Source organism: Esox lucius, chromosome 18, assembly GCF_011004845.1.
Source record: "Esox lucius isolate fEsoLuc1 chromosome 18, fEsoLuc1.pri, whole genome shotgun sequence".
Taxonomy (NCBI): Eukaryota; Metazoa; Chordata; class Actinopteri; order Esociformes; family Esocidae; genus Esox; species Esox lucius.
Window position 1 is genome coordinate 9860589 of NC_047586.1, and position 140573 is coordinate 10001161.

The window sequence follows — 140573 nt, forward strand, 5'->3', positions numbered from 1 at the left end:
GCAAAACAAGAGCAAAAAGAGAATTAAGCCTATCTTGGATTCAACTAAAAATGTTATTGTATTCATGGCTTGTGCAAGATCAATCCCTGGACCATAAAACCTGTAGAAAAGAAGAAATTATGTACCTAAATAGTTTGGTTCTCTTTTAGTCACAAATGATCAATCACAGATAACAGACACCGAAGTCGATTAGCACATGTAACTGATACTACCAAGGAATCAAACTGTCCTGTCTTAACCACCCAGGGATGTTGCTTCTAGTCAAATCTAAGAACATGGTGGCTGTGCAGATGTCCCCCAAGGGATTAGTTTCAAGAATTATCACAATCCACCATCTGGCACGTAGGTATCAAATAGAAACCTAAAACAAGTCCATTCAAATATACCCTGAATGCTTTGCTCTTGGATTGCAAAGAGATTGCCCTAGGTTTAAAATGTCACCTGTAGTACATGAGTTATGTCAGGTTCGTATTGGAAGAGGCAAAATCCACTGGGATGAAAATAGATCTAGGTCTGCTTACCAATAAGGAGGGCTGGTGTCCAAAGCAACAGTGGATTAAGAGGAAGAAAGAAGTACTTGGAGCAGGCACTGTCACACATAAATCCTCTTGATGCTAATTTAGGAATGAGCTTTGAACACTTCCAGCATGATTCAAAAGACACATTTTTTTAAGACAGTGGATCCACGGCCATTGTGTCCCTAAGGATTGAGATGACAGCAACTGCTGAATTTCTAATCTTTTCCTGCAATAACCTCACTATAATATCATGAATACATTTTAAAATGTAGGATGAAAATGCAGTGTTCAGGTCTAGTGAATAACAGGTGGAGTCAGTGACCATGGAATGACTGGAATGCACCTTTAATACCTCACATTAAGTATACACAGCAAAAAATTACAAAGCTTTGAAGTTACGTGCATTTCCAGAATATTATAATGTAAGAGTTTGTAGTATGTATAACACATGCAAGGCTAGAATCTTTGTGGTTCTATGACAACAGCTCTAATTTAACAAGCCACCACCATTTTCATTGTTATATTTAATATGAAAAATGAATAAACCAAAACAAGTTCTGTAACCCAATCCACAGATCTTGGACAAGAATTCCTGGAAGGAGCTTGGAGAAAGCAAATTTGATTTCAGATTCTCACTCACCTCAGAAACTTGTACTCAAACTGACATGGGCACCACCAAGGGGTTGGATGGAGACAGACAATCCAGGCTTCCACCGGCCTGCTTCTGTTTAGTTCAAGAACAAGTCACCAAACTGGTCCGTTTATTAAACCTGTTGACTTTTAGTTAGGGCAGGCATCTCATCACAACCTGAAACAAAATCCCATGGTGTAAAATTACAAAACACAAAGGCGGTGAGGAAAGAACAAACATGAGCCTATTTTCTTTGTCCTACAAATAATAGCAGTTTAACTGAGGAGACGATAGTAAACAAGAAGGGATTGGGTAGTATTTCTCATAGATGGTATGGCAGTTTTACATAAATGAAACTCATGTTGATCTTCAGTACTGAATAACCTCAATGTTGCAGAATGACAAACTAGTGTGCAATTTCTGTGTTTATTGCAGGAAGGTGTGTATTGATTAATTTATTAGTGTATTCTGGCTTGTGGTATAGAGGCTCTTAGAAAACCTTGAATCCTTAATGCTGATTAGTGGTATTTGAGACTGTATACCATGGGTATGACATCACATCACATTGTACTGCTCTAACTACGTTGGTAAGCAGTTTATATACACAGTAAGGCTTCTCGGGAGTTTGTTTTATATTGCCAATATATCATGGCTAAAAGCTGTTCTTAGGCACAAAGCATTGCTGGGTGCCTGGTCACAACGCTAAGCCGTGGTAGATTGGCCACAGCTCCTTGTGCCTTATTTCTTATATACAAAACCAATATACCACACCCCTCTGCCTTATTGCCTTACATATCATACGGCTATCAGCTAATCAGCATTCAGGTTTCATAGCAACTAGTGGATAATACTTAATTTCTTTATATCTGTTTATATCTTTAGGAAGTCGGGCCCATCTGTGTGCTTACAATAAATTGTCCTGCAACATAGTAAACGTTCAAGCACACTAAACACACCCAGGGTACCACCTGCTGCTGGCTTAACACCAGCAGTGGCCAAGTACTCAGGCATGGAAGTGATTAACATTCAGAATTTTGTGAGGTGAGTTAGACGTGTGTTATGTTTAATTAGAATTAGCTTCTTTTCCCACTGCATTTTCAAATTGATTTTGCAATGTAAACAAATCTTTGCAAAATAATAAAATAATGCACTGGATTTAACTGTTGGTAAAATGGTGAACAAGTTGTTGTACAATACTGTATGTTACCAAAAATAGATCTGTTTGTTTTAACATACAGTATTCTACAACAACTTTATTACCTAAATTATTATATTGATACGTTATCTATTTGTTATGATTTAAGTTATGATTTAGTTTGTGTCAGTTGGAGTTGTACTGTAAAGGTTATAATCAACAGCAATGCATCTGTATTATTGCTTAAATAAAAAGGTGACACGTTACCAAGAACGTCCAAAACAGCACGAGAAAATCATATGACAGCTGTAACTTTTGTTCATGTCAGACGCATAAGCAATTCAGTCAATATGATCCTTTTGAGATACCGTAGCACTTGTTTACCACTGTATCAAAGATATGTATAGTCTGTCTCACTAACCTAAGATACCCAAAAGATGTCGTTTCAAATGGAAGGCTAGTGAAGCCGAGTGGGTAGAGTTTTGATTGGAAAGGAGGTGAGCAAGGCACGAACTACTGAGATTCTATTGGCCAATTTTGGCGCGTTCCAACGAGATTCTGTTAGGAAACGCCTATTCTGTGAACTGTACGTATTCAATAACTCAATTCGCTCACCATTTCTAATTGGAGCATTTTTTGGTACGAGTTAAGTGTAATAATAGTCCAATCTGTTCGTGACATATTTCAATTTCAGTTTCATCTACAAGAAAATCGACTGAATGTCAACCCATTTACTTCCTACTCTATAGGCTGCTTACTGCCCGGACCTATGGGGAGTGGAAATGACGTTCATATGCTTCGATTTATACATTTGGTGGGCTATCTGGTTCCATGTTCATCTCTTTGTAGTTAGTTTCTGGTCACGTTCCACTGCTCAGGATTAGTATGCATCAACCAATGGTTGCGTGCTACGTCACCCATTCTGTCATTGACGGAGTGCTATGATGTACTTAGCTGATAGCTAATACCTCTTAAGATTTGTCAAGCGTCAGTGATGATTGAGCAGAGGAACACGACCAGGGTAACTGCAGTGAGCGACACCTTACCATACTGACAAGGACTACTATTTTTAACCAGATCTGTCTGCAGTCGCATAGCCATGCTAATACGCGATGAGACAAGTTAATCGTTAGATTTGCTGCAAAATGCCCCATTTAGGACTTTCGAAGACATATGATATTGTGGACATGTCATTCTCTAACGTATACAGTGACAGTACTGCATGGGCTATACTGTAACTAGCTACACGAAATTTAGCTTTTCGATGTGCTGCCGACGTCACTGTACTTGTGACTGAGGTAACTTGAAACTTACTTCAACTGGTGGCAGAAGCTAACTAACTAAAGGTATCTAGTTAATTCGAGGACTGACTAATTCCTATGCTGTGGACCAATGAATGTGCACGAGTTACGCTGCACAGAATCCCAAATTGTGTAAAGTTAGCTGCCTAGCTAACGTTTGCTGTTATCGTTTCGGTTGCAATGCTCGGTCGTCACTATAATACATTTAGACTGATTTGTCTGCTTCAAAGAGTGCTAGCAGAGAACAACATTAATGTGCAAGCTGTACGAAGCCCCAGGCGGAATTTAACCAAGGTAGTTCGCGAAAAATATTCTCACTGTTCCGCGTTACCTCAAGGTCAAGTAAACTTTATTGGAATGCAGCCGGTCACTGGGAATGATGACGTCGTGCCCGAGACCAACAGCATGGAACATGACCTCCTGCTGTCACCTGCACATGATGCGTGGACAGATCCATCTGCTGCTCAGAGGCACTTGCATTGCAATGTGAAAGAGCTCATCGCCCCTGGTGAGAAATGTATAGCGTACCCTCTGTTTCTGCTGGTTCTCACTGTCATATGGGTCATAACTGATTAGAAAACACAGAAAGGAAATTATGTTAAACCATTGTGAGAAAGTACACTTCTTCCATGCTATAGTCTAACTGACATTAAAGGAAAAGTGCATCCCACTGTGGGTTTATGTTATAACATGCAGAATAAACAGTTCATAGACCCTTTTTGTCTATCCAAGTGTAGTATGTTGGTAACTTCCGTCTTGGGTTTAAGCAATGTCATGGTCTTCTGTAATATCAGAAGTTCTAGTATTATCTTTCACACTGCATCACCACAAATGGTTTTGTGGTCAAAGCAGAAATGTGAATGGGGTGGAGTCTACCGGACATTCCATTCAGGCCGACCAAGTTCCACTACTGTGTTCAGTATCTTCAAAGGTTTATTTAATTCACCTAATATCAAAAGTCTTGTAAAACCTTTCTAAGATATTTGGAAGATCTGGTTTAGCCATTCACATGCTGGCATCATCCCCTTGTTCCTCAGAAAGTGAAACAGTGAAGAGGATCAAGAAGAGACCCAAAAAGGCGTGTGGAAGGAAACTGAAGTCCAAGTCATCCAAATGCTCAGACAATCTTATGTCAGAACTTCCATTTGCAAATACAGCAATATGGAAGGACCTTGGCTGTAAGTAAACAGTTTAACATGTGATTTATGCAAATACTGAAATCAACATATCCAGATTGTTTTAACATAGACGTAACATACCTTTATTGAGACGATGCGTTCAGTATTTCCCATATTATGTCCAGCTAATAGTATTTTTCCATTTTAACCGTCTGGGCGAGTAGGAGAGCAGAAATTTGACTAGAGGCACCAACTCAGAAACTCTATAATGACTGGTTATCTCTAGTTGCCAATTGATGTAAGGTCCTTCCTTGTACTGCAGCTGCCCTTCAATTCAGATTTCCACCAGCTGCCTAGGGGCCATGAATAATGCATTGTTGACTTGACTGGTGGCTTGTTTTACAGGAGGGCTGTAAAACCCAACTACAGAATAAGTTTCTCTTGTATAACAGTAATATCATTGTTGCATGTTCGCCAGTCACCAAGCCAGAAGCCAATTTGAAGAAGAGGAGAAAGAGAGGGGCGAGTTGTCGAGTAGAAAGCGAGGAGGACGCAGATAAAAAGAAAAAGAAGAAGGAAGCAAAAAGGCCAAACTACTTTGTTTCAATACCCATCACAAATCGCAAGGTACAATTTGGTTGAGAAATAAGTTTTTTTCTTCTTCTGTAAAGCGTTCCTATATGATCTCACTGATGTTTAGAATGTATTACTGCTAGTTTCCCGCTGATGTCATCGAGAAACAATGTCTGGAACCGGGGGAACGCTCAGAGAGACTGATGTGCTCTACTTGTGCAGATAAGTGAGGACGTGGAGGCGGTACAGGCCCTGGTGATGCAGAGAGATGCCAGGCTGACACGGGCTCTGGTGCCTGTGGGCAGTCTCCACATCACGCTGCTAGTGACCCACTTGTCCAGTGAAGAGGAAGTCAACTTGTCAGTGTTTGCCTCACACCTCTCCTCAACCAGACACGAACTCCGTTTGTACTGTTCATAGGCGTAGCGGGAGCCACATTCCCATGTCTGTTTCTTTGGCTTTCACATTTCGACACATAACATTGGTTCAGTTGCCATTTGTGCACATGTTAAAATATTCAGTACAGTGTGTTCTTTTCTGAAACCTACGGTAAATCACTACTCCGGCAACTACTTTCCCCTTTTTTGAACCCTTGGATGGCCATTAGAATGTACACTTAGTATCTCCTATGATAAAGAAATTGCTACAGGTCTGATTCTGTTCTAGGCTCAGGGGCCAGGCAATGTCTTGTTAGCATCACTAAACACTGCAGGGATGAGCGATGCATTAGCCTGAATTGCCCGCGTGTGTCCGTGGAGGTGGGACGGGAATGGGGTGGGGGGGACGCAGGCAGAGCGGGATTAATGCCAGCCAGGGGATTGATTTGGTGCCTGCGCTGGCTGCAGGGCGGTGTGTGCAGTGGACCAGATGAAGGCAGCTCTGCAGGACGCGCTTCGGGGGCGGGAGCTCATCCTGCCCTTCCAGAGCATCGGACAGTTCAGGAACGAGGTGGCATTTGTGGAGCTGGCCCCGGGAGAGCACCTCACCACGCTGGCCCAGATTGCAGGTGGGTGCTACCGCTGGTCTGCTTCTGCACCCCCCCCCCCTTCTTCCCATTCTTCTCTCCTGCTTCTAACACCTGGATGCCTGCTCTTTGACAACACTCCCAATGCTTTGCTAGCGGTATGTTAATCATGTAGGGATGTGGGCTGGCCTGCCAATTCAGGATAACTGTTATGTGTGGGGATTTACAAGGTTCATCGATTTACCATGATTTTATCCTTTTACAGTGCTTGCTTTCTATACAATTTCATTTAATATTCTCATCACTTTATCGCATTTTGCCTTGTCGTCCTTTTTAGACGTTACTAGCCATTTTCAAAGAAGCTGTGCTTTTCCTAAAATAGACAATAACAGTTAACATAATCAGCTGCCGTCTTGTCCTGCCCATTCCCGTACTTCCACTGCTACTCCACCCCCCCCTATCGATTATCTCCTTGTGTTACAGCGTCCCCGGCTAAAGTTGCTCTCTCTCCGCCGCCCTTCACCGCAAATGGATTGTTGTTTTAACCGTCCCCCTCTCTCTCTGGTCTCACAATCCAGCGGTTGTGAGGAAGACGTTTGAAGAGAAAGGCCTTCCGTCCTGCGATAACAAAGCCTTCGAGCCACACCTCACCTTCATGAAGCTGTCCAGAGCTCCCCAATTACGCAGACAGGTGAGCCTACATTACTTCTTATGGAATGGTGAGCCTGGGGAGAACAACACCAGCGTCAGACGCACTGAAAACACGGCTGTGTAGGGCTGTAGAGCCCTTCAGAGACGCCTTGTCGGGTTCGGTTGGAAGGGTTATATTAGTGGCCCGGAGGACATCCTAATCTTTTACTTTAGTCAGGTCGTCTTTGACTGAAATCAATGTAAGTTCATTTATTTCTACTGGGGATGCACCGATAAGAACATTTGTGTCCGATACCAACAGCCAAGTCTTCATGTAGCACGTCTTTTAGCACCATCGTCCGATGTCGATAAGATTTGTTGTGTTTTTGTACCTGTGTAATGTAATGTAATAAAGTATAATATTAATAAATGTAATATTAAATAATAATGTAACTTCTGATAATGCTTCTGATTTCCGCATATGCTAATTCAGTCCTGCAGGTTTATTTTTATTTATTTTAATAACAAGACCAATAAGAAGTCAAAAAATAAATGGAAAATGTATAAATTACACGATAATTCATATTCTCTTTCTGTGTATGTAGTAAATAAGGTGTTTGACAAAACTCCAACAGAGGAAAAATAACAGTAAAACTACAGTTCTGTTTAAGGCAGTTGGGTATGGTTCGCCGATAAGACGGTGCTTTCCTAATTACTACAGTCTTCAAAGCAAGGCCCTTTTTATAATGTCATTGATTATGATATTGTTTAGTGTGTGTGTGTGTGTGTGTGTGTGTGTACCTATTGGGGAGATGTTGTTATGCCATTCAATAGTTGTTTCATTATATCATTTAATAGTGGTTTTATTCAAACCTTTTAATAGCAGTACTGTGTCTTGAGTCTGCACCGCTGTCTTGTGGAAGGAAGCTGGCCCTTTCAGCCGATTGTAAACAAGGATGTTTCCTTGTATTTGTGTGGCAGCAGTCCTCTGTTCGTGACCTGTTGGCCATCCTGGCCGAGCGGCTGATGGTGATGGTCGGGTTGTGTAGGAGGTGCGGTGACCGCTTTGAACTGAGGGTTGGAGAGGGAGATAGGATTCCCCTGCTTTGTGTATCTGTTGGCAGTGGACTACACATTTCCTGCTGTGGTCAAGCTTCCTGTCAGACAACGGGGAGGAATCACAACAGTGTTCTTCTGCTGTGTGTGTGTGTGTGTGTGAGTTAGTCTGTGGGGTCATGGTGGGTGTCCTTGAACGTGCGTATCTCTGACGTGACATTGTGCACATCCTTGTGTTGTCTCCCAGGGTGTTAAGAAGCTGGCCCCGGAGCTGTATTCTGACTACGCTCAGCACCACTTTGGACTTGAGAGGGTGTTCAGACTAGACCTCTGCTCAATGTTGAAGAAGAAGACCCCCGATGGATACTACCACAGAGAAGCGTCTGTCACGTTCGGTAAGGAAACGCCAAGTTTTAATCTGAGATAATGAGATAAAAATGAAACTGCATTGTTCAATGTCACATGTAGTGTACACATGATTCAACTCAACTTAAGAGGAAAACCTGAGGGAACGTCTAAAAATATCATATTGTTGTTACAAAAAGATAACATTATACTGAGGATAGGGGGATTTATCCAGGAAAGCATTCATAACCACTTAATTTAATGTAATTCAGCAAGCAATGTCATTATTTTTTAGCCTAGATTCCTATTTCCAAATCAGCCCAGAGGATGTTACTGGATGGAATTATTATGGAAGTGTGTGTTCTCATTTTACCAGCAGAGGGAGTTTCTTTCTTTAGACAGTTTTTTTCTGTGAATGCACTGCATTTTCTCTACATGCCAACTCCAATAGAAACCTTAGTCAGTCTGTCGTTTATTCTGCCCCTATATCAGACTGAATGAGGCCTGGGACGCGGTAGGTGTCTTAGGGAATTAAACTAGAACAGAACCAGCAGTAATCTGGACCTTGTATGGCATGACCAATGTGGGGTCATGGGCCATTTTATTTCTTTAAAGTTTAAGGTGTATGTTGTTCTGGTCAGGCCTACACCCAGGGACGAACAGTAGCAGGACTAAGGTGTATGTTGTTCTGGTCAGGCCCACACCCAGGGACGAACAGTAGCAGGACTAAGGTGTATGTTGTTCTGGTCAGGCCTACACCCAGGGACGAACAGTAGCAGGACTAAGGTGTATGTTGTTCTGGTCAGGCATACACCCAGGGACAAACAGTAGGGTTAGGATGTGCTTTGATTTACACCAGAGGTTTGTTCTGACAATATAGAATGATGTATTTGGTAGGGTTAGTGTGTGGTCTCTCTTTTTTTCATTTTCGTGAATGTTTTATTTTGTTTTCCGCTTTCTGGTCTGGATGAATTAATCATTTTGGGATGATGCTTTCACTGAGAATACGGGTGTCCTTGGCAGCTGTTCACTTTCATGTTGTTCTATTTTTACAGTTCTTAACTGGTTTAACACCTGAACATTCCTTTTCTAATCCGCCTAATGGTTTAGAAGTATGTGACAGGAGAAATAGTGTGTTGAAACAACAGGAAATGTCTAACCTGTGAGGATAGCTTTTAAGACAACATGGGGGTAATAAACAGGCGATTATCATTTTAAAATGTCTTCAAACCTGGACGTCATCCTACAGCTCATTCTTCCTCAGAAAATGAAACAGCGAAGAGGATCAAGAAGAGAATCAAGAGAAGACCCAAGAGGGCATGAGGACAGGAACTGAAGTCATTAGAATTATCTGGCAGTGTTATGTCAGAAGTGAACATCCCTGCCATGATCCCATGTCTCTGTTGTAATGCCTGGCTTATCAGCTGCTCTTTCACGACATCTTGTGGTCGTGATGCACACTGCAGCCAAAACATCTCAACCTGCAATACGTAAACATTTTCCTTCCAAGCAAGCAAGTCTACTGAATGCCTTTTTGAGAGGCCAGATAGCTCTGTCTAGTAGCTTAGTAAGTGGAGAACAGGGAACCACTGTTCTGTACTCTGGCTGGGTTTGTCTCGGCCATACAAAGTATGTGTGTGTGTATTCATTTGTGTGTGTTCGGTCTGTAAGAGAAGCTTTTAAAGAGACAGAAACAAATGAAGTGAATGTTGTCTTGCTTCAGATTGCTGAAGAACAGCATACAAGATATGTAACATGTATAGGTTGACAAGGGGTTTGGGCTATTACATTGCAATATTTTTGTTGTTAATTGCACACACGGTCAAACAGAAATTCTAAGTTGAAATGTCGGGGGGCTGCCACATTGAGCTGGGGAGAAATGAGGGTTAACTGTCTTAGTCAAGGATGGAACACCAGATCTTTCTCCTCGCTAGAGCCTCTATAATCGGTTATTCCACAGAGCTTTACCAACAAGCACATTAGGCATCCATTTTATCAGGATCGGTCTGGATGCTATTCTGTTGTACTGGATGAGTCCCGGAGAACAGCAGTTTCTGAGATAGTGGACGAGCACACCACAGTCACACCACAGTCACACCACAGTCACACCACAGTCACACCCCAGTCACACCACAATGGGCAAATCAATCCCTTAGGTAACATTCGATGGAACCAACTGAATGCCCTGATGCCCTGTCTGCCTGTTTTATGTAGCAACCTGTAGTCTCGCGAGCCGCAGTCAGCGGAAGCCATTCATTTTCGGAAAACCGGGCCGTAAAACTGGCCTCTGACTGCATGTCACCTGCCACTGGGCTCTCAGTGAAGGCTAGTGAGCAGCGTGCACGCTATCCCGGTCTCCTCCGGTGAGGTGAGTGCACCGGTCGGCTGTGGGCAATGTCCTCCGTGATCTTGGACCTGCTGGCAGCACTGGGTCTGTGGTTCTGCGGGGTACGTGATGGACCAGTCTGGCCAGCCTCTGGTGTCCCGGGCAAAACGTTGCAGTCGCACGGGTTCACCCAGTCATGTGACTGCAAGGCTAGTAAATATCGTATTATGGATTATGCAATATTTATGAATCGTTCTCTTCTTGAATAATTTAGTCATTCCTGTCGGTGGAGGAAAAAGCTCTGGATTTATTTGGAAATCGATTTTTTTGGGCTAAATGTCATGTTTTTGAAATGTAATGCGTGATTGGTAGGTCGATACCAATTTCTGACTTGCTCTCATTCTCCCTCTGCTTTCTTATATTCTGTTTCCCTCCACTGCCCACCCCCACCCCCCACCCCGCCGCCTGGGCTTTGTGTTGGTGACGTGGTCGCCGTTGTCGGCACTGAAGTGCCTCAGGGGGCCTTTTGTCCTGAGGCTGATTGCTGCTGTAAGGTGGTGCTAATGTTCTGTTTGAGGTAGCTGTAGTCCTGTAAAGTACATGGATTTGCTAACAAACACTGTATACAATGGGTGTCCTGGGTGGAAGAAGTTTGTGTCTTCATGCTGCACTGTGAGACCTTTCCAACCTTCCAGTATCTGAATCATTCATGAATTTGCTATAGGAGAATGGAGTACTAGACTGTTCCGTGGTGGTCTTGATGCACTGCACTGGCTAGGGAATGTGTCTCTGAGGGCGCTAAAGACTTGTGTTTAACTGATGCTGTCGTGTATATCTGCCGAGCCAAAATGTCAGTTCAACAGCATGTCCTTATCAGCCCGATCACATAGGACTTGCCTGAGATGGAGGTGGCCAGGGGCCATCATGGGCTCCACATCTGTATAGAGATCAGAGAACTAGCCTGAGATGGAGGTGGCCAGGGGCCATCATGGTCTCTGCATTGGTGTAGCTCATTAGTCTCTGGTGGCTGGGTTGCTAAGATGCCAGGCACCGATTTAATTTGTGTCATGGTATCACAGGCTGAGCAATGAGCACAGACTTCAGCGTTGCTGGGACAGGGCAACCTAATTTGATTACTAACTAACCCCCCCCCCCCCCCCCCCCCCACCCCCGGTCTTTGCCGGCCAATTGCACCGCCCTCAGCGGACCCCTGGGGTTCAAATCCTGGTCTCCCGATGATGCAGCTGAGTGCAAGGGAGCAGCTCAACCACACACGCCTTGTTGACCTGAGATCTGGTGGGTTTAAGAAAACCTGGGATGTTGGAAAAGAACTTGGTCAATCTTGAGTGAACTTCAAGTTACAAAGGACGTACTCTAGGATGTGGCCTGGGTTTTCGAACTTGGGATTCCAAGTTGGGGTGACCATTTGAAAGCTGTTTCTCAGTTCGCATTTCAAAGTTACTAAAGAAGGCTAAATGAGATTGACCATATCAGCCTACTTTTTGTCATTAATGTTTTAGCCTATGCTCTGATTAATATCTACTCATTTTAGGTCTTTCAGAAAGGCTGATTACCAAGACTCATCATGATATCTTGGTCAAGAAGAGATCTGAAACCCAAAGGCCCATTTAACCAATCTTACATACTGTTTACATTTCAAACAGTAGCCTAACCCAACAGCTAGGTTTAAGGAATCATATTTGTTTGGTTTATTTGCAATAAGCTTTGTAATTGTACTTTGAACAGAGGTGATCTTTACCAAGATATACATTTAAAATATTTGAGCAGGAGGTCACTTATACTGGAATGAGTTGTGTAGAGGGTAGTTGTTTCGCTGTTGTTCTTAACAGCCTGTTCCAATCAGACCCACCAAACATTTGGCATTTGAACTGTGTTTTGGGCTGAATTACCTTTTTAAGACATAAGTCTATTAGGCTTAGTCTTTATCTGAAGGCCAATGCAAAAAAAAAATAATCTCACGTTGTTTTGTATTTAAGGAGGTCTGAAAGCATGGTAATTTTAGTTTCCCTTCAGATGTAATCTCAGCATGCCATGTTGGGTTGAGCTAATGGACATGTGGTTAGTGGTCTACTTCTCTCTCTTCTTTGAGCAGAATGCAGTATGGAAGTAGGTAGTGTGGGTGAACGTGGAGAGAGGAGCGTGCTACTGCTTCTAAACATAGATTGTTCCCTCTCCCCAGCCTGCAGCTGCAGAACACATTACCTAAGAATTTGTGAGCTGGACAGTTTGTGTGGCCCAGTGGCGCTGTAGGGGAGACACTGCTGTTAAGAAAGTGGGAGGATCTTCCGTTGGGGGGGGGGGGGCCCATGCTAAGTTCCTTCAGGCCTCATTATATGAGAATGTGAGCCACCGTTCGAAAGTTTGGGGTACATTTTCCATGTTTTTCATGAAAACATACACTACTGTTCCAAGATTTGGGGTCAATTTGACGTGACTATTTTAGCTGGAAACGGCAGGTTTTCAGTGGAATATCTACATAGGCATACAGAGGCCCATTATCAGTTTTCATGTTATCAGAAATGAACAATAAGTTCATTTCTAAGTGACCTCGAACTTTTGGTAGCTAATTATGGCTTACGGTAGTGTATTTATTTGGGCTAAATTACATCAAGTAACGTTTCAGTTGTCCCATTGAAATATGTCCAGGAGATACTGTTTTCAAATAACACCATGGTCTTACTGCACAGACTTCCTTCAAGTCACCCATAAGTACATAGTACAGCTTCCAATGACTATGAACTATGTATTGTATGAATAGCTTTAGTAGTATTACTCATTGTGCTACCAAAATCCTGTCTTGCATTTCAAACCGAATTTATTACACTGTAAATTAAGATTTTATTTAGGCCCATATGTTTTTAAATGCGCGTGTGTGCGTCCGTGTGTGCATGTGTGTGGTGCTTGATATTTTGGCTAGCAACTGGAAACGTAATCATGTGTGGTGAATAAGCCGTGATAGCAGAGGAACGAATAACACCAGTCACATCCAAAAGGGAATAGAAATGGTCTTGTTATCTTTAGTGTGCGGCTGCTTATCAGTATGCCGACCTTCCTCATGACTACTTTTACTGCTTCAAGATGAGCAGAGCTGACCTCCACATGGATAGAAAGGAATTCCCAAGTCCAAGGTATTTGGTAGTGCCTTTGTCTGAGTCACAAGAGGAACAGTATGTTCTCCTCTGTTTCTATGAAAGAAGCTACATGTAGAATTTTTGCATTGTAAATATGTGCAGTAATAGTGTAATTCTAGTAGTGTTTCAAAATGTGTTTTTCCTCAAATCACAATTTCATCGCTGCCCTAAGAGGCACTGTCTTCTCCCCATGAGAAGACTTTGTTTGAAGTGTGTTGCTGAGGCTCTATTCCAAGGAGGCAAATGATTAGTAGCTAAACCTTTTGTTACAATGTTGACGTGGCCAGATTTTAAAGTCATTATAGCATTCACTCTCTACAGCTAAGATTTACTGGAGTCAAGGGGAGTCTAAAGTAAGCATACTGCCTCTAATGTCTGACTGACTTACCAAGCTAAAAACAACCTTACCATCTGTCCAGAGTGAATGTAATGACATGATGATCATGATGGCCAATTTAATGTCAACATTTCACCTACAAAACAGTAGCCCTGTTTTAAAGTAATTGGCCACGTTCAGCGGTTGACCGTCACTATGACAGCAGTACAATGTTAATAATAACGGGAATAATGGGAACAAGTGACAGAGGTTATAACCCATGAATAGTCTAGGGAGTCCTTGTACCATCGGTATTCACTGTCAAGTATTTTCAGCAAACAAAAACTATATTCTTTAGATGTTTAAGGCTGTTGTACGACATGACACGGAGGGGATGGTGGAGTCTGGGTTGCAGGAGGGGATGGTGGAGTCTGGGTTGCAGGAGGGGATGGTGGAGTCTGGGTTGCAGGAGGGGATGGTGGAGTCTGGGTTGCAGGAGGGGATGGTGGAGTCTGGGTTGCAGGAGGGGATGGTGGAGTCTGGGTTGCAGGAGGGGATGGTGGAGTCTGGGTTGCAGGAGGGGATGGTGGAGTCTGGGTTGCAGGAGGGGATGGTGGAGTCTGGGTTGCAGGAGGGGATGGTGGAGTCTGGGTTGCAGGAGGGGGTAGCTTTTCCACATCTAACCCCTTTAAAAGTTGCAGCCCAGAGGAAATCTCACTTTTAATAGTATTCTGTTAACTCTGACTCAATGCTGTTGACTCATTCCACAGCAGAGTTATCATTTTTGGCCAAAGCCTTCACTGGAAAGAGAAGTCCTAGAGAAATATTTCTAACAACCAGTTTACACCCACTCCGTTCTACTCTGTTATAGGTATGCCCACACCATTCCAATGCAACGCAGAAAACATGAAATACCGTTGTTTTATGACTTAAATAGGTAAACTATTTAAGTCGTGTTGCAAGTAAACAGAGGTCATATTTCATAGACAATTTTGCCAGTGTGATCCGCGGTGGCAGCTGTGTCAGTCTGAGGAGATCGGATATCTTAAGGGGGCTTTGTCTCGCTAACAATGTATTCTTCGGTGTGTGATGCTGCTGTGTAATTTTCTGTCTAGCAGCTGCCTCCTGTGTCTTTTTCAGTTTAAGTCAAGTTTATAGTACTGCTTGGTGTAGACGCAATTGCAGTAAAGGTCTTTATTTTTACGGCCATTATTTTAAGAAGGGTAGACCTGCTTAAGCAATCAACGTTGCTTCACTGCTTTAGAAGCTCCATCGTGTGTTTTGTACCCTGTGTGTTTTTTTTGTTGTAATTTTCTTTGAAGTGCCGCATTTGGCCCGTTTGGCACGTTCTAGCATTACTATTTGTGATGGTGAGGATTATAGCGGTGGCCAGTTTTAACTGTGTGCCTATTTGTGCCTTCATGTGTGAGAGTGAATGTTTGCATTTAGAGTGGGTGTGTTTTTTTTTTTGATTTTCGACTAGCGGCTGTGATTACCATTGCTGATGGGGGCTGGAGATTGCTGGCCTTCTCATCCAGCTGAAGACACATAATTTGGCTGTGTGCGGTCCATCAGTAGCTGGTTACAATGCCGTCACACATAACCAACAGCCTGGCTGGGCTTTATTCCAGCGTCGAGAAGGACTGGGCACAGCCCATCGCCAAGACGGAGTGGTCTTCCGTAAAAAATGCTCCCAAATGAGATATTCCACAATCGAAGTGTATCCCTTTGCAATGAAAATGAGACACAACAAATGCAGCTCCACAGAAATATTAGTTGGGCTCTGAGCATCTTCATTGGGAAAGCAGTGGCTGTACACTAAACTGTGATGTCATTCACATCACTAGGTGTTTGGACTGATAGCCACTTGAAAATTAATAAATGATATGAGAAATTCATATTCTCTTTCTGTAATTTTACATTATGCACTACCTGGATATAAATGTAGTAAATGAGGCATTGGGCTTCATTAACAAAACAGCAACAGGGAAAAAAAGGATGAAAGTAAAACAATAGGACACATGACCTGTAATAAAAAAGAAAAGAAAGGAACATAATTACAGGAGCATATTGGAGACCTATTCATACAAAGGCAAAATCGGTTGTTTACCGATTATTACATTTTTGCCTATAATGGTCCGCTACCGATTGCTGTCCTATACATCGGAGCATACCGAATCAAGAGTGAAGCATGGGTTTAAAATATCCCCATCCATGACAAACAATGTTGAGAGAGGCGTGAGCCCTCATATGTTGAGCATCAAAGCTCTGATAAGTGCAGCCATCCCGTCAAACCTCAGATTTCACAGCGACTGGCATTGACAAGAAAATCCTCCTGCTGCCCAATCTCGGTTGGTTTATTGCAGACTGGAAATGGACCTTACGAACAGCCCACGTTCCCACCTGATACAGCTCTAATAGACTAATAATAACAATGGGAACCAATGGGGCTTGACGCGGCCACACCGCCGATAGTGTCGAGGTAGTAGGGACCTGTGTAGGTAAGTATTGGATGAAACATGGGATTGCAGGAAGGTTTGACCCACACTTCTTCAAGTAACGTCCCACTACTTAGTTGATGGCCTCGCCCTGGCCACCCTGCCAGTTACTCTGGATAATGAAACCTGCTGCTGTATCATGCTAAAGCGGTTTGTGGGATTATTACTTTTTATAGACATTGCCACTGTCCAGACTCCATGAAATGTGTGTCCTTCTCCTCACGCGAGGGTGGAATCTGTAGAGAGCCAGCTGGAGCTACAATATTTATTCACATTTTGGTCTGATTGTGGTTCCTTGTGAACAGTGTTTAAGGAGTGAGAGTTGTCTTCCATGGCTTCCTTGAGGCTTTAAAAGGCTTTAGGCTAATTGTAATTGGATGTAATCTAGACTAAATCCATATTAAATGAATAGTTAATGCAATATACTTTGTCTGATGCAGACACATTTATATGATCTGAGGCTCTGCTGTCTCTGTATACGCTCCGAATGAAATCACCAATTTAATTTACTATGCAGTATGTCCGAATCACAATGGCCAATATTAAAACTAATGCTCAGGTGTGTTTGACTCACAAGACACGTCAGTAGATTTGAGATCTTTGAAATGCAACCATTCTGCTTCGGTGGGGTATTCCAGAAATGGATAAACAAGGACATCTATGGATGCACCCATCAGATACTTCCATCAGAAATGTGTCCCTGGTTAAAAATACAGGATCAGGTATCGGCAACAGTGAGTAAACGTAATGAGCCGATGCCCCAAAAGTGTAAAACTAGCTAACCCCATTCAGATAACGCCAGCTAGCTAAGTTAGCTAATGCTAACTATGTTAACGCATGGTTGATTGAGAATAGGCTACATCACTTAACTGTGCAATTTCTGATCTCCAAATCAATTCAGATTCATAGCAAGCCTTCCATTTTTATTTGATTAGCCAGAAATACAGCTATCTCTTGTGCATACCATTAATCTAGTGCATCTTGGAAGTTTTGATTGGACGACAACAAGCTAAACGTGCCGATTCCCATGGAATTTTTAGGATTGTAACCAAATACAAATAAGAAAGTGCTTATATAATCTTAAAGGAAAATTGTCAGTGTGTCACATGCCTACAGTAGTTTTCACTTATTCGTCCAATACATATCGACTTGCCATAGAATTGACTGAAATGCCTTACTCTACCTTTGGAGTGTTCAATGAGTGTGTTGGAACATATTTTAATAAGATTTGTTGTTGTTAAAACGATGTAGCACATGTTAAGCATAATGAAAATGGCATTTTCGGGATCTGTACTCAGCATCGGCCAATACTCCAAGTTCTCTGGTCTGTATACATATCTACCGTGATAAACTAGTATTGGTACATCCCTACTGACATCCAAGCTAGAATATTTTTTTCATTAGAAGAACGCTTTCATTATTTAGTACCCGCCAACCAACCGATTGATGTGATATCAACACGGTCCTCTAGACGACGTCCACCGACCTCTTTGACATCCTGTATTCCAGACCCTGCTGGCTTCCGACTGGCATCTAGTTGTTATGATATTCATCTCGTTAAGGTCTAAGCAGGCATCACCCTGTTACAACAGCACTGCAAGGATGTTTCTTGATGCTGGGAATTCTGCCGTCTTACTAAGGAGGTTGTGTGTGTTTGCGGACTAGGATGGTGGGCTAGAGTTGGTTCTAGTGTTGAATAGGTGAGAGACTTGGATGTGAACTGGTGGGGTAAAGCGAAGTACTGTTTCAGCTGGGTAAAATCGCTTCAAATACTTAAGCTGGGTTTTATTGTGCCTGGCTGTCTGGCACAGTGAAACCAATAGAAAGGTTTGCAAAAGTGCAAAGCCCAGCCATCCTGCCCTCTAGACAGACTGCAGCAAAAAAGACTTTCTCCTATGAAAGTATTTCTAATACCGTTTGAACCCGGGTCTGCTACCAAGTGGTCGTGGCCAACCCGAAACGCTCCTGGCGGTCCTTCCACCCCGGTGATTTAACATTAGTATGGAGGTGGACAGCAGGGTTCTCTTGCGTTTCGGCTCCATATCCACTCTGCTAGTAGCTGGCCGGCTTTGACTCAACACATCTCCCTCCTACCTAATGATGAGCAGGTCATCCTGGATGAGACCGTTAACACTATAGTAGTCTGCCTAACAGACTGGGCTCTTGTTTGCACAGAAAAGCCACTGTCGAAATGCCTTCATTCAAATATTGAATTGTTTTAACGTGATTGGATTTTCACATACCGCTTTCTGTTGTACATTTTGATCTTGTTATTTTGGTTATCTTCTTTATCTCTAGGCCATTCAATGCAAACTAAGGGTGGTCACCAATGAGTGACAGTTGAGTGCTTTCTGCTTTGTCCTCCACCCCTGTTGTTGAGATCTGGGGCAGCCACTGAGGTGAATTAACAGGGGCCTGATGAACACATAAGACACCACAGGTCATTTAAAACGGACCTTTCACACTATTCAAATGTGTGTCCAATTAAAAGGCAGCATCCTGTGTTGAAAACAGGCCATTCTCACAGGGACAGAGGTGGAGGAAAAACGGAGAGCCCTTGCCAGATGCTGAGGTGTTTCGCAGTAGAGAGAATGATTCACAAACACACAGATGCACAGTGGCAGTCAGCTGCCAGCCATTCCAAAGCAATTATTCAAGGCAGCGAGAGGCAAGGGGCGGAGCTTGAGTCACCCCCCCCCCCCCCCCTCTTTCACAGAGCGAGCGCAGTGTTCCCTCCCTCGCTCACTCAGTCCATGTCAGGCGCTGTGGAAGCTGTGCTGAATTGAACCACTACGGGGTAGACCAGGTCGGGATAGACAGGGGAAAGAGGGAGACAGCCATGGGGCAGTTGTGTTGCTTTCCCTTCTCCCGGACGGAGGAGAAGATCAGTAAGTGTGTGTGTGTGTGTGTGTGTGTGGCCTGTCTTCTGATTTGCATGTGGCTGGGACTCTAAATCAGATCTATGGGGGAAAAATCAGGTCTGGTTATTTAATTGTGTGTGCGAGGGTGTGATTACATCAGAGGGTCCAGAATGGTTTGTTTTCATGTGAATCTGGGTAAGCGTGCCGCTGTGTGTGGACTTTACTGTAGATATTATTCTGGCGTGGTTAGGGAGTTTACAGTCCACTCCAAACACGCATGTGCGCCTGACGTCAACGTGCCTGTGGTCCTGTCTCTGTAACCGGTGGTCATGCATGACAACTTGGTCTGTCAAGTGCCTGTGTCTCTCTGGAGCTGCAATGTGCTAATACCTGCTCAACAGTAGGCAGTGCAGCACTCGGAACCGGCCACTCCCATGCTGGCCACCAATTCATTCTTCTCCAGGCAGTTTCAGTCAATTGGTCCAAAAGCTCTAGTCAGCCCGGCAAAACTGGGCTAAATTGGGACGTCTTCTTGGCTTTGCCAGGATTTTCTGTCTCCATTGTTTCTGTGCCTCCAACTCTATGCAGCGCGCGCTCACTGACGAAACGCTGCAATCAGAGAGCTTGCCTTGTTCTGGGAACGTTTGCCCTACTTCGAGCTAGAGGGACAAGAAAGAGAGAGAGAGAGTGAGAGTGAGAGTGTGAGAGAGAGAGCGTGTGTGTGTGTGTTAGAGAGTGAGAGTGTGAGAGAGAACGAGAGATTGAAGTTGGAAAGCGGGGTAGAAGAGGTTCGCTGTGGGGGTCAGATGTTGGTTGTGTCACGTGCCTGTCGCCGTCCTCTCGTGCACCCGCTGGGTGACGAGGAGCGTGTGCTTGTTTTTCCGCTGGCTGCTGAATACCGGGGAGATGGTATTGTGTGTTTTCCGTGGGAAAACCGTGGCCGTCCGTTGTTCCGCAAACTGCAAGCCCTGAGTCTCTGACGGCCCCGACAGTGCCAGATAACGGCTTGGGGGTGGAGGGGGCCAGGATGGCGGGGGGACTGTACCCAGCTAGAGGAGAAAAGACAGGGGAGTGCCTCAGGACATAATCATAGTGTCTCGTCTGTTACCCTGCATCGATATTTTGGGGGTGGGTGGGTGGGTGGGGGGGGGGGGCCTTGATTAGTTTCGGTGATATTATGACACCTCGGCGTCTGCCGTGTTACAGTCTGATTCCGGACATTTTTTGCTGGAACGAGACTACTGCAGGTCCTGGAGCGCCGGGCGCCGTCTCCCATTGCGTTCACCTGCTCCGTCCCCGGATGGGCTCAAAGCCACTGTTCTGTTGCTGAGAATATTTTTGTTTTGGCACGTCGTAACCATTATCCATGGGATGGATACTAAGCTAGCTCAGTGGTCGCTGAGCAGCAGCGTCAAAGGTAGACAAGGCCGAGCTGATAGGAACCGTCCTGGTCTTGTTTCCCTCCGATGACCCGGCCATTCTCAGGATCACTCTAAAATAGAGCTGCCATTCCTCAGGAAATGCTTCCAGGCTGACGCCAGTGCTGGGTTCCCCACCCTGGAGACATTGATAGCCTTTCTAATGAAATGTCTGGCCACTAAGAGGGGCCACCGAGAGTGGGGAGAGTGTGGTGTTGAAACCTTCACTGCTCAGTGCTCCCTCTTCTAACGACAGTCGCCGCGCCTGTCAGTTCAGGTTTGGACTTCCCTGTTTTCACTCTTAATGAATAGGTAAACCACTTGTCCCGCTGGCCTGCTCCTAATCTGCCAGCCTCATCTCTTCCACATTGTTATGGGTGCGGAGGGAGCGTTTACTGCTCTCATAAACTCTGAGTCAGAGCAGTTACTAGCGGTAGAGAGTTTAGCTTCTCAGGCTGCTCTATTTTGCTCGGGTTTGGTGTCAACTCTGATTTTCCTCCTCCCCAGGTGTGGAACATGCAGACATACACTCACCTATAGGATTATTAGGAACACCTGTTCAATTTCTCATTAATGCAATTATCTAATCAACCAATCACATGGCAGTTGCTTCGATGCATTTAGGGGTGTGGTCCTGGTCAAGACAATCTCCTGAACTTCAAACTGAATGTCAGAATGGGAAAGAAAAACATCCAGTATGCGGCAGTCCTGTGGGCGAAAATGCCTTGTTGATGCTAGAGGTCAGAGGAGAATGGGCCGACTGATTCAAGCTGATAGAAGAGCAACTTTGACTGAAATAACCACTCGTTACAACCAAGGTATGCAGCAAAGCATTTGTGAAGCCACAACACGCACAACCTTGAGGCGGATGGGCTACAACAGCAGAAGACCCCACCGGGTACCACTCATCTCCACTACAAATAGGAAAAAGAGGCTACAATTTGCACGAGATCAACAAAATTGGACAGTTGAAGACTGGAAGAATCTTGCCTAGTCTGATGAGTTTCGATTTCTGTTGAGACATTCAGATGGTAGAGTCAGAATTTGGCGTAAACAGAATGAGAACATGGATCCATCATGCCTTGTTACCACTGTGCAGGCTGGTGTTGGTGGTGTAATGGTGTGGGGGATGTTTTCTTGGCACACTTTAGGCCCCTTAGTGCCAATTGGGCAACGTTTAAATGCCACGGCCTACCTGAGCATTGTTTCTGACCATGTCCATCCCTTTATGACCACCATGTACCCATCCTCTGATGGCTACTTCCAGCAGGATAATGCACCATATCACAAAGCTCAAATCATTTCAAATAGGTTTCTTGAACATGACAATGAGTTCACTGTACTGAAATGGCCCCCACAGTCACCAGATCTCAACCCAATAGAGCATATTTGGGATGTGGTGGAACGGGAGCTTTGTCCCCTGGATGTGCATCCCACAAATCTCCATCAACTGCAAGATGCTATCCTATCAATATGGGCCAACATTTCTAAAGAATGCTTTCAGCACCTTGTTGAATCAATGCCACGTAGAATTAAGGCAGTTCTGAAGGCGAAAGGGGGTCAAATACAGTATGGTGTTCCTAATAATCCTTTAGGTGAGTGTAGAATAAGATACTAGTGATGATATTTGTATCTGTGTGTGTGTGTATGTATGTATGTATGTATGGATAGATGCACACCCTTGTATGTACTGCACTTTGTGTATCTGACCAGCGCACCTCTATGGTTCAAAGTGTGTTGCCCTGCCTTGACAGATGTTTTTTACAGTTCACACCTCTGATAACTAACTTTTTCCATGTGTCACTCATTTAACAGCGCACTGTTTATCGACACACTGTAGTTTAAAGGTTATTGCTTGGCTGTGTAAAGAAGCATTATTAGTTCTTCTGTTCTGTAATAACTAATATGCATATGGATATTATTCATGTAAGACAGAACACCATGAAATCAAATCTTATGTACCGGGAGTGTTTTAAAAAAGGCTATTAAAATTAGTGTTGAAATTCATCAGACTGTACCGCAATCAAGGTATTCCGTATGTCAATCAATCCAAACGTGTGAGGCCAATCAAAAACATGACTAGGCTAATTGGCACACTGAGCTAGCTCCTCTGATTGAGAGAAATTACCTGATTTGATTTGAAGTAATATTCTGTTGCTAAATGGCTATTGTTTGTCTTGCAGATCTTTTTCAGAGCGGGCCTCGGGCTGCTCGAACAAGTACGTGTCTCTGTGTGTCTCTCTGAGGCCCATTTCATTGAATGTACTGTACCCTCCCAGACTTGACATGGTGTTGTGTAACTGGCTGTCTGACACGGAGCACAAACTCGACTGGAGCGACAGCATGAAACGACCAGACCAGTGTGTGTTCGCTTTAGTTTCAGCTAGCTTCTCAGTGCTCGTTGCCCAATCCTCTGTCACTTCTACCACATGCTGACTTTAATACAACTTTTAACCCCGAATGACTGTCTCTGACGCAACAGCTGACTAGTACCTTACCACAGACCCCAAATATTCCTCATGAAAATATAGCCACGAAATTCATGGCTTTCCTGTATGACAGGTTCACTTAATTCCTCAAAGGTACTTTCCAGTTCCCTCGTGATTGAGCTTTGATATTCCATCGTCCCCTCTGCTGATGAGCGTTGAGCCTTAGGACGGTTAAGCGAAGTTGACCCTGAGCTGTAATGGTGCAAAGGTCATATGTATACACACTGTAAGCGGGAACCGCTAGTCTGCACGCTGTACGCGCTAGCAGGGTGTGGTAGTGACCCTGGCTGTTTTGGTGTCCTTATGGTTATGTAGGTGTGAAGAGAGTTCTGGAGCCAGATGATGAGGAGCTGGTGAGTCTGAGTAAGAGGCTGGTGGAGGACGCCGTGCTCCGGGCCGTGCAGCAGTACATGGACGAGACTCGGCAAAACGGGGCCGCGTCATCCGACCCGGCGCGGCCCTCGGACAACCTCAACGCTAATTCTGTCAACGCTACCGGCGCCAGCAGCGAGTGACCGAAGCGAGTTCCCCCGGGCGGCGCAGGACACTACCCCGGGCGGCGCAGGACACTACCCCGGGCCGCAGGGAGTCGGGTCGTCAGCCAGCCAAGCAGTCCTGGGGCCAAGGGGCCGTGCTGTTACCGGGTCATGTCTCGTTGAGGCGTTTCACTAGACAAGGAACGAGGTGTTTCTGGGGGCAGGACTCCGGGTTGAGTGTGGAATCCCTATGCAGCTATTTGTGTCCCTTTAACTCTTTAGCACCAAACTGTGTCTCTCCTTTCACGATACCTCCCAGATTCTCTTTCTACAGCTCCCAGCAGCCTCTCCACACAAGCATCTGCTGTCTCTCTCCATCTGCTGGGCTTGTTTGAACCTTTTGTTATTTCCTCCATGATTGGATAAATAGTTGGCCTTACGTGCTGCCTGGGCTGTGGGTCACCCCGGCGCTCCGAGTGGAGCTGAAGTGATCGACAGCTGAGACTTGTCAGAGCATTCACTACAGACTAGGTTATACCTCAGCCCTCCACAAAGTGCAAGCAATGCAAAGATGGTCTCCGTCTTTCGAAGCTAAAACAAAAGATCACTACGAAGTTTTTCCCGCAACTCAAAACCTTGAGACCAGGGAAAATGAGCTGGACTATGCAGTGGGAAAACATGCTGTGAACTGTGTTTACATGATTCTGTCTCATTTGTGCTGTATGGGACTGGAACTCTAAGGGTAAATGAAGTGGGTGTCATGTGCTACCTGTGGTAAAATGTTTTTTATTTTTACAAATGAAGTTACACAGCCAGAAAGGTTGTCCTACAGGTGATGATCACCATGTTAGGTTGGTTTGTTTTTTTGTCCCCTGTAGGTGAGGCTGGTGATGGAGCGAGCCAGGCTAGGAAAGCTTGGTTGAGTCAGAACAAGTCTCGGCTACAGGAAATAAAGGAGCTTTTATCCCAACCGGCAGTCCGAGATAGCATCCGCAAGGAGATCTTCGGCATACAGAAGATTCACTCTCCATCTGACTGACTGAACACTCCCAGCTTTCACCAGCAGGGCGGAGACAGCACCAAGGAACCATACACACACACACCAACACACACAGACCCCAACACACAGGAGATACTACAGTATAAACACAACAGAGTACATCCTGTAGACATGGTGAAATGTTTTTCTGTATGATGAATTTTATATTTTATTATTATTTTCTAAGAGTAGAAAGAAACTCTAGTTTGCTGGGGAAAAAGCACAAATTGTGCATTTCTATTTATTTTTTATTTGATTTGGTTTCATGAGATGCTTAAATAACCACTTCCAAGGTGGCCTTAATAATGACTGAATTGAAGTAGACCTTTTATTAACTTGCACTTGGATATATGTGTGTTATGTTTTTCAACAAACCTTTGCATCATTTCACCAGAACCTTAATATAAATGTATATATGCTTTGTGTCATGGATGTCAGGACACTTTGTCGCCTTGCCCACGGTGTCCCCAGTCCACAGGTTGTTTTGTAAACCAGGTCTGCTCCATGTCAAAACCGTTTGTGTGCCATGTCTAGCTACAATGAACAATAAAAATCTGGATATGAAGATTGATTTACCAGTTTCCTCTGTGGTTCAGTGACTTGGATGCCTTTGGGTGGGTTTTTAGCTCGGCAGTGTCCGCCTTGGATCATGGTTACAGGCAAATTCTTGGATGTTTCGATGAACAGCCTTGTGCAAGGCACACTACACCCTCATATCGGGATTTCCTTTACAACAGGTCATCCTGGATTTTAAAAGTGACTGCCTCAAGTGTTTTTTTTTTTTTTTTTTTTTTTTTTTTTTTACTTGTATACTTTTCTATTTTCTCACACATTTGATCCTTGCCTTTGGGGCTCCCATTTGCCTCAGCCCTGGTTCCATCTGCCCAAGCAGAGGAAAACCGATGAAGGCTAATCGGCGCAGGATTAGCAGGTCGTGGGCTGAATCTATACTTATCACTCAGAATGCGTTGTGCTTCCTGCTCCGATCGATGCGTTCCCTCAGCCAGTTAGACCAGTTTGTTGGGGGCCGTCGACGGACCATACACGCCCTCCGCTGATATCTGTAGCGATGCCAGTCACAGTCTATTTTAGTAATACTTCTTTGAGAGACATCTGAATTATGGTTTTGTTATGTGGAAGCCTGATACCACTCCTGTATCAACTGATAAATCATGTTGTAGACCTTTGCTATTTACTCTCTTCCTTATCTCACTCTGAAGGGGGTTTATGACGCATTAGCTGGCTCTTTTACAGCACTGTGTACAAGTTACTTAGTGCAGCCATGTGAACTGTCATGTGTCCAAAAAGGCATTTATTTTCATACTTGGAAAATCACCCTTAGTACATTACAAGAATTAAGACTCACTAGTGATTCATGTCTATGGGTTTCAGGAATAATAGTGGTTAATGTCATATTAAACTTAAATAATATACTTTACATGCATCTCTTTGGTTGGTAGCTGACTTTGTCACCAGAAACCCTGCTTATAAACAATCACGGTCACCTACAAACCCTGCTTGTAACCCTTCATAATCACTGTCACACACAAACTCTGCTTCTAACCCTTCATAATAACTGTCACAGTAGAACCTGCTTATAAACATTCATAATCAGCCTCCACAAACGCTGCTTGTAACCATTCATAATCACAGTCACCCCAAACCCAGTTTCTAACCATTCATAATCACAGTCACCACAAACCCAGTTTCTAACCATTCATAATCATTCTGACAACTATTCCTAGACAATGACAATACAGACTCTCTCCCCTGTAGATTAAAAAATGTATATATTACTGTTTCCACCGCATTCAGTTGCCTGTGTTAGCTAGAACCTTGCAAATATCTCAGCTGTTTATAACTTTAACATTTTGTGGAAAATGTGTGATATCCCAAGTGTTTGTCAGATTTTCTTTGGACGTATAAGTCTAAAGCAGAGCTTGATTAGTTCAAAACTTTGCTTTAGCTATTGACGGCTTATAGAATTACCCCCAGAATCATGTCTCATTAGGTCTACATACAATACTGTAGAATTTAAAATTACATGAAAGCTATAGTCCAAGTGAGCACCTAATATCCTCCTCTGTAAATAATGATAGCGTTTCCATTCTCCAGCAGTTTGAGAATTTAATTATTGCGGTTTTCACAAAAAAAGCAATTTATTGTGCAGAGATGTTTTTCTCTGGATCAGAACATAAATGATGTCAGGAGGAAGCTGTCATGCTTGAGGCAGTTTGAATTACGGAGAATGGCCTTTCTTATTTCTTTCTTTCTTATTTCTAATAACGGTTTAGCTATAACACACAGTAAACCAATCAGATTGAATATCCTCATGTTCTCTCTTAGAAAGATTAAAGCTTGAAACCCTCTGTTAACGGTTGTATTTCTATTCCAGTCGTATTCACTCCAGGCTGTGCATTCATCTGTCTGCCACATGATGCCGTGTCCTGGCAAATTCAGGACCCGAAAGAACACGCCCACAGCAGGACATGACAAACTGCACCACATAAAACACCCACAGTGGCAGGGCCTTTTCTTTAAGCACCACCAGTGACTAGAAAATAAAGATTGTTTTCAAACTTCACCTTCACAGACATTGTCGCCGTCCATCCATTTGATGTAGCTTTGTGACCACAGAGGGGGATTGTTGAAAGCCGGCTGTTGTACACAGCAGGCAACATAAAGGCTCAAAACATTGTAACAGATTGATGAAGTGAATTTGTGTATGAAGGCCTTTAAAGACGGTAGCAAAACTATGAAACAGAATTTACAGCCTGAGATATATTTGCCCGTCTCTCTTATTTCCCAGTCCCTCTTATCTCTACCCAGCCCAGTAATGAGACTTGGAAGCCCCCATAGGCATTGGGGAAACAGATAGCGGTCCCGGCTCTCAATGCACTGGAATATCTCTGATCTCAGCCACCTCTGTGGTAATGAAATTGCATGAACAGAGCTGATCTGTCTTGTTTAACTGTACCACTGCTGTAGACTACCGCATGGTAATGGAAGATCAGTTTTATTGCAGGACACACTTAAACTCTTATGACAGATGTCTAGCGCAGCTAGCTTAGGTAGGCATATCCCTTACAGGGAAGTAGCTAATTCTTTGTGTATAATGCAATTCCTGTTACTGTGTTGTCTGGGATTGATGCACTAAGTCGCCGTAGATGAGGAAAAACTGCTTAAAACGACAAATACAATTGAGTGTATTTCTTCTGTTCCTCTGCCTTCGTGGTGAGGGCGGAGGGTTACAGGATGTTACGGCCTCCAAGGGGAGGTAGTTCATCTCATTTAACGTGGACTGTAGGTCAAATCCTTGACCTTGCCGTGTCACACTAATCCCAACCCCACTACCACCAGGAGAGAAATGACTGGCCTGTGTGACGGTGTTCACATGCATTTGACAAGTGCTGAACTGCGCCGGTCAAAGTCTTCATGTAATCCAGCATCTGCGTCACTGTGTCTTGTGCTTGCGAAGACATTTATTCCAGTAAATCAGCTTACCCTTCCAGTGGTCGGTGGGTTTTAACGGCTAGTCTCATGACTCAACATTACTTTCACCGTCCATGCCTTAGGCTGAGTGAGGGGCGGAGTGAGAGAGGGCAATAGAAATACAGAGAGAAGAACACCGCATTTCAGTCCACTGTTCTCCCGATCCGGAAAAGCAAGTCCTTCGAAGATACCTCAATGTCAAGAAGTCAGGCGAGACTGAAGGGGTCGGAAGGAGAATGGAGACCTCAGTCCTGAGTGAGCGAACCGACCCTGTATTCATCGGCAGCCGCCCGGCTGGTACACCAGTTTTGTGGGCATTTCCGTTGTCTCCCCCCTCCTGCCGTCATGTCGTCTCCTGTTGGAACGGCTCTTATTTCCATGGCAACCCAATAACATGATTAAGAGGGGACCTCATCGGAATGAATTCATCCAAATCATCACTGTCCTCCTCCCTCTGTTCACATCCACATGAGGGGATATTCCCACTGAGAGCTTTGACTGGACATGCTAAAGGCATACATCCGGCTATTTCTCTCTGTCTTTCTCTGTATCTAGTAAAATCAATTAATTCCCAGCTAATGAAACAGAGGCAATACTGGCTTCCTGTGGAACATTTCCCACCATCCCCCCAGGGCCTTTCTCTGGGTCATGATCAGCCTCCCTTCTCCCTCCCCTCCAGCCCCAGATCGAAAACTGCTTGATGCAGGCCTTTGGGTCACATCACTCCTTCAACATCTCCTTTAACATCTCCAGAAGAGATGTGAAGCTAATTGGCCAGTCTTGAGTTATGCAGCCAGGTCTGTTACAAAGCCAGGTCTCTTCATTAAAGTCGTCTTGGAGCACGTTGGCCACCGTCGATGCCTCAACTGAATGCAGGAGAGAGGAGTGAAAGGTTGGAGGTTGTGAGGGAGAAACTCCTGTTCTTCCGGAGAGCATGTGAGACCCCGGCGGCCCCAGCTGCTTCCCTCCCAACGCTGTGTTGCCCTGACACACTGCCAGCTCAGTAAAACACTCATGTGCCTCGTCAAAGCGCCTGGAGGCGCGTCTTTCATCGGCCCACAGCACGTCTAATACATTGTACGGCCCAACTCCAACCAGGGGAACACAGCATGAGCAGATGTCCACCTGTTGCAGTGTACCTCAGAGCACTCTGTGACCTTCGACTTCACGCCAGCCCTGTTCCCTATGAGACTGCGCTTCTCCCGGGGGAGCTCTGACGGCCAAGTTACGTTACCTCAAAGCACACACACTTACCGTCACAGCGACTTAACCTTGACAATTTTGAGGATACACAAAACCTTAAGTGGCGAAGGTTTACGAATACATTTGTTCACTGTTCACAATGAATCAAGCTAATGAAAAAATTGATTTTATCTTCTGATGTAACTGATATTCTGTCTAATAGCTAATTACAGGAAGCCTCCCCAAGGCAGAGTTTACTTTCTCCCTCACAACTCATGCTAGAATAAATGTCTTAATTTGCTCAGAATGTTTGGCTTGGTTAATGTGGTAGACCAGGCCAAGTCTTCTGCTTCCCCTGAGGCAATGCCCAAACCCGATCTGCAGTCTGAGGGAGTGCAATGAACAGCACAAGGCTGTACTGTACATTGGTGGATTCTTTATATTGCTCTGGAAAAGCATCGCCTTCAATGAACAATAAAGCAGCCTTGAGCTGTACTAGGAGTCAAGCACGTGGATCCCAGGCCCACGGACGCAGAAAGAAAACCACGCAGTCTGCAGCAGTCCTGTTACAACAGCCTCGATCACGCAAGCTAGGGGTGTAACCAAACGGCAATCTGGGAACACAGTTTGTCGTTCCTTGTCACGGGTAAGCTATTGTAACAGACCGTCTTCTACATCGACCCGCTAAGAAGAAAAAGGAACCGGTCCCAGCTCCCGGTTCTTGTTGCAGCATCCTGATGACGGCCATGATTTGGATAAGCAGTGCGAGTCCGTGGACCTTCCTGACTGATGTCAGCGGTATTGGTCGATGGCGGTGGTGTAACAGTGTAGGGAATGTTTTCCTGGCACATGTTAGGTCCCTTGATACCATTGAGCAACATTTAAACGCCACTTCTGGAGTTTGTTGCCATCCATGTGCTTCCCTTCATGACCACAGATCACCCTCCGTCACATGGGTATTTCCAGCATTATAACAGGCCATGTCACAAGGCGTGAATTGTCTCAGAATGGTTCTGGGAACAACACAGCAAGTTCAGTTTATTTGAGAACAGTACATGGCAGAACATATGCGATAGGATTGAACCGGCTGCTGGCTGCATGATTGTACCGCCGTTCGCTCTGCAGCCACTGCATGATGACATGGTCAACTTGGACCAACACGCGGAACGTGTCCGTCACAATCCGTGCCCTGGAGAATTCAGGCTGTTCTGGAGGCAAAGGAGTCCAACCAGGTACTAGATGGTTTATCTAATAGAATGTCTGAATTGAGTGTATCAGAGAGGTGCAGGTGCCCTTCGGATGCGCTAAAAAGATGCATATGTTAAGGGTTCCCCTGGAAGGACAACACACGTCTACAGAACTGAAGGTCTATTGAATCCCTATAAGGTCCTCAGCTGGCCTTGACTGCGTTAGCTTTGTCCACTACGACCTCAGGAGTCTAGTGTGGCTGCGCTAATGGGTTTTACGCTGGCTTGGTTTTCTTTCATCTGTTGTCACAGCGGATTCAACTCTGCCACTGTTTATAAGGCACGACATTATCACTCGCTCATTTGCCTCCCTGAGACACACGCAAATACACACTCATGCACACGGCCTCTGGATAGCAGTCCGCATCTCCAGACCAAGGACGCTTATTAGGGAGGGAGTGAGGGAGGCTGGAAGAGATAGAGGCTCTTGCTGCTAGACTTGGCAGTGCATGGGGGTTGGCCCCTGGAGGCTGAGTGCTTGTAGCAGTAGTAGTGAATAGCGAATGATGTGACACACAGTGAGGGCAGATTATCTGCGAGCCGTAGATGCAGGGCAACGACACACAGGCAGAGAGACCAGGTAGACTGAGGCAACCTGTTACCATGGAAACCCTGGTTGGCGGTGTGAAAATAGAGCACTGAGGATTGTGAAGTGGCAGATATGCGCATTTCCCATTCATCTGCAAAGGACAGAAGTTAAGTGGAGGCCAGGGACATGCAGTATCCATCTCAAAATTAATGAAGTGAAAAAACAACAAAATTGTCACTGATTAAAATGTGGAAAAGAAGTGACAAAGGCAGACACTTTTCAGGGAGCGTTTTTGTTGCCAGGTAACAGAAGAGCATCCCAAGACTATCTACAAATACAACAGGCACCCTTGAATCCTACATCCTCCGAGAAAGTGTTCTGATGAAATCACATTACAGGTTCAAAAGACTTACAGTCTTGAAGAGGTTCATATAGAAGTCTCTAAGAACCCCAGGGTAACATCAAGGGACCACAATCAATGTCACCGTGCATTGCACTGTCTGCAAGAGACTTTACAAACTTGACCTACATTGGTGGTCAGGAAGGATGAAGCCTCTGCTCGCAAAAAGAATAAAAAAACAACTGACGCTTGCCATACATCACCGGGTAAAAAACAAAACTAGTGGAGCAATGTGCTCTGGACCAATGAGTCAAACATGGAGTTGTTTGGCAGCAATGCCAGATGACATTTGGGAAAAACACTGCTTTGGAAATTCAAATCAACCTTCAAGAATGTAATCACAGCCTTGCCAACTTGCCATCGAGTCAAACATTAATTTAATATTGTTCCCGAGACTTCTTAAGGAGAATGAGAATGAGGCCATCTGTCAAAAAGCTGAACCGAAAATTTATCTTGCAACCGGAAAATGATCCAAAACACACAAGCAAAGCAACAATAGAGTGTCTCAAAAAGAAGTAATGGACGGTTGTGGAGAGCTCAAGTCAAAGACCAGATCTCAATCCTATCAAAATGCTATGGGGGATTTGGAGCCCTCAAACATGAAACAGTTGAAACAGTTCTGAGATTGGGCAAACATTCCTCTCAGTCAACGTAACATTTGGACCAAAAGGGGCAACACCAGCCATTGCAGCAACAGTGGACTATTAGAAAGTTTTAGCATTTCTGTTGAATTGCATAAATGGTTTTAAAATGCTATGTTTTGTGTTATATGAATTGGATTGCCTTTAAAATGAGTGTGGTTGAAATTTAGCAAAAATATTCATGTATCAAAAATAAGTAGAAACTTTCCAGGGGGGTGTGCGTCATTTTCACATGACTGTATATTGTTCACATCATAACTGACTGTTATTGCATGTCATCTGAAGGAGAGATTATAAGGTTTGGCCTCAGGGGTCTGATGATTAATCTTCATTAAGTGTCCCATGGGAAGAACGCAAGGCAGCAGATGGAATGGGATGGAAAAGGCCTTCGAATCACATTGGTCAGACCGCAGAATTATCCAGGCAATGTAGTTTCATCTCATTTTATTCGACTTGGAACAATGTGTGAACAAAACCAATCCTTTACCCGGTTCCCTTCAACGGAACAGAAACCTTCAGCCATAGTACAGAGTGGATTCACTTGTTTTAATTGACTGGCTAAGCTTAAACCAGGGATTACAAAAAGCAATCATTCTTAATGTAGCAGCCTTGCAACCCTACAGAGAGAGCTCAATCCTCTAGACACAGGAAGCTGCAGACCGCCGTCCCCCCCCTCCCCCCTCCGCCCTCCGATATATATCACCCCACAGATACATATCTCACCCAAACTACAAACCATCCATGTCAAATAAACTCTGGGGAGATGCCCAGAGACAAAATCGTTGTGCAAATAGATCCCCAAGGGCATATGCCGAATTATAAGAGGACATTTAAATCTCAGATGGCAGATATCAACAGGATGTTAGTATTCACAGATGACATATACTCCAGGGTTATTATTCACGTATACTGACACATGTACAGTTATAACTAATGTGGTGGAATAGATCTCCAAGGGATCTTCATAAATATATACCCAAGGGGGAGGACTGTATTAATGGCATATGTAGTCTTAATTATGAACGGGGTTCTATGGAGAGGCTGATGTTTCTGGTCCTAGAAGGCATATAGCGTCTGAACACTGATAAATCCATAATGCCTAGCCACTGTCCTCTAGCTCTCATGTTTTTCTTTGTTTACCAAGATTCAGCCATCAGCAAACCACTTGATTAATTTACCTTTGAAAAAAATCAATTTCCTGCGTTTCCTAGATCTAGGCTGTGTCTCATGCAGGCACTACAACCCTGAGGTCTGCTACAGTATCCTAGCTGACAAAAGAAATATGAATCACCCCTTCTGGCCCCATTTTCCCTTTCTAAAAAATCCATATGGCCTAGGCGACTCCACGTCTCTATTTCCAGAAAAATGGATGAAATGCCTTACACTCAGCAAATGTTATATGAACATTTGCTGCAAACGGTGCCCCAGATCATTTTACAGGATCAGGAACTAGCGTCATTGCATACCGCACCAGAATGACCCAATCCTCCCGTACAGTACATTACTGCAACAGTAGACAGCTTTGTGAAATATCCAGAATGACCATCCCCAATCCTCCCGTACTGTACATTACTGCAACAGTAGACAGCTTTCTGAAATACAGTCTCTACGTTCTTTCAATATCTTATGTTAATCATGGATTCTAATGACTACTGTGGTACAGAAAAATGAATTATATCACACCAATCCCTGCCACCAGCTACACTGCCTTTGGGGAGTGTTCAGGCACCTGCGCTTCAAAATTTTGTTGAGTTAAAGACTCACAGATTTGTTTTGCCATCAATCTACATACAACATCCAAAGCAAAAGATGCAAAATATGCAGAGCAAAGCATTTACAGTATGTACATGAGTATTCAGACCCTTTATTTGTGAAAGTGCAAAATACTGAATTCGGGATTTTCTTTAGGGACCTTAGTATTTTTCTCCTTTCATCCTTCCCTAAATTCTGGCCAGTCTCCCAGTCCCTCCTGCTGAGAGGTATCCCCATAGCATGATGCTGCCACCACCACCACGTTTCACTCTACAGATGATATTATCCAGGTGATGAGCAGTACCTGGCTTTCACCAAACATAGCTTGGTATTCAGGCCTAGCTCACTTTCTTGTCTTAAGAGAACAGAAAATATTTTTCAGTCCTTCTGGCTGTGTATCTGCATAAACATTTTACACAAGAGTGGTTTCTGTTTAGTCACTCTACCATAAAGGCCTGATTGAAGGAGGGCTGCAGAGATTCTCCTTCCAGCAGGTTCTCCCATCTCTGCAGTCACCCTGAAGCTCTGTTAGATAGGACATTGGGTTCTTGGTTACCTTTCTGAATACTTCAGTACAAGAGATCTTTTATTTTCAATAACTAGGCACATATTTCTAAAAACATGCTTTCACTTTGTCATTATGAGGCATTGTGTGTAGATTGATGGCAAACTATATATATATATGTTTAATCAATTGTAAATGAAGTCTACAATACAAAATGTAGATAAAGTGAAGGGACTAAGTAAAGACACTGCATTTACATTTCCAAAGTCTCATTCCAGTTTGTCATTGGAAGGTGAAAGGCTTAAAGGAAAATAGCACAAGAATATAAATCAAAACTGCACAATCACACTCCGTATTTCACAGGAGAAAAAAAAAACTGTCATACAGCGAAGAGTTCCTAGCTAAAATGACCTTCATTCCAGTTAGCACAGGACTAGCACGAGTGCCAACCTGAGATCATATATTTCTTGATTGCTAGTGCAGTGATGCTCCACTGGTCAGAGCTCACTCTCCAACTCAGTAATATCTTCATAGACCGCTTGCACAATGTATAATTAAAAGAAGCTACTTTCACTAAAGGCAGTATGAAGGCAGTGACAATTAAGGCATGTTTGATTCAGTCTATTGCAGCCAAATTAAACTGGAACTTATGAAAGATAGGATGGCATGTACTTTGCATAGTAACACAAATTAGGTCTGAAGGACTTTTTATCACAACTAGTGAATGAAGAAAAAAAAACACAGGCAGTGAGACCCTCACTGAAACATTAGGGGATAATAGCATAACCATTTAAAACAACCTAAAAAGAGCAAGGTAATTCACAAGGCAATTACAATCACTCAATTCCATCCACTTCATGACTTCAAGTCTTCTGCTTAAGGGCTTGTAAAGGAGGTCCTCCAAACCACGGCCAGTCTTCATTAAAATCCATTCCCATGTTGTCATCTCCCTGTGGAGGGAGTCCACTCCGACAATGTGGAGATGGAGTTCCAAACACCCCTAAGCCTCCCCAGTCTGTAAACAGGAGTTTGATCAAGTAGCTGACCCTCATTTGACCTTTGTGTGCGTGCATCTCGCTATTACAACATAGAGACATCTGGCAGAGGTCATAAGCTGGCAGAGTAAAGAACCCCTCTGCATAGTACAGGATAACACAAAGGATCAGAAGAACTATCAAAAACAGACTGCACAGTACTAAGACCTTTTATTGTTGCTTTACTTCATGTGAAAAATACAACATAAATCGCCTCTTTCATGATTAAGTGGGGAGTCACAAGGCAATGGAGCGTCTCATGTTATTACAAGAAGAATTCAACCCTTGTCTTTTATATACATACTCAAGCAGACCAACGATTGCAGAGAAAAAACACTGATCTCTTCCTTTCACACTTCTCAACAAGACGTTCCAAAAAAAAAAAAAAAAAGCACTATAAAACTAAAGGTTACAAAACAAGAAGTCTGTTTGTGTGTATCGGTTCATGTCTCGGCGTGGTTGCTGGCCTAACCCTAGTCTGGACCGCCTCGGCGCTGAACACAGTGGGACACGCCGTTGCATGTTAAACAACACCCTCAGGGTCACACAGTCTGTCTGCAACCCGGACCGCCACACTCGACCGGTTTTCCCATGTCAGTCCTCCAGCCGCTGAACCCTGGGACAGTGGGACCACGAGCACAGGGCACGCAGAGCTGTTATTGGGCTACGGACAGGGGAACGTTGGAGGAGCCAGGGTTGCTCTGAGGGGCAGGAGAGGACACTGAAGAGGTCGGCTGGGGGGCACTGGTGGAAGCAGCTGTGGAGGTCGCCGGCTCCGTCTTACTGCTGTGGGTGATGAACCGAAGACGCAACTTCATGGCTGGACGCAGAGTCATGATGATCTTCTCCACCTGAAGATCATCATCATCACAAATGCGCAGGCGCACACACACACACACACACACACACACACAAAGGGCTATTAATACTTGCAACAGTCAACAACAGTAGAGATAATCTAGGCTCGGCACCAAGGGACTGAGGAGGTTCTGGTTATTTCTGAGAGGAAAGACCCCAGCGCCAGCCTCAGTCCCAGACATGAAGCGGTTTGGGGTAGCGAGAGACAACAATCCTCCACCAAGAGGATACGTTTCGAGGAGAGTCTCCAATGTATTTCAGTACAGTGGAGAAGAGTAGAAGCAGGCTACAAATGCAGGACAGAAGAGCTAACACATCCATGACCTAAAAGCCAACAGCATTTCCGTTACCTGGTCTTTGACGCTGTCCCCAGTGAACATGTACTTGATGTGGTAGAGGAAGTCACAGATTGGGTCCATGTAGGACAGGTGTTGACTATGCTGGTCTACAGCCTGGAGCATCTCATAGAACGCCACTCCAATCTGCCATTCACAACACAGAAACACAGGTGGGACATGTACAGCTTTGCTTTCATAAGAGGGTTGTCATCTTTTATCTGCCTTTCAACGCGGTACATATAAGGCCAAGGCTTTGGACCGAACCCAGGTGAGTATGAAGATTTGACTAAGCTATAATTGAAAAGAAAATGGCAAGGCTAAAATGCACAAGGCATCTCCCTCCGCCCAATTTATTGCTTCGTTAGTGGAATTGATTTTTTGCCCATCGATTGTTAGTGTCTATTCATTTCCCATTATATATTTCACTAATAATGTGTTCACCATTAATCCCCATTATTCCTAATCTGTATTGTTTGGATGACAGTAATTTCTGTAAGGCCCTAATGCCTTCAATAAATTATTATTAGGGCCAACAGTTGTTTAACATTCTTCCTGTCAGAGCAGATGGAAAGCAGAGCTCTCAAGGTTTGGTTTATTTCAATCCATTTACGAGTTTCGTCATTACTTGTTTATATGTATTTTCAGTCCTCAATGTGTTTGGATTTTTTTCCTCAGGGGACTGGGATTGTCATTGCAAATGTTTTTAATATGTGGTCAGTCAGACATTTTTGTGTGGATCTGAAAGAATGCTTTGGATAATCCCCCAGCTAGAACAGCCTGGTTTTTACATTCCTAGCAGAGAGAATCTTATGGTACTTGACAGTGCCCATGTCGACGTCTCCAAACCAGGTTCTCAGGACCACTGGTAAAAAAAGAACAACAAAATAACACACACAACATCCCATTTCCACCACAACACTTCCCAGTGGTGAGTAGGTACTTCTTCGGACAGCAATCCCAGAGGTAGATCCGAAAATCCAACACCTATTTGTGGTCAAAAAGCTCCGTCTGACCAAAGCACCTGGTTCCAATCAGAGTTCCAATGACATTTAATACATTTCAGGCACTATCATTTTTGTTTTGGTGACAGCAGATAATTTCTTCTGACAACCCTTCCAAATAACTTCATGGCATGAAGTTGGAGTCTTGTTGTAGTTCCGGAGACTTTGGGACCCCAATATGTTACCAATTACCCAATTGTGATCTTTGGAGATATTTTCCTTCTCACTGTGTGTGGGAGCAAAATACACATGCATCATCTTCCACACAGCTTCATCACGGCTCCAGTTGATTTACATTTCTAAATGACTGCTATAATAGTAGATGGGTATTTTCACCCAAGTGAAGGTTAGATTCTTATGAAATGTATCAAGCTGACAAACAACAAGGCCATTTTTATTCATATTTATCTAAGGTGCCAATAATTTGTGAGGAAACTAAGGATCTGTCCTAGAACTGAGAGCAAACAGAAAGGCATTTCCATTTAATGTTTTAATTATGATTCAGGGGATAGTGGAGGGTTACTTTTTTTGGGCTAAATGGAGGGCCATCAATTTCTGTTTCATAGAGGTCAGATTTCTCCTGACATCCATCATAAATAAAGTACCCTCTCCTACTAAACATTTTCGGAAAAGCATGAAAAGCAGATGCCTTCATTAGGCATCACAACCCTTTCCACAAACATGGCTATCTACAGTGAGCAGACGGGGGCGTACTAGAAAAAGGCAGACATTCCATTACCTCAGGAAAAAAGACGAGAACGGTGCGACAAACAAATGTAGTCATCCGTCCCGTAGCTGAAAAACAACTTGTGGATGACAGCACAAGGTGGTGGTGGTGTGGGGAATGATTTCCTGGTACACGTTAGGTCCCTTGATAGCAAGTGAGCAAAGTCTGAACACCACAGCGTTGTGTATTTGAACCTTTTACTGACCCTGTGTCTCCCTTTATGGCTACAGTTCACCCTTGGTCATAAAGATGCTTCCAGCAGTATAATGTGCTATGTAATAAGGCGTGTACAGTCTCAGAATGGTTCCAGGAACATCAGAGTAAGCTGTTTACTTCAGGGGCCTGTTGGTCCCCACAAGATGGAATAGACTGTCCAATCTGCTACAGCTGCACGATGCCATTGTGTCTGCATAGACTTGCTGTGGAACATTCCTGACACCTTGTAGCAACCTTTCTATGAAAAGTTCTGGATATTCTGGATGCAAAGGTATCCAGTACGTAATAAGTGGATATATAGCCGGGTCTGTAGGCCAAACACATTTAGCCTTTTTCCCCATACTGACATGATCGCATTCAGTTATGAATATCTGCTGTGTTTGTAGATGATTCACCCATAGTGATGGTCGTACCCTTCCAAAACTAACAATATCATTGTCCATTTACGCATCCCAAGACAGGGGGCTGCTGGATTCGGCGTTTTATCAGAGTGGAAAGGTCAACACTTACATGTGAGCAAGCAAAGATTCATTGACAAGAGTGTGACGTAAACCCACTTCCTGACACGGGAATTAATCACGGCCTGTTGTCCACTTCCTGTGCGTCGACTGTCATGACCGAACCGTTCGGGTTAGTCTTTTCTCTGCAATGCCCACAATCCTCTGAATGGCCATTTGATTTAAATTGAGCCAATATTTCTAAGTCATGCCTTTTGCTAGCAAGTGAACATAAGGGCTTGTACACATCTCATTATAGATAATAAAGGAGAGAGCAAAGGCGCCTGCCCAGAAGCTGCCCCGCCCTACAGTAACAGCGACAACATTGCCATGAAATGAGCAGACCCAACCATTACCACCGCGCATATTGACAGGTGTGGCCCCAGTACCTCCAGCATGCAGCGGGTCCTCTCCTGTTGGAAGCGCTGCAGGAAAGGCCCCACCAGGTGGTAGACATAAAGGAGCTGGAACTCCGTCTTCACGATGGGCTTTAACACCTCAGACAGGAACCTAGGGGGGAGAGGGGGACGTTAGACTACTGGTAGACCGACACAAAGTAGAGAGGCAGCCTGGGACGAAGGCGTAAGCGCGCCCGGGGGGAAACCAAGGGGCTGGCCGGCACGGTTTGGTGCCTCGTTTGACGTCCCGTCTGGCTTCATACCACTGCTGTCGACTCACTGCTGACTCCCTGGTTGGTTTACTCGGGTCGTTGTGGTGCGTTACAGTGAAAGGGCCGCGAGCGCGCCCCAGAAGTGTCGGCGGGAGGCGTAGTCACTTGGCTGCCCGTGGAACTGCCAGCCGGGCGTAGCTGTCAGAACAGCATGGTGCCGGCGGAGGACCCCCACCGATGATGACAGTCTGGGGACAGCTGCAGCCTGCCTGTCATGCAGACTGCTGTTCTGTTATGAACCTGGTTCCAGAGGCAGAAATGGCGTGACGGTTCGGTCCAGTGGTAAGGGCACTTGCATATCAAACGGGCTGCATGCTGCGAGGGGACATTTGTTTCCTGGGTTAGTGCTCGGCAGTGCCCCATGGGTTCCTATGGCCCATGACCTGTGAGAAACCTTCTTTGTCATGCCACCGTGTAAAGAAAAGCTCCTAACTAGAGGTCTATGGCTACATTTCACTTATGTACTCTTTCGCCCAGTCGGATTCCCTCCCTGGTCCGGTCTACTCCGGTTCGGGAGGGTTCGGAGCCAGGACCAGGTAGACGGGGCTGAGGAGGGCTTTTGGACCAGGACAGGTAATCTGAGGGCTGGTGGCGGGCCTTACTTGGGGATAAGGGAGAGCTGTCCGATGCTGGAGTGGTGCCAGACCGCGTGGGCCAGGGCCAGGACGTAGCTGCAGTACATCTCTGAGTAGGACTGGTGGCAGGAGGTGAAGTCCAGCAGGGCGAAGGGGTATCCGACCCAGTCCGTCTCGGAGGTGAGGCACGGGCTGCCCAGTACATTCACAATACGGTCGTGCAGGACCACCCAGTAGGGCTCCTAGAGGAAAACACACACACAGTTACGCTCACTTCTCGGACAGTCCTCTCGTGGATGTTAAGGACGCTGCCCATCATTTCCCTGAGCCATATCAGAGGCCACCCGTTTACGGCTCTTGTTTTTCCACAGGAGATATGAGGACAGAGATGAGTCTTACAGGCAGGGCGGTTATCACCAGGCCGATTGCGTTCATCCAGGCGGTGATGTTCTCCCGAGGAACCAGGGGTTGACTGTTGGAAGTCACACAACAACAGTGGTTCCGATCAACACATCATAACATTATGAAAACAGAGCCTCAACATGGCATATTCCGTATGTAGTGCGCCGCTCCTAACTAGCGGTCCATGGCTATGATTGAAAGTCTATGGCAATATTAGAAGCCACACAATAAACAGAGTGGCATTTAAACACACCAACACTTAAAAACAATGAAAAATACATAAATACATATTATTATACACTAGCTACGGTTAGTTAGCTAGTTCACTAAGTTCAGACAAGGTGGCTAGTACCAACTAGCATTGTATTCCAATTGCTCCACCCAAGCTGTTTGTCTCAGTTACACTCCACTATTTGGCATTATTTAACCATCTGAGACGTTATGTGCCGTCTGTGTTATGACAAAGGATCTGCTGCAGCCAGACCCGATTGGCTATGTCTGTACCAGAGTATCCATAGCGACAGACGTAGCAACGTTAACTGAAGTAGCATGAGTCATAATCCCCATAAAACCTAATGGCAAAACTTGAAAAGCAGCTCTTGGTGGAATTACACCACTTGTCTCTACCATAAAGGATTTTTAGATCCAGGTCTGTGTTTTTGTGCAGGCTCACACCACCTCTGCGTTTTGATAACTGTGTAAATATCTGTATGACAAGGTGACCTTAAATAACGTTGGCTAAATAAAGATAAGGATATTTTGAGGGGATTTGGCCTAGCTTGGAGTCGGCGTTCCCATTCATCCCAAAGGTGCCACATGGGTTGAGGCCAGGGCTCTTTCCAGGCCAGTAACGTTCTTCCGCTCCGATCAAAAAAAAATTTTTGTATGGACCTCAACTTGTGCATGGGGGCATTGTCATGCTGAAACAGAAGAGGGCTTTCCCCAAACTGTTGCCACAAAATTGGGAACACAGAATCATCTGGAATGCCCATGTATGCTGTAGTGTTCATATTTCCCGTTGCTGGAACTAAGAGGCCTAGCCTAAACCATGAAACAGCCACAAAACATTATTACTCTAGCACCAATCTTAACAGTTGGCATCATTCATTCAAACAGGTAGCGTTCTCCTGGCATTTGCCACACCCAGACTTGTCAGTAAGATAGTGAAGCGTGATTTATCAATCTAGAGAACACATTTCCGCTGCTCCAGAGTCCAGTGGTGGTGAGTTTAACACCACTCCAGATGATGCTTGGCATTGCGTATGGTAACCTTTAGCTTTGTGTCACCGGTCCGCCATGGAAACCCCATCCAAAAAGTTCCTGGCTAACAGTTCTTGGGCTGATGTTGCTTCCAGGGGCAGCTTGAAACTCAGTAGTGACAGCTGTAACCTTCAGACGAGTTTTACATGCGACACGCTTCAGCGGCCTCGTTCCGTGAGCTTGGGTGGCCTACCACTTCACAGTGAAGCTATTGTTGCTCCTAGCCATTCTTTTTACAATAACAGCACTTAGAGTTGACCGGGGCAGCTCAAACAGGGCAGAAATGTGACAAACTGACTTGTGGAAAATATGGTATCTACGACAGTGCCAGGATGAAAGTCACTGAGCTCTTCAATACAGGCCATTCTACTGTCCATGTTAGTCTATGGAGATTGCATGGCTGTGTGCTCGATATTATTCAGCAATGTATGTGGCTAAAATAATCAAATCCACTACACTGAAGAGGTGTAGCTAACTAACACTTTTGTAGTTAATTATAAAACCACAACTACCCAAAAACAAAGAAAGTCGAAGCTTTAAAATCGGGACTATCCCTTCACAAGCCCAACTAATGATGGTGAATTTATGCAAGTATCAAGAGGCTGTGCCATCAGTCTATAAGAATGTTTTTGTCTAATTAGCGTAGAGACTATTTGTCCCCTTTCAGTAGCTGATTACAGCACCCCATTTGACTTATGACCAGCATTGTAGTGAGGCTTAAACAAATGTATGTGTAGTTTGCCTACTTGTTGTTGAAAATTGCATTAAAAGTACAGGGAGCGTAACCTTTTTTTGTACTGCAACCGGCAAATCAGAGTTTATCCACCTATTTTTTTTTTTTTTACCATTACACCCATTACCCTTGACCCCATGCTGACCTCTTGAGAACGACACTAAGCAGGGCGTTGCCCACGTCCTTGCCGGGCACTGCCAGGGCCATCAGCTCTACACAGGTGACGTGGAGGGCATGGGCGGCTGGGTTGGGGAACTCGTTAAATCTCCAGTCGCAGTTGGGGAAGGGGCCGGGGGACTTGCCAGCCATCGGTGGGTCGTTGGGTCAAGGACGTTACTGAGCCTGAGGCCTGCTGTGAACTCTACACCACAGCGTTGTGCATGTCATCTGAAGCCCAGGCAAATACAATACCACGGACCAATGACGATTAGAACAGGCTTGTTTTTAAGGCCCGCGTGACAGCTCAAACAAAGGATATTGTCGACGAGTCGTCCGATGAGCTTGCAGTAGTAGGTGTCATCCGGGATCCAGATGTTGTCTTCACGCGGGTTCATGCCACACTTGAGGTACGTCTCGCTCAGGCACCAGCCCGGCGTGCGGTTGTCTTTCAGAGAGCTCATGATGGCGTGCACCAGCTTCCTCTTTAAGTTGGTGCGGTCACGCAGGTGGCGTTCGTAGTAGTGGAGTGTGTTGTACAAGTAGGTCACCGGACGGTCTGAGGGGCACATGCAGAAATACAAGTCTGTTAACTCTGTAAGTCGCTAAGCACATCACCACAATACAATTCCAAGTAAAACGCAGAATATTTCTTTATGGCGCTGTAAGACCAGGGATTCTAGTCCATGGGCCCAGTGGAGGGCGATTCAGTTGGCCTACATTGCCCAGGTTTTAGTAACCAAATAGGGTTGACTTTCCTCGTCTCGCTCTAGCTACTCTTTGCGGCTGCTTGGGCACCTGTGATCACAGTGAACATAGAAGGAGGGAGAATGCGTTCCCTCTGGCGCAGAATGATTACGGTCTAGACTACCTGCTTGAGCGAACAGCATGATAAGAAGAGGGCATATCTTGAAATTGATCGTGGCAAAGTCTGCTGGAAGTTCCTGTGATGACCAGGGCCTTCCACACAAACTAAATACCACTGTATCACAAATAGTTGAAAACATACAGGATGAAATTTAAAAAAATCGGAAATCCTACCCTTTATCTAAAATCACCCCAAAGCCCCACATAAGAACAAATTGGTGAAATTCCCCAGTACTCCTAACTCAGTGCATTCTCTGAGGGAATAGATCAAGCCGTGTATACAATCAAAGCAACAGAGCACAATCACCCCTATGGTCCTCTCGTGACCCCCTCACCATGGAACTTGTACAGTCCTCCCAGGTGGTCCAGAAGGGTCTCCAGGGATTTGGAAACAGGCAGCAGCTCCAGGAAGCGGTGGATGACGATGTCGAAGACGGGCAGGAAGCGCAGGCACACGTTTCCAAAATAGATGGGCAGGTAGTGGGATTGTTGCTGCATTGGTGGATTCACCTGCTCTGCCAGACCCTCAAAGTAGAGCTTTTCAGGGTATTTCTGTCATCAGAGGGAAAGAACAAAACAAATATATATATATATATATATTTTTTTAAACAAAGATCAGACGTTGCAACTGTACAACCTTATTTTTTACCTACGTTTTCAGAAGATGGCACTTTGGGATCAACACAACAATGAGCGGTCATGTCAATAGTTACCACAACAGTCAATCACCTTAAAGGTTCACTTAAAGGACACCGTCAAGGCAATGTAAATGTCAGATTTAAACAGAGCTAAATGTCAGTGTGTAAAAGAGCAGGCCGGACAATAGCGGCCTCCCGTTGACATTTAGGTTCATATCGTCTTGAGCTCGTCTTTGTGCCCGCTGGTTCTTTCAGACTCTCAGGCAGCACTGCTCTTTTCACGCCAGGGCTGCCAGCCGAAGGCAGACAGTCGTCCCTCCGGGTTTGTGCGCTGTGGCGTACCTTGTGGTAGGTCATGTGCTTGGTGTGCCAGTCGCTCTGCAGCCAGTGCTCGGGGGCGTTCTCCTTGACGAAGTCGGACACGCGGTTGCGGAAGTCGTTTGGCTTGAGGAGGAGGAGCTGGATGATGAAGTAGCAGACCTGGGCCTCGTTTCCCTCGTGACTTCTCATGGCCTGAACAGGGGAGGTAGAAAGAGCAACGGGGTTCAGTAACTAAACACACACAGCCGTTGAACCAGGCCGGAGTTATATTGTAATTAGTCTACTACGTAAAGGAATTTAAGCTTTCAAATAGTTAAATGTAAACCACAAGACAAGACCATAGGTCCAGTCTGTAGTGTCTCGTCCTCACCAGACACAGGATGAGTCTGTCCAGGGTAACTATGTTGTATTTCCACACCATGTCGTTGAGGATCTCAATGCACTTGTTGAGTTGCTGGCCACCGGCTGACGTGGAAAACTCATAGACCAGAAAGTCCGCGAAAGTCCTGACGTGCGCCACCAGGGCTCGTGCTCCGATCCTCTCCAGAACCCTGGGACAAGACGGGACAGTTGGTCTGGTCAGGGGAGCTGGAGTACACACACTCTACAACACACGCATGAACAAAAAAAACATCCAGACAAACACGCACTCAGGACGACAAACACACACACACACACACACACACACACACACACACACACACACACACAAACACACACACACACACACACACACACACGCGCTCAGTCAAATGTACACAACGCGCAGTAACATGGCTCATTCAGTGCCGTGGGTCGTCATCGCTGAGTAAGCGTTCCTGGAAATTCAAAAGACCATCTGTCAATTATGTGATTACATTCTGATTTAAGGCCAAGCTGTTATCCCAAACACCAGCACCCTTCACAACACAAATAACCACCAGCAAACAGCTTTCTGACACCATCTGCCTCTAATGAGTCAGTGTGTTCCCCTCATCAGCATCCAGACACGGAGCTCCAGGCCTGGGGCCAACAGCAGCCCCTTCCTCTTCCCAGCGGTGGGGCCCCCTTGGGTAGTCTTTCCACCACCCCACTTGGCTCGTCACAACCGTCCCAATTTCCTAATTATCCAGGATCCAGCTATTTAAAGGACAGGAGGAGAGCAGTTTTACAGTCACAAGCTCTGCTAGCCAGTCATTACCAGACAGCAAGTGACTGCATGAGCAAGAGCATGTTCCCATTCAAAGCACTTACTCACCCTGTTAAAATATTCTCGTGGGTTTCAGCGACGGTAAATCAGATTTCTAATAGCGATGTGAGGCGCCTGACACAATGATCGAAAGTCATCACTCTCTGCTAGGTATTAACATTAAGAGGTCATGCACGTTTACAATAGGAAATGCAATATTCATTCCTTAAACTCAAACTCGAAGTTTAGAGGGTTGGAGAAAACTTAAGGGCGAAAGAGGAAAAAACACCTGGAAGGGACTAATTACAGAAGCATTTCTAACAAACTTTTTCCAGAAAATCTCTCCGGTAGTTCATGTAAACAGCTCCGTTCGCAGATCTCAGCCTTTTGGCCTGGCAGTAAGCGGACGAGCAGTGCTCTCCAACCCTCTCCGTCTCCTGGCCTGTGGAGCAATCAGATAGCACATAGCCTCTGTGGAACGGCAGTCCTCATCACAGCTCCAGGGGGACTGGCTGTGAGGCTGTGTTGAGTAACACACTATGACAGGGAACCGGCACCAGCAATAATGGCTGCCAGTCCTCCATCACTGCTTCTGCTTCAGAAGACCCTTTAAAACGGCTCCAGAAAAACATATAAAAAAAGACAACAGGGTAGGTGGAGGGATGCAATCGTTACTGCCGGAGGGCTCTAGTCATGAAATCTAACGAGTTCCCTTCATTCTTACCTGGGCTCATAGTCATGGCAGATCATTTCGGTGGGTTTTATCCAATGTCTCAGGACCCACACATTAACACAATCATACCCTGGATCTGAATAGACATTGAATAAACGTTGAATGGACGTTGAATAAACGTTGTGTAGCTTGATGTTTTTCCTCATAATCCTGGACTATCAGACTCCCCATCCGATTACACTTACAGGTGCAACAACACATTCACTTAGACCACAATCTATCGTTTCTTGGAAAACATTAAGATCCTTTGATGGTCTTCCAGACTCTACCTCCAACTACCCAAGGATGTCAGAGTAAAATACGTTCATTTTTGGAGGGTCTTTAAACAATACCTTGTGAGAAAACAATTATGAAATCACACTTTAAACAATAATCAAATTGTAGCCAGATAACATAACAGACATCTAATAATACATTCTGCAGAATAAATAAAATATATATATATTTTTTTTACAGTTGTAGCACAGAAACTGTTACAGAGTTAGGTTCACAACTCTAATAACATACATTTATTTGATATTATTTGACTTAAGTTAATGTGTGAACTGGGTATGCAGGAGAAACATGCTGATGTGGTGGAAGCCAGGACAAAACACAGACCTTATTTGAAGTGCATGTAAAAATCCCTAAAGGAAGATATTAATGTAGTAATAACACAGAATCGCTGTTCAACTTGTACCGCAATGCTTTATGGGGATTATGACTCATACTATTTCAGTCAATAGCACAGAAATGTTAATACATGACAAAAATGATATGACAAATATATAATAAGGCTACTCAGCGAGTGAAGATCATCCTAAACTAATAGGGATTAAGTAGCCTACTTAAATGATAAGACCTATAAACAATTGGGACTTTGGCCAACACAGGCGCTACACATCGACAAGAAAATTAATCTACTTTCACACTTAAGCTACATCAAATGGATGTGGTACTGGTGACGTTAAATGCGAAAATGTTTTCAATATCCATGAAATGGTTACCAGACGTTGTGTTGTTACCCAAGGTCTGGCAACACAAGACGAGAAGCCCACTGAAGTGATGAAAGGACCGTGTGCAAAATGAAAAGGATTTAATTTCTGTTCCCTGCCTATTCTGTTCATGCTTTTCCCCTCCTCATTATTATTTAAAGTTGTAAGATTAAGCAAAAAGCTGCATTTCCCAAGTCGGTCTTCACTTCAGCAGTAATGAATTCACCAACTAATCAAAAGAAATGATGACAATTGGATTCCTCTCTAAATGCAGCTATCCTGAGACCACACAGAAGCACCAAGACCTCAGATGAATGGAAATAATCAGGTTTTTTAATCCAGTTGCACCCCCCCCCAACCAGGGGGATGCCAGAGTGCTTCTGGGGAGGCATGAAAGAAATTTGAAAGCAGTCATCTATATATTTTAATTGTATAATTAGGGAAAATGTAAAGCCAAAGTCAAAATGTTCTCTAAGAATGAATACAAATCAATGGTACATAAACGCTATTGGTATTACTTAACACCACATATTTCTTTTCCTGGTTTTCTACACAGCCAAGAGCAGGGAATTTGCCACTGCCTCTGTTACATTACAGTTGTATGCTATGAAAAAGAGAAGCTGTCTAGTTTTCTTTTTAGCAGGACTGATCGAAAACATGACTGCTATAGATGATTGTTACAGGATCTCTCTCTGGTATAGAGGCTGACTCCGCTTGCAGACCTTACCAATAATATGCAGAAAGAATACGGGAACATAAGCACAATTCTGGGTGCTATGTCGTAAATAATGAAATAATAATGTAGCGACTACATCCCAGCCCACAGACTGTAAGAACTACACCCAGTACAGGCAGTACTATAAAGACAAAATCTTGGCTTTTATAAGTAATTTCTATTTAATTCTAAACAAGTACAATTTGTGTTTTATAACAGCCTAGTTACAAAATGTCTAAAGGCTTAGAGGTCTGCCAGTCTAGAGGGTGTAGCAAATGCTTAACATTTTCTTTATAGGCTATGTATAAACTTTGAAGAAAAGATTAATAATAAACCCTAACCTATTAAATTACATTTAAAAATGCATAGCCTTTGATATTATGAAATGATGCCGCCATGTTTTCACATTGTTTTTCACAGCATTCAGCTCATACACGGTTAAGTTTCAATATTTAAGAAGCAAATGGTGAACACACACAGTCACCAAACTGACGGGTCTCGTTTAAGTTATGACTTCAGGTGGACATTATGATTGGAGTGGGTTTTATGGCAGTGTTCAGGAAAGTCGTGGAGCGTTGCAGAACAACATGTCCAGAGTGATTTCTGACATCTCAACTCTGCTCACATGCTCTGGTAAGATACGGACGGACAGTTACATGGAATGGCTACATCAAGTTATTTCAGCCAAAGGGAGCAGCAGCAGCTATTGAAGCCTGGGGGTGTACTTTTGTTTTTGGCATCAATGTATATATATATATATATCAAGAAGGTTATTTTCTTTAACTTGACATACTGCAGTAGACAGCAAGGATTTTAAAAACCAACTGATGTTTACATTTCCTAGCCACAGTGCTTTCAAAATCTTACTTCTTGCTCTTCAGACTTTTAATCTGGGCGTCTGTAAATCACTTTGTGGCAACGGCTGATTTAGAAAAGGGCTTTATAACACACATTTGATTGTCTGTGTGTGTGTGTGTTTCATCTAAACAACTGTCCTTTGCCTGGAGAGGGAACAGCTGTACAACAGCGAGGTCATGACCCCTCCTCCACGCCCCTAACACTCACCAGCTCAGCCAATCAGAAGTGATCTCATTCACACCCAGCCAAAGTGTTCATCTTACTGGACGTATTCTAGTTCACACCACTGTATTAAAATAATGAACATATATTGGATATGAGCAAAGGCCAATAGGATAACAAGCACAAAAAGTCTATGAGCCTGCATGGTAAAACATTATTTGTTCTGAATTTCTTCATACTATGCAAACATACGCACATTTCAGGTTGCTGAACAAGTGTGTGAATGTGTAAAATAGAATAGAAGTGAATACTTTGTGGTGTACCTGAAGCCGATCTGGTTGATGTGGTCCGTCTCCAGGAGCATCTTCCACAGCAGACAGAGGAAGAGAGGCGGTGAGCCCTGCATGGAGAAGTGGGTGATGATGTCATTCTCGTTGGTCATGCTCTTCCACTTCCTGTACTCCTCCTCCACGTTCTTCTTCAGGTTGAAGCGGCTCTCCTGGGGAACGTTGTTCTGTTTGAAGAACGCCTGGGGGTGGCAAACAAGCATGGTTTATTTACCTTCCCGCTGCGAAACAAGACAGAAACGAATAAGTTCCACCGGGACTTGTTGTCAGTCATCAGAAGAAACATGAATGGGTACCGTCTCTGTAGTAGGAACATTTACATAGCCTCTGGGTTGTGAGGCACTGCTGTGGTGATGAAACGGGATTCCTTGAGTCAATAATTCAACCAGTGTAGACCTAAAAACCAGTCAGTGAATTTTCCCCCCGTACCTGCAGAGGAGCAGGGAAGCAGCTGAGCGTGTGGGAGGCCCAGTTGTGAGGAGTGAAGTTCATAATAGTCTGCAGGATGTCTTTGCACCACGTGCCCTGGATGGAGTCAGAACCTGTAAAGAAATCTGGGACGGAGAACACTTTTATTAACGCTAAACTGACAACCAGCCACACTGATCAATAATTATACTGATCACATGAACATTTCATATGCTCTGATGACTTTCTAGGTACATTAGCATATTTTACTGTACCATTCATAGGCATATTACACACATATATATCATATTAAATATTTCTATCCATATTTTCCATACACACCCCCATTCTACACTCTTTGGAATGACTGCTAGTTAACATTGTTCTGTATATTTTTACTTGGTATATTCCTTTATGCTTACTGCATAGATGTCGTGTGCCATGTCACAAGAATTTCATCGTTCAGAATGTTATTCGCTGCATTTGATAAATAGAAGACTTTGATATGATGAGTCTCCACTGTTCAGCTGGTCGGTGGATAAAGGCTAGACCGGGGCTGACCTGTGACGTGGGTGGCCCTGGCCAGGGTGAGGATGAGGGCACGGTTGAGTTCCTCAGATTCAGCCGACAGCACAGTTTTCGGGTCACTGAGGAAGCGGGTGAACTGAGGCTGAACCTCTGAACTCCCCAAAGCTGTGATCAACCTCAGAGCCGTGCTTTCCACACTGAGAAACAGAACCAGACAGACCAAAAAAGGCTATATTAGAAAAAGCGACAGGTTACGCAGAAGTTCCCCTTCGCCAAGTGCTGACCCACTTCTGGGTTCCTAGGGAGAGCTCGTATTGAATTGGCAAAGATTGAATTACTTCTGCTCAATAGCATCTCACAGCGAGGCTCATTTTAACATAATGTGCCCGTGCTAAATCAGTCTCGCTCTGAAGTATCCGACAGCAATAACGTAATAAGCCTCGCCCACCAACGCAGGTGCTCAAAGACCTTAACCCGGGCCGTACTGACCTCAGAGGCAGAAACATGACATACCCCGCGGCCTAGAAAGCTCCCCCAACGCCAAACGGAGGAGGGAGTGTCTGACCCTGTGGTTACTGACCAGAGGTGCAGCTGGTTCTGGTTGGTCTGGGGCACGGCGGCCAGGGAGTGCAGGTGGCTGAGAAGCTGGACGCGGTAGTGGGGCTGGATGTGATGCATGCGGTAGCTGAACATCTCCAGCAGAGTGTGAAGAATGCCCCAGGCGTGAGACTTGAACACGTTTGGCAGCAGCTGACCTGATGGGACAAAACACTGCGGCGTTACAACCTCGTGCCCGGCCCGTGGGTTTTTCAAACGCAGTTCTGGCTGACCATATGCGACCAGGGAGTGGTTAGGGTCGTGTTAGTGGTGTACAAAACACGACTGTGGCCTCTGTGAACACGGCCCAAGACTTACTGATGAATCCTTTGATGCCCAGGGACTCTATCTCCATGTAGACCAGGAGTCGGCTGTAGGTCTCCACGAGGGCTGGGGCCAGGGCAATGCTGGACTTGGCGTGGGCCAGCTTGATGACTCGCGTGGCGATGCTATGGATCAGGCTGGAGAGAGAAGGCAGATTTCATCAGGCTGGTGCCCAAAGTCAGAACACTGGACATGCAAGGGTAAATATTTGCAAAGAAGGGCTGAATGTACGATAAATTATTAGCTTTGAAATTGTATACAGCTTTTTCAATTTCAATAACTTTAATTGCCATCCGGCCTGGTTGCAGAGGATGAATGCAGTTTGAAATGATTATCACCCACTGTCCTAACAGCAGGGGGAAAGATAACAGACGTCACGCTTCAACGCTCGCATTGTCTTTCTTTGTGATTAAGTAGAGCCATTTCTTGAATGTCTTTCCTACTAGGCTATTCTAAACAGAGCAAGGGGAAATTATGACAACGTTTAAATGTTATGTGTAAATAAACGTCACCTCTAAGGCCTACTGCATTTTAAAGATGCCAAATCGCATGTCCTTAAATAACTATTACAGACCATCCACAATAAAGCCTTTTATGTACTTTATTACTGCAGGGGAGGTTATGTAACTAATCAAAAACATCACACAAAACAACCTGAAATCTTCCTTTCGACCTTCCTGTAAACCAGGGACGGTACATTCAGACCACCAACATGAAGCAGTACTATTAATACAATATGAAGTACTACTACTAATATTACTATTAGTAATCCATCCCCAACGGAAGCACCGCCCACCTCATCTTGGCGTGGACGGTGAGGGAGTCCAGCAGGTTCATGGGTAACGGCGTGACGGAGCCAGACGCCGTGCAGTTGGTGCCGGGCAGGGTGATGCGCATGCTGCCGTTGCCGTAGATGGTCTCCACCAGGACGCCCATGGGCAGGGTGAAGCACTCGGAGTTGGTGGAGTAAGCGTTGCACAGCAGGGCGATCTTATAGTCCGTCATCCCCAGGGACTTGTTCCTCAGGCTCTGCTGGAGGAACCTGAAGACACGGCGCGAACATGATGAATGATGTCACGGGGGGTTGGGGGGGGGGGTACAGGAGGCATGTCGATCAGATCGCGGATGTGCGCGAGCCGCCGCACTGCGGTGACCTCTGACCCTTTGAACAAGGGCCTACGAGACTGATTAGGGCCTGTAAAGACAGGGACTCTTACTCGTGGTGTAGTTTCAGGGAGTGGGGGATGGGGATCTGCAGCTTGGAGTTGTCGTTCTGGGCCTTGCGGTTCAGGTGGATCCAGATGCACGTCATGGCAAAGGCGTGGGTCGACTGGGGCTTGCTGATATCTGGCACCGGGATGCACTGTAGACACACACACACACGCACCACAACGCCTCTAATCAATGACAATAACCCAGAAATGACTGTGTTAGTGAAGCTTTACTACACAGATGAATTAACGCTAATGGCTGTTTTGCCCCGGCAGTAAGTCAGGGGTGACGGAGATGGGCCGGCCGGCGCCGTAACCGGTTCCCCTGGGCTGAGAGTGGAGCCGCCCGGTACCTGACCTCTGAAACACTGACTACAGGGATGTCTGGTGGGCCATGTTCCCAATGCTACGGTATAGGTCCAACTCCTGATCTCCCATCCGGATTCTGCAAGCATGTTAACACCTATACCCGAACACACACACACACACACACACACACCATGGCTACCTCTTTCTCCGGGTAGAGCAGATCGAACAGCTTCATGACGGGGAGGAAGTCAGCCAGGGCGTTCTTCTGGATGCTGCCGGAGATGAACTGGAGGAGCACCCACATCAGGTGATCTCTGCCTTTGATCAGGCCTCGACCGGCCAGCTGAGGAGGCACACGGCAAAGAGACAGACCTACATCAACAGGTCTTACTGACAGTGTGGAACAGAAACATTGTCCGAACTCCACCCCCCCCCCCACCCCAGCAGGACACGACGGACAAGGCCGGGCGCGTTAAAGCTAAAGGGCCAAATGAGGTCACCCCACCTTCTGGTGAAGGGAGAGCACCATGTGTGGGAAGCTGGCGAACTGAAAGAGGACGAAGAAGATGAGCTGGCTGGAGAGGTGCTGCCACAGGAGCTGGCTGGTGCCGCCGTCGTCAAACTGCTCCTCCGTCTCCGAGCGCTCCATGGCGTACACCACCAAGTCCACCAGCTGGTCCTCCAGAACCGGGCAGCGCTGCTTGTGCTGTGAGGAACCCAACAAGACGGGTGTCAAAGGGGCAGCGGGAAACGCAGTGAATGCACAGCACTTTAAACAAGGAATTCTCTTTAGACACTTCACCCAAGCAAGTAGGACCAACCGACAGTGGCTACCGAGAAACAGTGATTTAAAATGTGTCCTTTGACCAGCCTCATTGGACTGCCTCATTCAAGTTCCATTGCCTCTCGCCCTCAACTCCAAACGTCGTCACACAGCAACGCCACTCAAAGCCTCGTCGCCCAAACGGGGGGTGTCAAAGGTCGGTTTCCCAACAGACTGTCATTGGCACGGCACACAAAGGGAACACACTCACTTATGCACCGGAGAGGATGACATGAAGATTACACCACTGCCAAAGAAAGCCCTGATCCCAGAGAAGCTGCACCATATCCACACTTTGGTTGCTTTTGGTTACAAATAATTCATTTCAGTGATCAATTAAACGTAGCTGTTAAGCCCACATCTGTTAAACAGGTAAGTAATTTGCACGGTTTACGTGTTTTACGGTCGGCCTTAGGGTGAGGAAACAATGGCCTCGTGGTGAAAAGGCTCACCGAAAAAACAAAGCTTATAGAGCGAGAGCAAGCTGAAAAAATACCCAGTCCTTTGTCGGTTCTGTCAGCACAAATGCAGCTTCTTCCGGTGATATACTGCAGCTCCCCTCGGAAGTGGCATGCAGGACGGTACTGGACACACTGCCATTCACCCCAACATCACACTGTGAGGAGGAGGTGGGGTCACCTCCAGGACGCCGCCACGCAGTGGCACAACACAGGCTCTTTTGATATGGGGGTTCCTTTACTGGATTCAGGCTGGTCTGAGAATAGCGTCCCTGTCAGAGGACGCGTGGACAACGACCTCATTTAGGGAATGTAAAGAGTAGAAGCCATCCGCTTTGGGATTTACATGTAACGTTACCTAAAATATGTATTAGGCTTGTTGCCAGGACAGAGATTGAGTTAAAATAGAATTGAATTAATGTAAACGAATTTGATGAGGCTACTTTAGTAAGGCTCAGCACATTCATTAGGAAAACAACTCAACTCATTGTTTTCACCATGACGTTTGGCAGAACCCAGGTAATTAGCCAGTCAGCTGAAGACTCACAAATGCTTTTGAACCCAACCATCACTGTCGTGGAGGGATACAGTGGGTCTACACAATCCAATAACGCAACCTCAATGGCAAAAGACATGTTTGATCATGCTCTTATGGGGAAAAAGGCATGGCCAATTCCAGACGTTCCCCCGAGTGCATTTAACTCCACCACTGGATGATAGACACAAAGCCTGTCTCGGGGTCCACATTCAAATGGGAAACTCTTGCAGTCCAAACGTCAAGAAAAACCTGAACCACAGCTCAAAACACATAGGACTACACATTACATTCAGGCATGCGGGCAGATCAGGGCTTGAAATTAACATGTCATTCTCAGGCACGTTAGTCTTTACGTTTCGAACAGAACATTTGCAGTAGTCTTTGCGGATTTGGTATTGTTGCTGCATGTTTCAAATTGTCAATGTAAAAAGGTGTGTCATTCTCCAATACTGTCTATAGGCTATTACATTTTACAATGTAACGGGAGAGGAACTAGTGTATTTAATAATGTTAACACACCACCGTAAGGTGAGTAAGTATGTCACCCTCGCAAGTGATTCTATTGGTTCACATTTGACTAAAATACGTTACTTGACATCTCACAACAGTCTTTACAGTGCTGTTCAATGCAAAAACCGCTATACAAATTCACCAAACCTGTAACTGTCTACCTAATAATGGGAATCTAAAGGGGCAGGGGTGATCGTAAAAGGAGTCTCTATGGGAGTCAATCAACTCTAGATCTGCCACAGTGCACAGGCAGTTTAAGAGTGTGTTTCTGTTGAGTCTATGTCAATAGGTGACATTCCAAATTCAAGTAGAGCAGCCAATTAGAATAGTCAATAGAAGTGAAGGGGGTTGTGCCAATCACATGTTACAGTATTAGTATTCAGAATCTTGGCATGTACGCGAGACAGAATTTTTTAATTCCAAGACACTTATCTTTGGTAAATACAACGGTATGTTTGTTAACTAAAGATTGGAGAGAGATCCTGACAGGCAGCAAAAGACACAGCATCATACCCTCCAATGAGAAGTGATGTTTGCTGTCCACACTTGGCAGCCAACAAGGGTATTAAACCCGTGCACATCATGCAAATGTGATGCTCTGTCATTGTAACGTTAGCTATTTTCTCAGACATTTGTCTCTTAGGTAATTTCAAGCCCTATGTTTTGCTTTATTTTTTTCTGTTCGTAGTACTTTTTCGGGGTGATAAGCGTGGCTAGGAAGCTGCGTCCAGTATCTGGTTAGTCACAATACAACAGGAAGATTGTGAACATACCTGAGCAATGTTCAAGGTCTAGAGCATTGGAGGATGGGCAGGGCAAGACAGGACAGAACAAAAATAAAAGGAAGAAAAAAGAAAAGACAAAACGGTGACTAGGAGGCCAGCTCCAAGTTCCCCTGTCAGTCAGTATTGTCTGAATTGTCCCGGAGACACATCAAGTGAAGGGGCACATTAACTGGCGTATTCCTTGACAGCACTGCGTGTGGTTGTTGTGTCCCTGGGCCAACGGTGGGGCCAGACAGAAACTGAATCATGGACGATCTGTGTTGCCAAGCGGGGCTGAAGAGGCACAGAGTAGACTGACGACTGGCTTAACAGAATCAGAGCAATGCCAACCATCGTTGTCTGCCTAAATCTGGGTAATACAGCCACACAGATGCACTTTATATAGGACTCTATACTGTACAAGAGGGACACCTCACATGATCCAGGGGTGCATATAACAGTAAGGAAAGAGGACGAGGGAGGGAGGGGATAGCTCACAGGGCAGGAGAGGAGCGGTACCTGCTTGTTGAGACCTAACATGTTGCAGACCATGTCTCGAGAGTAGGGCTGCTCCAGGACGTAGCGCAGCAGCCCTGTCTGTGGCTCAAACAGGTCCTGGTGGAGAAACACGCACACAGCTTGACCAAAGCTTTGACCCGCAGGCTTCATACCGCATGCTGAAATGACCTTAAAGCTGGTGACGGGTACAGTGGCAGTAGTACCTTATCAAAGGGCAGCATGCCTCTGAGGGGGAAGCGTAACGTGGTGGGGTCCAACTTCCAGGAGTTGCAGATCGCTCCAGAGTTGTTGACCACTGGAAGGAGGCTGCATCTCCCTATGGTTCAATCATGTGACCAGTAAAAAACACATGGATGTATTTATGTCGAAGCTGCTCAGTACTAAACAGGTTGGGTGTAGGTGATAGGCTTACCACAGATGGAGTTAATTCTCGCAGTGGGACGAAAGCTGTCAACAAAGTCTGAAATGAGACTGCCCAGGAGCTAGAAGGAGACAGAGAAACGTGAACGGTGAATTTTAAGTGAGAGACATGACATTTACATGGTCTGATGTGAAAGATGAACAGACATCACATTGACAAGGTCTAACCCTACTTGCCAGTGTACACAAATGAAATAAATGTAGCCTGGTTATGAACATACCCAATGGGACAACGTCCCCTCAGGATAGAGTTTCCTGATCTCTGTAATGGCAAAGTAGGCAGGCAGGAGGCAGGCGTTCCTGTCCAGGATGTACTCCACCACCTGTCAGGAGATCAACACATATGAGCAGGTTACCTGAACCTGAAATCCAGAGACTCCCCTGCTAATACTCATGGCTGGAAGCGTTACCTCTCGTGCGGCTAGCAGCTGCTGGACAACCGCTGAGCTAACAGTGTTGGGGATCGTCTGAATTTTATCCAGCAGAGCCTTCAGAAGATCTCTAACTCCCTGCAAGGGGCACAAAGCACAGAGTTCAGTCACGTAATTCCAATAAGAAATAGTAACCTTAATACATGCATAATTAACTATGTAGGCCACATTGCGTCACACAGCTTCAATGATCTTACCGTGTCTGGTCACACGGACTGAGATCTCACCTTGTAATCCACGCCACCGATGATTTTCCGGATGAGTCGGAAGGTCAGGGCCCATAACTGTGTCCGCTCCCACTCCAGGTTATCTGAACTGATCAGGGCCTGGCACACCATCCTGCAAAGACATTCCAGTTGTTTCTCCTGTCCACAAACACACGACGCCGGTTCCCCCCCGGGGCAAAACCTCTCCTTACTTGGGAGGTAACAGGCTGGTTTCCACAGCCATGGCAAGACAGTCGTAGAGGAACGAGATCCGTTTGGGGCTGTGCTGGCCATGAATGAACCGGACGATCCACTGCACGCAAAGATCATGAGAGTCCTGGAAAACGGAAAGCGAACTTACTGACACAAATGGAGGCGTGGCAGAAATAAAAGCGCACGACGCCGACAAGGTTTGAACATTCAAGGCGGCACGTGTCACGTCTGGCCCGCTTTCTCACCGGGGGGAGCGTGCTCCAATACTGACGAAAGGCGCCGAGACAACTGATCAGTTTTGTTCTCTCATCCTCAGGCGTGTCCATAAACATGCTGAGGAGGAGGACAGGGCAGTAAAGACAGATATATAAACAGAACCACACAAGCACTGCAACAATTCTTCCTTTACACACTAGATACAATGCATTTCTAGCCTAGCTGTGTCTTCACAAAACAATTACGCTCGAGTTGTCTTACCCCGCAAAGGCTTCCTCAATAACTTCGGTTTTCTAGAAAAATAAAGATAAATATTAAATGTAAAGACAACAAGTTTATGCTTAAGAATTTTCACTCAATACGATCGCTAACAACAAGGTTAAATTAGTATATGGGCACCAATCTCTTCCTCGGCCCAGTATAACCCACACTGGTGGGTTACTGATGATACTCATCGATGGTACTGAGGTGGAGTGTGTCCAGCTTCAAACTCCTGGGTGTCGACATCTCCGAGGACCTGTCCTGGACCCTCAACACCTCAGCCCAGGTCAAAAAGGTGCAGCAGCTCCTGTACTTTTTGAGGTGGCTGAAGAAAGCCCGGCTGTGCACCAAGATCCTTGTGAACTTCTACCACTGCACAATCGAGAGCATTCTGACAAACTGCTCCATAGCTGACCGGAAGGCCCTACAACGGGTGATGAAAACCACCCAGCACATCACTGGTGCCCAGCTTCCTGCCATCGCAGACCTCCAGTGGAAGCAGTGTCTTCACAGGGCACACCACATCATCAAGGACCCTTCACACCCATGCCACCAACTGTTTGCCCTCCTTCCATCAGGCAGGCAGTACATGTCTCTTCAGTCCCACACCAGCAGGCTCAGGAACAGTTTCTTCTATCTACTGTAACCCTGCTGAACTCTGTGACCCAACACTTAGCATATCACCCCCCCCCCCACACACACCTCTCTGGGACCTTGTTGCAGTACTCCCTTGTACTACTCTGACACTGCCTTGCTATGCCTGATAATGGACATTTTCAGTTGTCGAAGGTGTCTACCTGCATTTTTACAGTTGCTACACACATGTCTACCTCAGGACCTCATTTCTGCTCTCTCTGCATCCTGGGTGCACATGCTACTTTAATACATCACTCCTTCATTTGCACATCTTGAATGCCATTTTGAAACTTTGCACCCAAACAACTATTATTCCAGTATTATACCTAATACTTGTAAAATGGCTGCCCTCCTCTGTTTGCCTTATTGCACATTTAGTATTGCTCATCTACACATTCCACTGGTAATAGACACTTAATACTTGTAGATGTTCTGCCCTCCTCTATTTGCCATCATTGCACATCTACACACCCCACTGGTAACCCACATATACTTAATACTTGTAAATGTTCTGCCCTCCTCTATTTGCACTTCTGGTTAAATGCTAACTGCATTTCGTTGTACTGTACTTGTTCTGTTTAAATACAATAAAGTTGAATCCATTCTAATCTATTGTGATCCTGGCTGTCACTGGCTAACACGTTAGCCATTGCATGTTTGCCTCACTTTACAGAACATCTTGTTGCAAACTAGCGGTTTTGCCATTCTTATTGACATGCATCATTATTTGAACAATACAAAAACAGTTTGGGCTGGGTGTGTTTTATAATTTTGACACAAAGTCGTTGGGCCATAGTAAGTGGGGACGGTAACTAGGTAGCGTTAACGTCGCTGCTAACAAAAGATAGCTAACTAGCTAACCGTACAGTAACTGGCTAACGTTATCTGACCGAGTTAGTTGGCTGATACAGAAGTCACATACCACTACATCTTCAAATATGCTCTGGAGCTGGGTTTCCATTGACATTGCCATGATTTATCAATTAAAACAAACATTTACTAAATAATGTCAGAAACGTAAAAGGCACTTTTCAAAACAGCGCCTGGTAAACACTAAAAACAAGCACTTCCGGGTCACGATATTTCAGAATAAATGTCTCGACCGGTGCTCATGGTTGTGAGCATAGACATGAGCATCCAGCTGCAGCCCCGCGATATTGACGGTTGTAGAAAACACGTTGCATTATGTGACAAAGCCTTTTGGGCCAGAAGGTGGTGCTCTTGGACAATCAAAACAATAAATCACACAAAAAACACAATTCTCTATCCTTCAAACATTTCAAGGATCTATCTGAGACTTCTAATTATAATTTGTCTATAATTTGCCCTCTATTTTTCTAGATTGCTGTTTCATATCAATTTAAAGATAGGTGGTGACCGTTTTACTGTTAAGTAAACATCCATCTATATTCTATTATTTATTAATGAAATGAGTTCAACTATACCATTTTGAGACTCCTCTACAGCACCATAACATACTGGTCAAATGTATTTGTAATTTTTAGATATTTTTACTCATTGGACCATGTAAGTAGCCTAAGCAGGATCATCATTATCAGCTATGAAATCAATGAGCAAAATCCAACGTAGCTAAACCGATGCAAAATAATGGCGATAAAAACCCTGAAGCATGGGGTTGCCTTTTTGAATTAAACCACATTGAGGTAATAATTATCTAGATCCCTAATGTGATTAACGGCTTAGCATATTTATGAAAGTTATGTCCCAGAAATCTTGCATAAACATAGTGGGAAAATTATGTTTGCCAGTCTGCCAGTACAGCTAGTTTTGAACCCTGGCTGCAGCATATGGTGGTGTAATTTATAATGGTGTAAATTATGGTGGTGTAATTTTGTTCAGGACCATCCAGGTACGGTGGGGTTTGTTTTGGCCAAGGGTTTGCCTTGTCTCGTCACATTCAACTTCCTGGCTGAGCAAGCACTGTAATAAGAACGGTTTGGGAAGATGTAATTTAGAGGACAAGTCTTCATCTTCAATACTCCTAAACCGGCTGGCAATAAAGCATGACCATATGAGCCCAAATTGCACTTCACGAAATAGTGAGGGGAGGAGAACAGTGGGTACAAATGTTTTCACATTAATTTAAAATACATATTACATTAAAATAATCTTTACCTAATTGTGATTGCAACTTGGGATAAAATACCCCCCAGGGTAGATGCCCTATAGGCATTTCTCAAGGCAAGCATTAAAGGAAACTGCTGTTTTGTTGCAATTGCATTATGCATTTGTGTGCGTTGAATACTTTTTCTCCCCCCCAATGGCATTTGCAACTTAAATGCGCCTCAAGACAAGAGGATTATTTATCTGAAGTAGCACACTATCAGCAGACTAGGAATATAAATAAGCTATTTTAATATGGCGTTTTCATGTTCGTTTTTCAGGGTTTTTCTTTTTGTTTACAAGAGGAAAAGTTCTATCAATTTCTATCTATCTGTTCTATCAATTTTAAAGTGTGCCTCCCCTTAAGTGTTGCAGCTGCCAACACGCTCTTTTGTTGGGATCGAGTTGACCGGGTTTGAGTTGAAAAGGGTGTAGGCCTACAGATACTTACCTGCAACCCAAGATTTCATTTCAGAATTAGTTGTAAAGCAAATGTGGGTTATGGTCAGGGTTTATGTTTTGGTTAAGGTTGCAGTCATTTTAAAATAAAGGTGCCTCAGATGAAATATTTGTTTTGTTTCTGCTGAGGTGCCATTTAAATGAATGCAGCCTCGCTGTAACTAGGTTGGCGCTTGTATAATACTAATTCCCCATTTATCCTTTGCTAACATTAGCTATTTTTCACTGTCATTAGAACGGTATACAGGGGCATTGTTCAGAGGTAAAAACATTGGGGGTGTTTTGGACAGAGGTTGACTGGCCTTGTCACACTCCATTAACTCCTTGTGTTAAGCGGTGTTAAGTCGGGTTAAGTCAGGTAACCTGCAAGTTCAATAGCCTACTTTCTCCAAGAAACTGCTTCCTGTCTGAGCGAGCAGTATGATAAGTAGAACGGCTTGGTGAAATGTGCTTCAGAGAAAACATTCTGAGTTTTCCATGGAATTATTTTACATTTGCAGAACACGTAATAAATCCTGTACTAGCACAGCTTTCCCGGTAGCAATCAGCGAAAGGAAAGAAAGCTAGAAAATGAGTCCGCAAAAAAGCAAATTCCCCACTCCTGCCTCATGGATATGACAAAATGCATACGTTGGAAGCACTTTAGGAGTGCTATCAAACCGAAACCTATTTCATGTTTACTGAATTCCTTAGTAACTGTAAAATATCTCCACCCCTTTCACGTGCAGGTTGACTATACCTGCTCTTTGTGCAGAAACGAATCTCACTTTACCTGAACTAGACGCGTGTCAGTAAGATGAATAACGTTTTTTATCGGTTGACATGTCAGTGAACTCAAAGGTCGTTTTAAAGGTGCAATCGGGGACCTTTGATATGGTTAGGCTATAATATGTAATAACATGTATCTGTCGAAAATTCTACGTGAAAGAATAGGGAAATATCTATTTTTGTTTTCTCTATGGACGGCAGGTAAGCTACCTTATACAGTTTTATGGAATAACTTATAGTGCAGTTTAAATCACTGCGACACCTCATACTTAATTTTAGAGGACTATTTATTTGCTTTATGGGCTTGGTTTAATAATGACTGTGAAATGATCGACACATTATAAAATACATATTGTAAAAATCATAAACCCAACCAACACAAATACAATGTTTTACTAGTTCATCAGTTATTTTTCAATTTGGATGCTACATTATATGCAGCGTTTTCTGCTTAATGTTGCTGCACTATTCCGTTTCATTGTTTCAGCCACTACAGCAACATATGCGGCACTACATTTTTACTTTTGTTTTCACTACATTACTCTGGCAGTATTTCATTCCAAACAGCCCATCAACAGAACTTGTTAACAAGTAAATATATAGGCTTATGTTATATTTAAAGCTAAGTTGAGGTGTTAATCACAACAAGAATTTTGTTGCAAAATCTATGAATTTATGTTGCCTTTAATAGGGTCAGTATGGTTAATGTCACTGTGAGATGCCCTGTAAAGATATGTACTAGAACACAATTCTGTAACACACAGGAAACCAAAATGTGGTCTAGGGTAGTCAGGGGCGAAAAATAGTTTTATGAAAGCTTTTATTGCTCAGCATCCTGTCTTATTTTATACAATGTTTAGCTGTAACTTTAAGAAAAACTGAAATGCCATTTAAAAATTGTTTGTTGAAAGTGATGCTCAATAAAATATCATGTGCTCCAGGCAGTTGATCATCTGATTTCTTATTTCCTAGTGGTCTCACACAGGTCCAATGTTGCACGTCCAAAAGGTGTTCACTTCAGCTCCATGAACCTGAAGAATGTTGTCAAGTGGCATCATGGGGAAGACTCCCCAAATGACACACATTACATGGTGGAGTATGCAATGTGAGGACAATTCTATATGGTTCCATAATACTGTTACCCAGAACCAAATAAGCACCTACATTTTAACTCTCCAGACTATTTAAAGATGCATCTTATGTGTTTGCTTTCTCCTAGCTATGGTGACATGGTGGATGGTGGTGGAAGAAAGGTGCACTGGAGGGTGAAGAAGGAGTGTGTAGACATCCCACAGACTTGGTGTGACCTTTCCAATGAGACCACTGACCTGGATGAAAACTACTTTGCCAGAGTCAAGGCAGTGGGCACTAACATATCCTCCAGATGGACATTAACAGACAAGAGGTTTGACCCCAAAGCTGACAGTAAGTTCAGAACTCCTTCAAAGATAGTTCTCATCATCTCTACAATCAGAGAATACGTCAGGACATGTATGATATGACATGTTTGTTATCTAAAACAGCAATCTTTGGACCTCCACATGTAAAACTTGTGGTGAAGGAGAATCGTGCAAAAGTCAGGCTGAAGGGTCCAATGAGATGGAAGACTGGAAACCTGACAAAAGAGTATTCAATGTTGAAATTCTTCCCTGGGATGACGTATTCCTTGTTTGTCTATGACAACAGGAGCAACCAAACGGTAGGTGTTTTGTTGGTTACTGTAACTTTGTAAATAATGAAATTACATGTAAAGTTGCTCTGGATAAAATCGTTTGTTGAAACGACAAACATTTTTGCCTTTCAGAGACACTTCCCTCTGAAAACCAAGTCCTTTGAATGTGGTCTGCTAACATATGAAACCCAGTATTGCTTCTCAGCCAAGGCCCAGTACCTAACAAGTCCTAGCCATGCATCTGAATGGGAGTGTCTAACAACTCCAAGAGGTAAGACAAGATCTGAGTTACTGGAATGTTGTTTCAGAACCCATTCAGTTATGTTTTTTTTGTCCATGCATATTTCTCTGTTGGAGGAAACCTACTCTACCGGTTCTGGTAAAGCGCAAAATAATTTCAGAAATATTTTTGTCTCTTATCCAATCGTAGTAGTGTAACAGGAGAGGTGTAGCCACAGAAAGCTGAGGGGTTTTCCCAGGTTGTATTTATCACTTTGAATCTAAAGGCATGTTTGTGTGTGACAGAGAGAACTGGTTTTACATAATAAATAGGAACATAATATCCCCAAACTGTGGTAAAAGCAGGACATTTTCTATATCCCCATATTTAGGCAGGTTTTTTGTTTTTAATTATTTAGGGTTAGATTTAGTGTTATGAGTTCAATGTCAAAGTCTCGAATTCGCACTACGGTAGCTAAGTTAGATGTGTGTACACTATAGTGAGTGTGCATGTGTCTTAGCTGTATCCTTCAGAGCAGAGGTTCTCAACTCTTACCCTATGAGGTCCGGATCCTGATGGTTATCTGTTCTACCTCATCATTAATTGCACTCAGCTGGTGTCCCAGACATGAATACGTCCCTGATGTGAGGGCTGCGATGAAAAAACGAGGTTGAACTGGCTTCGAGGTCCAGAGTTGAATTTGAGGGCATTAGAGCTTTGGTATTCAAATCTGGACCTGGAAGCCAGTTCCACTCAATTTTTTCATTGCAACCCACCCAATAAGGGACGTATTCAGACCAGGGACATGAGGTGGGTGCAATTAATGAGGTAGGACAGAAAAGTCCCTGATTAGGGGGTTGCAATGGAAAAATGGAGTGGGATTTGAATACCACTGCTTTAAAGGCTTTCTCAAACCTATAATGGCTGTTTAGTATATTCCGTATGTCTAATTTCTACCAAACTACTCTGAACAGATCCCTTTTATGATCAGCTATTACTGATGGTGATGGGAGTCGCTGTTCCATCACTCATCTGCCTCTTCATACTGCTCATAATTGGATGCCTGGCGTACCACTTTATCTGTGGTACAAAACAACAAAGTCCCTCTTTCCTGGTAAGAATTATGTGTAACTTATACTGTATGTGACCAATAGAAGACTTAAAAAATTGCTATGAAGTGAAGTTTACTACTGTAAGACGCATGTCCACTTTTTTCCTCTTTCAGGCGATATCGAACATCCCAAAGCCACAGCAGACCTTCTGTCCTGAGCAGGCCGTGACAGTCAATGTGATACTGGTCAACATGGCCAAGCCCAGTACTGTCCCTGCCCTTATCCACCAGCCAGATATGGCGCCTCTACTACCCTATGCAGCCCACCAAGCCCCTGACAGAGAGGAGTCTCCAGAGGAGCCCTGGGAAAGGGATTTATGGCAGGGCCAGCCTGAGACCCTGGACTATGGCTTTGTCGGAGCAGAGATGCCAGAAATAAGGGAAACCAAAGCATCTGATATTGAGGAAACCCTGCCCCTGGGTCTCAGCCAGAGCAACCCGTATGTCGCACAGAAATGTGCATCACGTTCCCAGGAGCCTTTGGATAATATTGTTTTCACTGGGATCTGTTTAGAGAGGGACCCCGAGACAGGGCTCTTTAGGATTCCACTGCCAAATCTCGGGGGGGAGGGCAAAGGTTACAAAGAGCCTGATCAGGTTCAGAGTCCCTATGCACCACAGTGTCTCTCAGTCAGCGAGACCCCGGAGCGGGACCTTTGGGAAGAAAAGGCTGATGACCCTCAAATTTACCCCTCTGACTGTGGATTTGTGGGATCAATTCCAGAGCAGCAGGTGGGGACCAGCGAGTACCTGATGCTGTCTGACAGGAGGGATACTGAGCCACCGCAGCTTCTGTTTCCAGAGGAGTCTGAGGAAGAAGACGAAGGGGGTAACTGTGTTGACTGGAGCCCCACAACAGGGATCCTCCAGATTCCTCTGCTCTCCCAGACTATGCTAGAGGTGGAGGTGGGGAGGGAAAAGGACACAGAGTCGGAGCAGATGGAGATCTTGCCCAGTGTGATAGTGAGACAGTCCTCAGAGGAGAGTGAGGGTGAGAGTGACCTGACTAAACTACAGAATGTCTGGAATCTACAGATCATGGAGAACTAATGTGTTGGGTTATGTTTTTGGGAGGGATGAGTTATTACCGACTAGTATAACTATTCACAATTCCAAATGTTTTGTGTACAGAGCGTGAAAGAAAAATGCAGAGTGCTTATGTAACAGATTTTAGGTTTTATGTACAAAGCATTTTATTAGCCCAATTCAATGAAGGAAATATTTTTTAGTAACATCTTTTAACCATGTGTTTTCTAACAGCTATAGCATAGCATTATAGCATTGTTGTTTGTCTGTTTTGTATAGTTTATATGAAGGCACATGCAATGATACTTTAGTTCCTGATGAACAACCAGAACTGTGCCTGTAAAAGTCTCTAATCATATGTTGTTTTATAACAAACTGAAACATACTCTCCTCATCTGCAAAGTGTAGTATGCACAGTATGTTCTGTTCTTTCCATATGAAGAAACCACGTAAGGAAATTGTTGGACTGACCTGAATGCAAATTCTTTTTGGTTTTCTCAAACAATTCACATGCAATATTGACTTTACTATGTAAACTGACTTTTAAATGCAGTTAGCAATTGACTCCCCAAGGACAATGAAAACACTCACAATCACCTTTTTGAAGAAGTCTACCAGTTAGAATATGAACAGAGGGACCTTTTGTTTTTGGTTCTTCCAAATGGCCACATTAAAAGGGAAGTACATTTATACAGCCAAAAGGCATCCACAAAGATCTGCCTCCTAGAAACCAATGGTTGTTTAATATTTAGCTAAAACGACTTTAAGGACAGAACCAGATGAACCAGAACCAGAATGATCTGCCACTCTGATACACTCCTGCTTCCTCATTTACAGACTCCTTAGTTAAATATTTGTTTGGTTAAATATTAAATAAATATGCCATGTTTTATTTTGTATACGCTGGGTGATTGTACTTTCTCGTTTAAGCTGCCCACAAGGCACCGGTTTCAGAAAAAAGAACTGAGTGGATGTTCATATTTTATTGATAGGATTCAGAAATAGTAAATGTGACAGTTAAAATGAAGGCTCTTAAAACCGTGGTTTTAGCTAGCAGTAGTATAGTGGGGATATTAATCATGTGGATCCATAGTTTTTAAAACCTTTCCAGAATAGGTATCTGCTTCATTAGAAATCCAGAAGCTTATGCGTGTTTGCAGTTCACGTTCTGCTCACGTTTTTATTCTCAATATGCTTAATATATCCTTCCATTCCTGTTTCCTGTATACAACTCTGATCAATCTGATCATTTAGCCCATGTTCATATTTAAAGTAAAAATGAGTGTATCCAAGTGGAAACAGAACTAGGGTAAAATAGCAAATGCGTTTGAAGAGCAGACTTAAAGCTTTCATTTGAGGGAAATGTATTCACATCCATCCACTTCATTTTAGGGCACCAAAAGTATTAGGACAGGTTAACATTATGTACAGGAAAGTACTTGGTTGCATATACTTTGCAGCAATGACTGCCTGTAATGTGCGACCTATAAGGGTCACAAGAAGCTGGGCATCTTCACTGGGGATGGCCTTTTACTGCAGCCTTTTTGTCTTCAACCTTGTTTTTAGGCTTGTGAAATGCCTTAAACGTGTGAAATGCTTGCGGAATTGGATTCAGATTGAGTTATTGAGGCATTAAACAATGTTACTCTTTTTTGGACCTGAAAAACTTCCTGGTAGCTATGGCAGCGTGTTTTAGATCATTGTCCTGCTGTACGATCAGGCACTGTCCAATGAGTTTCAAGGCGTTTATATGTACAGCTCCAGAAAAAATTAAGAGACCCCTGTGGTCTCCTAATTTTTTCCGGAGCTGTATCTTGTTTTTATCTGAACACAATTCTGCTGCAGTCATGTAATCAATGAAGACATGTTAGTCAGTTCCATTTGCAGCCATACAGACCAAGCCATAACACTAACTCCACCATTTCTCATAAATTAATTGGTTTACTTAAGAATATGGTTTTTTTTTTTTCCACACTTCTCTTCACAGGTTTGGTTAACAGTATCATCTGTCAGTAACACTGTTCCAGAATGCTCGAGGCTCTTTCAGGTAATTTTTTAGCTAACAGTAACCTGGCCAAAATACATCTGTCTTTTAACCTCATCATCATTACATAATGAAAAAGGGCTAGAATACAGAGCAAAAATAAAACTAACTGTCCAAATGCTTACGGAATTCACTTTATTTTCGATCACAAAAACGGAACTGTAAATAAACACTAGATGGAGCCCTTTTTCCATGACAGCACATTCTGCAGTGCCTCCATCCGCACAGAATGATAGTAAAATATGGATTTGGCTGGTGTACTTATAAGACACATTTGTGCTCTGAAAAGTATGTAATTTAGAATGTGTCTCTCTTAGAGCATTTGTTTTACTGAAGAAAAAACCTTAAAATGTTTTCTTACAAAAAAACCTAGGAAAGTTACACTTAGCAATGCTTCTGTCATTTTGGCAAAACCGGGTATGCTACGTTTATAAGCGATCACAGCTCAAATCTGTAGGCTGTTCTTCCAAATAGGCTAAATAGGCCTACGCCAAACACTGTCAAAAGGCGTAACTCACTCCCTCTCTCATCCAGACACACTATTTAGAGGAAGATGAAGGAGCACTTGCCTGTTTAAGGAGAATAAAGAGAAAGACAGACCCTGTGTGTCAGTGTGTGTGTGTGCGTGTGTGTTCTGCGCGATTGCCTGAGTCGTCTTAAACAACTGTGCTAATAGTATGGAAAGCTGTCAGCTAATCTCCCCACTCCAAGCTACTGTCATCCTCCCGGCCATATCCATCGAGTCGGATCCATCGCACCGCTGCTCCGAAAGCCCTTTCATTATAAAGAACTAGGTTTCTTTTTTGCCGGGGAATGATCATATCAGAGATTCATGATTCCGGTCCGTCATTTCGTGCTCCTCTGTAAAGGAAATCCATTTTGCAGCAAAACCGGGTGATAGACGGCTACAGACGAAGCACTTAGGGCTTGATGCTGATGAATGACCTATTGGCCGGTCTTGTTGATAAAACAGCTTGGAACACTCCCTACTGTAAATCACGGCTGTAGAGCTAGGTGGGACACTGCTGACTTTGTGTGCGGTAGCACAGAATGGCAGCTGACACAGCCTGACGTGGCCAAGTGCCCTGATACAATAACTTTAGAGAGGCCGCTGCTGGACTGAACGCAAATAATCCGTTGACATTATTCCGGTTGGAATTAACAATGATCACATGATGAAGAGTTACAGGGTACACACTTGGATTCAGGGGGGCCATAACATTATGACCACTGACAGGTGAAGTGAAAAACACTGATAATCTCGTTTATCATGGCACATGTCAGTGGGTGGGATATATTGGGCAGCAAGTGAACAAAATGGATGTGTTAGAAGCAGACAAAATGGGCAAGCGTGAGCGACTTTGACAAGGGCCAAATTGTGATGGCTAAAAGACTGGGTAAGAGCATCTGCAAAACCTCAGCCCTTGTGGGATGCTCCCGGTCTGCAGTGGTCAGTACCTATCAAATGTGGTCCAAGGAAAGAAAAGCGGGCGAACTGGTGACAGGGTCATGGGCGGCCAAGGCTTAATGATGCACGTGGGGAGCGAAGGCTGGTCCGTGTGGTCCAATCCAACAGACTAGTTATTGTAGCTCAAACTGCTGAAAAGGTTAATGCTGGTACTGATAGAAAGGTGTCAGATTACACAGTGCATCACAGTTAGTTGCGTGTGGGGCTGCAAAGCTGCAGACCCGTCAGGGAGCCCATGCTGACCCCTGTCCACCCTGCCCTACAATGGGCATGTGAGCATCAGAACTGGACCACAGAGCAATGGAAGAAGGTGGCCTGACCTGATGAATCACATTTTCTTTTACATCACGTGAATGGCCAGGTGCGTGTGCGTTGCTTACCTGGAGAACACATGGCATCAGGATGCACTATGGGAAGGAGGCAAGCCAGGGGAGGCAGTGTGATGCTTTGGGTAATGTTCTGCTGGGAAACCTTGAGGCCTGCTATTCATGTGGATGTTACTTTGACACGTACCACCTACCTGAACAAAAAATGGTTCAGGAATGGTTTGAGGAACACAACAAGTTCAAGGTGTTGACTTGGCCTCCAAATTTCCCCAGGTCTCAATCCAAATGAGCATCTGTGGGTTGTGCTGGACAAACAAGTCCGATCCATGGAGGCCCCACCTTGCAACTTACAGGACTTAAAGGATCTGCTGCTAACATCTTGGTATCAGATACCACAGCACACCTTCAGAGGTCTAGTGGAGTCCATGCCTCGATGGGTCAGGGCTGTTTTGGTAGCAAAAGGGGCATCTACACAATATTAGGCAGGTGGTCATAATGTTATGGCTGATCGGTGTATAACTATAGTCAAGTAACTAACTCACTAACTTTAGTTAAGAAAAGATGTTCAGTGCCTGGATACATCCTTATCAGTTGTAAATTGGCTTTACAACAAAATCTCTTGAGTGGTCATTGCGATTGTAAACCAGTTACCCACACAATTTGAAAACTCTATCCACATTCAGGGTTCAAAATGATAAAATAATATAATACAATTATTAATAAGGCACACAGGGTTGTGGTATGTTGCCAACAAAACATGGCTGAGGGCTGTATAGGTACAATGACTATACAGTACCTATGCCTGGACCCGTGGACTGGCTACATATGCACATTTTCATTAAAGTAGGCTACTATGCAAAATCTAGGCACTTGAAAGTCTAACTATTTGGGTAGCAAGTGTTATATATATATATATATATATATATATATATATAACACTATAATGTATTTTGTGTCAGACTCATGGTAATATATACAGCTCCATATTATATATAACAACTTTTTCTTTCCTTTCCAAAAGAGTCGAAAAGGAAGGTTTTGAGTGAGGAACAGAAGGGTTAAAATTAAGAGACCACTGCAAATTGAACGCTTCTGTTCCTCACTCAAAACCTTCCTTTTCAACTTTTTTGGAAAGGAAAGAAAAGGTGCAGTGGTCTCTTAATTTTTACCGGAGCTGTATATATATATATATATATATATATATATATATATATATATATATATATATATATATATAGATAGAGATATAGATATAGATAGATAAAACAGTGCTTGCTAATTCCATTAAAAACTTAACTGCCAGCAAAAAATGTAAGTAAATTAACATTTAGAAAACAGACTGCAATTAAATAAAGAACTCTTTCTCTATCAAATACGGTGATCACGGAGAGGCTGTGTTGATAAGCAGAGCAAGAGATTTTGAATCTGTGCGGTATGGATTTTGTGGAGCTAGTAGCGTCCTTTCAGGTAGGGTTAATGAGGAGTTTAAATATCCATGTGATTCCACAATCAGTGGTCTACAGGGGGCATACTCAGATAACAACATAATTGAAAGTCTGAGTATATTGGAATGCCGCATTAGATCCAATCTTGAATATAGCTTAGCAAAAAAAAGAGACTTGTGCATGGTGTTTCCTGTACACATGGCTGAATTAATCTATATTCCCAGCCCTCCCTGCTCCCACCGAAGAGGGGATGTGATTATACTTAAAAACCAACCCCTTCCTCTCAGAATTTCCCAATTTGTCCCTTTTTCCTTCAACATGTGTTATATTTTTTTTAACTTTACCTGTTTGTTACAGTACGCTGTTATCAGGACTACCGGGGTCCTGGTTAATCTGTCCTTCCAGAGTCCTGCCGAGGAATTTCAAAGGCACTTTGGGATGTATGTTCCTGCCACTAATGTGCTGACTGCAGGCTTCACTCTTTCTGCTGGGTGATGGGAAAGATTGCTCATGCTTCTCCCTTTCTTCTCCCAGTAGGAACTCTGGAAGGACACACACATCCTCTCCCTGTAAATCATGCTGGAGAGTGCACAAACTTTCAATGTTCACACAGTATTACTTGAATCAGTATATACAGTCGGTCCAAACACCAGTTGAGAGCACCTCTTAGGAAACTATTGTGGTTGTGCTGTATTTTGACTAATGACCCAATGAGAGTACAGACGGGTACTGTAGCGATGGAAGTCATTCTCTAGTCACTCTCTTTTCAATTTAATGTTGACATTAAGGATCTATGTGCTCTACTGATAATGATCTTCTCACAAATACAATTACCTCATATCTTTGTGCCCTGGGGAGAAGCTTTCAGTACGCCTATATTGCGTTGATGTTAAGTGAACCAAATCGCAACAGCTATAGAGTTTTGTTGGTAATTCAAAAAGGATTTTTCAATGGAAAGGCAATATGGCTAAGACAAACACCATGCATTTCACTGTAATGGATTCATCATACAGAAGAGGCCAACATCACAGTGAAAGATTTCATAAAAATTGTTTAAATTGACTTTGCGTTGTACATGCAGTTGATGTGGCTACTGCACTTCACTTGGCAAATTAACACAATTTTAGGATCATACAGTATCTGGACAGGCAGTAACATCACGTGCGAATGTGAATGAAGGAATCATACAAAACTGGAATTAATCTTTCTTCAACATGTCGGTAACGTTTCACATCGGTTTAAACCGAACCTAATACATTATCAAACAGCCCTTTCATTTGGCTTACCATATGGCAAAATAGGGGTTGGGGAAAGTGGAGGTGTTATGCCATCAGTATGGTCCTTCAGATGCCTTTGACCCCTAGTTTTAGCAATTTACCATCAATAATTCACCTGTTATTAACATGACTGATAAACGTTTTCATGGATAATTAGTGTATATTTTCCAATTCATATAAACACTCAATCTTCCCAAAAATAATCTGTTGCCTCCATGAGTGTGTGTTTGTGAGAAAAATACAGATCTCAAAACATGAATCAGTGACCAATGTCAAACCAGTCTCACAAATAAAAAGAAAATAATCCTACAAACAACTGACACAACATGCACCCTTTGGGAATGAGGAGATTTCCCCATCAAGGACTTTGCACCTCCATATTATCAATTAAGGGGTCTTTCTTCAAAAACCGCAGATTTCGGATGGACCTCCACACCCCCACATAACTGTCACTCGCGGACTGGTTTGCCTGGTTGGCCCGGTTGGCCCGGTTCTCGTTATGAAAAGCCTCTCTCTGGAGATCTACAGAATCAAGGCTGTTACTGGTGTCTGGGGGTGGGTAGTCATGGAGGCTCTGGTCAGCCAGGACGTGCTCATTTGTGGGGACCTGTTCAATCGATCCTCCATTGGACCCACCGTGACCATTGGGAAGGGGCTCCAGGCCTCCATTGGGTGTCTTCTCCTCGATGTAAGGCTGTCCAGGCAGGCTCTCGTCCTTGCTTTGCTCCTCAAGGTCCTGGTAGAGGGTCTTCTTCCTAGTCTCAAAGTACTTGACAATGCAGTAGGTGACAGAGCCCACAGTGTTGACCACCACGCCGGCCACAAACAGGCCGGTGGGCTCCACGTCGTTGAAGGCCACCATGCCGACGGTGATGGTGGCGATGCTCTTCACCACGCCCACAAAGCTGGTGGTGACGGCTGAGTTGATGTAGGTGCACTGCAGCGTGGTGAAGTTCATGGCACAGCCAATGAAAATGCAGAGGGAGAAGATGCCGGAGATGTATGGGTTCCTCCAGCCTGTGTAGGACCACATGTGGATGGAGTCCATGCTGACCACAGAGCAGATTAGGAGGACTGGGGAGGCCATGATCGCGATGGAGTACTGTGCTGTGAGGGGACCGTATTCATTGTCTGTGCTGGTCTTCTGAATCAGGACCAGGTAGGAGGCATGGATGATCACAGCCAGGACACCGGTCACGTAGCCAAACGGATCACCCATCACATCCCCAGAACCTGAGCAAACACACACACACAGACAGACACACATGCAGAGCCACAACAAATGTGGCGTGAGAATGAAACAACAATGAAGCAACAATATATTGCAGTAATACTAGCACAACCCCGTTTCCAGAAAAAGTTGGGACGCAGCGTAAAATGTGAATAACAACAGAACGCAATGATGTGCAAATCATTTAAACGCTATATTCAATAGAAAATAGTACAAAGAAAAAATATCTAATGTTAAAACTGGGACATTTCATTGTTTCTTGACAAACGTATGCCCACTTTGAATTAGATGCTAGCAACAAGTTAAAAAAAATATTAGGACAGAGGCAACAAAAGAATGGAAAAGTTTTGTAATGCTAAAAAACTAAACCTGGTGGAGCATCACACAACTAATTAGGTAAATTGGCCACAGGTCAGTAACATGATTGGGTATTAAAAGATAATTCCAGAGAGGATGGGTCTGCCAGAAGTGAGGATGGGCAGGGGTTCACCACTCAGTGAAAGACTGCACGGACAAATAGTGCAACAATTAAAAAGTAAAATGTCTCAATATAAAATAGTTTGGGGATCTCATCATCTACTGAACATAATATCATTAAAAGATATTGAGAATCCAAAGAAATCTCTGTATGCAAGGCACAAGGCTGAAAACCAATATTGGATGTCTATGATCTTTGAGCTTTCAGGCGGCAATGCATTGAAAACAGACATGATTCTGTAGTGGAAATCACTGCATGGGCTCAGGAACACTTCTGGCGAAGTGCAAAACTGTCGTGTGGTCTGACAAATCAAAATTATTTTTGGGAATCATGGATGCTGTGTCCTCCAGACTAAAGAGGAGAGGGACCATTTGGCTTCTTATCAGCGCACCATTCAAAAGCCAACCTCCAGGATGGTGTGGGGGTGCATTATTGCACATCCCATGGGTGACTTGCACATCTATGAAGGCACCATTAATGCTGAACAATATATACAGGATTTGGAGCAACATTTTCTGCCATCCAGATGACATCTTTTTCAGCAAAGTTCTTGCGTATTTCAGCAAAACAATGCCAAAACACAATCTGCACGTATTACAACAGCATGACTCAACAGCAAAAGAGTCAGGGTGCTAAACTGGCCCACCTGCAGTCCAGACCTGACACCCATTGAAAACATTTGGCGCATTATGAAATAAAAAATACAACAAAGGAGATACTGATCTGCTGAGCAGCTGAACTCCTATATCAAGAAAGAATGGGAATACATTTCACTTTCAAAACTACAGCAATTGATCTGCTCAATTCCCAAATGTTTACAGAATATTGTTAAAAGAAGGTGACGCAACACAGTGGCCAACATGCCCCTGTCCCACCTTTTTTGAAACGTGTTGCTGGCATCAAATTAAAAATGGGCATGTAATTTTCCATGAACAATAACATTTCTCAGTTTCAACATTTGATATGTTTTCTTTGTACTATTTTCAATGAAATATATGGAAAAATGATTTGCACATAATTGCATCCTGTTTTTATTTTTATGCAGTGTCCCAACTTTTTTGGAAACAGGGTTGTAAAAGAAACTTGAAAAAACAACCTTAGTAAGTTATCAAGGTGCAATTTCTCAAAATATAATTGTAACATAGGGTAAAGACATCTTTAAAACACCACGGATTATGTGGATTCATATGGAAAGGTTGTGTTCAGTTTTTAGTGTAAGGGGATAGAGCCCAGTGCTGACATTTCCTTTACAGTTGCAGCAATGTTGAGAAGAAAATCTGAATACTTTACAGTAGGGACATTAATAGAAAAAACATCTGTAATCTCTTACACACACACCCCCCCCTTCCCATTTTAAGCAACTCTATTAATGTACTTGCAATATTTGCTCAACGATACATTATTGCTCATGCAGTGGGTTCAAACTTGTACACTCAATAAAACATCATGGTCAGGTTTGGACACAGATTAAGCCTAGTCCTGAAAAATAAAAAATCTAAATAAAATGACATTATTTGAATACATAGAATTTTACCAGCTAAAGCCGCTCCTCCGGTGGTGATGAGCACCGCGGTGATGACCCCCACTGACGGTATACCGTTCCTGAGAACGCACACGCCGATGCCCAGGGTGGCCAGCGGTAGACAACGTTTAAAAACCACGTACATGGGTAGACTTAGTCCCCTGAGAGACCATAGTGTTAAAGTGGACTGCAATGTGGACAGAATACAAACACCTCCGAAGACTTTAGCCAGTTGAAGGCTGAACGGAGGTATGTCTACTTTGCCCAGTCTCCTTAGTATCTCCAGTGTAATCGCAGCTAATGTGCTGGTGAGGCACTGGATGAGAGTGAGGTAGTTGAAGTTGTAGGTCGTGATGAGAAATTTTAGCAAAATATTCAAAGATCCCGAGAAAAACCCATGAGCTACGGCAACTGTGATACCAAGTAAACGACCTTTACAAACTTCCATTCTTGCTTTTAATTTCCCTTTACGCAAGAACAGGATAACGGTGAGTCCTTAAAGCGGGCTCAGTCCCTTGGAATAAAGTGAACAGGATTTCTCCTTGAGCACACAGCTGTAAATGTCCAAGTTATTAATGTCAATGGAAAAAATATTGCAACTGGGACCTTTCAATACAATGGGGTCCGTAAAAGCAAATAAGAGGCTGGTCCCAAAACGCAGAAGAGAAAAAACCTGGGTATGAGACGCGTCAGGCTGAATGCGTTTTCCCAAATAGATTACCTTTTCTATTCGAGAGGTTAGTTTACGTTCTTTTTCTTTACATGCTATTGGATATAGCAGAGCCTCGAGGGTGCGAAGAGAGCTGATTGGAAAAAAACTTAAGTAGGCTACAGTCAGTGCGCATATGGGTAGCCCCGCCAGAAGGGTTATTCTCTAACGCATGCAGAAAGCTGTCTGGGCAACACTGAACCGCTGAAGTTGCGGTGTTGAACAAAACATTTGCTGCTAGAGCGGTTGCCTTTTACCCACAATAACGAACGAACCAGCTCACTAACTTCGATTTACTTTCCCATTTTATATATACATTTCAGTCCTCGGAGCAATGACAACTCTTTCCAAATACATGCAATTCCGCGTGAACGCAGTGCTACGTTGTATTTGCGGCATGATACGGAGAGCGGGACAGCCACATATAGGCTACTATCCTAGCATTAAAATACGCATTACTAGTTTCTGAAGTCCTCATTACCTATCTCTAGAGTTTTATTCAGACCACATAATTCAGCGCAGTGTGAAAAATCAACATTTGCCTATGGAGGGTAATGAAAATAAAAAGCCATATAATTAACCATAGTTTTAATTAGACTGTTTGATTATTAATTCACATTTGAAACCAAGAAAAACAAATTCTACTTAACTAAAATCCCCATGTAACAGTGTGATTGCCATTTTAGTTATTTAGTCCACAGCACAAAAAGGGCTGATTAGACAAACATGACCAAACAAGAACAAACACTAACATAAAAGTCATAAAACGCCATATCAGGAAACTGAATGAATTGGCGAAAGACAATTCTGCCTCTATGCAAAAATGTATTAGCAACTGCAAATATTTTAAACGATTAATTCCTACTTCAGGCCCAGGCCATGCCAAACAGCTCTCCAGTGACGGCTTCGTTGAAGACCTTCAAAGGGAGAAAATTAGCACGAGTTCCAGACACTTTTATTATGAAAATTCACAATTGAAAGGCCTCAGCATTGTAATTCATGCATTAAGCAAAAACAAGGCTGGCATTGTTTAAGGATAAATTAGGGATATTTCCCCTACTTTCCTTCCAGAACACAGAGAACCTTCAGTCACATTCATTACTTTAATATTTTTAGAAAGAGCATTCCAATACAATAGAAAGTCTGACAAGATCATAAATCTGTGTTAAGCTCCATTTACCTACATATACATTTGGAATAAAAAGGTAAACGTTAAATCCCAAATTCTTAATACTTGGTGGGGTTTTATGATCTTTGTTTCATTACATTTCTGACTAATAATGTTTCATAACGGAGTAACCACAGTCATGCTAACATCAAAATGAATCTCCAGTTTCTACAGGCTAAAACAAAAAAAGGAAAATAAATTAAATATAGTAATTCTAGGCTAGGAATTTAGGATGTAATACTAAACTTTTGGCACATTTTATGATTTAATTTGTGCAAACATGAATGGACAATTCCATCATGTCGTGGAACTGCTGAGCTATAACGCTTTTATTTCTAAAATGTAAATCAGATGAAAATGCCTTGAAATACATGGTGATATTCCGTATTGTATCCTCAAATGAAACAACTGCCAGTGCTGCAATATAACAACATAATTAGTGGTTTAGCTTCACCTTCCCACTAAATGCATTGGGGAGCATACGTGGACTGGTTTGTTCATGTTAGTGAAGTTAGTTCATCCGTAGTGAATCCCAAAAAATTATGTGATTTAATTAAAAGGTCCAACCTCACACTAATCCATAAAATATCACTATACGACCACATCTTTTCTAGAAACAAGTACAAACATCATATCCCGCACATTTGAAATGTGCATTTGCGTTGAGTAGCAGCCATCTCTACGACAGATTAACAGAACGGGAAGAATCCCTCCAGCCTATCAGCATTCAGACTCCGTTGTGTGTGCGGGGCTATGATGACGTGTCCCCAAGGCCTCCTTTTTACAGCACTGAAGCTTTGGCAGATGCCACTACTGTGATTGAAATCCCCCGCCGTGCAGTCCTCCCTCCTGTTCCTTGCGGCAGGGCAGTTAAGAGTCTATGGGGCACTCAACGCTGGGGCAGCAAGGCATGGAGGTGTGTAGATCTTCACAGTCTCGTCCCATGAGCAATCGACCACCTGTGAACACACACACACACACACAGCTATGATAAAACGGAGAGTCCACGTGACCTAGGAGATGAAGACGGCATCCCTATGCAACTGCACATGTTGACAAATTACATTTATCTGGCGACAGGCAGAAGATCATTAAAATCGGACTTATTGTGTAGCCACATTCTATAAGAGCCGGACGGGAAGATTTAAAGGTAGTTTTGGTATGCATTTGCCCTCTTGTTCCCATAATAGTATTCAATGTTTCAATACCTTTAGGACAAATGTTTTTGTTGATCAAACAGAATTCTACATTCCCCGAGCAAAGTTCAATATTATTTTATATGTTGCAGGATAAGACATTTTTTCAAATCAGGCACTCTCAAAGTACTATTTGAACAAGGTGGAGAATATTTTTGCTTCTTTATAGGGTTTGTCATTAGTTGCAACTCTATCAGATGCCGAGAACTTCACGGTTATCAACTTAATTGCAGTCAATGAGAAAGCCCGGCCATCTTAAATGCACCTGGCACAGTAGTCAAGTGTTATCACTTGACAAATTGTACAGGCCTCTCTCTTACTACGCATAAAAGAAAGACAAAGATTATCTCCTTTTATGAACAATAAAATATGGAGGGCCATAAAAAGCAAACACAGGCCTATTGAATTTTGCCAGAATGATTTAGCCCAAAAGACATGTCGCTCAATCCTTCATTTCGGCCCTCCCCTTCTTCTTCTCTCCATATCTTGGTAGGAGGGGGGGATTAATGTCTCCTGCCAAGGAACCCAGCCCGTGACTCACCCACTGAAGGATAAAACAGCCTCCATTAATTACTTTACTGCGAAACATAAAGTGAAAGCCACCCACAGGCCAACGCCGCAGCAGTCAGGTGGTACAGTAGGGGGCCAGAGAAAAGTCTGACACCCACACTTCCCACAACCACCCCCCCCCCCCCAAAAAAAACCTGATCTTTCCACACACTCTTGGGATGGAAAACTAGGGGAATGCTCAAGGTTGCGCCAAACGTCTGTAGCGCGAGATCCGCTTGGAGCTCTCACTGGCTGTCACATTACACCCTCTGTGATTTATCACCCCAGACTGGCCTCACAGCTCTTCTGGAAGGAGCGGTTAACGTGTAATTGGTGCAGTTTGGAGGTCCTATGCAGGGGAGGAGTCTACTTAACGGCCGGTCAGAGAGGGATGTCCAATTGGATATGTAGGAATGACGCAGCGTTAAGCACGAGCCCCCTGCATTGGCCAAGGGGAGAGAGTGAGGCGGGTGACCACAGTATACATTAACTGGAGAGGGTATCAGGGTCTGGGGGAAGGGGGGGGGGCATTGTGTTGGCGGAGAGAGAAAGCTAGGGGCTATACTGTAGGAAACTGGAGAGGGTTGCGGACTGGATTGTCTTGGCATGATGAGATAGTGGTTTGGAGGCTACGGATGGAGTGAAGAGCCGCTGCTGGAACCACCCGTCCGCCTCCATACTGCATGCCCTCTCTGTCTGGCAGAGGTAACTGTACCCTCCTGCACCCCCGCAGGTTGGCAGTGGGCGAACCCGCGTCTGAGACCAAATTAGGCAAAATCCCTGCTTGCATAAACACACTGATCCCAACAAACTATTTGGAGCACAAGGCAGGGTTTTCTGTGGCTGTGCTGTGTAGGCATGACTTCCAGTGGCAGTTGGCGATGTGCAACTGGCACACATCTGCCTGGGAGAGATTTTCTGCCCGTGGATGAAACAGAGCTTGGATAGCTGGAGATGACAGGGAGTTCATCGTTCATATCAATTGGTAGCGGGGCAAACTTGGGCATCTGAATATTTCTGATTACAGTTTAAGAGGAGGGAATAGCCTCACAAAGTACCAACAAACTTTAAGGTGGAACTGAATTTACGTTAAGTATAAGACCTAACTCGACAACTAAGTTGCCATTTCCAGTGTTTAGAAAAAGAATGTTTAAAGCCACTGTATCTACTTTTCTTCTAAATTTACTTTAGTTAGGAAACGGGGGAAAAGTTAAGAAAAACATTTTCTGCTCCGTTTCTCAAGATTATCCTGAAGGTAATCCAAAGGGATATGCTGACAAAGGTATTAAGAACAGACGTCTTAGCCTTATTCTTTTTAATATATGCACAGTAGAGGTATCCTTTAGCACACTTTGGCATAGATGGAGTTGAAGTATGCAGTACTTGATTGTTGGTGTCAGAGTTTTGTGCTCATTGACAATTTCGACGCGTTGTCTTTCAGTCATTTCTGTGAGTGCTGACATCAGGCCTGACTGTCAGCTAGGAACTATAGTCCAGACTGAACCAGAGGCAGGCAAGTGTGTGTGTGTCTGTGATTGGGTGTGTGTGTTTATTTTGTGTCCCTCTTCACTGCACATCCACAGTCGTGTTCCTAACCAGCAAACCATCCATGGAAACAACCAGCAAACCATCCAGGGAACCAACCAGCAATCCATCCAGGGAACCAACCAGCAATCCATCCAGGGAACCAACCAGCCAGCTATTCCTTCACAGTTAGGTCTACAGATTTTCTATATTCTGTCTTGACTAAATTACTTCTGGTTCCAGCACCTTTAGGCCTGTTGATTAACACAGCTGACAGAACCTACCAGTCGCATGTCAAACAAAATCTTCTTACATTGTCCTGATAGAGACTATATACACTGAAATTTAGTAACTGATAAGAACTATTGAATAGAGATAAATTAGTTAGGATAAAACAATTGTTTTAGAAGTATTTTACTTCATGAGCTCTGAAAAAATTTAAATACAATAATTAATACAGAAGCCAACTGATGCATATCAGCATATAATCCATAAATGTTTATAAACTGTTGTGCCAAAACAATGTTAATTGTAAGGCCTGGTACTTGAAAGGATAAAAATGAAAGAGGCAAGACAAATGGGTACATGTGAGCATGGCGCAAAGCACTGCGCAAGGGCAGTCACGCCAATTATAAACTGATTGTCTTAGTCAGCTAAGTTTGTCACGTAATTATCCATTATCAGAATGCCTAATAACCATTAGACATATTTGACTGCTAATTTAATGTTAGTTACATTTAGTAATATATAGTCTGCACTTTGTTTCATTCCATCTAGGCTTATTACATTCACTCGTTTTGTTACCTTCATTTGCTTCTTATGTAAACACAGTCACACGTGTGGGTGTTGCTCAGGATCATAAAAGTTAATACAAAGTAAGAAAAAGAAGGCAGGCGTATTAAATCATTATCGGGCAAAGCACACACCATGCAGTCTGGAACCACACACGATACCTTTGTAATAACAGACTGTGTCATCAGCACTGGCAATAAACCAGGTTATTCACCCTATAATAAGTCTGTGTTCAATAAACCAGGTTATTCACCCTATAATAAGTCTGTGTTGAATAAACCAGATTATTCACCCTATAATAAGTCTGTGTTGAATAAACCAGGTTATTCACCCTATAATAAGTCTTGGTTCAATAAACCAGGTTATTCACCCTATAAAAAGTCTGTGTTGAATAAACCAGGTTATTCACCCTATAATAAGTCTTGGTTCAATAAACCAGGTTATTCACCCTATAAAAAGTCTGTGTTGAATAAATCAGGTTATTCACCCTATAATAAGTCTGTGTTGAATAAACCAGGTTATTCACCCTATAATAAGTCTGTGTTCAATAAACCAGGTTATTCACCCTATAATAAGTCTGTGTTGAATAAACCAGGTTATTCCCCCTATAAATCAGAATTCAATAAACCAGGTTATTCACCCTATAATAAGTCTGTGTTGAATAAACCAGGTTATTCACCCTATAATAAGTCTGTGTTCAATAAACCAGGTTATTCACCCTATAATAAGTCTGTGTTGAATAAACCAGATTATTCACCCAATAATAAGTCTGTGTTGAATAAACCAGGTTATTCACCCTATAATAAGTCTTGGTTCAATAAACCAGGTTATTCACCCTATAAAAAGTCTGTGTTGAATAAACCAGGTTATTCACCCTATAATAAGTCTTGGTTCAATAAACCAGGTTATTCACCCTATAAAAAGTCTGTGTTGAATAAATCAGGTTATTCACCCTATAATAAGTCTGTGTTGAATAAACCAGGTTATTCACCCTATAATAATTCTGTGTTCAATAAACCAGGTTATTCACCCTATAATAAGTCTGAGTTCAATAAACCAGGTTATTCACCCTATAATAAGTCTGTGTTGAATAAGCCAGGTTATTCCCCCTATAAATCAGAGTTCAATAAACCAGGTTATTCACCCTATAATAAGTCTGTGTTGAATAAACCAGGTTATTCACCCTATAATAAGTCTGTGTTGAATAAACCAGGTTATTCACCCTATAATAAGTCTGTGTTCAATAAACCAGGTTATTCAACCTATAAAAAGTCTGTGTTGAATAAACCAGGTTATTCACCCTATAATAAGTCTGTGTTCAATAAACCAGGTTATTCACCCTCTAATAAGTCTGTATTGAATAAACCAGATTATTCACCCTATAATAAGTCTGTGTTGAATAAACCAGGTTATTCACCCTATAATAAGTCTGTGTTCAATAAACCAGGTTATTCACCCTATAAGTCTGAGTTCAACAAACCAGGTTATTCACCCTATAATAAGTCTGTGTTCAATAAACCAGGTTTTCACCCTATAAGTCTGAGTTCAACAAACCAGGTTATTCACCCTATAAGTCTGTGTTCAATAAACCAGGTTTTCACCCTATAAGTCTGAGTTCAACAAACCAGGTTATTCACCCTATAATAAGTCTGTGTTCAATAAACCAGGTTTTCACCCTATAATAAGTCTGAGTTCAATAAAACAGCAAATTCTCCCTATGCAAGAGATCAGTGTATATTTAAATACCAGTTGGTGCAAAGATGGCTTTCTTAAAGAACAAGAAAGGGAACCAGGCAAGCCTAGTTCAGCCGGCCCGCGGTTATATAGGGGATGAATGGAACCAGGGTCTCCTATGTGACAGGCTGTGTCTTCAACCACTACGCCACATGTATGCAGAGTGTCTGTATACCTCTCCATTGTAAAACCAATTAATCGAAACATGGCGGGTTCGTTTCTTTAGAATCACTCCATGGCAGGTTCATTTCTTTAGAAAACAATGACAGTTGAATAGCCAACCACTACGCCATGTGAACTACTATGTATATCAAAAGCCATGGCTGAATCTCAAATCACATTACATACTATGTACAGTACAACAAGTACATACTTCGCAGATGATGGTGAAGTACTGTTTTGAATATAGAAAGCTAGTATGCTGTTTAACAGCTTATTAGACATTAATAGGCTTACTAGTACCCACTTAGTACTTGGAATAGTCATAAGAATTGAGCAATTTCTAGTGAGACTGATAATGAACTTTGCACTGCTTTACACAAGCTATTTCATAACAACATTCATTTTTCTTTCATTCGTGAATTACACAATAATTATCAATATAGTTGATTTTCACATGATGGAAACATCTCCACTTTCACTGTGCAAGGAGTTGAAAGTAATTTTTTTTATATTACCCCAAAAAGCTTGCACGGATGCGTACTTCGAAAATCCACCAGAAACAGACACAATATATCTGTAAACAGTTTTATTTTAGGCTTAGGCCTAAAATGCAGTTACTGAAGCTTGTAGCCAACAAAGTGTCTATCCTGAACAAATGCTAATGCATAGTTTGTGTTGGCAGTGGCGAGGATCAAACACCAGTCGCCTGCATGGCAGTCCACGTCTCTAACCACTACGCTATTTAACAAGGGGTAGTCAGTCACTCACTCACTCATTCAATAAGTGACATTTGCTCTTCTTGGCCGGGCCGCGCAAAAATACACATTTTATGGAGGGTTTTTAGCAGTTGCCCACATTCAGTGTGGGCAAGGTAGCCACACCCCCCTTGGTAAGCTAATTCTGAAGAGTGGGCGCGTGGGAAAGGCGGAATCTGCCCCTTCTGAATAATGACATCCTAAGTAATGAATAGCCATTACAGCAGAGCTCATTACATCCCATCACTCCATTGTTCCAGTCCTCACAGGCTGAACAATGAATACAGAAATGAGACCAAACACTCAATGCTAGGTATGTAGTAGGCAAAAGTGGATGTGAGAGTGACGTTTTTAATTATATGGTTGCTCTGCCAGAATGATAGCTGGACATATAAACACTTTGTGAGAGACGTGGAATGGAAGCATTGGATAATTCATTTCATGGATGCTAGTTCCTGGACGGCATTTTGACAGACTGAACAGCACTGCTGTTAACTTTATTAGGATACATTTACTCTATGCGACAGGCTTTGTTCAGTACAACTATATCCATAGGGACCATTTGAGAGTCTCTATCGGCCTGCCCGGGGTAACGGAGTGTCTGAACCTTTTGCGGCCACATTTCCCACAATGTTAGGGTTCAATGTCTGGACGCTACGGCCGAAGGTGAACATAGCGGCAGATGAGACGACAGCAAGGCCCCCTGATATGTTACCTGGTTGGGGATGTGCAGGTTGAAGTCGAGGCCACAGACAAACTCCGAGTGGTGCTCCAGGGTCTCCAGCAGGGGCTGCTCCCTCCTGGAGTAGTCCCAGAACCTGTGGATGCAGACCAAGGCAAACACGACACGAGGCAATCAGACTAATTGAAAGCCTGCCCCTCCCCCCACCTCTCCCTGCTGACGGCCAGGGCAATGGCTCAGAGCCCTGACGCAGCACATGCCAGACTGATCCACTTTGCAAATGTAATTAAATCATTTCTTTGGAAAATACTCTGGGCCCATTGAAATACATTAGAGGAGCATTAATAGGAACACAGCCATAAACCGCCACCAAGGGGCCTGTAATTCATGTGTGCCAGGGGAGTCAGTCATTTAGTGATATTATAGAAAGAAAGCAGTTAGTGTAAATCAGCACTAAGCCTTTCCAATACTGTAACTGCATCATGGGACTGAAGCCCAACAGAAGTTATGGTATTAAACAGAGACTTCACGAAGAGCATCGGAGTCAGGGAGAGTAACAGGTTGGAAGAAACAATGCAGACAATGAAACAGACTAGTGACAGGAAGACTTATAGGACAACACAATAAATCTTCATGACTCTCACTCAGAATGTTTCTCAGGTAGCCAACAGCTATATTCACATTCGTGGTGACGTGCTCTGGTTTATGTATTTTCCACAATGGCTGGCCAATGCTCAGGCCAATTCAGGTGAGGCAACATCCTTCTGTAATTAGCCTTGTAATTACTGGAGGAAGTAGCCAGTGCAACGTTGACCTTCTGTCCCAACACTCCGGAATGAACAGAGCCCACCATGGCAACCTAACCTCACCGGGCACTGGGAATCAAACAGGACACCTAATCTCATGTAAACACCAGCAACAGGCAGATTTCTAAAAGGCAGCCAACATGAGTAAACAGAGGCCGGGATACAACAGGTGCCTTCGCCCCTCACCAGTCCCATGGCTGCAATGAATGGACGGCAGACGCAAGTCACAAGCCACAGATGTGCTTCAATCTAAAGGAAAACAGAGTCCTTTGTTCAGCCGTGGCGTGACTATCAAAGGACAATCATTTCCGTTAATTACCTTTAAAGCAAAGGTGATCGATGATGCGCAGTACAGTAGCAGATGATAATCACCTGCTGTCTTTGCTGAATAGAAGACCATAACATACGCCTAATGGAAAAACACACGATTTCAAACTGTATTGATCCAGGTGTACGTCGATTCATATGTAGTCTTACCTTCTGGAGATAGGACACTCGGGCAATAACTCTGACCGAGTCTTAAGGCTGAAATGCTCATGTGGCGCGTGTGAGACAGACTCATGATCCTGCTATGTGCCTACAGCTACTGGATGAATATAGGGGCACAGAGGCACCAGTGTGTGACTCTGTGTGGAGTAATATATAAAACAGATGCCCTCCCGTGGCTGACAACTTTGACATGTGACAGTGGGATTCAAGTCTGGGAATGGGATCAGAGGATGGGATTGTGCTGGGTATGTTCAGAGATCAGGAAGTCCTCTGTGATCCAGCACTGAACTGGCGATATGGCATGGCAAAGACAAATTTCCCAAGAAGGACTAAAGCGAGCTTTTCCTGGGATAGCCCAATCAGTGGCACATCTTTGACTTCGTATTTCGCTGTGTACAGTACTTGCGTAACATTATGTAACTACTTATCAGACAGATGCAGCCCAGGTTTTCAACAGAGATATCAGGTTGTGAGTTTTGTGTGTTTCTTTCCAATGAGAAAGCAAGTGCTTCTACAGAGACTTAAACAACAAGTTGGCATGGATTACAAATCAGTCTGGCCCTGTTGGGGGATTAGGATTGCTGTCGAATAAAATGCCACTGTGTTGAGAAAAACGAGTGACCGAGCATTTTCTAATGAAATACACCACCACAATAATCTGCCTGCAGTAGCAAAGGCAGTCTCAGCTCAGATCAATACATGACAAAGTGTAGCTGATCCATATCCATCAGCAGCCAAATGCACATTCACAGGTATACAAGAAAACCTTCCCTTGAACATCAACAGGTATCATTGCCTTTCTTCAATAAGATCCACGGATGGAAAACAGAAGACACAATTCAATCACAGTGCGGAATTGTGTGGGCGGTGATGATCACATTGATGATTCGGTCCTGCGGAGGTTCTAAATACGACAGCAACACAGAAGTGATACATGGGTAATGACGGGCTAACATGTAGTTGCTGCGCTTGGAGGCCTGCTCTGATGATGTGAGGCCCATCGGTGAAGGCATGACGTTAAACAAACATATTTCATTACTGCATTTCTGAGGAATTGGGATCTTAATCGTCTTCACGGAAAGTTAAGCCCACATATTTAAACTCTGAGAGAAAGAACGCATATTCACAAATAAAAATAAACCAGTGTACCTTGAAATTACAGACTTTATGACCTACCCAACACAGCGTAGTTGTGTTTGGCCTTTCCACTGCACCCTGCATGCATATCTCCACATCGCTTTACAGAACATTTTCCTTGTTTTCTGTTTCTGTCATAAGTTCAGGAAATTGCCCTTTTTCCTGGAGACATTATTGTCTAGAGATCAAGCTTCACTGAGTTTTGGGGTTTTTCAGTAAAGCTCAGACACTGACAGAAGTGTTTTTTTCTGTAATTTATATGCTCCTCCCGAAGTATTATTTAACTTTTTTAAGTCTAATTTGTGATTTTGGCCTGGCCTCTTTGCAACAACTAATAGTGGATTTGGAAGTCAACACTGTCTGATAATTCCTCTCCCAAAACCAATTTGCACCGGCCTTGACGTGACTCCCAGACATGGTCGGTATGGCGCGGGCCAGGATGATACCTGGCTTCTACTGCTGAAGCATAGAGATTTGCATAGCATGGTAAAAAAACAAAAACACGCAGTATATTATGAGCTCTCCTTTTCTGCATGCAGTGATAGTTGCTGTTGTAATACTGAAAAAGGTTGTGGTAATCTAACCATTAAGGATTCCACCTTTAACAAATGAAATCTTGTTTCAATATGACATTTGCCTTTAATACATTTTCAAGGATAGTGGACCATTATGGTTTACAGAGCATAACAAGCAGAAGCATAATGACTGGAAATTCTAATTAGAGTCTTACCTGACTGTGAAGTCATAAGAACAGGACGCCAACACTGTCTGGTTGAATGGAGAGAACTGTGAAGAAATCCAAGAGAGTAATATATTTATTTAGATTTGTTTAACCTTTATTTAAGCAGGTGGGATTCATGCTGAAACCAAACATCAACTACAAACACTCTACACATCTACATATCTATGAAATATAAAAATGTAGTATGCAGTGCTCACTACAAAGTTGGGGCTCACAGACACACACAAAAAAAAGACACAAATTACAAGATCCAAACACATTCTGCATGAAAATATTCAACTACCCTTACAACTTTGTTGCACTTTAATGTTGTTTTTAAAAAAGCAATATAATCTACACTCTTAAGTTATCTATCCAGTATGACATTATGGTGAAAAAGTTTGTCAATAACATTTTCAAAAACGTTTAGGACTCCTTTCACTGTCCTTCAAGACTCGTTGCTCCCATAGGCTGTGTGTACGCAACACAGAAATATAAAGGCAACATGCAAACATTTCAAAGGTTTTTACGGTTCAAATGAAATAAAATCAACTAAAATTAAATACAAATCAGAAATTAAGCTGTTGTTCACAGATATCATACAAAAAAAAGGATCAGTAAAACAGTCAATGTCTGGTGTAACCAATATGTACAGGTTGTACAGGTTTTTGTGACATGGCGCGTGAATCATGGGAAACCACGAGCTGAAGGCAATTTTTGGATCTCAACATGGTCTCTGTAGATCAAGCCTGTTGAAGAACATGTCCACTGGCCATCCAAGGGGAGTATTTGTCCACCCAAGTCGGTTACGTCGGAATGAAGCCAGGTCAAGACCCTGCTTAGTGCTACGAGCATATTGATGAGCTTCCCTCAGATCGTTTCTGAGAGGTTTGCAGAAATCTGTCGGGTTTGCAAACCCAGAGTTTTATCAGTTGGTTTACTCTGTGGTTATGAGGCCAATTTGACATACTGCCAAAGTCCCGCAAAATCTGTTAAAGGCTCATCGTAAAGAAATTAATTACACTTTCTGTCAACAGCTCTGGAGGACATTCCCATGTTCAGCATTGCCAATTCAAGAGAAATATGCTATTTGTTTATGGAAAGTTTCTTTGATAATTTTTTTCATGAAACAACTGTTTAAATTGTGTACCGTACAAGCATTTAGCAGTACTCCCTCAGCATTTAGCAAACTAATTCAACAAAGGTACACACTTCAACCGTGGAAAGGAGTCTTACCAGTAATGGCAACCTTTCACAGATGGTCAGAATTTCTATCTTTCAGTGTAATGACTGCAAACAAAGATTAAGACCTTCTTAGAGTTGAAGCCTGCAGTTGGAACACTCACAGTTTAAGATTGGCCTCCTCAGAGCACCGCCCTCAACATAATAGAAACTGTGTGGTGTGAACCCGGAATGTCTTTGAACAATCCTCTCAGCAACCATTGGCACGTTGCGTTTGCAAATCCAAGTTATTAATTTTAAAAGGCTATGTGATCATTAGAAAGCCATTTTGCAATTCTCTTAGCACCGTTGAAAACTGTTGTGCTGATTAAAGAAGCAATAAAACGAACCTTCTTTAGACCTGTTGAGTATCAGAACCGTCAGCAATTGTGGGTTCGGTTACAGGCTCAAAATGTCCAGAGACGAAGAACTTCCTCCTGAAACTCGTCAGTCTATTCTTGTTCTGAGAAATAAAAGCTGTACCATATGAGAAATTGCCCAACAACTGAAGATCTCGTACAACGTTGTGTACTGATCCCTTCACAGAACAGAGAAAACTGTCTCTAATTGGAACTGAAGGAGGAGTGGGAGGACCTGGTGCATAGCCGTGATGAAGGACAATAGCGTAGAGTGTCTAGTTCGCCTCAGCTGGCAGCTTAATTAAATATAACACGCTAAACGCAGGTCTCAACATCAACAGTGAAGAGGTGACTCCTTCTAGGCAGAGTTTTAGGCGACTCATTCTCAGTTAAAGAACACAGACACTGGACAGAGGAAGATTGGAAAAAAGCCCAGCATTCCTATCCCTGTACGCCTATGTAGATATTACATTAAAAAAATCTGTGGTTTGTCTACAACATGTCTACACTGTATTGCTGATCAATTTGATGCCATTTCAATGGACAGAATATGTGGTTTTCTTTCGAAAGTAAGGACATTTCTAAGTAACCCCAAACTTTTGAATGGTAGTGTATACAGCTCAGGAAAAAATTAAGAGACCACGGCACCTTTTTCTTTCCTTTCCAAAAAAGTCGAAAAGGGAGGAACAGAAGCGTTCAATTTGCAGTGGTCTCTTAATTTTAACCCTTCTGTTCCTCACACAAAACCTTCCTTATCAAATTATTTGGAAAGGACAGAAAAAATGGCATTGGTCCCTTGATTTTTTCCATTGCTGTATAAAAAAAACAATTTTCGTCATCATCTTTACAATTTTGTCAAAACCAATTACATCCATGGCCCTGTGTCATTGTTATAACGGCCAACAGATTCAAGCTAGTCTGTTATCCACAATGCACTTCCAAATATAAATTCAAGTCAGTGAGCAGATGTGAGGGCATGCTCACTCACCTGGCAACCTCAGTTAGTTTTGCAGGCACCCCCAAGCAGCCTGAGTGTTCCTAGATGTGAGGGCATGCTCACTCACCTGGCAACCTCAGTTAGTTTAGCAGGCACACCCAAGCAGCCTGAGTGTTCCTAGAAAGCAGTAAGACCAGGACGTCCCTGTTGATGATGCCATCCCTTTACCAGGAGATGTGCATCTCCCATTGAGCTTAGCAGCCACTCTCAACAAGCATGTAAGCATGTCAGTCATAGCTTGAACCTAAACTGTGGTGGTCACCTCAGTGCTATGAAAGAGCTGGCTGCGCCACCGGGGAGGCCATTATATGCTACACCTGTAATGTCGTATAGACTTGCTGCCATACATGTTGACAGATTTACAAACACAAAGTTACCCGCAAAAGCAGGTCCCGTACAAACAGCCAGCATATACTGACCACCAACGCCTGCTTAAGAGCTGTACAGAAAGGTCCTGACTTCAGTCTGAGTGTTGTAACTAGTGCTAGCTGATTGGGATGTCAAAAGTGTGCAGCAGGGTGATTCCTCATCTCTCAGAGATGTGAGAATAACACGGACCATGTGATGAGGGCTGATGAGAACGAGATGCCTGCTGGGGCAGTCTGTCGGGGGGGCAAAGCGAGGTCAGTTGTTTAATCTGACTAATTGGTGGCTGTTTGAGTGTCTCTGGTAACTAGTCTGCCCTCCGACTCACCCGAACCAACCGCCTTTCCCTCAACGTCCATAAAACAGGTTTGAGGAGAGAACAAAACAAGACCCATACCCGTCAACGGAAGACAGAAACGTTCCTGACAATCTGTGAGCTGGTCCAGTGTACTCCAGGGCAGCTCATGATCCGAGTAGCCTGTACAGCACTGAGGGGTATTCAGCCCGGCGCTTTGATCCTGCCAGAACCATCTCTCCAGAACACAGAGCTGGGCATGCAGGTGAAAAGGGAGGGATGGCGCCAAGTACAGGCTGAGCCGTTTCCTGCTTCTCACAGCTGGCAAATCACTGGGCTAACTCGACTGAGTGGAAAAGCTTTTTGTTGGAACTGGGAGGAGGAAGTGTGGGCGGGCAGGTAGGTTACCTTTACTCGTCGTATGGCGTAGGAATGACCAAGTAGTCGGGACAGAGGCTCGCGGACGTTTCGCAGGTCCCACACACACAGGCTACAGTCCACAGCTCCGGTCACCACCACGTTCTGAGAACAGGGTGGGTTACAGGATTATTCCAATGGTACATGCTGTGGTACCACATTATTTGTATCAACTCATTGTGATTAGAGGGGAAATTCAGATGGCAAAAAAAATGCAGAGAAGACCATTTCAAACTCTTACATACAAATGAGAGATATCATTAATGAGGTCACCAGAGGTCTTCTCACAGACGGGTCTGCAATATCATTAATAACAATGACAGGATGTCTGGAAGAGGTGCATGTATAGAGTTGCCCCTTCCCCAATTTAATCAGACCTAATTCATCACACGTAATTCATCTTGTCTAACACATCCACGGCCCCGTCTCAGTGTGACAACCCGATTTGGGAGGGTCGGAGATTGCTTCCCACACAGGCATCGGGCCCAAGCTATTTAGCTTTTTGTCCCACAGCTGCTTGAGGGATTCACTAGAGCATGAAGACACCAGGCTATCCCTGGGCAGTGAGGGAGCAAATGCAACATCCCTTGGCTATTGTCCACTAGCAGAAAAGCAGAATCTCAAACCTAATGGCCAGACTGGTGATACGAAAAGTGCTAGAGACGACCGCACCACCCAGGGGAAGACGGGACCATGGTTCTTGACATCCAAATTCGAGGTTTTATTAATGGGCCGAAGCACTGGCATTTTAAACTTCATAAATGCCTGCTTCCAAGCATTAAATTAAATGCGCCCCGTGCTGCGCTGCAGTGAATTACCTGATCATATTTGCACCAATCACAGCTCAGAACCTCTGCCCTGTGGGCTGGGATGGCCAGTCGGCACCTCCCACTCTTCACGTCCCACACCCGCAGCGTCCCGTCCCCTGGTGCCAAAACACAAGAGTGGATTAACAGTTGAAGGGTCACAAACACTGGCAGCCATGCGCTTCTCGTTATGACTGGCATCTCCACAGCACCCACGCTAAGCCTCCCTCCCACCTTCCCCTAGACGGTTTTGGACCGTGACGCTCATTTCAAGGGCCAGTTCTCCCTGGCAGGCAGGCCGGCAGCCCTCCCGGTGGCCCTGGACCTGAGTCAGAACCAGGGACGGGATGCGTTGCGGCATCCGCAGGGACTGCGACACTCCGTGGCAGCCAGGTGAAGCACTTTAAGAGGTTGAACTGGACAAGAGGCTCCCCCAGCCCAGCTACATCTCACCCACTCCTCCTGCCCGCTCTCCTTCTCCATTTTCTCCTTTTCTAAAACGCAGACTCAGACCCAGGCTGGAAGGAGCTTCCCGGTGAGATTCTAACAATGGGTTTCTAGGCCACTCCCTCTGCAGTCTGCAGCCAGTGACCTCGGCCGGGTGGTTAGTGTCTAATAGATGTATTAATGGAAACTTGCTGCGTCAGCTCTACAGACCCACGCCAACGTGACACTATTCACCGAAACACAATACGACACCACACACAGCACCTTAAGTACAGCAATTTTCAACACAATTTAAATTACATTTTCATTTAACATGTTCAATATTTATATTCCTTTTGTTGCAGTTTAAATGAAAACACATTTAAGTATGTAAAGGAAAATCAATATTAGTGGGCCTCCACCTCCAACCTTCCTGCCAACCAACATGGAAAAACCTCCAAGCTATGGCATTACACTCCCAGGGGCTATCCCCTTAGAACTTCATTTAAAGATTTTATATTACATTGCCCTAATCCAGTAGACAAAATAAACCCCTGAGTGAAGTTGAAAACCACCATCTAGTTTTCATGGGGAAATGGAAGCTAGGTTTAAGGTGACTGTATCCCTTAAAAACTGAATGTTCTGCAGACTCTGCAGAATTGACTAATAACATTGTAAAAGCTGTAAAGTGGAAGCGAGAAGTGAGAAGTTGTTGAGCTACTTTCAAGACTGAGGCATTTTTCTTCCATGGATACACAGTACCAGTCAAAAGTTTGGACATTCAAGTGAATGGGTAAGTGTCCAAACATTTGACTGGTACCATATATGTGAAGTTGTTTCAATATTTTTCTAAATGACAAACAAATGCAATGGAAGCCCAAAGTGCCCAGATGGCAGTCCACAGACATATTGTCTTTTCTTTTTCTTATGCAATTAAGCCATTGTTGTGGTAATCCTCAATGTTAATTCATTTTAGTTAAAAACATAAAAGATATGAATTCAATAATATAATGTAGTTTGCCTACATCTTTAAGGACAAATCTGGAATAAATGTGAATGCAGCAAAATGTGAACTGTCCACTGTGACCACCAATAACAACAGCTTTTACCGGCAAATTGGGAGAGAGTGAGGAGATCTAAAAGCCAGAATTAAATTCACAACTTTGTCCCAAATGAATGCAACTCATGCCCACAGCATATGGAAAAACATGCTACCATCCAATTATCAAATTACTATTTTTATCATCAACAGTGAATTAATGTGGTTTTTAAAGAAACATTTTGACCTTTGACAATAAATAAAAGGTCATTGCTAGTGGTCTAGTACCACATCATATTCATGGAAGCTTTAAGATTTTTGAGTCACGACTCATTGAATGACGTTTGAAATATGTCCAGTTCTGTTTACAGCTGACCACTTCCTCCGATTGCCTCATTGATCTCTGTTCATCCACTTGGAAGAGTTATTCATTGCAATGAAAAGTGGTGTGGAGACAGTCACAAGGCATCGCCCCAAGAAAGACGTTTGGCATCTCTACTGTGAAGTCCATCTTAATTCTAAGAATTTCATCGAATTTCATTGAAGTCCATCTAAATTCGGGAAAGTCATCCAAACCTAAATTAGATTAAAAAAACATTTACGTCTGTGCACAGAAATGTGTACACTCTTTCATTTTCTTTTTAAATCTACACTGCATTGCAGATGAATTGCTGAAGCACATTTGAGCAATTCCAGCTAAATTACACTTGCAGTCACAACACAAATATCAGAGAAACTGAGAAAAAAATATATAATTCATCTAATGTGTGTGTCTATGGCAGTGAGGTTTAAGTCTTGACTCCAAAATCATTTGTGGTAGATTTTTTTTATTTATTCCATAGTACAATTAAATCATATTGCTTATTCTTAGTCCCCGTGCTCAATATGTCCAAGTCACTAATCGCTGAGCCGTAAGCCAAGTCCAAAGAGTCCCAGGGCTCAGGTCTGTGTCAGTGGGTCCACTTGAACTCAAAATAAAAGGTTATTCAACCAGTCATATTGCATAGTCAAGACATTCAACACTCTCTACTCAGAGACCGACTATTACAGTAAGTAAATGCATTTCATTGGGCAATGCTTGTGTTTGTTAATCAGGAAAATGGCAGCTAAATAACTGCCTGCAGTGCACCGTTAGTGATGGAACAACAGCAGAAGCGCACGTGTCACGTCTACGATACGAGCCCAAGCCTGCTGGCTTGCTTGGCCGCGCTCAGAGCTGGCTCTCCCGAAGCTGACGAGCTGATGTAGGCTTTGTGCAGCACATTCCCACCTCTGAAGAGAAGCCAACCGTGGCTATGCAGTGCTGATAACAGTAATTCTGCTGATCGTAGCATATCATGTCCACGTGCAAATACAAGTCTGAGTTAAAGGGGCACTCCTGTCACATGATCACCCAATTGAACGCATGAAGCTCCTTCAAAAACACACTTCTAAAAAGGTGGTGATCTTACCAAGTCTAAAAGGGAGGTTTCAGGTATGCAGATATGTGTCTGGGTCGGGGGATGCACTGCTCTCTCCATTTTAATAGGCTAATTCTCAACTCTTATTTTGTCTTTTAAACCAATGATTGGTTGGCAAGGTGTCACTTTGTTTCATGCCAAGCACCAATCATCCAATCCAAGATGAATCAAGTCTTAAAAATGTCAACTCCAGTCAGACTTACAACACTGACCTATAGTGTACACTCCTGCTGGGGAGTTTTATACATTGGCACGGGCTGACTGAGTGAAAGTTAGGAAGATAAGCGAGTCTGCTGATTTGGTTTGTTCCCATTTGTTTGTTTGTATCGTCCAACTTGTCATTATCCACTATTATGCGTTTTTAATAATGTTTTATATTCCCCTTGGAGAAAATATTCAATGGTAATCATAATATCCATTCTAAACTTAGAGGGCAAAAAGATATGGATGTAAGACATTTTTGGTAATTTGGACTGTTTTGAAAATGTCAGCAGAAGGCCTTCTACCTTAGGACTGCATAATTACAGGTCATGAGGATGTTATACACAGCAGGGAACACACACAAATAATAGAAAATAAATGAAACATCCTGAAATGACTCAAATGTGCCTACACAGCAAAAACTCCTCTCTAGAGATTCTGGAGGGCCACTCATCTCAGAATTTTTTTTGGGATAATAAAATGTTTAACAGCAAATATGTGTAATAAATTTTCAACATGTTTACATTCCTCTGAGAAGTATGTGCTGGCTATTCAACAGCCTGAAATAGGCAGAGATGGCAAACCAGCAGCCTACTCACACTTTTCATTACAGACAGCTGTGATTAGAAAAACGAGCTTTGTAAGCCCTTTCTAAAAACCATGAAATACGATTGACTGAAATGCTTTATTTGAGACTTGGCTACCTTGCTGTTCCGTCACTAACTTAGCTTAGAATATAAAGGATTTTTTTGTTTTCTTTTGTACAAAATACAGTCACACCTCAATGGTATCAAGGCACTGTGGCATCATAATGGACATTTATCTCTTGCCTAATGTTTAGGGCAGTCAGCCACTTTAAAAGGATGGGTCCAGTCAAAAACATGATTACCCTGGAGAAAATATATTTTCAAACTATCTTGTCCAGAAAAATTATAATAAGTACATTTTTGTGTTGGATAAAAAAGACGGCTATATAATAACGTTCAGACTGGCTTGCATGATCTTCTTTGTAGACCGCTTAACAACCGTTCATCTAGGTAAGAGGTGAACTGTACATCATCCCATCAGCAAATCAGTGCAATCAGTTCTGTGTCTGTACTGTACATGCTCTTGTTTGAGAGGAAAATAATTAAATAAAAGACAGACGACTGCCAACTGATTTACAAATCACCTTGCGTCAACGCATTATTATTTGTAGATGAGTCAGTCAGTCACAATTCATCCAGGATACATTGTGTTTTTAATCCTCTCGAACATGGTGAATATAATTCATCTGGTTTCTTAACACCCACAAGATCAGAAACTACAAAAGACTGTATGGGGGCTTAAACTCCCACTCACAGTGACTGAAACCTATGCAGCAACTTAATTCCATGATGCCTTTTCAGAATTTCCCCCCAAAAAAATAAAAAAATAAAACATTACATAAATTATGAAAGCGAATCACGATGAAGAGAAAGAGGGGATGAATGAAAACTGTTCCGAAGTTTCTGAGAGATAAGTTGTCATTATTCAGTGGCTTGGGTGACCTAGATGCTGCCGTTTAATATCAACTTTGATTTGTAGTTTGCTCAAGGCTCTGATGAGAAGTTTAATTAGAGTAAAATGGATCACTGGTGAAGATTGCAGCCTCACAAAGCCATTTGCCTTTAAAGCTCTCTTGCATCCCATCCAAGATGCTGTGAAGAGGCAGGGCTTGTCACAAGATCATCTTGAAGAAGCGAGAGGGAGAATATGGGAGTCCTAGATAAGCAATAATCAGGAAGTGAGAGCATTGTGACTTATAAGCACTTCTTTCACACCCAAGGCACTGATGAAATTATAATGCAAACAATAATAATAATAATTAAAAAGAGAATACAATCCAAAATACAAAAGATCTTAAGGAGACAACAACAACAAAAAAAGTCTGCATATACAGGTGTATAGATTCAGTGTAAAATGAACAAGGAAACTTGAAAGGTTTGATGGACAACCCGGTTTTAGCGGTGTGTTAAAACGGACAGAGAACTTGCAGCCTGGCTTTGACTGGAAGTGTGTTTCATGAATGAGGAGCTACAGTATGTACTGAAACACGTCATTCACAGTCAGCAGAACGGCTGCTGAAGGGAGACGGACCGAAGTACCTATATCCAATAAGCCTTCAATTTATCATCCATAGATATAGACCACAACAAACCTAATCAATACACAGTTTCTATTGAGGAGTTTCACCGTAGGTCATTAGAACATATTAAATAGTTAAAGATTATTTATTTTTTTAAGCCATTCACCTGGGCAGTAAGTGTTTATGTGCTGGTAAAACACTATACAACATTCAAAACAGAATTTAAAGTTATACAATATAAAGTTAACAATCATTTATTGTACTGTCTAAATGTTTTGCACTTTTATGACACCAAACACTCTGCAAAGAAAATGAAGGCTTGGAGTGTAAGTCCAAGAAGCGCTGTTACCGTTAATGTGTTGACTTCAAAGTCACGTTCACTGTTCATAGATTTTCAAATAAACACTTAAAGCTCAGATGAACGACTGGAAACAATTCTCCCATGCGGCCTAAAGCCTGGATCTGGACTAATGTTGGACGGCTGTCACGCAGCACAGTCAAGAAGCGTTTCTGACAGCAGGTTGTTCTGCTGGTGAGAGTGAGGGGTCACCTCTGCTCTCTCACCACTGCCTACACCTGCTGAAGCAGCATCCTGCCAAACACGTCTTCCCCTCTCGCTCCCGTCGACCAACAGAGCTGCCGGAGCGTGTCACATATAGCCCACGTATTGATTTTCATCCACTCCTCATTACCCGCTTGGTAACGCCTTCAGTGGCAGGTTTTAATGGGAAAAGAGGGACCCTTCATCGATGGTTTGTGGCGTTGTCATGGCTAATGACTCTCGGCCTATGATGCCTCACTGAGCAAGACGCAGAACGTGGAGGATAATAAGAGAGTGGTGTGTGTCAGAGTTGCGCTCGGTTCAGAATTTAATTGGGAACGCTTTACAAATTCCAATAACCCTTTTTACGCTTGGTTTACAAAACAATAGATTGCTCCTACAGACAGTGAGTCACATAGCCATGGCTCGAGATAGAAACCCGGCAGACAGGCATTGAGGCTTTTGTTAGTGATATATTGCATAAAGGGTGAAATAAGTGACATAAGCCAACGAGTGGGGTATGATCGTCTTACTCAAGTGACCGACTCCAGTATCTTATAAACTGTCACCCCCCAGGGCTTTTTATGCACGAGTGTGTAGGTTTTCCTGAGAATGGTGCGACAAACAAAAACATTCAGTCAGTGGCAGCCCAGGGGGCAAAAACAGCCTGTTGATAGTCAAATCCTAACCCCAATATTTGGGGTTAGAAAACATAGGACTTTTAATGGGAATAACTGTGTCCCCCCAAAAGGACAAAGAGTTCTGAAATGTGTATCTGCGTGTTTACGTGCACCAGAATAATAACGTCACCAGCTAGCCCCTGAAGCGGTGTATTTCTCTCTCACACACTAACCCATTGTCATCACAATGACATCAACTTGGTAAAAACAACAGTATCCCTTCATGCCAGATCATGTGAAATACAAACAAAAATGGGTAAAAATTATTTGGACATTAAAGCAGCGGTGATCACTGAAACACCACAACTGAGTTAATTATGTGACACTTAAACATGTGCTGGGTGGACTCAAAGATCTGAAACGGTAAAGGTTAATTGACACATTCGAATACAAAATATTACAAATAATTACTGTTCCAAAAATCAGGCTGGAGCAGTGCAGGAACATACTGTAGCAGCCATTTAACGCTTTTTCTTCATTGGGCTGAGGTAAACTAACTGGTGGCATCGTTAATGACTCCTCAAAAGAACTTGATAGAGTTGACCACTATCTTACTGGGGAAACTTAAATACATTGGTTTCACTAACAGATCAATAAACTGGTGCCTTGCATATATTGAGTTAATACAATGTGTTTTAATAGACTGACTCAGCCTTCATGGACTCAGCCTTGGAGTACCGCAAGGCTCAGCCTTGGAGTACCGCAAGGCTCAGCCTTGGAGTACCGCAAGGCTCAGCCTTGGAGTACCGCAAGGCTCAGCCTTGGAGTACCGCAAGGCTCAGCCTTGGAGTACCGCAAGGCTCAGCCTTGGAGTACCGCAAGGCTCAGCCTTGGAGTACCGCAAGGCTCAGCCTTGCGGTATTTCCAAGGGTACAACTTGAGATTGGAGTCAGATATTTTAAATAGAAAGCCCCAACTGATTGGAATAGTTTACATTTAGAAATGAGGGAATTAAAAATGCAATTCACAAATAAACAATAAACTGTTTTAATTTACAGAAATATGGAGATATTTGAAAACAATGAAGATGTTGATTGCATGTATTTCTACAAAATATAAAAAACAATTTCATTATACTTTCATTTCATTATACTACTATTTTTATTAGAAAATATTTGACATGCTATTGTTTATGTTAATTATTGCTATTTTTTTCATAATATTTTTATATAGTACAAATGAGACTGGGAATCTTTTGTTGCAAAATTTCCAATACAAAAAAGAAATGTAATATCTTTCTGAGAGTAGAGCATAGATTGGCTGTCCTATTTATTCTGTCAATTTCTAATAGATCAGTTCATTATCCTCAGGAGTCTTAAATCATAGTCATGTCATTTTTATGCACTTATCAGGTGAGGTTTTTGACCTGCCCCCCTCCCATGCTTGGCCACTAACACAAGCAAGTTAACTAAATTAGGATGGTACAAGATAATATACTATGTTTTCAAAGTTAGATTGACATTAGGAACTTACTTTAAGAAAAGGGTTAGGGTTAAGGTTAGGATTGGGCAAGGATAGAAGTTAACATTAGGCTAGGGATCTACAACTCTGTTTCCAAAGATGTTGGGACGCTGCTTAAAATGCAAATAAAACAGAATGCAATCATGTGCAAATCATTTAAGCCTATATTTATTTGAAAGTAGTAGAGAGACAACATATCTAATGTTGAAACCGTGAAATGTTATTGTTTTTGAAAAAAGACATGCCCATTTTAAATTTTAAACTTGTAAAACATGTCAACAAAATGGGGACAGAGGCATCGTTACCACTGTTGTATCAACCCGTATAACAACACCCTTATTTGGGAACTGAGGAGAACAACTCTTGTAGTCTTGAAAGTGGAATGTTGTCCCATTCTTGCTTGATATAGGATTGCAGCTGCTCAACAGTTCAGGGACTCCTACAACAGGGTGCAGTTCTGGACTGCAGGCAGGCCAGTTTAGCACACAGACTCTTTTACTACAGAGCGTGCTGTTGTGTTACATGCAGAATGGGATTTGGCATTGTCCTGCTGAAATAAGCAAGGCCTTCCCTGAAAAAGATGTTGTCTGGATGACAGAATATGTTGCTCCAAAACCTGTATATGTTGTTCAGCATTAATGTTGCCTTCACATATGTGCAGGTCACCCATGCACCCCCATACAACCACAGATGCTGTCTTTTGAACTGTGCTCTGATAACAAACCGGATGGTCCCTGTCCTCTTTAGCTCACGGCCATCCAATATTGGTTTTCACCCTTGTCTCATGCGTACAGAGATTACTCCAGATTCTCTGAATCTTTTGATGATATCATGTACCATAGATGATGAGATCCCCAAACTCTTTGCAATTTTACGTTGTGTTATTTTCTATTGAATATAGGGTTTAAATGATTTGCACATTATGGCATTCGGTTTTTCTTTATATTTTACACAGCGTCCCAATTTTTTGGGAAAGGGGGTTGTTCAGTAACCCTGATCAAATATTATTTTAGAGGAGTGTTTTTTTTCCCTATAATGTATTTTTTTGTAAGTAAAAAAGAAAAACAAGGTTGAAAATGGAAAAACACTGATAAGCATCTTTTCTTGTGACCACTGTACAGTACTGTCCACTGGCTAAAACCTCTCACACACACACACACACAAAGTACTTACTTCAGAACGAGCCCAGTCAATTCTCACAGAGAGGCCCTTATGCCCATCGATACCCATCTAAACTCAAAGTAGCATCCAGTGCCCAAGCGTTATCAGTGGTGACAAACCCTGTTAGCACCTGGCCCCAGAGCGTGGTAGGGAAACGGACAACGCTGCAGGCTAAACGCCTCATGTTGAGATAAGATCACAGTGTGGCAGCTGCCGGTTAGCAGGCCTGTTCTCTAACAGAACAAAAATGAATGTACACAAGCAGCACAGAAACAGTCCATCTTACACGATCCAGATCACTGATCAAGATAAATGCTCATTCATATTGCAGGTAAGTCAACTGCTGTTTACATCAAGTTATAAACCAAACCTCGGCAGTCCTCACGTAAAAAAGCAATTTTACTGATTGTAGGAAAGCAGACACCTAAATAGGCAAACTTCCCAAAAGTTTACTTACAATATTCAACTCAAAGTAAAAACCTGAATTTAACCGTTTGAAGATTGCTCAATTTGGACTGATCACACCACCACAGCACTATACTAGTTGTGATGCAGTTCTGTCACAAGTACAGTTTTAGGGGCACCATGTGGTAAATAGAAGGCATTACAACCGACCACTTAGCCATATGAACCTCAAAATGTTTGTCTTGAACCATTTGCCTACACAAGACCCTGGTCAAATATACAAAAATGTGGGTTAGTAAGAGTACTTAGTAAGTAAAACTATATACATAAAAATCTCTTCTCGCCCATTCATAACAAAGACATGAGTTACTAAGCAACTGTGCCCACCTGATGCTGAAGCAAAGCACCCTGGGATGTGAGGAGACCACAGCGTGCTGTAAATGACCCCTTCATGACCCTGGAGAGTGCAGAGTGACACGCCTCCGCAGCTGGGATCCCACTGTTGGGACAGCACAATGTCACTCATTAGCACAGGGAGATTGTCAAACTGTAAATTAAGCCATGTGTCCTTTTAGGTGAACCAGTCGCACAATCTCTGTGTGTGTCCAATACAACCACCAGATGCAACTCACCACTTTGGCGGTGCCATCCCATGAGCCTGACACCACCAGGTTCTCCTCCCGTGTCTGACTCCAGTCAACAGAATAGACCTGGCAGAAAAGTAAGGTTAAACTGAACACGATCTGCAATAGCAGAAGTAGCAAATCTGAAAATTAGCCACAAATGAATATGATTGAATATGATATTACAGCAAAACAATGCATGCATCACAATGTATTGTAAATCAAAGCTCTGCAATTTAGGACCGGATTACACTGATAATACTTTGGTAAGCTTATTTGTGAAGCCCACCTCCTGGGTGTGCTCTTTGAGCACCTGCAGAGGGCGGGGCTGTGGGTTGGCTGTGTCCCAGACCTGCAGAGACCCATCTCCTCCCCCCGTGACCAGAATATGCTCATTACTCTCACTCCAAGTCACATCAAACAAACCATCGTTCCAGTCCAAACTGCAAGAGATGGAGAAAGGATTCTTAACTTTGATGGACTGCTGACCAAGATGATCTTGAGAAATACAATGTTGTAAAGTTGATTACCTTTTAACAAGAGTGATACCTGTCTCAGTCTGCTCTAGCACAAGTAGTGTTCCACAACCTAGAAAAATATAGACACACATCTAATGAGTATTAAGTATTAAGTAGATCAAACTTGCTTTTGTAGTAAATTGTCTTAGTTCATTGATGACGCTGCGAACCTCGAAAAAAAATAATATAATGTATATTGGTAACTCGTCTATTGGATCTTTTGCATGCAGAATTTGGGCTGAGTTTAAGTTTGATCATGCATTCACTATAGGCCGCTTCCTATTACTGTCTGTCTGGCAGACTTGCACCATGCATTTTCCAAACATTGAGCTGTCAATAACATTTAGCACATTCTTTCTAGTTCCTACCTACTACTGTACCACATATTTATTTAAAACATAATTAACCTGCAATTCCATAGTACTGGGATGTCGCACACGCCAATCGTGTTGGAATAAACGGTGATATCTCCACTGAATAGCCATGTCGTGCTGGGAACTTAAATGCCTTCATAACCTTCCAAGTAAAGGAGTTACTGACTTTGGGTCTTCACTTATTCAGAGAAGCACTTGAGTTGTTGTCTCTTTACTTTCGAAAGTAGTCGTGCCCGTATAGAAAATACATAACCAGGCCTACACAATGTTCACGCTCCCAGCGCGAATAGTTGTATGATACAACAAGCGACAACGCAACAAACCTAGACTTACTACAGAACCAGTAAATATATTTCTAAACCGCTCCACATTTCTCAACAGCATTATCTCCGCACTTCCGGGTTTTGATGATCAGCTGAGGCATTACAGCGGAAGAAAAATATCACAGATTTTCGTTGATTGGTGAATATCTTATTGTAAGCACCTCATTGGTTGCCTGTCTTGAAGCGCAGATTTTTTTTCAAGAGGAGTGTATTAATGTTACTCGTTGCCGGAGTAGGCGTTTTGCACCGGATGAAAGCTGCTGGCACGTTATGGGCATTTTACGGAAAATACATTTTCATACAAAACTGTTTATATTAATGGAAATATGTGAACATGTTTGGTCTTTCCTCAAGTTTTAGGTAGCAGCATCCTATAATATCTTTATCAGATGTTCTCACAGGACCTTCAGGAACACATTCTAAGAATCCTGTTTTCAAAACATGATACAAAATACTCAACTTGAATTTAGCCTAGACACCAGTTTTCACTGGGAAGCCAGACCAATCGTTTTCATCGCAGCAATTACTTTATTTATTACTCACACGCACGTGCTAAATTATGTCACTTATGTTATAATCCAACATCAACCGAAATCTGAACGCGGGTCACCAGGCTCACATTACCGGGTGCCCCGTTTTATGAATAAAATGCCATGAACGCTCAACAGCTTCAGCTGGGGTATGTCTACGAGGGGCAATAACAGACGTTTCTGTATGCTATCAGCCTGGGTCTAAATTGTAGTACAAATCCCAGTAGAATCTTAAAATCCAGAGGTTGGAATTCAGCACCAGGTGGCGACAATAACCAAGGGTTGAGACAATATTATGCGATAGTACGCATACGCCTCGTTTTCCCTTAAAACTTCAGCTTCTGTTTCGAGGTGTCGTTTTCTTTAGATTTCGAACTTTTCATTAAAATCTTATAATTATTACTTTCTTCAAAACATGTTTAAACATTTTAATACGTGCATATATATATATATATATATATATATATATATATATATATATATAAATATTACATTTGGCGATTATTCTATGTTATTTGGATAGAGTCTGGATCAACCATGAACACAAAGGCCTAATCAATTTCGGCATGCCTACACCTTTTAACTTTTGATGCAATCCTACTAATCTAAAACCGCGTGCAGACAGGCCCAAGCCATATTCTACACCTTCTGCCAATTGGTGTTGCTGTGGATCATGTGCGCGTTTTTATTTATGACAGACACATCAAAGAGCTCAACCTGGCGTGAGAACCAATCCAGAGCAAAGCATATAACCCGCGGATTTATGACCGAGCGCTGTTCCCATGATTGTCCGTGGGCAGCAGGCGCTGTTTTGTCGTAATCCCCATTCACTTGGAAATGCTGATACTTCTTCCTCTTAAGGAATTTAATGGTGTGACAGTGATTTACTAGTGTAAATCTTTCTAACAGACCGAGGGTAAAGAAAGAGGATTAGGCCAGCATAAACACACATCTAGGGAGGAGTGACTGAAGTTGTCTTGTCTTTATACTTCTTTCCCAAACCAGAGGTTCAAGGCTTCTGCTAATCCCATTCATTCAGGTTGTGACGTTAGTGCTGTCACCTACAACCCTTAAGTGAGAAAACAACGGACCAGAATTCATAGATTCGTACTTAAACGGTTTGAAAACAATAATTCATTAGAATAGGCTACCCATAATAAAGTACAGCATACAATATAGTAAATGTGAAGAGGTGTTACTGTACAAGACAAAATATTTTAAACATTACGATGTGTCCATATGCAGTGGCAAGTATACAGTAATTACAGCGTATGTGCCTTATTGTTCGAAAATACTTAAGACATGTTTTTCAGTGATTTACAACTGTGTATACCAGACAATGTCACTTATTCAGTTGTGTCTTATGGAGTTTTGTTCTTCTCATCCTCCCAACAACACATAACAAGAAAGATAAATATGTTCCCCATCACCGAAAAAAGATTTAACCATATACTTTGTGGTCTTCAATTTGTGACTTGTAAATAACAATGTATTTTAATTATGGCTTCACAGCATTGGCACACACTTGCTCTATTGATCTGTTGTGGAGAAAACAAAGAAAAATATGCATGGTCAAATATTCAAAAAAACATTTTTAATCAGTAACATCTGTAGAGTAGTCCCAGAGGGCTCATTTGCATAGAAAACTGTTACATCTCTTAGAATAAAATAAAAAACAAAAAAACAAACCAGTTACAGTAGTATAATTGAACTGCAGTTGGAAGCACTCAGATGTGTTGTTTTGGAACTTCCAGCAGCAAATTGCATCATAGTGCATCATACCAAATATGTGTACTTCTTTCTTTAATATATCTTGTAGTTCATCTCATATTTATTTAATATATATATATATATATGTATATATATACTATATACAAATGTGTTAGTTAATGGATTAGATTAGAAACACACAATTTTTTTTTGTTTTCACTGACTGATTATCTCTGAAACCTTTGGTTCTTCTTCCAAGGTTTTTCATCTGATTGATTAGAACACCTCCAAACTAAAGACACTGCTTACTCACACTGAACTAAGCTGAGATCTGAGTAGAATAAAACTCCTGCTGAATATTTTAAGAGATATTGTTGCTGTTTCACATACACCCCCAAAGAAAATGTCTTTCAGGAAAAAAGCAGTCCAGCAACAGTCCTAAGAAAAATATCAAAACGAAAACTGGCACTGAAGGGGGAGAAAATGGAAGTTGGAGATGTCTATATAAAGCATAGTCCTTTAATAAAAATAATTAGTACATTAAAAGGGGACTTAATCATCCTCTTTCTCCCTCCCTACCTCCCATTAGAAAACGTGCATGTTCTCTGACTCCGCACACTGACCAAACATTCAATTAGATGGGGGAATTAAAGTCCAAGCTATGCTTAATAAAAAAGTATTGTTCCTTTGCTGAAGTCTTTGAAAAGTTTAATACTTAAAAGGCTCCGACTTCTGTGCCCCAAGGTCTGTATGGCTTGTTGCTGCTGCTCTCCCTGTCTCTGCTGTGCTGTGACGTGGGCGTGGCGGAGGGGCTCACAGCTGTAGCTACCATGGACGCCGTGCCGCCCCCGCTGTGCGGCGTGAAGATGGGGAATCCTCCGGGGAACGACAGGGGGAAAGTCTGGGCGGCGGCGGCGGCGGCGGCCGCCGCGTGAACCGTCGCGGATAGCGACAGCAGGGAGGTGGAGATCGGGGGGACACAGGGCGCCCCGCCGCCACCGGAGGGCGCCCTGTGCGACGAGTCGGTGTGGGAGAAGGTGGCCGTCAGAAGAGCCGAGCCACGCTGGGGCACCTCGACGGAAAGCCTGCCGGCGGTGCCGTCTGGGGAGGGCAGTCCGCCCTGCTGGAGGAAGGTGGCGGGGAGGGGGTGGAAAGCAGCCCAGTGGTGCGGGTGGAGCGTCTGCTGGTGGTGGGCCATGGAGGAGGTCATGGCGGCCGCCTCCCTCTGGGACGCGCAGGTGCTGAGGTGCGAGACGAGGCGCACGCGTAGCGGGTCGCTGCTGTCCAGTCCCTCCACAGAGCTCAGGTACCTGGCCACCTCGGTCAGACACTCCCTGAAGCCCACGCTCATGAAGTCCATGGCCAGCGCGTGGGCATCAAAGTACCCTAGAGACACACCAACAGAGGGAGGGACAGTGAGAGACCAGTGCCAATCATCTGTAAATCCTGCTGCTTTCTCGGCGCGTCAGTGATGTGGTCAGCGGCTGACGGTGACTGTGCTGCGTGGGACGAATTGGGTCCCAGACTGGCTGTTAGAGCTGTGCCTCTAGGGGTAACCTTAACAGGCTCGACTGGGATGTTTGTGTGTTTGTTTTGTCTCATTGCACCAGTTTTTTACACTCGCTGGAATCCCCAAACAAACCCCCAAACAGGGCAGCCTGTGAATGCGGCCTTCTCCCCTCCCACGGATTTATGAAAGCAAACACAATCCCAGGGTCAAGTGCTCCTTTTGTCGGAGCAGCTCTTTCCCACGAGTTCAATCCCGCCATTAGCATTGATTTCCACTCCTTTAATCTTGTCAAAGGGGAATGCTTGCTCGAATTTCACTACACAGCACAGCAGAAAGAAGCAGCCAATGAACTTCTTACCTTTACCACCAGTGGCCTGAAGCATCTTTAGGTGATCCACTGTCATCTGCAATATTTCTGCCTTCTCTAATTTGGCAGAACCCTGTGAGGAGCAACAGGATGTATGAAGCTTTTACATAACTCTCTTAACCTTCTATGACACGACCCGCAACATGTCAGCAAGTTTTATAATTTTTCGTGAAAAGGTTTTTTGTGAACTCCATTTAGAAATGAGAGAAAATAATTACAACTCACTTGTTTTTCAAATGCAGTTGGGACAAGTCGTCGTAACTCAGATAAACTATTATTGATTCGATCCCTCCTTCTCTTCTCAATGATCTAGGGTAGACAAATATTGTATTGATTACTTCTTAATACAACAATACTAAGCCAAACATCACTAATATTACCAGAAGAATGCAACACTTACATGTAAGTTTGAATGATAGGTAATAAATAATGAATATTTGAATATGTATGATGTTGTAATAAATTAATAAAGAAATAATTACCCCTCTCCTTTTTTTCCTTGCCATCACCTGGGTTGTTGTTGTTGGGGAGCCACATCTAATGAATGACCCATTGCTGTGTCTATAGGGTCAATGAGATTAATCATTTTTAAGATCATTTATTTATTATTTTTTAATGGTTGAGCAAAATGTAAAAACCTTTACACTCAAGTCCTTAAGCAGACGCTCTAATCAAAAGCGATTTACAAAGTGCACATTTTAAAAATAGTTTTACATATACTGGTTTGTTACACCATTAATTTAGTGTCTGTTAACTTAATACCAATATATTCACATTGTAACACAGGCTTCACGGATCAAGCCAAAGTCACTCTTATTTGGATTTCACGTTTATAGCATGCGTTACTGAATCACACATCAAGATGCTGATTTGCACTTGACAGAAGATGTACGCCAGTGTGAAACTTTCCATGCTCGCACTTGAACTTTTTGCATCCACAAATATAATCCGAATTTTCCACCTGTAGCGCAGGCAGGGAAAATGTAGGCTATGAAGTTTGCAATTTATAGGCCTATATACCCATTGTTGAATATTCAGCCCAAATCTCTGTCTTAATGAACTCACCCAGAATAATTATTCTCACTGCCGACATCAATAGTTTCATCCATGTCGCTGTCAGAAGTACTATCCTCGCAAGGCCTCTTCATGGTGATAGCAAGTGCGTGCGTCTCCGTGGAAGGGTGCGCGTCCAGGTAGACTTCACTGGTGCCTAAACAATTCCCTCTGTATCGCTTTCCCACGAACTGTTGGAGCCTCAAACCGATGCAGGGAGCGTTGCCGCCTACGTCCTGCTTGGGAACACCCACAGCAGAAAAAACACGCCCCGAGCCACTGAGCAATGAGTAGAGGTTTTTGCCTTCGCGTTGGACCAAGCTCCCTTGACAATTTACTCTGCCCAGTTTGGTACTGTTTAAAACACCCGCGAGCTGCGAGAAGCGTGAGAAACTGTTTACAGGAATGCAGACTGACAAAACACAGACAGGACAGCACTCGACCGCGACCATATCAGAACAAATGTGGCAAAGGATTAATACATTACTTTACAACCCTATACTTGAAAAGAAAGTAGTAAATCACAACAACATTTTTTAAATGAAATACACATCTGAAAAATGTAAAAAAAAATATTAATAACTTTTAACGTAATTTTACTGAAATCCTCAATCTACAATGAGCAACCTCTATTCAATAACACTTTTTAAAAAACGTCTCATGACTAATTGTAGTTTTTGTCGAAGAAACTCAATTTAATTCATCACCTTATTCTTTTGTCAGTGATAGTGAGTTTGAGAGACGTTATGTAATAAGGAAAGTCAAAGGAACTGTACAACCTTAATCTGCCCCAGGGAGGGGAAGGAAGTGAAGTCTATCTGTAGTGTATGATATCATTGACTTGCATAGAGAATGTCAAGAGTCTACACCTGGTATTGAACTAAGAATGTCTACTCTACATCCAGAGCTATAAAAAGAGGAGAAGGAGACATTGAGGTGCCATTAACATCTTATGTGTGTTTTGGGTGAATACATTTTCAGAATAGCCTGTTTAGGAGTTAATGCCACTATGACATAAACAGAGATGCAGAAGATAGGGAGGCCTGTTCAACCTGAAAGACACTGATAGAGAATATTAATTCCATACAAACGCTGCTTCTTGTTTTAAACACATTGCCAGTTTCGTGAAAGAGGTGAAGTAGCTTACCAATTAAGAGGAACACACACACACACACACACACACAAACACACCCACACGCGCACACACACCTCGACAGGAGCACGAATGGACTGGGTCCCCTGCCAGTTGGAAGCTCCAGCTGTAGTCAGTTTCCCCGGGTTAAACAGTGAAGATAGCGTATTGTTTGGCGCACAAACCCTCCCCTGTCATGTGCCTATCCCCTGGCGGAGGGTAGCACAGCCTCCCAGGCAGCCTGCCAGTGTGATGACTCGTTCCCACAGCTCACCACACCGCAGTGAAACCCAATCATCGTGTGAGAGGAGGCCAGCAGCGCAGGCTGGGCTGGTGCAGCAGGGAGGTTACCGCTAGCCGAGCGTCGCCCCACCGCCGACACCGTTGTTCCCCTGGCCCTATTCTTCGCATTGTTTGTGTTTTCTGTATGCCCAATTGAACTAACACGATATGAAAGCTTGGAAATGCTCCGTGTTCAACAATGGGCCAAGGCAACTTTTGACCTTTCAACACGATCATTTCTTTGTCACCGATTCAGGGTTGGCGGTCATTTTGCTAGGTTCTCCGTAGGTTGTTCGTTAGGGAAGGGTATTCTATGTATTTGTAACCGTTATTAAAATAATTAATACATAAAAAAAATTTTTTTGGGGGGGGGGGTTTGTGGCCACGGACGGCATTGTGAGAGTGCCGTGCACACCCTTCAGCCCCCACTCGTCCTCCTGAGTCTGAGATGCTGGTCTCTCCCCCGCTCTCACCCTAACTCCTCACCCTCCTTCTACTGAAGATAGGCCAAATTCACCTGTCAACACCCTCTCATAGGCCAGTGCACTGCACAAGCTCTCTCAGGTGTGACACAGGGACTGAAGTAGTAATTAAAACATCTAGTCCTGCTGGGACTTTCTCTTTTAACCCCTACCCATGATGAGAGTAATCTCCTCACAGTGTTATCTATTCTGTGCATAATAACTAGTTTTGATGAAGCCGACCATATTTACCCAATCGAGTCTATAACAATCGGGGTCACAAAAGGCACTTCAAAACAAAGCAGTCTTATATATTTTAGAGACAGGGAACGGACACAGGGACATTTCTGTTAACAAAAATGTCAAGAGCAAAGGCAAAATCCAACCGCTAGAGAAAGTTTTCTTTCTAATACCGTGGAGGAAAATGTTCCCCATGGCATTAACACTTGAAGCACTCAACATGTAAGTTCATTGGTTATTTCCTTTGTGACTGTCTACATTGTTTAATGAGCATTTTGCCATAATGGGGACGCCACTTCCTTTCGTCCTCCTGCATCTGTCTGTTTTCTTGTTCCATCCTTGGGAGATTGAAAACTAGTGCCAGAGATAACAGATGCAGGACGCGACTTCTTAACATTAACTGAAATATGGCGTCTGTCATCGATTCTCCTTGACAGCATCTTGAAACAGTGCGCTGTCACCTCTTAGAATAGTCTGAGCATGAGGCACATCCAGCCTTCGTTAACTTCTGCAAGGGCGCCATGTACTGTTTGTGCTAGCATGACTTAGTGTGTGCGTGTGAGTGAGAGAGCGTGCGTGCGTGGAGGACGTATGTGTGTGTGTATGTGTGTGTCTCTATCCTCCATTCCCATGCAGGAGGAAGGATTCTTGTCATCCCAAACATACATTCCTCCACCCTGCCCCTGGCCCGTGCCACACAGCCCCACCCCGGCCTTAGCTCCAGCCCCGGTGTGCCATGCTATCAGCGGTTCCCAAGGCTGCCCAGGCTGGGAAAATCTGCGTGGAGCCATTCCAAAATCAGCATTACATGCATTATTGTTCTTGCCCTCCCCAAGTCCCCAGCACACAATGAAAACAACAGCAACAGTCACAGTCTCAAGACCTCCTGCTAACACCAGGCTGCCCTGTTAGGTGCCTTCTCTAAACAAAGTCGCCCGCGTCACGGCGACAGACGCGGTTGCTGTGGCATGTGCTTCCTGCGTTCCCTTTTCTTAGGATGTCTCATCTTGCCACTCCTAAAATGAGTGATTTTACAAAATAGCCAGTGCAGTGTAGAACACGTTTCTGCTAGCTAAATATATCACTTACTAAGAGCACTGATAGCTGCATCTGTTTATATGTTGTTTTGATGTTTTCATTTGAGTATTTGTTTTCGTGCTATTATATTTTTATATATTTTTTCTTTTTCTTTGTAAAGCACATTGAATTGCTTCTATGTATGAACTGTGCATTATAAATAAACTTGCTTGCTTGCTATATCATTAATGACTCAGAACTATGAACTATCTATTTCATAAATTAAAGTTCTCAGTCAATTAGCGAGCAATACATGAATCCTCGTAAACTGTAAATCATTACAACACGTTAGCTAAAACGCCAATCCTATCCTATCCAGATAATCCAGACTCTTCCTCGTTGTCCAATTTGTCAAAGACAAACAACCTTCTGTTTATTTTCCCTGAGAGTGGGAACAAGAAGCCACTGTGACAATGCACTGCCTGGGCGGACTCGAAACCCCTCGACTCCAGAGTCATATTATAGGACTTTTATTAGTGTTTAAGGTCACAGAGAGACAAGCAAGTGCATCCTATATCAGGAAGTGCTGTGCGTCGAAGGAGTGAAATATTTGGTTCTCAGTCTGAGCTGTGGCCGTGAGTCGGATATCCTGGGAAGCGAGAACGCAGCAGACGGGGTCCAGGCGTCGTACAGGCCCACGCTGGAACACAACGGCACAGAATAATAGGGTCCTTCCTGCCATTCTCTCTATTACACTGCTGTAACTCTGTCAGGCCTTTTTAAAACCAACACGTCCGGCACAGGCTCTGAGACTCAATCCAGAAGCCTACAAAATGTTCCCTATTCTGGATTGACAGCTCCTGGTGTAGATAAAATGACCAGATGGGAACGCTTTATGTGATTGATACAATTCTTCAGAAACGATTAGTTCCAAAAGGGTACTTTGTGGTATTTTTTTTCTTCTAAGAACCATTTTGATCTGAAAACTCTCTGGAGACAAGAGTTCTTTGTAAGGCAAATGGTTCTACGCAAAACCTTTCACATCCTAAGAGAAGCTTTTGGAATAAAGGGTTCTTTGATGATTCTTTGAGAAGCAAGATTTTTACATATAACCCAAATATTTCTGAGCATGGGTCACTGCAGGTGGGTTGTTTGGTCTTTCGAAAGCCATTACGGTCATATACATTATGTGACAGGTAAAACAAGTAGTTTCTTAAAACCCTAACTCTAACCCTATCTATCTCAGAGGGTCAAAGTAGAACCATGCACAGCGTGTTCTATGAGGAACACTACATAGCGGGTTCAATTTAAAACACTCTGTAAAGCAGTGTCTCCCAACCTTTTTCAGTTACTGTACCCCCAAAATGTTTTTGCACTGCTTTCAGTACCCCTGAAGTACCCCCTCATGTTTATTCCACTAGTAAGTCTATGGTGTCATGAGTGTTTTCAAGTACCCCCTGTGGAGAGGCCAAGTACCCCCAGGGGTCCTAGTACCCCTGGTTGGGAACCACTGCTGTAAAGCACCAAAACGTTCCTTTAAGGGGACAAACCGAATAACCCCACATGGTTTTACTTCTTCTGAGAGTGAATGCAAGTTAAAGGTCAGACAATGGTAATGAGGAATGGTATACTTTGATGGCATAATACATTTTAGTAATACCATTTATCTTTGATTGTTACTCTGGAAGATGTGGTACATAAAACGATTACAGGCATATTACAGACAGGTGTTCCACTCCAACAACATTGCACTTCCTGTCCAGTGACCTGTGTTTCCTGTCAGGATACTTGCGATAGGAAGTCATGTGTCTCCATACTATGTTTTTAAACCCTATTATCAAAACGGCCCCAGTGTCGCCGGACCCCCCCGTCTCAGTTCCAAGGTCTTACACTGCTATACTATTGTGCTGGGGGACTGGGTCAGTTCTCCTTCCCCACTAAGTTCTCCTTCTCCACTATAAATCCGTGTTGATATGAGGAATGCATTTTCTGAATTTTCCCAGTCTCCTCCCCTTTTAAACTTTAGGAGGACATGAGGTCCTGGTCCACACCTGCGGAGTACCTGGTTTGGGGGGCCCGTTGCTGTCCCTGTCCAAAATCCTCCTGGTTGTGTTGCAGATCAAGACGATACCTGACGATTTCAGCTGCCACTGTGCTGACACCTCCCCCTCCCCCGTGTTGTCCCTGTCCTTGTCCATCTGGTCATGCTTCTGACCTGGTCTAAATTTAAATAGACTCTGGATTTAGCCCACATGCATTTATTAATTATTCCAATTGGACTCTTAATATCTTGCCCGGCACAGCCAGAAGAGGACTGGTCACCCCTCTGAGCCTGGGTCCTCTCTAGGTTTCGTTCTAAATTTCTGCCTTTTTAGGGAGTTTTTCCAAGCCACTGAAATTCAACACTACTGTTGTTTGCTCCTTGGTTTTTAAGGCCGGGTGTTTCTGTAAAAGCACTTTGTGACAACTGCTGTTGTAAAAAGGGCTTTATAAATACATTTGATTGATTGATTGTACTCAGCACGGAGACAATAGGGTTTGAAATTATTGGAATGCTTTTGAAATGTAGTCTTTTTGGAGCTATAATGCACTTACTATGACATTTCACATTCTTATAACTTCAACACAAATGTGACCATACTTTGTAGAGACGGTGGCATTGTGTCATTGAACTGAACTGCTCCTGTGTCCTCAGAGCAATGCACATACACAATTCAACTGCTTGCAGACTTGTTTAAACTTTTAGAAATGATTTAATTCCTCTGAAACCAAGATTAATTTATTTTCATTGGTATGAATCTTTAAAAAAAGTTTTGCCCCTGTAAGTTGCTTAATTAATAACATGTAAATGTAAAATTCACACACATTTGTTTTTCTATTCTTGTGGGTCTAGAAGAATTCCTAAATCTAAAACAAACCCCTATATTACCATGAAACCCAATGATACATTTTACACTAAACCTAACCACTTAGACAAAAAAAGTATTTTTTCCCACTGGAGAAAGGCTAAATATCTTGTGGGGACCAAACAAAAACTTTCTTTCTGGGGACTTCTGGAGCCAACATGTATAGTGAAACCAGGATCACACACATTCACACACATTCACAACACCATGTGCTAAACATAATGTAGTAAATGTGTAAAAGCAATTAGCAGCTGGGAGTGAGGAAGTCATCAGCCACACATAAAGTGACCTTACCAGTGTGAAATTGTTGCCCTGGCCTGCAGGATATAGCAGTGGTCTGTTAAAGAGATACACTTTCATGCGTGGCTTTAATTAAAATGATTTTATTACCAAAAACAACATCAGATTGAATGTATTTCGGGCCAAGGGATCAGTGGAATGAGTTTTATGGGGTGTGATGTAATACAATACAATGCATTATTATCAATTAACAACTGAGACCAACACTGTCGCAAGGAATGAAGGAACCACAATCCTTCTAGTGCAGCCTAGCAAGATGGTAAGGTTCTATGGAGCCGTGGTCACACGTCAACTGTACAGAACAAAAGTGCACAGAAAAGTACACGAGGCAGCCGCAAATGTCAAGAGAGACCTCAGGTCAGCATCAGTCAACGGCTCGAATGGAGGTCCAGACATGGCTCCCCAGGTCTTGGTGTCTAGCAGCTCCCCAGGTCCTGGTGTCTAGCAGCTCCCCGGGTCCTGGTATCTAGCAGCTCCCCGGGTCCTGGTGTCTAGCAGCTCCCTGGGTCCTGGTGTCTAGCAGCTCCCCGGGTCCTGGTGTCTAGCAGCTCCCTGGGTCCTGGTGTCTAGCAGCTCCCCGGGTCCTGGTGTCTAGCAGCTCCCTGGGTCCTGTTGTCTAGCAGCTCCCCGGGTCCTGGTGTCTAGCAGCTCCCTGGGTCCTGGTGTCTAGCAGCTCCCCGGGTCCTGGTGTCTAGCAGCTCCCTGGGTCCTGGTGTCTAGCAGCTCCCCGGGTCCTGGTGTCTAGCAGCTCCCCAGGTCCTGGTGTCTAGCAGCGCGCTCAGAGGAAAACAGATGCTATTTGAGAGCATAAAGCAGGTGAGTAGATGGAGCACTAGCATTTCGCAGGGTCTATTCTACTGTCACGTCTGGTCCCTGAGGGAAGGACTCATCGGTGGCCAGACTTGGAGCTGGAGGAGAACCGGGTTGGGGTGCCAGATCTGGGAAAGGAGGTTCAATCTGTGTAAAGGGACCAAAGAGACCTCCGGACCAGTAGAAGCTCAGAGAACCATGGCTTTCCCGTCCATCTCAGGGCCACCAGAAGGACCCTCAGATCTTACTCCGATGAAGCACCTACGGGAAAAGAGAGAATGGTGGGCATAACTGTTCACGGCCACCCTTGAGAGCATCCAGACCAAGGGAGCCGCACTGCCCATCCAGGGAAAACCTCAACTTGTAATGGGTCGATTGCCTTGAGGCAAACAGGTTGACGAAATGGGACCCAACTGCCTACAGGGAAGCCAAATGAGGCAGAGAGCCAAAACTGTTCCACCCTGGTGAAATGTTGTCTGTCCTCATGACAGGCACGAAGATGAGAGGAGAAGAGCCAGGAGCGTGGAGCGAATGGAGGTGTTGGGAGCTGGACGGGGGCTCTCCCACATCCCACCCTGAACGGCCTTTCCACTCCCAGCCTGTGAGCGATCTGACACAACTACTGTCCTCCTGGAAGAGATAGTCCCGTAGGATAATCTCTTGAATCAAAAGGCCCCTGCCCCTCCAGGTACAAAGGTCCCTGTCCTTTCAGGTACAAAGGCCCCTGTCCCTCCAACAAACACATCAACGCCTTGGTCTGTTTTGGGGTGAAGGTGGTGCCAGCTGAGTGCCAAGCTCAGGTAAGACTGGCAAACAGCACGGGGTCACACAAACATTGGGAAAAACAATTTGACAACTTCTAAAGGGCCAAAAATCGAAAAAAGCTACAAACAGAAACACATGGAATGCAGGCAAAGGAGAGGCAAAACATTGTCAGTCATGAATAGCTGCAGAATCATGACAAACTGTAACTAACAAAAACAGAGAAACAACAACTTTCCAAAGCATAAAGCGAGCCGTCACTACATGCCAATGCACAGACGAGAGAACTCGTAAGAAAGAGACAAGCCACCGCAATCCCAAAGGACTCGGGGCGCCTGCCCCAGTGGGTGGTGGATTCAGTGTGAATGGCTCGCTGTGAGGAAATAGATCACTCACCTCAACGCAAGTCCTGCGTCAGAGTCCTGGGACTAAAGGGATTAATCAGGGCAAGAACCACAATACTCATAAACGACGGTCTGACTAACGTTGATATGGATCACTTTAAAGTCTTAAGTTTCAAGTGTCAGTTTGTCATGTGAACAGGATGCATAAGGTATGGACCACTGAAGCAAATACTTGACCATTCGCTACAATTCAACGACAACAGAAATAAGAGTTATATGTGAGCAGATACTCTAATCCAGAGCAATTTACAGTAATGTGTCCTATATGTATGTGCTGTAATTTCAAAACACTGGCTTTATAAATGCCATGCTTTACCAACGGAGCTACGCAAAAACACACAAACAAACATACACAAACATGAAGAAGCACTTTAATTAATAATCTTGTGGGGATGTGAAAACTAACATACCATGTTCCCTAACACTAACCTCAACACTTACCCTAACCTTAACCCTAACTCTAATCTTAACCTAACATTACCTCAATAACCTAACCTTTATATCTAACCTTAGCGGTAATGTCTAACCCCAAACCTTACCCTTAATGCCTAAACATATTCCGGCCCTAATCACTAACCTTAATCCTAACAGGCAGTTTTACTTTCAGGTCCTAGACCTAAAAGTAAAACGTGCACACAATGACATAGACACACACTCACATTCACACACACATACTCAAACATACTAACATGTACACACACGCAGGCACAAAAAGGCTCATTCACAGACACTGGCACACACGCAAACACTTTCCTTAGAAATCGATTTGGTTACATTTGTCAAGAGCAAAGTTTTGTAACAGACATCCAGGCTAAACCCGTCGTTGCTCAGAGTCTCCAGACAGGCGTTTGAATCACCCCGCCCCTGCCCGACCCAGCCCTAGACAGGCCATCTCTCCTTGGGGAGAGTGTGGGCCCGCTGGCCCTGAGGAGTCACAAGGCTGTCCAGGAAGGAGCTCTCAGCCCGACGCTATCAGGGTAGGGACCCGCTAGAGCCATAACACTGATACAGCTGGCCACTGCCTCCTGATAAACAATGCTAAATGTTGTTGTTATGGGCTGTGCCGCACTCTGCCCTATCATTGTGTTTTCTTCCACTGTGAAGGATGCCTGTGAAGGATGAATGTGAAGGATGCCTGTGAAGGATGCATGTGAAGGATGCCTGTGAAGGATGGCTGTGAAATGACAATAAGGTAGTGTTCACACACTGCTCAGGGTTTTTTGAGCATCGATTTAACTTTCCTTTCAGACTTATTATCCTAACATGAATCCTAAAAATGCTGTGTGAAGTCTGAAAATTCTATCTAAAATATAAAGTGGGTTTGCAGTCAATAATTATTGATTGCAAGCGTACTGACATACCTCACATTTTCTCAGAATTTGTTTATGATATGCATTGCAAAACTCATAAGAAGAAACATTCTGGGTTACAGTATTTCAGACTGTGCGAGGAGATTACCCAGATGTCTGTGCAAATTACCTTATGACCATCTGGGGCTGGACTGGAAAATCCCTTTGTCTCATTGAACACTGTGGTTGAAAGGTTGGTTGCTAGCTAAAACGTCATTGTTGGCTAGAGAATTGTCTCTCATTTGGGCATTTAGGTTCCACAGAAAACCTCCCGACCAAGTGAGCAGTGCTATAAGAGCCTACGATATAGCAGGATTTTCACGTTCCCCATCTCTTTTGGGAAGACCCTGCAGCGCTGCAGTTTTCAGCGATGCGAGCCTAAGAGCTCTACTACCACACACACTTGACCCCTGCCCCTCCTCTCCTGCCGTCCGAGCACAGGCAGCCCAGACCAATCCACCCCAACCACCTCAGATAATCTCTGGGAGAATGTGACAACAGCGGGATCAACTCCCTTATCGCGGGGAGGTCGGGGGTGGCCGGGGGGACAGCGGGTGCTCACAGGCCCCCCGATCAACCACACGTCCAGCAGCACTTCACACACTCAGTGCGGGAAATACTGGGAGGGTCAGCTGTGACTGTGGAGGCCCAGACCTGGAAAATACCTGTCATCAACAGGCCTGCCAATCAACAAGAGGAATCTGAGGCTGTTCACACCAAGCGCCACAAAGAGACTCACGGAGGGAGGTGTCCTCGATACCTCCCAGACACAAAGTGCTGTGCCCTTTCTGACTGGGCATACAGAGAGATATCACATGCCGGGAATAGGAAGATTTATCAGCCCGCGTGACAAACCAACCTTAGATGGACAGTAAAACAAAATCAATGATTTAATGACTTAGTTTTATTACTCAGAATGCAAGCCCAGTTATGATTACTAAAAAGTATTAATAGTTATCTTATAAGAGGAGTTTGTTTCGTTTTATCCTATAAAAGACCCCCCCCCCTCCCCCCAGCAACATCACCCACGCACGCCACAATGGCTTGACTGCAGATAGCGTGGATGATTTATCTGTTCATTTGTTCCTGTTGAACGTATTGACCAGCAATGCTTACCTCACCAAAGGATATGGGACCAGAAGATTAGTGGCCCCACTGAATAATCTATTTACATGATCTGAGTGAAACTCGGCCAGTGAATGGACCTGGAAGTAGCTGCCCATTGTTTGGCGGGGCAACAGGATAAGCTGACAAATCTATGGGGCATAATGGCACACTCTATTCTTCTTATTGACCAAACATCTGTAGAGGGTTGACCGTTGGAATCCATGGGACCCGAGCTGGCTGTGCCGGGGGCGTGCGGCAGCGTAGCGAGCCTGCGGCGCCAGTCCATTGGCCGTCGCTGCCATTGTTTGCGACCACGCTCTTTGTCTTCCTGTCGTCGATCTGGTTGCTGGTCTTGGTTCGATTCCACCCGATGAAGACGAAGGCCCTCCTCCTCTCTTCCGCACTGTAACCTGACAGGGTCGGACTGCCAAGGGGACGGGGTAAATTATGACCGGCGACAGAAGGCTGGCACACTGCACACAGGGCCCTCAGTGTGCTTCCGAAATCCGGGGTCTGGACCCGGCCAAGGCTTATAGAGAACGGCCGTGTGGGATTACGAAAAAGCCCAGCCCCCCCTCTTCACCTGCCCTGCGTGACCGCTTCACTGGCCTGGCCGAGAGGAGACTAGTAGAGTCACCATCTGTCACCTCGCACTCTCACTGATGTTAGCTCCGATCATGATAATGTCGTTGCATACCCAGAACACAACATCTACAGAACGGCGGCGCTCCTGGTTTCTTTTGCAGCTATTTCACTTAAAGCCCAGTAGCATGTAGGTGAAATAGGGGCAGGGGTTAGTCAAGGCTGTCAAATCCACCCACTTCAGTTTGAGATGAATGACCATGGAAGGCAAAGGAAGCAGGCTCTTGTCAGGTCTCAGAGCAGGACTGTTTATACTGGACCCAGATTGGATGCTTTCACGAATCCATGTCTTCGTATCCTGCATCATCTCCAGTTAGCTCCTTATCACGCTATTTTCTTTCCCACCTAGCTTGTTCTTATGGCTCTGGTTGCTTCTCTGTTTGAAGGCTGTAGTCAAAATGATTAAAATAATAGTCAAACTGCATAACTAAAAGGCAGATAATTAGATTTTTTTGCTAGAACTTTCAGCCCCTTTGAGATGGAAATTAGCTCATTTGGTGTGAGCCAGCAGTGTTGGCAGAGCAGGTGCCGGTGGCTGCCACACACACACACACACACACACACACACACAGCCTGGGCATGCTTTCATGTTTTAAGATCAGGGGCCCTTGACAAAAAGTACCATTTTGAAGTAACATTGTAGACTGTAAGTGTTTGATGTCTGAAACAGCATTCCTCTCATCAAAGCCCCAGCCTACTTACAGACTTTAGTTTTCTCACTGTTTCTCATGTTCCGTGCACAAAGCAAGAGCACTGTCTCAGTTAAGACCTAATAAATCGGACTCTGAATTAGGACAAAATACACTTTTATTTATTTGTTGTGAAAAGCTCCTCTTGTCCTTCTTCCACCCAAATGGAAGAACAGTATCAATATTTACATTTGAGCCATTTAGTAGTTTTTCTAATAAAGGGCAATATCTTTTGTGCAATCATGTTAAAGTAGATGGGACAACCACACTTCCCAGCGCTAATAACACAGTTTTACTCAATTAAGTAGCTATCCGAAAAGAAGGTGCTAGAAAAACAATAACATGCTGCTGAGCGTTTTAGTCATTTGAGTTAATGCTTTGTATTTCATGTACTTCTTGTTGATGTGACACAGGTCACATAGACACATCTAATGGGTTGGTTGGCAAGACACTGAAAAGAAATGCTAACAAACTCTTGGGAAAGGGTATTCAATGTAAACCAAATATGCCCAAATTGACATCAGTGTAGGTTGGAGAGAAAGGATGACTTCAACTTGCTGCTAACGGTATCGCTTCCTGCAGCGTCAAAACACGCAACTGCCCTCGTTGATGATGTACTCCCCATTTGAGTCCTACAGAAGGTACCAACTGGCTAGCCCTGTCAGCGACATTTCAAGCTAGCTGAAGAGGGAGCTTGTGTTAAGTCGTTAACTCTGTTACCCCTGTTCATGACCTGGATGTCATTGTGTAGTTCCAGTGCCCCTGGAGGTCAGAGGTCGCAATCATGTGGCTCACCTGGGTCAGGGCTGCACACTCTCAGACGCCCCCTCCTCTGTGTTGGGGGGGGGCGGGGGGATGCAACTTCTGCAACCTGCCGAACACCATCCCACGCACAGGAAACACTGCGTCTCCGGGGACTGGTCAGGGCAGGGGTCACATATCAACACACACCCTGGGCATTGGAGATACTAGAATGCCAGAAGACGTTTTAACTGCTTTGTAACCTTTTCCAGTGACACGTTCTTCGAACTACAGCGTTGCTACCCTCCAAGCATACAGTCAGACATCGGAGACGACTAATGACAAGATAGGATCAACAAGAAGCAGCCTCACATCAAAGCTTGTTTTCGGATCGCGAAGGATTTTACATCCAATCACTAACACATACACTGTCCGCGGAGTTCAATCGTCATCGCCAATTAACATCTGACCCGGCCTCTGTCCACGATCCCAGCAATCTGGGACAACAATGCAAGCAGCTCCAGATTATCACTATGAGCCGCCGAGCCGGCGACCCCCAGGGAGACGCGACTCGGGAGGAAGGGGTGTGCGCGGCGGCGGTGGCGGAGGAGCGGTGGCCGTGGCAGAAGGGGGCTTATCATTGCTGGGTTGATGGAAAAATAATAGCCCTGAGGTAAAGTGCGGCAAACAGGAAGGGTGTGGACAGGATCCCAGTGCAGCTGTTGTGCCGAACGTCGTCTGTTCCCACAGTCTTTGATGTATTGGGCACACAGAGCTCTGTGCCATGAGATAAACACTCTGGGTTGACCTGGTTTGTTTGTGTTACACATAACTCCTTAATGAGATGTGCCCAGAGCCAGCCACTCAGAGCCCGCTGGGAAAACGCTAGACGGAGCGAGAGAGAGGGCAGTGGGAAACGTGGAGGGGACGCCGCCGTCAACCGCGCACTAATTGATGGTTGACGAGGACGCCGTCGATTGCCTCATGCCGTGGCGTTTGGGTTTCTACACCTTCGTTTCCCCCAGGGGATCTTGGTTTCCGCCAAATTACCTCAGTTATCTGTGATGTATACAGCTGTCCACAATACACAGGCCTTTCTGTAAGGGACATTCATAAGGCAAGGTCATGGATATAGGCATGAGACGTACACCTTGCTTGGTTAAATTCAGGATTTAACTAAAGGGGGACCCAAATATTCAGTCCAAGTTGGTCCTTTATGAGCAGTCCTCATCATATAACATGTTTCAGTTAGTGATTCAGTTGTCTTTTATATCAAGTTTCAGATTGCTTTCCCATTGCTTATACTTGCAGAAAAGGCTTCGTTGTCTTCTAGCGTATGTTTTTGTGCTCCTGTTTTAGGAGACAGTGGTTAGAGTGAATCCTTTTTGTCCTCTCAGACACCACATTAAACATTACACTCACCTTGGGAATTCTGAGAACTGAAAAACTCTGTGGTATCAAATTGTGGAGAGGCAGACATTCCTCTGTGTGCTAAATAAAGTCTGTGAGAGAATTTTTTTTAGAGTCAGAGGAGACTTTTAAGTAGCAACAAAGGTCCCAGGGTGTGTGTGTGTGTGTGTGTGCATGTCTATAAACGCATTTATAAATCCCACTACACTGGCATTACCATGTACGGCATTGTACCAAACTCAAATGTTTCTATTTCCAAAACATGACAGGTGCCTTCTCTGCATCCAAGAGGGATCAATGGGTGTACATCCACTCTGTATACAAGCAGTGCTGAGTGGCAAAATGTCTGCACTGAAACCAATTAGTTTTTTGTTAGATGGTTGGGCTGATCCCTCACCTGTCACCTTGTACAGTACCTTACTGCAGGCCACCTTCCCCCACCCAGAGACCCTTGCAGCCAGAGAATGGCTGTTGATTCTGGGGGCCAGGGTGGGGCAGCATCAGGGTCAAGATGACTGGTCAGCAGCGGTAACAGCTGCATTTTTTTTATGTTTTCCCTGAATATGAAGACATCTTTGACTTTGGCCAACACACTCCTTGCTTGTGACCCTTTTTGTGGTGTAGAAAATAAACAATGTCTTCTGTGAGCCATTGTTCACAGCTATTTATAAAGCCAGAGAGTGTGGTGAGACAGACAACCACTGAGGTCCCCAAGGTACAGCTGTGACCAGCATCTCAAAGACTTCTCAAGTGATGTGATCTTACACTGTAATTAAGCTTTGACCAATGGGAATCATTTAACATTTAATGTGTTTTGACTGTGCGCCACAATAAACCAATAATAAGAGCTTCAGTTGGTTTCCACTTGGTTCAACAAGGTGCATGTCACTTTAAATATAATAAGCATTTAAAGACACGTAAGGCAAAACACACATTACATAAAACGTGCAGCTTAAATCTTTTCTCAGTGTGAGATGCTGCTTTGAATAAAAGTACATTTGGAATCTTGATTTGTTGTCTCGTGCTTTGCAAGTAAAACACCAAGCCTGTCAAACCTCAGTAAAGCCAGTTAAAGCAAACTCATTTTCCCATGGCTCACAGTTCTTCAGTGCAAATTACCATTGGAATAAAGATGGATCCCATACATATAGAAATTTTAATCCACCAAGTAAACCTTTATAGTCTGTCTTTAAACAGCCGTCGACCGTGACTGATGGACGTGTGTAATTTTGTCATTTTAATAGGGAAAGGTTGATTACCGCCGTTCCTGGGACTACATCACTGTGGTTCAGTCTCATACAAAACACAGGGGTACTCAGACAATCAGAGAGAGTGGCCACAATAGGCTGAGAGCGTCAGCACAGCTCGCAATTATGCAAAGTGAACCAGCTACTTACATGACCCCCCCCCCCCTTTATTGGTGTGACCTTTGTGAGAGCGCGTTTTGTGGCCGCCTAAACCCACACGTTCCAGAGATGCTATCGGAGGGACACAGGTTGTGGAATCTGAGTTCCAGCACATTCCCCAGAAAAGACAGGGATGTGGGAAAGACCTTTAAGGTTGCGGCCCTCATCGGATCAGCTGATACACCCCCCCACCCCCCCCCCACCCCCTCCCCTTACCATGTTTAATTACAGAATTAATGATACAGTTTCCATTGAAGCAGGGTCAGGATTTCGGGAAAGTCCCCAAGACAAAGAGTTCAAAACATGATCGGAGCACAGCTCGGACGCTGTCCTGTTGTTGCTGTTAGATTGCTCTGATTGTGCTCTATTTAATTTATGCTGCAGAGCAAATAGAAAAGCCTTTGTAGCTTGGAGCCGGGATTCCAAATCAGGTCCCACTAAATGGGACCACCGTGCAGGGTGGGACGTTACTGTAGAAGCTTCTGGAATGGTTCCTGTGAAGTGGTTGAAAAGGCTTGATTAACTTCTCCCCATCGATTCATTTGTATTTTTGCCCTGGCTTTGGCTCACAACGCCAGAATATCTGGTTGCATTTGCATAGCATTCATGACTTTGTAATTGAAATGAGGTCAGCGTTCGAATGACATCTCGCCAAATGACAAAAGAATGTGAGGTAAAGAAAAAAGAGACATTTAAACATATTGTATCCTTGCGTATATAGACTGTGTCCGAGTTATTTTATTTCTTTTCATTAAATGGACGGCACTGAAACACATTTGAAGAAAATGTAAGACACAAATACCAATGACACGCGATTTGAATCATTCAATTCGATGAACCGCCACAGACCTTCAACCGACATAGCTATAACTGATGCAGAGGTATTGACACGCGTCTGAGGTGTACAGGAGTTGACTATAGCCTATCAGAGAATGGTTATGAACGTCTTTCCCAAGTGTTTTTCTAGAATGTTTGCCCTGTAATGGACCCCAGGAGGGCATAATGTTCAACATTCATCCACCTGATGAATATTTAACTCTGTGAACAGGGCCAGTGTTTTCTGCCCGTTCCTTCGGTTGTTGGATAGGACAAGGCGACGTTTCCAACACAACACAATTAGGGTTGCATGCTGCATCAGATAAGACTGATGTGAGTGATGGTAATTGGGCGTTGATGACACCACCTCCGTCTCCATCGGCAGCCGTGATGTCAAGCAGAAATGAGTCCCAGTGTTGCTAAGCAGACCTAAGAAACACAACTGTTCCCCCAGACGGCCAGCCAGTGGGAACGGCCACTGACATTGTTTTCACAGTGCAATCAGGAATTGTTTTTACAACAACTAAAGCAAATATTACACTCAAGTACTGTATGCAGCTGGAAGTTGTGCTTTTACGTGTACAGCACAAAAAAAAGTGGCCTACAGGTTTTCAAACTTTACCGTAAATAACTGTTGTTCACCCCCAAAACAGGCTATATACTATATTTTGATACCTAAAATCCCAGGGGATCTGGTGGAAGTTCTGTCGGGCCATTCACATGAGACCCAAACGTGATTCATCCCATTATTCAGGAAGGATGGAACTCACACTGAAGGTCACTGTGTTAAGTTCCCGTCGAGGTTTACACCATCAACACAGACCTCAACTGAAGGCAAGTGACTGCAGCGCCTCTACACCCTGACACTGACAAATAGTCCATATGACTCGGAAGAGAGAGAGTGTGATGAAAGAGTGGAAGGGGAGAGAGAGAGAGAGAGAGAGAGAGAGAGAGAGAGAGAAAGAGAGAGCAAAGAGAAAGAGTGCGCGCGAGTCCCCCTCCAGGGCTCCTCTCCTTTGAACCGGGCCCTGCCTGCGTGCCGACTTCCTGCGCAAACCGTTCGCACCCTCCCTGCCAATTTGGCAGCCCTCTCGCACTTCGCTCAACATCACCAGCAAATTGATTCTGGCACCGAGCGGAGAGGGCCAACACCACCTGCGGCCGTTCAGACCTGCTCTGTTCACTTCTCATCGAGCAATACTTAAGTAGCGGCTGTCGCTATGTTTGTTGGTAACCCCTGTGGTTGAAGGGGAAAGCATTGTGCAGACAGAGAGAGTGTGAGAGGGAAGAAGAGAAAGAGAGGGAGGGAGAGAGAGAGAGAAAGTGCCTGGGTGAATACACGCAAGTTCTGGTGGCATGAGATCAAAATGCAAGTGTGTTCCCCACTTTTGGTTGAAAGCTAGGAATGGGGCTTGGATGAGGACGGAAGATTGACTCACTGTATTTCTGCCAGTCACAGTCCTAAAGTCTGGGAAACTTCTCACTGTCAAAGGGGACCTTCATAAATACAATTTCTCCACTATTCCCATCACATCTCAAAATTAGTAGCATGGGAAGTTGTGGTTATTGGGTGACTTTCATCCACACAGACAATACTGGATCTTTGTATGCGAGACAAGGTCTCCTCTTTAATTGAATTACCATCTTGACTCATCTCAACTGTGGGGTTCTGGGACAGCATTTTAATGGAGCTCTGGAGAGTGGCCAAGATTTTTGTCCACAACCATTGACACTAATCTTATGATGTTGTTTTCTTTGCAACAAGCCAAAGTGGTGGTCGTAGGCAAGCCAAGACTTTCCGTCATGCATTCACAAGTATCTATTCGGCCTCGTTGTCCGTAACCTCCATCCACCTTCTCCCTCCGCCACAATAGACAAGACACACCCTTTAGCTTTTCGCTAGCAGGCATTACAAAGTTAGCATGAATCTGACTCCACTCGTTCCTAAAGAGCAGCAATAATGGGTCCCGGACAGTGAGGAAGAATAACAACCCTGCAGGCCGTTTCCTCTGGACGAAGGACACGGTGCGCTGAAAGCCAAGCCGCCTGCTAGTAGCCTGCTCTGACTGCAAGGCCCTTCTGTTCTGTGCAGGAATGTATACGAGTGTGTGGATTAATCAGCAGCAGCCACATTGCTTCTCTCACCTTATCTCCTATCAGCCCTGGGCTGGGGCCCTTTCCCTGCAGGTTAGCCAGATGAAATAATCTTGGAGAGCGTTTCTGAATTCAGGGCGGGGGACCATGAGACAAATGGATCCCAGAGCACGCTCAGGCCATTCTTTGTACGTCTGATCTGGGCACCTCCCGTCAAAATACACCCAACGTTATTACTCTTCATTAGCGGCGGCACGCACCTCCAGGCAGAGAAGCGATTGGTCAGAGGGGGCGATGCAGGAAGTGTTCATTCATGTGGAATGACATGGGTCCGTATTCATTTTTCCGGAGCACAGTATCTGACCAGGAACAACTAAGGACGCGCTTACATTAGGCTACATTTCCACGGGCCTTCAAAGAAGACTCGTGCCGTGAAATTATTTTCTTGTGTAGACTTTCAGATGACAAACTCGAGATGCCAGCTTCCTGAGGTGGCGTGCGCCACTTTTTTTTTTTATCAGGTTTTGCATATCGCTCGATTTTCCCTCGATTCACGAGCACAATCCTGCATGAACATGCCAGTGTAAATTCAAACAGTACGGAAATGAAGACAAGTCTATCTAACGTGTTATTCTCTCAGTCGTAAATTGCCCACGTACAGTATATAAGATCAGCCGTTATAGAGAAAGGAGGAGCAGGTCGCTGTTCATGTTCGCTCTTCGTCATTAACAGCCTTCACATCACTACACGTGATGCTAACAGTACGATAGCAGCTCCTTCCCTGTCGTGGAAAACACTGAGAGCGCTTTGTGATTTGGTGTTCCGGGCTCGTCGGCAGAGAGGAGGATAATTGTACGTTAGCAAATGAAAGAGAGTTATTCATTTGACAAACCAACAGGAAGAACAGTGGGAGGCCATAATGTAAAACCATAAAGTGGTGATGCAGGGCAGATTAATGGATTCTTATGATTCTACTTTGTTTTTTCAGCTAACATTGTAAACATCAACCATCACCATCATCGTCAACACACAAGCCAGAGAAATTTAAGATAATTCAGTTTCAATATGGACCAAATAGCATTTGTCATAGAGACGTTTTCACTGACTTGTGCTGATGCTGTATGTAACCTGTTCTTTTTCAAGAGTGCACTAAATAAACCACACTCATACAGAGATCACGTACACACACACACACGTCTAAAAGGGGACACCATCAAATTTTCACCTTAAGGAATTACACTTTCACTAATCCTGAACTTTAGTCTAACCTCCTCATAACCTTAACCTCAATAAAATGTATGCCTAAACTGAAACTAGTCCTAATGGTTAACCCTAACTGGTAACACCTAAGCCTATATTTAAGCCTAACCCCAATGGTAACGTTTTCCCTGAGCTGAACACTTACGCCCACAGAATGCCTTTTTGAAATTGGAAAAGTCCCAATTAGTCAGATTTCTCTAATTAGCGCTTGGGGACATTCTCGTCACCACTGTGTAATTAAGTCAGGAACACACACACACACCTTGACAAGAAGCTGAATCTTTACAATATAAAGCAATATCCAGTACAATCTGCCACCTAATCCGCAACGTAAAGCATACGATAATGCATCGAGCCTCCGTGTGAACTAAACATGACTGTGAATACACAACACTCCCTCAGTGTTTTGAAACACTTGCTCACCCTACTAATGACCAGGGGCGCCCACCACATTTATCTACACACATATTGAGAGCGAATCATTGGCCTGTTAAGTCAGTTAGATGACTGCCAGGCAGACAGTGTTGCCATGGCCCCTCGATGGCTGGCCTGGCTCCCACACTGGGTTGTATGTGAACAAGGCTGTCCCCTGAGCAAGAGGCCCTGAGAGAGAGAGAGACCACCGCTCCCACAGACAGTCATGGTGAGGACCAGAGGCTGGGTAGGAGACCTGGGTCATAGCCTCTGTACCTCTGACCTTCTCACTCCTCTCCGCTTCTGTCCTCCTTTAAACTCTTGTGGTCTCCCCCTTCTACCGTCCACTAGGAGAGGAGGAGGAGAAGAGAGGCGGGGGAAAGACGAGGATAAAGGAGAAGAGAGGAGGAGAGGGTTATAGTGAAGGACATGAAGAAAAGAAGGAGAAGTGTGTGAAGATTGGGGGAGTAGAGAGAGAAAAGGTGTATAGATGCCGAGGGGTTAAGTGTGGTCATGTGAGAAGGTCCGGCCATGTTGGCTCTCCTCCAGGCACCCCCCTACCCGTCTCTCCGCTCCTCTCCCAGGACCATTCTCATAGCTCCCCGGCCCGAGACTCCCAGGGAGCGGGGCTGTCCGTCAGTGACTTACGCTGCCCCTCCGCCTAAACCACAGAGGTCTTTTTGTGACGGGGGGCCCACGCCTGTCACTCGCATTCGCTCCCCTCAGACACGGTGCAGTGGCTGCCCACTGGGGTCGCCCCTGGGGCGCGGATCAGGTGACGTTCCCATCGCCGTTCTCCGCACGGCTCGCTGCGCTCCCTTCACCAACAGCAGCAGAGTCTCTGGGGACACTCTCGCTTTCTCTCACAACACACACTCTCTTTCTTTCACTTTTGGAATCACACACACTCACACAAGCAGACGGAGACTGGCTTAAAGACACACACAAACACACACACACACACACACATCAAGCCCTTTCTCTAAATAACAAAATAGAAAGTATATTTAGAGTCTGTCCTTATCAAGTATTTTTTTTGGCATCAGTGTGTCCAGCCATCCAGACCCTTAACATGTCTGAGAATCTTCATAATCTGCTTTTGAATTAGTAAATGTAGTGGAATTAACCAAATCAGAGGCCTTATCTTGATTGACTTCCTATCCATTACATTTGTTCTGGATTTTTATTCTGTGAAACTCTCCCGTGTCCAAGTGGCAAGGCAGCCATGCTCTATCTTAGGGTGAGCCCGTACTGCCAGGACCTGGTGGGACAGACGAGATGGCTAATTCCCTCCCCTGGGCCGACCCAAACAGGCACTCCCTGCGCATGAGAACACTGCGCCTTCTTCCTGTATTGTAGAACAGGGGTTGTGGATTGCCAGGGCACAGGTGGGTCACGAGCAGCATAGCGTCTATGACCGATTCCAAGGATGGCGTTCCTTAACGGCTGATATGTCATCAGTGCTGTTTGACATTAGCTTTGGCCGTATGGTGGAAATCACGCCCCACTCAACGTACGCTGACTCACGGCGTTTCATGTCATTTTGAACCATCCATAACTCCGCTTGGCATTGCATCACCGTTGCCCGTTGCCATGGCAGTAGGGCCAGGGCCCGGTCAGAGCTGGAGCAGCACAATGGCCCTCTGGGTGAGTGCGCTCAGAGCACTTCCCTCTGTTGTGCAGGGCGATCCCCTCGGCAGATACCGCGCGACCCCTCCACCCTCTCTTGCCACTATCAAGATCTGGAAGCGTTGCCACAGGCACTGCGGTTCCCACATGGCACTGACACACACTCCCGGCAGTCCACGGAGACCTACGCCCTTACAACCACAGTGTACAAAACACACAGCCTCAGGCCAGGTCAAGGAAAATGGGCAAGGGGGGAGGTGGTAGTGCTGGACTGGCCAGAAGAAAAGGTTCCATGTTGGATTCTTGAACACAGGACATCTAACAGCATGTCTTGCGCGGATAACAGTGCTGTGGCAAATGGCTGAGGAATTTGCATACCTTTCTTTTACCTCTTCATAGAGTTTGCAGTTTGCTTCTAACACGAGAAAGCAACTGACTGCCAAGACCCTCCATAAATGTGTTTGTGTTTAATGCAAGACACAAACCGTTAATGAGGGACTAGATAAAATGAACCTCTAATCCTATTAATTTGTTTTAGAATATTTGGAAATGATTTTGTTGTGGAGATTCAATTCCAATTTATCATGCAAGTAGATTGATTCCTTATGTGTCTGACAGGCTACGAGAAGAAACCATTTGAATTGATCTGAGAGAAATGGTTTGGAGAATTTTTAAAAGAGCCTGGTCTTGGGAGGGACAGAGAAAAGGCAATAATATAAAAACGTCTCATTGATGTTACTTGTTTTTAAAAAGTATTTCAAAATGCTACAATAGAGAAATAAGGCCATTGAAACAGAAACAGACATATACCCGTTTGGCCTCTCAACAAATTACAATCAAATCTTCAAACTTCAAGTCACAAAGAATGTGTGCCAAAGCAGAAAAAGAAAACATGTCAAGTTAACACAACAAACATGGGTTGAAAAAGGAAAGGAAGCGACAAAGAAAAAGACAGAGAACAGCTGCATAAGAGCACATCATTATTGGAGAGAGAGAAAGAGATAGAGGGATCACTGAAAAATGCATATTGCCGTTCATACTAATGATTTAGTGCTTTCACTTATCCATCTAGAGCCGGCATGCAAGAGGAGAAGGAGGCGTCGGGTGCTCAAGGGGGAGGAAGAGACTTGAATAAGAAATGGGGTGCTGTCGGAAAACGCTGAGGGAGCCGTGCGGGCAGGCCGGCAGCCCGGGAGGGGATGTCGTGCGGTTTGGCTGGCGGTGCCGGGTGCACTGGGCAGGGGAGTGAGGAAGCGGCGGGCGGTGGGAGCCTCGGGGGGAAGGCTACATCTGGCCTCTAATGAGCCATTCAGGAGCAGCGACGTTCTCATCAGCTCTGTTTGTTTTCACAGACCACTCCGTGTTGACTTGCACATTGTTTTCCTTGGTCAGCCTCACCATCATTCTCAGGCTCTGGTGCCTTTATTTATTAAGTGACTGCTCGTTTTCTTTTTTTTTTTTTTTTTTTTGTCTGGGGCGGCGTGGCCAGGCCCGGGTTCTAAATATAACGTATTTTCCTTCTCTTGCTGTCCCTGCAGGGGCCCCGGCTCACAGTGACCGGCGGAGCCACAGAGGAGGGCCCGGGGAGCAGAAGGCCGTTTCCCATTGCTTTAACCTCCCCCTGGCTCCTCTCCAATAAGAGGAACGCCGACAGGATATAGTACACACACACACTTCCTCCATACTTTTCATGTGCGCTACAGAGAAAGAGAGAGAGAGTCATTTTCAGTTATAAAAAAGCTGATTCATTGTCAGATTAAATGAAAATAGAACTACAATTTGGCTATGTATACCAGTGGGTTGGGCATTGAAAAACAGAAACATATGCAGAAAATGACTTTACAGTAAAATATAGGGTTGCATCTTTAATGTGATGGGTCCATTTCCACTGGCCCAGGCATTGTAACGTTAACCAAGTAAACTGTAAAATAATATTTTGTGAAACCTAAATTCCAGCACAACAGCCTCCTGACTTAAACCTTACTGAAGACCTCTGGTTTGAATTGAAGAGAGCAAGATATCAAGTATCTGAAAGAATTCTGTATCAAGCAATGGTCTAAGATCCCCTCTCCAATGTCACTGAACGTTTGAGAAAAAGGCAGTGTCATTACTGTAATTCTGTGAGTTGCATGTCTTGCAGTTGAAGAACCTGACACAGCGCCAACCTATATGATGAGACTCAGCATGGCTTATGTGGGGATACCGTATTTAATAAATAATATGGGAAGAGGGAATGGCAACTCCACCCAATACTCCATGGCAGTTCTGACTGCTAATGGGAAGACAGATATGGGTGGATCACATTACAGAGAAAAAACATTATGACCCCTGCATTTCTTTTGTATCAGTATAAAATAAAATTTAAATAAAATATTTTCCCCATACATTACATAGTAGCTGAGTATTGGTATTATAATGTTATAGTCTTTTTGCTTATCTTTATTAAGGGGCCATTTTAATGGACTTGATTAGGGACCTTTGGAGGACCTTTACGGTTTTCACACCTATGTAAACCTTCATATATGTGCCCTTTCAAATTATTTCCTGAGATTCCTGAAGTATACCTGGTCATTATATGTCATCAATAGCCATTGATCAGTTACAACAAACATCAGGTGCATTATCATCAACAGTTTCGGAGCAGAGAGACAGTTGTAAATTAAATGACTGTGGACGATCACCTGGCGCATGTCTGAATTTCTTGAAACATTTTACTATCATGTACTTAACACAGTTTTCCTTTGAGGTCCCCCTGGCAGTTTGACAAGTTGGTAGTCACAACAGAAGTTATGTAAGGGACATGTAAAGTTATGTTAAGCCTCCTTATCAATTCAGATAAGTCTTGATGATTTTAATGACCTAATTTGAGCAAATTCAAAGGAAAAGCTGAAGCACGTAGACACACCAAAAATACTGTAGCTTGATGCTTATCTGCCAGGAAGACTTTCTCATCGGGACTTTAAATAGCATGTATGGTTTTATGTACAGTACTAGTCAAAAGTTTGGAAAGACCTACCCTTCAAGTGACAAGCAGAATTCAAGTGAATGGGTGGGTTGAAACTTTCAACTGGTACATAATGAATCAGTTACTGAAAAACTGTGATTTCTTGCTGACTTCCTGCATAGATACAGCCAGGGTACATATCCCACAACCGTAAACCAGTAATCCAGTTTGGTAAAACAACTGATGCCCGCTTCCAACCTAGTTGTCACCCAGCCATGGATATTAGCTGGGGTCATCTATTTAACACAACTTATTAAAAAAAAACTTTAATCCTGCTTATGGTGGACATGTTATGACACCCTCTGCCATAACTCCTGAGCAGTGATCCAGAAACGCCAGCGCTAGTTGGGGTTTTTTTGGCTCACGGCAGGAGCTCCTTTTGATAGTGACAGATGGAACGAAACAACAGTTTGTAAAGATCAAGGTTGTTCATGTGACCCTATAACGCCCATTCAGGTTGTCTGCACATGATGGGGGGGGGGGGCATGGCGGCTGTTCCACACTTCATTAACTGCCGTTAAAACGTGACAAGCAGACTTCAGACTTGTCTGACTCTGGCCATGCACCCTCACATGCTCCTGGGCTGAATGATCTTAGATGTCGCCCACTGCGACCTCTGGGCTAACTTTCCCAGGCTGCTTTGGACTGACTGACTGACAGCCCGGCCCCAGAGTCCCCATGCTGATACCCCGCTCCGTTCCACCCAAAAGCCGGCCCAGCCAGCACTCGTTCTTTTAGAAATACATGACAGCGCTCCATCTCTCAATATGCCAAAAAGAGCAAAAGAAAACAGTTCAAGCAGATAGATGGCCTGTGTTACGCAACAGGGGGCCGGTGGCTGTAGCCAGCCAGGCCATGGGTACGTACGGCAAACAGTGGTGGTCTGTGTGCAGCCTGGGAGGAGGCAGGGCGGCAAGGAGTTGTGAGTGCCCTTTCGTGGCGACCCAGGGGGGCTGGCGCCGTGCTGGGAACAGGGTGATCCGGCAGGGCTGGAGCCGTGGGAGCAGACGCTGGGAGGCAGGTCTGCTGGCGCGACGCTCCACTCGGCACCCTCTCCGTCCCTTTATCTGAGACGGAGGGCTGAGAAGTGGGTCACCCACGGACCACTGAGGCAGAGGTCCAGTTGCGGACGGACAGGTGGGCACTAGCACCCAGCTACCCTAAAGTTCTGTTTGTTTCGATGGCTCTCAGATTCGTACATCCACATTTTAGATGTCGGTATTTAGTTTTGATACTTCCATTTTCATATTAATTAAAATACATTAATCCTATGACATTTAAGAGGCCTGGATGTGCTTAGAGAGACATGGGATTATGGGAAATAAGAATCAACAAGTTTCAAAAGAGCATTAACAACAAAAAGTCTTAGTAATTTTAAATCAGCCATAAACATGAGCATCAATCACACTACTGGAATACCACAAACAGACTCTGTTAATGATTGGGTTCTGAGGCCCACTGGTGTGATCCCATTGGGTTCTGAGGCCCACTGGTGTGATCCCATTGGGTTCTGGGTGTCACTCCCTCTGAAGTATTCGGTGGCACCGGCACAGTCGTTCCCCAAAGCCGCTGAGAGAGCAGACTCATGATGCCAGACGCAGGGCTAAATGTCCCGTCACACCGCCAATAAATCAAAAAACAATCACTCTCGCTATTCATTTACCAGTGAACAACAACAAGATTAAAACATGCCTGTGGAAAGACACAATAATGGATAGAAATGACGACTTGTTTTCACATTCAGAATGAATTATTGTCAACGTCTACACACCCTCTTGGAGAATAGGTGTTCTGCATGTATCTTTAAGCATAAAGATCTTGAAGCATAATCGTTTTTTTATGACGGACTTTTCCTCATTAGCCGCCAATGTATTGAAATGCATGAATAACAACGCTCTCCAACTCTTTTTGAACGCGAACTAAGCATTTCTTTTGGCCCTTCTCACTAAGTCATACAAGGCCTCTCCAAGTCTCTAAATCACAGAGCCATGAATTACTGTACAATGACCCTTTCTTCCGCTGGCACAGTGAAGAGAAGCATGTGTGCACCCTTAGCCAGTTCGCCTACTTCAAGGTAGTGCTTTGCTCGTTTGAGGTGCAGCGAGCGGTGTTCCCGGGGCTCGTGTTTCACCTGCCCCGGCCCTAACCTCTCCCCATTCAGATGGCCTCCAGGGACACAGACCTCCTCTGTCTGTCAGATTTCCCATACAAAGGCCACGACGAGGGAGTGCAAGTGATGCTATTTTCCCATGAAGGTTTTTCCACAGCAGTGTTGTTGGTCACTGACTGGAAGGAAGCTCCACTCTGGCAGACTGCATGTTCTGACACCCAAAGACAGCAGCTGGGGAATTCCAGGGCCATGGATCTATTACCTGTTACCGAGGTAACCCTGGGCAAAAAAAGGAAGTGCACTACTTTATTTACTTCTTGCTGACACCCCCTGGCCAGAAGTCTTGTCTCTAGCTCTGCTACTTAGGCATATCAAAGTGTGCTTAACATGCCAAATATCACATGAATAGACCAAGACCAGACCCGTCCTAACCAGCATTTCTGACATTCTCTGTTTAAAGCAATGTTATCTCAGACCTCATTTAGGTTTTCTGAAGACAAAATGATATATACATACACAAACGTAATCTATAAGTTGTTCCACTACATCTAATGTGTGTGTCTAAATACAATTAATAAAACCAATATAATTATAAACTAAATAATATATAAAGATTATTTGTGAATGATGGTGAAGTGCTTTACTAATTGTGCCTTCTGCCTGAGTGTAGGGGCCCACTCTTAGTCTTTACTATGTCCCTCAACAACAGTGGCTAAAATACTAGGCAATAATACAGATAGCAGAGTAGCCAGCCAAGGAGGAGAACATGGGGGTTACAATAACAGCGTGCTGCAGAGTGCAACTCTTTGGTGGTCTTCCACACGCCTGTGTGAGTGATGCTCTCCCCAGAGAAACATCCCCATCATGTGCACTCACGACACAGGGCAGGACAGCATTCTCAAACAAGGAACTAGTTTGGTGTCCCCCAACATCAACCACTTCAAAAGCAAGACTCACCAACATTTCTCAGGATGGCTGCAGAGCGCCCCCCCCCCCCCCTTAAGATTTCAGAAACCATTTTTAGTACCATATACTAAATTTAGAAGGACTAAGGTAAGAACTGTCAAAGGTCGGAAAGGAAACAAACAACAAAAAAAAACACACACACACAGTAACACAGCCACAATGCTATAAATAGAGAGTAGGACAATGCCTGAAGAGATGAGCAGTCAGCAGCTTGCAGTCCTAGCCGTCTATCTAGTGGACGGGCTGGGGCACATAGCAGAGGAAGGATGGATGGGAGGAAGGAAAGAAGGAGCTCCTTGTTTCCTGTCAATAGAGGGAGGCATACAGCAGCTATCACTGTTTTGACATCGTGCGCAGTTTGGATGTCCTTGTCTGACAGCTGTAATGTTGACCTGTGAAGGAAATCTCTTCCTGCATGCCCTCGGGTCTCTGGGAAACAGCCACCTGTTGATGTCATGTAAGATCCTCATAACGGCAGGCGGGTGAACAGCTTCTTGACTAACAGGAATGCAGGAGATTTTCGTATGATTCACAGGGCTGGGTTTTATCAGACCTGGAAACTTGTTCTATCTTGAAGATGAAACCATGTTCAGAGGGGGAAAAATTAAATACTTCCAGGAGCTTGGAAATCACACAGTACATACTCAAAAAGGTGTATAAATGTGTCTGAGGGGATTATTAACGATGTAAACTATTCAAGCATAATTTCTCAGACTCAAGAATCCATTCCGGCGTGGGGAAGATTACAACAGAACCTGAAAACAGTCTTTCATTTTTATCATAATTATTACCATAATCCCAGCAAAACATTTGCTGTTTTCTTATATTTCGATTTGATATGCTGCTTCACAAGTCACATCAAATGTGAGACCAACGGTCACGTCATCCATTACATTTGACCCTTCATTGTGCCTTGGAGACGCCCCCTTCCATGGAGGTCCGTATTGTCTGCCACGTCTGGAGGAAACAGAGTAAGGAGGAAGTGTGGTGGCGCAGGTGGATGAGGCTGACATCAGTCAATGGGACGGTGTCTGTCGCCCTGACAGGACACACACGCGCGCACAAACACACACACACACCCCCACAAACACACACACCCTGGATATAGCATTACAACCCAGGGGGAGGAAGAGACTCATATCCTTTGCCATCATTGTGATGAAATGTTTTCTCCTTGCTGCTTAGATGCTTAGACACAAAAGTGACAACTTGGTGATGGGTGACAAGCCTATTTCTAGAAAGAAACATTGTGTAGGATGAAAAATTTGCAACAGTTTACTATACAAAAGTCAATACTTCTCATCAAATAACCCAACTCTCTCACATCCCTCTCTCTCTCTGTAACTCTTTAATGTTTAATGTGTTCATATTTGGTTTGGAGTAAGATGCCAGGGATGTAATGTGTGTGGAATGCAAATGTTCCTTCAACAGACACATTGTATGCCTCTTCATATGTGCCAAGGACACAACTTCTAAAGACACAGGGAAAGGACAGAAGGGTCAAACTCACTTGGTAAATATTTAGAGATTATGAACACACAATCAGTCATTTCTAGAAAATGTTTCTGAGTCTTATCAAACCTACAACTGCTTTAGAAACTTGGCTGCTTGATCACATAGTCCACACACAATCACTGTAACGCTGATCGGCTAAATGTATGGCTTTTTAATGGAAATTCCGGATAGCCTCAATTAAGGAGACTTAACTCCTTGGGCAATTTACAAAATAGCTTGCATGTCCAGTTGCAATATGATTAATTTTGGTGGTATTGGTCATGAACACAACTTTGATAATCAAAAAAATGTCATATTCCCTTTTATGTTTTAGAAAATATATTACTTTTCCAAGAAACAATCTATATACGCTAGTTGTAGGGAAACAACTGCTCTGCAAACGTTGGACTCACGGTTTTCACATTGTCTTGTTCATGATGCCATCTGTTGGCACTGTTTGAGGATTACACCATTATCTGGTAAAGGCTAGCCTTTTACTACCGGTTCGCATAGACACCAATGGCCACTTCCATAAACACCGACGGCGTGATGAATATGTTGCAATTCATGAAACTTATTGGACAACTAAAAGTAAGACATTCATCATGATAAAAAGTGTATGTATTAATAATTGGTATACGTATATTTTACGGGAGTAGTTACGTGTTTAAGCTTTTGACAACGATTTGTTTGCCATCATCTTGCAGCGCGTGCCACGTACGGGATGGGTATACCGGAACGTGAAACAGCCTGAGAGTGTATCTGATCACATGTACAGAATGTCTATTATGGCTTTGACGATACCTGATAACAACGTTAACAAAGAAAGGTAGCCAAACATTTGGTCTACACACACACAGCTTTTCAGATTTCAAAACGTTGCTGCATCTGTAATATAATTTGTTAAAAACATTTCATGCACCTTTCCATGCTTTATTAGGTTAGGCCTACTATATATTTATGAGGAATTACCTGCATTTCTCTTCCCAGATGCATGAAGTTGGCCCTGGTTCATGACATGGCAGAATGCATCGTTGGTGATATTGCACCATCAGACAACATTAGTAAGGCAGAGAAACACAGACGTGAAGAGGCATGTTCTTACTATCCCTTCATGGTGTCAACATTTAGCATTTTATTTTTATTTTCAACTGTAAATTTCTGCCAGTTCCAATTACTTATCCTTTTCAGGAAGCAATGCAACAACTCACTGGTCTTCTCCAGGAGGGCTCAAGGAAAGAGATCTATGAACTCTGGGAGGTCAGTTGCAGCTGCTTTCCCACTTTGCTACAGTTCTCTTTTTGAGTGTGTTTTCATTTCTAACGTCTGTGCACATAGGGGATATTTGGAAGGCTGTACCTGAACCT

At 43.9% G+C, this 140573-nt stretch overlaps 7 protein-coding genes across 16 annotated transcripts in view; 3 read left to right on the forward strand and 4 right to left on the reverse strand.

The window, feature by feature from the left end:
• The first annotated feature begins 3256 nt into the window (after nt 1–3256).
• Nucleotides 3257–25417, forward strand: LOC105017920 (A-kinase anchor protein 7). 5 transcript variants are annotated; one of them, XM_010882947.5, is made up of 10 exons: nt 3257–3305; nt 3923–4093; nt 4623–4763; nt 5182–5330; nt 5499–5635; nt 6122–6282; nt 6819–6931; nt 8174–8321; nt 23026–23061; nt 23647–24803. In XM_010882947.5, the coding sequence occupies exons 2-10, from the start codon at nt 3943–3945 to the stop codon at nt 23844–23846; spliced, it is 1236 nt and encodes a 411-aa protein (XP_010881249.2). In that variant the 5' UTR covers nt 3257–3305; nt 3923–3942; the 3' UTR covers nt 23847–24803. The 5 variants fall into 5 exon arrangements, with proteins under 5 accessions (XP_010881249.2, XP_010881245.2, XP_010881247.2 ...); XM_010882943.3 differs by lacking the exon at nt 3257–3305 and having other exon boundaries at nt 3312–4093; XM_010882945.4 differs by lacking the exons at nt 3257–3305; nt 23026–23061 and having other exon boundaries at nt 3312–4093; nt 24686–25417.
• Nucleotides 25418–34820: 9403 nt separating this feature from the next.
• med23 (mediator complex subunit 23) lies at nt 34821–60323 on the reverse strand. 4 transcript variants are annotated; one of them, XM_010882949.4, is made up of 30 exons: nt 60139–60323; nt 58581–58612; nt 58349–58436; nt 58103–58227; nt 57912–58023; nt 57664–57762; nt 57475–57576; nt 57246–57315; nt 57037–57149; nt 56834–56929; nt 56324–56341; nt 53727–53927; nt 53421–53564; nt 52919–53064; nt 52498–52743; nt 51696–51838; nt 51361–51535; nt 50814–50977; nt 50274–50398; nt 49821–50026; nt 45258–45438; nt 44909–45079; nt 44264–44480; nt 43384–43620; nt 43051–43216; nt 40910–40982; nt 40538–40752; nt 39655–39775; nt 36837–36968; nt 34821–36479 (listed from the first exon to the last, which is right to left on the reverse strand). In XM_010882949.4, the coding sequence occupies exons 1-30, from the start codon at nt 60187–60189 to the stop codon at nt 36285–36287; spliced, it is 4164 nt and encodes a 1387-aa protein (XP_010881251.1). In that variant the 5' UTR covers nt 60190–60323; the 3' UTR covers nt 34821–36284. The 4 variants fall into 4 exon arrangements, with proteins under 4 accessions (XP_010881251.1, XP_019911883.1, XP_010881253.1 ...); XM_020056324.2 differs by having other exon boundaries at nt 49809–50026; XM_010882951.5 differs by lacking the exon at nt 56324–56341 and having other exon boundaries at nt 49809–50026.
• Nucleotides 60324–62569: 2246 nt separating this feature from the next.
• il20ra (interleukin 20 receptor, alpha) lies at nt 62570–67495 on the forward strand. Its single transcript, XM_010882953.3, has 7 exons — nt 62570–62768; nt 63540–63672; nt 63787–63992; nt 64091–64266; nt 64372–64510; nt 65434–65573; nt 65685–67495. The coding sequence occupies exons 1-7, from the start codon at nt 62699–62701 to the stop codon at nt 66618–66620; spliced, it is 1800 nt and encodes a 599-aa protein (XP_010881255.1). The 5' UTR covers nt 62570–62698; the 3' UTR covers nt 66621–67495.
• Nucleotides 67496–72912: 5417 nt separating this feature from the next.
• Nucleotides 72913–77272, reverse strand: LOC105017924 (solute carrier family 35 member D3). The gene is made up of 2 exons (XM_010882956.4): nt 76400–77272; nt 72913–74389 (listed from the first exon to the last, which is right to left on the reverse strand). The coding sequence occupies exons 1-2, from the start codon at nt 76833–76835 to the stop codon at nt 73515–73517; spliced, it is 1311 nt and encodes a 436-aa protein (XP_010881258.2). The 5' UTR covers nt 76836–77272; the 3' UTR covers nt 72913–73514.
• A 762-nt stretch (nt 77273–78034) lies between these two features.
• On the reverse strand, nt 78035–104667 carry pex7 (peroxisomal biogenesis factor 7). Of its 2 annotated transcripts, none has more exons than XM_020055979.2 (10): nt 104302–104667; nt 103926–103964; nt 103666–103742; nt 103386–103463; nt 103141–103252; nt 93285–93391; nt 92458–92571; nt 88821–88876; nt 85692–85794; nt 78035–79223 (listed from the first exon to the last, which is right to left on the reverse strand). In XM_020055979.2, exons 1-10 carry the CDS (start codon nt 104405–104407, stop codon nt 79143–79145), a joined length of 873 nt encoding a protein of 290 aa, XP_019911538.1. In that variant the 5' UTR covers nt 104408–104667; the 3' UTR covers nt 78035–79142. The 2 variants fall into 2 exon arrangements, with proteins under 2 accessions (XP_019911538.1, XP_010881257.1); XM_010882955.3 differs by having other exon boundaries at nt 103666–103819; nt 103907–103964.
• Nucleotides 104668–106695: 2028 nt separating this feature from the next.
• On the reverse strand, nt 106696–110269 carry hey2 (hes-related family bHLH transcription factor with YRPW motif 2). Its single transcript, XM_010882957.5, has 5 exons — nt 109774–110269; nt 109191–109269; nt 108934–109017; nt 108700–108781; nt 106696–108217 (listed from the first exon to the last, which is right to left on the reverse strand). The coding sequence occupies exons 1-5, from the start codon at nt 110211–110213 to the stop codon at nt 107547–107549; spliced, it is 1356 nt and encodes a 451-aa protein (XP_010881259.5). The 5' UTR covers nt 110214–110269; the 3' UTR covers nt 106696–107546.
• Nucleotides 110270–139653: 29384 nt separating this feature from the next.
• Nucleotides 139654–140573, forward strand: part of hddc2 (HD domain containing 2) — a 1890-nt gene continuing 970 nt past the window's right edge. The window contains exons 1-4 of one of the 2 annotated variants that reach the window (XM_010882959.4): nt 139654–139797; nt 139914–140035; nt 140197–140299; nt 140398–140466. In XM_010882959.4, coding sequence (XP_010881261.1) covers nt 139726–139797; nt 139914–140035; nt 140197–140299; nt 140398–140466 — 366 coding nt within the window. In that variant the 5' untranslated portion in view covers nt 139654–139725. Of the gene's footprint in view, nt 139824–139913; nt 140036–140196; nt 140300–140397; nt 140467–140573 lie in introns of both variants that reach the window. The other variant, XM_010882960.4, reaches the window with a different exon arrangement.

Bases quoted from the DNA above. Each gene is read 5' to 3' on its own strand.
- LOC105017920 (XM_010882943.3), top strand. From the start codon at position 3,766: ATGCTCGGTCGTCACTATAATACATTTAGACTGATTTGTCTGCTTCAA. The intron at 4,094-4,622 runs GTGAGAAATGTA...CTTGTTCCTCAG, and splicing joins GAAAGAGCTCATCGCCCCTG to AAAGTGAAACAGTGAAGAGG. The intron at 5,636-6,121 runs GTCAGTGTTTGC...CGCTGGCTGCAG, and splicing joins AGTGAAGAGGAAGTCAACTT to GGCGGTGTGTGCAGTGGACC.
- hey2 (XM_010882957.5), bottom strand. From the start codon at position 110,213: ATGGTCGCGGTCGAGTGCTGTCCTGTCTGTGTTTTGTCAGTCTGCATT. The intron at 109,018-109,190 runs GTAATTATTTCT...TGTCTACCCTAG, and splicing joins CAAGGAAAAAAAGGAGAGGG to ATCATTGAGAAGAGAAGGAG. The intron at 108,218-108,699 runs GTAAGAAGTTCA...GTGTGTCTCTAG, and splicing joins TCAGGCCACTGGTGGTAAAG to GGTACTTTGATGCCCACGCG.
- pex7 (XM_010882955.3), bottom strand. From the start codon at position 104,407: ATGAAGGCATTTAAGTTCCCAGCACGACATGGCTATTCAGTGGAGATA. The intron at 85,795-88,820 runs GTAAGACTCTAA...CTGCATCCACAG, and splicing joins TCTTATGACTTCACAGTCAG to GTTCTGGGACTACTCCAGGA. The intron at 79,224-85,691 runs GTAACATATCAG...GTGTGTTCACAG, and splicing joins ACCTGCACATCCCCAACCAG to GTGGTCGATTGCTCATGGGA.
- il20ra (XM_010882953.3), top strand. From the start codon at position 62,699: ATGTATCTGTCGAAAATTCTACGTGAAAGAATAGGGAAATATCTATTT. The intron at 64,267-64,371 runs GTAGGTGTTTTG...TTTGCCTTTCAG, and splicing joins ACAACAGGAGCAACCAAACG to AGACACTTCCCTCTGAAAAC. The intron at 64,511-65,433 runs GTAAGACAAGAT...TACTCTGAACAG, and splicing joins GTGTCTAACAACTCCAAGAG to ATCCCTTTTATGATCAGCTA.
- med23 (XM_020056324.2), bottom strand. From the start codon at position 60,189: ATGGCAATGTCAATGGAAACCCAGCTCCAGAGCATATTTGAAGATGTA. The intron at 56,930-57,036 runs GTACTACTGCCA...TTTCTCCACCAG, and splicing joins GCATGCTGCCCTTTGATAAG to GACCTGTTTGAGCCACAGAC. The intron at 36,480-36,836 runs GTAACGGAAATG...GATGATCTTCAG, and splicing joins GGGACAGCGTCAAAGACCAG to GTGGAGAAGATCATCATGAC.
- LOC105017924 (XM_010882956.4), bottom strand. From the start codon at position 76,835: ATGGAAGTTTGTAAAGGTCGTTTACTTGGTATCACAGTTGCCGTAGCT. The intron at 74,390-76,399 runs GTAAAATTCTAT...GTGTTTGCTCAG, and splicing joins CGGAGGAGCGGCTTTAGCTG to GTTCTGGGGATGTGATGGGT.